This window comes from Myxocyprinus asiaticus, chromosome 6, assembly GCF_019703515.2.
Source record: "Myxocyprinus asiaticus isolate MX2 ecotype Aquarium Trade chromosome 6, UBuf_Myxa_2, whole genome shotgun sequence".
NCBI classification, from domain to species: Eukaryota; Metazoa; Chordata; class Actinopteri; order Cypriniformes; family Catostomidae; genus Myxocyprinus; species Myxocyprinus asiaticus.
Window position 1 is genome coordinate 5,719,753 of NC_059349.1, and position 143,488 is coordinate 5,863,240.

The 143,488-nt window shown below is 38.6% G+C and overlaps 4 protein-coding genes across 9 annotated transcripts; 1 reads left to right on the forward strand and 3 right to left on the reverse strand.

Moving 5' to 3' along the window:
- Nucleotides 1–2,060: 2,060 nt before the first annotated feature.
- Nucleotides 2,061–78,846, reverse strand: LOC127442876 (phosphatase and actin regulator 1-like). Of its 3 annotated transcripts, none has more exons than XM_051701163.1 (13): nt 78,670–78,846; nt 49,961–50,125; nt 47,916–47,969; nt 38,583–38,702; nt 34,441–34,644; nt 31,211–31,451; nt 22,563–22,729; nt 20,917–21,073; nt 19,938–19,993; nt 19,168–19,229; nt 18,904–19,044; nt 8,759–8,835; nt 2,061–6,327 (listed from the first exon to the last, which is right to left on the reverse strand). In XM_051701163.1, exons 1-13 carry the CDS (start codon nt 78,755–78,757, stop codon nt 6,312–6,314), a joined length of 1,548 nt encoding a protein of 515 aa, XP_051557123.1. In that variant the 5' UTR covers nt 78,758–78,846; the 3' UTR covers nt 2,061–6,311. The 3 variants fall into 3 exon arrangements, with proteins under 3 accessions (XP_051557123.1, XP_051557122.1, XP_051557121.1); XM_051701162.1 differs by having other exon boundaries at nt 47,889–47,969; XM_051701161.1 differs by lacking the exon at nt 78,670–78,846 and adding an exon at nt 53,859–54,045 and having other exon boundaries at nt 47,889–47,969.
- Nucleotides 78,847–89,489: 10,643 nt separating this feature from the next.
- LOC127442173 (uncharacterized) lies at nt 89,490–96,189 on the reverse strand. The gene is made up of 4 exons (XM_051700015.1): nt 96,061–96,189; nt 92,879–92,974; nt 92,557–92,792; nt 89,490–92,265 (listed from the first exon to the last, which is right to left on the reverse strand). Exons 1-4 carry the CDS (start codon nt 96,187–96,189, stop codon nt 92,076–92,078), a joined length of 651 nt encoding a protein of 216 aa, XP_051555975.1. The 3' UTR covers nt 89,490–92,075.
- A 677-nt stretch (nt 96,190–96,866) lies between these two features.
- On the reverse strand, nt 96,867–107,995 carry LOC127442880 (uncharacterized). 2 transcript variants are annotated; one of them, XM_051701170.1, is made up of 14 exons: nt 107,762–107,995; nt 107,209–107,304; nt 106,235–106,375; nt 105,999–106,147; nt 105,700–105,836; nt 105,496–105,589; nt 105,256–105,355; nt 104,791–105,044; nt 104,491–104,674; nt 104,194–104,321; nt 103,989–104,118; nt 98,020–98,141; nt 97,302–97,432; nt 96,867–96,880 (listed from the first exon to the last, which is right to left on the reverse strand). In XM_051701170.1, the coding sequence occupies exons 2-13, from the start codon at nt 107,288–107,290 to the stop codon at nt 97,412–97,414; spliced, it is 1,542 nt and encodes a 513-aa protein (XP_051557130.1). In that variant the 5' UTR covers nt 107,291–107,304; nt 107,762–107,995; the 3' UTR covers nt 96,867–96,880; nt 97,302–97,411. The 2 variants fall into 2 exon arrangements, with proteins under 2 accessions (XP_051557130.1, XP_051557129.1); XM_051701169.1 differs by lacking the exons at nt 96,867–96,880; nt 97,302–97,432; nt 98,020–98,141 and having other exon boundaries at nt 101,258–104,118.
- Nucleotides 107,996–115,706: 7,711 nt separating this feature from the next.
- Nucleotides 115,707–126,724, forward strand: LOC127442966 (NAD-dependent protein deacylase sirtuin-5, mitochondrial-like). 3 transcript variants are annotated; one of them, XM_051701423.1, is made up of 10 exons: nt 115,712–115,834; nt 116,475–116,521; nt 116,609–116,723; nt 116,852–116,985; nt 117,429–117,654; nt 122,871–122,958; nt 123,376–123,429; nt 123,845–123,968; nt 124,818–124,933; nt 125,611–126,724. In XM_051701423.1, exons 3-10 carry the CDS (start codon nt 116,624–116,626, stop codon nt 125,681–125,683), a joined length of 915 nt encoding a protein of 304 aa, XP_051557383.1. In that variant the 5' UTR covers nt 115,712–115,834; nt 116,475–116,521; nt 116,609–116,623; the 3' UTR covers nt 125,684–126,724. The 3 variants fall into 3 exon arrangements, with proteins under 3 accessions (XP_051557384.1, XP_051557383.1, XP_051557385.1); XM_051701425.1 differs by having other exon boundaries at nt 115,729–115,834; nt 116,400–116,521; XM_051701424.1 differs by lacking the exon at nt 116,475–116,521 and having other exon boundaries at nt 115,707–115,834.
- The last annotated feature ends 16,764 nt before the right edge of the window (nt 126,725–143,488 follow it).

Sequence of the window (143,488 nt, forward strand, 5' to 3'; positions counted from 1 at the left end):
ATATATAGTTATAAATCTGAATATATAGTTATAAATCCTGAATACAGTGGTGTGAAAAAGTGTTTGCCCCCTTCCTGATTGCTTATTTTTTGCATGTTTGTCACACTTAAATGTTTCAGATCATCAAACAAGTTTAAATATTAGTCAAAGATAACACAAGTAAACACAAAATGCAGTTTTTAAATGAAGGTTGTTATTATTAAGGGAAAACAAAATCCAAACCTACATGGCCCTGTGTGAAAAAGTGTTTGCCCCACCTGTTAAAACATAATTTAACTGTGGTTTATCACACCTGAGTTCAATTTCTCTAGCCACACCCAGGCCTGATTACTGCCACACCTGTTCTCAATCAAGAAATCACTTAAATAGGACCTGCCTGACAAAGTGAAGTAGACCAAAAGATCTTCAAAAGCTAGACATCATGCCGAGATCCAAAAAAATTCAGGAACAAATGAGAAAGAAAGTAATTGAGATCTATCAGTCTGGAAAAGGTTATAAAGCCATTTCTAAAGCTTTGGGACTCCGGAGAACCACAGTGAGAGCCATTATCCACAAATGGCGAAAAACATGGAACAGTGGTGAACCTTCCCAGGAGTGGCCAGCCGACCAAAATTACCCCAAGAGCGCAGCGACGACTCATCCAACAGGTCACAAAAGACCCCACAACAACATCCAAAGAACTGCAGGCCTCACTTGCCTCAGTTAAGGTCAGTGTTCATGACTCCACCATAAGAAAGAGACAGGGCAAAAATGGCCTGCATGGCAGAGTTCCAAGACGAAAACCACTGCTGAGCAAAAAGAACATTAAGGCTCGTCTCATTTTTGCCAGAAAACATCTTGATGATCCCCAAGACTTTTGGGAAAATACTCTGTGGACTGACGAGACAAAAGTTGAACTTTTTGGAAGGTGTGTGTCCCATTACATCTGGCGTAAAAGTAACACCGCATTTCAGAAAAAGAACATCATACCAACAGTAAAATATGGTGGTGGTAGTGTGATGGTCTGGGGCTGTTTTGCTGCTTCAGGACCTGGAAGACTTGCTGTGATAAATGGAACCATGAATTCTGCTGTCTACCAAAAAATCCTGAAGGAGAATGTCCGGCCATCTGTTCGTGACCTCAAGCTGAAGCGAACTTGGGTTCTGCAGCAGGACAATGATCCAAAACACACCAGCAAGTCCACCTCTGAATGGCTGAAGAAAAACAAAATGAAGACTTTGGAGTGGCCTAGTCAAAGTCCTGACCTGAATCCTATTGAGATGCTGTGGCATGACCTTAAAAAGGCAGTTCATGCTCGAAAACCCTCCAATGTGGCTGAATTACAACAATTCTGCAAAGATGAGTGGGCCAAAATTCCTCCACAGCGCGGTAAAAGACTCATTGCAAGTTATCGCAAACGCTTGATTGCAGTTGTTGCTGCTAAGGGTGGCCCAACCAGTTATTAGGTTTAGGGGGCAATCACTTTTTCACACAGGGCCATGTAGGTTTGGATTTTGTTTTCCCTTAATAATAACAACCTTCATTTAAAAACTGCATTTTGTGTTTACTTGTGTTATCTTTGACTAATATTTAAACTTGTTTGATGATCTGAAACATTTAAGTGTGACAAACATGCAAAAAAATAAGCAATCAGGAAGGGGGCAAACACTTTTTCACACCACTGTATATAGTTGTAAATATAAATATATAGTTATAAATCCTGAATATTTAGTCATAAATCTTAAAATAGTCATAAGTCTGAATATATAAATGTATCTCTGAATAGATAAATATATCTTAATGCACTCACACACAATTTTCCATATTTTGAATGATGGTTTATAACATCGATAGGGTAATACAAGTATACTAAAAATATCTACAAAATAAAGTTTAAATTGTACAGATGGAGTTAAACTAATATATTTCTGAGTTAAACACCATAGAACAAATGTGTCTTGTAAAAAGAAAAGGCTGTCCTCTCAGCTGCCCGTGTTTCTAAACAAAAACCAAATTCATGAACAGAATCCTGTATTAAAACTCTATGAAAATAAATGACTGTTAAAGAAGTTTCCACTCACTCATGGTTTGTAAATAACTTCAGATTTATTGCTGAACTCATCACATCCCTTCAGCCCAACATATTAACAGCTGTGACACATGATGCTGTCAGTCCATGCAATTCCTACAAATGTTCAAACTCACAGGACTGTTAAAAAGATGATTTGGTTTCTTGATAAATTCAATGAGCTCTTTGCACGGGTCAGTTTTAGTTCCAACAAGACGACATTTGGTGTCATAATGCTGAATTTATGAAGCTGTCTGAAGCAATCCCTAGTCGAAACATTCTAAAGTCATGTGAAAAGTACTCGTTGTGGATTCCCAGTATCATAATTTGGAACCAATTTTGAAGCATCATGATGGGAATTCAATGGAAATCAAATGAGATTCTACTTGATAAACTGAAATTCTGACAGGATTTTGTGTACAGTAACTTATGGAATCTCGTATTGTAGTGGAATAATACAGTATCTTACTCTTGGAGCAATAAGAGTTATAAAATCCTGAAAGATATTCTTTAAATTCCCTTTGGTGTCAAAGGCAGCTGCATTTGATCTGATCTGTTACCACTCTTTAAAGATTAGTAATAATAGTCATAATGTGTTCTCAAAGATCCAATCATTTTTATTCATTCGAATACTTTAGGATTGGTGGCAAATTACGGCAAAAATCCTGAGCACATTCCTTGCACAAACTGACTTCTGTCTGACAAAGGGACAGAAAACTTTCTTGCTTCAAGAACTATAAAATCAATAATTCAATATTCATTACAAATGTACTTAAATTGTGCATATTAGGTTAAATTAAAGTGCATGCAGAATAAGTTTGTAGCTTAATTGTCTGGAGTTTTTACAAACAACAATAATAATAATAATTATAATAATAATAATTGCCCTGGCCAAACAAATATTATCATTTTATAGTCTCTTAACTCGCAATATCAAGTACTTGTAGCACATGCTGACACTTTGACCTTTCTAAAATCTGACCGTATGTCTCTAACACATTAATATGTACTTTACCCCTTGGTGACCCTAAACATGGTATAAAAGAAATTTTATTAAAAAAACATATTACCCAAATGCACAGTCTAGTTACATAACAAATGTAGCAAACTGCTTGGCATTTCATTACTTCACAGTACTCAAGAGGAGCCGTAGTATTAGTATAAAGTGGAACCAAAAAGTATTTGGACACCCGAGTCACGCTTAAAAAATATCATTAGTAATATCATAATTATTAATTCTATATTAAGTATAAAAGTATTATTATTATTTTTTTATGTGTTGTATAATGAAATTAAATGTGTGCATTTCAAAGAACGACTAAAGTGTCCAAATACTTCTGGGGTCACTGTAGGGATGGAAAAAATTAAGACGACATTTTATGAATTCATGTACATTAAAATAAAAATTCATAAAGTTCCTTACAAAGAAATGAAATAATGGACTAAGAGTTTGGAGAGGACAATAGTTAATCCGTTTATCATCTACATACATTACAGACCAACACTCCTTCATGTGTATGACGTGATTCATAAAGATAACTTCATTAAGGACCTAAAAACAACCAAGCAGAAAAGAGTGTGTGATTTAAGTTCTCAAATTTCTATATCCTACTGTACGTTTAGCAAAAAATCAAGAGTGATCAAATGAATATTTATTAACTGCATCTTAATCACTGCAATGAGTCATTAGACCTGGATAAAATCAACCAGTTTTTGGTCAGGGCAAATATTAAGACATTGCAAAAAGATCTTTGATGATTTACAAGAGTAAATCTGACATTATTTAGTCCCCACAGTAACATAATACTCACTGCAGCAATAATAAACAGTCACACTGTCAAAGCATCTCGCTTGTAATCACTTTCAAAACACGTGGTCTTAATTTGCTTGCTCATAATTAAACAGCTAATGCTGTAGTGTTTATTTAAAGACATGTCAGAAAAATTGCTACGATTTATTAATGGGTGTGTCAGTGTTTAAACCCTGCACAACCATCTGTAGTTCGTATTTCTACTTTAAATATGGTGAAAGTCTTCATTAGAATGCATTTATCAATATACCCTTAAAAATCAAAGTAAAAATAAGACACCAACCGGTGAAAGAAAAACATTAATAATATGCTTTCACATTCCACAATAACAAAATTAACTATAATTAATAACTTTCGGGACATCTGCCAACATGAATATTGCTTGGTCTGCATAACATTGGATAAACATATATATATATAAAAAAGTGAAAAAATCAAATACATAAGCGCACAAATGATGTGACACTACTCTATGAAATTATATAAATGTAAATAAAAAAAAAATCATAAAATACACACATCCAGCTCTACAACGGGTTTTTGGTTGTGCTGGATTTTAAGCGATGCTCGTCTAATATACCATTCATTAAAGATCCACTATAGACATTAAAATAAATAAATTTAAGAATAGATTAAACTGATAAATCATTCTCCTCTGTATGTTCCATGAGCTTTTCTCAAGCAAGCCCTTCAGTTTCCATTCTTTGAATACTGCACAATAAAAATATCCTATTAAATAATGTCATATAAACATTATGTACATATAAAATCAAGCACCGACAAATGACTCCAGATTCTCTAGAATGTAGTCAGAGCAATGAGGATGTAGTGATGATGAACAAAACCTTTTACTTGTAATTGTTTTAGTACATAATGGCAATGACGCATACAAACCAGCAGGGGGCTAAGAACATTAAAATCCTGGAGAAACCAACAATTTGCTTAAATTGGTTGCAAAACCATTCTTGTGTAAATCGTTGCAACAATTTATGAGTAAATCGTATGTAAAACCATTGTTTTCGTAAATTGTTGCAAAGAGTTTTGCGTAAACTGTTTGCAAAACCATTCATACATACTGTTACAACATTTTCTAAGTAAATAGTTCGTAAAACCATTCTTGCATAAATCGTTGCTACAATTTCTGCGTAAATCATTCGTAAAACCATTCTTTCAGAAATTGTTGAAAGATTTCTGCGTAAATCATTTGTAAAACCCTTTTGTAAATTTGCAACAATTTCTGCGTAAATCGTTCGCAAAATCATTCTTGTGTAAATCGTTGCAACAATTTCTGCGCAAATGGTTCGTAAAACTACTCGTGTAAATCGTTGCAACGATTTCTGCGCAACTCGTTCGTAAAACTACTCGTGTGAATTGTTGCAACGATTTCTGCGCAACTCGTTCGTAAAACTACTTGTGTGAATTGTTGCAACAATTTCTGCGCAACTCGTTCGTAAAACTACTTGTGTGAATTGTTGCAACAATTTCTGCGCAACTCGTTCGTAAAACTACTCGTGTGAATTGTTGCAACAATTTCTATATAGATCATTCATAAAACCGTTCTTACGTAAAGTTTTGCAACAATGTGTGTAAATCGTTCGCAAAACCATTCTTGTGTAAATTGTTTCAACAATTTCTATCTAGTCATTCATAAAACCGTCCTTACGTAAATTTTTGCAACAATTTCTGTGTAAATTGATCGTAAATTCCATTCTTGCATAAGCTGGAAATCCTTCAAAAAAAAAAAAAAAAAAAATATATATATATATATAATTCTTGCGCAAATTGTTGCACCAATTTCAGTGTAAGTTGTTCATAAAACCACTTAAATTGGTGCATCAATTTCTGTGTACATCCTTCATAAAACAAATAGCTACACAGAACAGATATACACAGACATTACTACAGCTTGTATTTTACGAATGAGCCGTAAAAACTTTCTTGCTTCAATTCTTGCGTAAACTTGCTGCATGAATGTCTTCAACCTTTGGTTTTACGAACCATTTATACAGAAATTAGTTCTGCTCACGTTTCACAAATGCAATCCATTGCACGCAAATGCAACCTGTGCAAAAGTGTGCCAGAAGTGCTTCAAAGTGCTAAAATTGGCGCCCGCTCACAACTTGAGAATCAGGTACAGATAAATGTATTTTTCTGATGTCGGCCAGCATCACTGTTAGGGGAAATGCCATATCCGTGCAAATGCCGTTATGGAGATTAATGTTTAAATTGTATTGTATAGATGTTAATAAAGGTGAATGGCATTGCAAATGTTCACAGGAGATTGCGCGTGACATTGCTACTTTGACAACTCGTCTGATAGAGTGATGGTGGCGTCACAAAGAGTTTTGCAGAAGGCCTTTCTGATGTCTTGTTCTTTGTGTAGTCGGGCGCCAGCACTTGTGTTTGATGTGGGAGAAATGGCCATCAGGCAGCAGTCCTCCAGACAGTGGTGGTCTATGGTCTGTGAAACCTAAAAGAGATCATAGAGACACTGCCATGAAAACACAACCTCCAAGTAACTAGCAGTGTGAGATGTTTGAAGTAGGAGCATTACGTATCAGCAATGATTTCCTGATTCCATTTGATTCTGATTCAGTCTCATTTTGATTTGACTTGACATTGATTTCTGTTACAATGTCAATTTTGTTTTGATTTGAATTGGCTGTAAACCATACAAGGAACCCTATCGCTCGGTTCAATGTTAACATTAAAGAATTAAAGTCCAAAGTTCATCCAACAATGAAAATTCTGTCATCATTTACTCGCTCACGTTATTCCAAACCTGTATGACTTTCTTTCTTCCGTGGAACGCAAAAGGAGATGTTAGGCAGAATGCTGATGCAGTGTTTTTCCGTATAATGAAAGTGAATGGGGATAAGGACTGTCAAGCTCCAAAAAAAGAAAATGCACCATAAAATCATCATTAAAAATAGTCCATTTGACTCATGATGTATTCAGAGTCTTCTGAAGTAAGAGTGAAAAACAGACCCTAAAAACAGGGCTCCAGACTGTGACTACATGGTCGCATTTTGAGAACAAAAAGCAGAACGAAACAGCGCTTCCCAGAACAATAATCATCACAGCTCAATGAACAGAGCTCTGTTACAAACTCTTATGAAATATTTGTGGTGCTTTTGAGATTCACAGCCCCATGGTCATTGAATGGTAAGGAAGTATGATTGTACATCACTGATTATGATTTCAAGAAAAGCGGTATAAAAACACAAGTACAACTGCTTATATTACAATACAATTCATTATAACTTTTGACCAATAGGTGGCGCTGTCACCAAATTTACATTGTGCAGTCAGGGTGTGGTGACAATAACTCATACAAAGTTTCATGTCAATATGCCAAAGTCAAAGTTGTTCAGATCCTTACGCTTTTCCATATTTCCTGCTTCCAACACATGAACTGTTCACTGTTCACTTTCTGCCTAATATATCCCACCCCTTGTCAGGTGCCACTGTAACGAGATAATTGATGTTATTCACTTCACCTGTCAGTGGTTTTAATGTTGTGGCTGATCAGTGTATATGTTTCGTGTCAATATGCTTAAGCGTTGCAAAGATACAGCCTTATGTCCATTTTAGCATGCTCACTGTCAAATTCATTGATGTGGTACGTCATCATAAATTCCATAACTTTTTGTCATGACTGTCTCTAGATGATACGTGCAAAATTTGGAGCGAATCGGTTAGAAAAAGTTGTTTTTCTGAAAATTAAAAATGGCAGAAAATATAGTGGAGGTTTGAAACGATGTGACTAAGCAAATTTAGTTTTTAGGCCTTAGGGTTCAAAAGTTATTGGTCAAAACGTGTGTGCAGCTTTGAACAGTTGCTATCGCTAGTGTGTTTGGGTTAGGGACCCCAGATTTGGGTCAGTTACATTTGAGAATCTCCTCTATCAGTATACCAAATGTAATAATTTTTCTAGGAATAATAATAAAAACACTTACGGATACAATAGATGCCTACGCACCTTCGGTGCTTGGCCCTTCATTAAAACAAAACAATTCTAAAGCAAAACCTATTAGAAATTTTCTAAATTATTATACAATTTTAGCCTTGTTGGCATTCACTATGCACAATGCAAAGAGCTCCAGTACAACCGAGGCAAAACGTTAAGACTAGCCGAGGGAGGGTTCGAACATCCAACTTTTGGTGTCATCCGACTCCTCGTGACTCAGGGAATCCCAAGAGACTTCCATCATGATTTTATGTCAATGAATTAAAAAGTAACAAGCAAAACAAAAATGTGGCGCTGTCACCAAACTTGCCGTGTATGCTCAGATCATGGTAGCAATCGTGCATCCCAAATTTCAATTTGATAGGACAAAGCATTGCTGATATATGGCCAGACATACTGTTTTTTGTCGACTTTGACATTTTTCAGTAACGGTTGCAAAACATCCAAAATCCATTGATAACTTTTGTGTGACTTGGACTGAAGATCATGAGACAAATGATCTGAGAAAAATGTTTTAATCATATATTTTACGAAACCAGAAGAAAAAAGTATTCTTTTTTTTAGTCCAAAGCGTTCAAAAGTTAAAAGCAAAGGAGAAGCTTTGAGCTGTTGGAGGCACTATAGAGTTTGACTGGGAGACTTCAAAATTGGCAATATGACTTCTGAGACCACCCCCCAATCTGTGTGCCAAATTCCAAAATTTTCCGTTTCTATAGGCTGTCATTGACTCCCATCCAGAAGAAGAAGAATAGGAATAATAATAGGCTTGGCCCCTAATAATAATAATAATAATAATAATAATAAATAAAGAGCTCTAACGGATACAGTTCCCCTTAATGTTGGATTTAATGTTTATAATCATACAAAACTTGTGTACATTTCATGATGTTATTCAGATTGTTCTCCGTAATGTTTGTGTGATGTTGTTCACCTGGTCAGATGTCTGCTGGACTCATGCACTTCCATCTCATGGCTCTTAAAATCATTCAGCTCTTTCCTGATAGCAGCCTGCAATGTAAAAAAAGAACAGAGTAAAACACAGTAAAGCTTTCAACACAGTTCATGTGTCACTGCACCTGCCTGAAACCTCTTAAATCATTCATACACACAAAACATACAGTATGGCCTCAGTGTTTTCTCTCTTTCTACCAATAAGATGCATTTTTTTTTTTAACCAAGGTTAAGGGAGTTTAAGGCATCTTGTGAAATCCCAGCAGTGCTGAGCCTCTCGTGGTATCTCTGTTATCCCTTCATTTATATAACAGTGTCATCATTACATAATAAAAGCTCAGAGTCGCCATCATCAGTACAGCTTTACGTGTCTCTAAACACACTGCTGTCACTCGCTGCACGTGTCAACCATGATGTCTGCAGGATTTCTATTCAATTCTGTTATGTCCTGACCCTCAGTCAGCTCAAACCGTCATGAGTGAATGATTGTCTGTTTGTGAATGCTATGCATACCTTAGTCATTGTTGTGTTTGCATGTGTAATTAGTTCTTATTTACAATTATTATGTTTTATTTGTTTGGAGTGGCTTTTAGACACATGGAGACATTTTTTCCAATTAACATTTTTATTGATTAAAAAAAATACACAAAAGAGAAAAACACAACACATACACATCAAATCATTTTTGCATTTAACTTTTAACCCCCACTAATATCCCTTCTCAATTACCAACCCCACCCTGACCCCCAACGAACACCCCTGTGGTCACATACACACACAAAAAAATAAATAAATAAATAAATAAATAAATAAATAAATATATATACAGTATATAATATATATATATATATATATATATATATATATATATATATATATATATATATATATATATATAAACATACATAATTAAACTAAACTTCTCTCTCCCCATGAGTCCCCCAAAAATGCAAAATAATTGCCCCATTTCTTAACAAGTCCCAAAACCCGCTACTTGCTACCTCCTCGAAAGGTGCCATGCTCCCCATCTCCGCACACCGCTCCGGAAATGATGGTGCTCTGTCCGACATCCATCCCCTTAAAACAATTTGTCTGCCAATCATGATACTGGTCAGAACCCAAATTTTTATGTTTATCCCTCAAATTTATGACGGCCCCATCACCCAAAATACAGAGTCTGGGGCAAAGTAAAATCTGAGTGCCCAAAACATCACACATAACAACTCTGAACCTTCAACCAAAGATCTTGAGTCTTAACACACCCCAAAAAACATGGGTTGTGTCTCCATCTTCTGATTGGCATCGCCAGCAGGTGGGTGTCTTTAAGACCAAGCCTATACAATCTAGAGGGGGTCCAACAGAATCTATGTAAAATCTTAAATTGCATAAGGCGAACCCTTGTATTTCTAGATGACTAGACTTGACATTTTTTAGAATCCTAGCCCACACTCCCTTCTCCAATACCAAATTTAAATCTTTCTCCCATAATCTCTTGAGAGAAGCTAAAGCTCCATCCCCCAGGCTCTGAATTAGCAGGGAGTAATACACTGATGCCTCATGACCTTTTCCAAAAGCAGTAATCACCACTCTCACAGTATCTACCGCTTTAGGGGGGTGTGTTCTACTCCCAAAAACAACACAGAACAGGTGGCACAGCTGTAAATACCTACAGAAATGAGATCTGGGAAACCCAGAATGTTGAACCAAATTTTCAAAAGGTCTCAACACTCAACTCTCATACAGGTCACCGAGTGCAGTATCCCCCCTCACAATCCACTCTGACCAGCAGAAAGGGGACCTTTCAATACATAATTTAGGGTTCAGCCATATGCTTGAGGCAACATTTAAATAAATATCCGAATTAAACACTCTGGACACTTTTGTCCATACTGAGTGCAAATGCGATATAACGGGGTGTAACTTAACTTCTCCGATAAATTTGATAGAAAGGCTTTGCAATGGCAAAATATGGGCAAGAACTTCCTGTTCAATACAAAACCAGGGAGGGGCTCTCAAATATCCAATGAGCCAAATATCTGAGACCAAATGCATAACAATAAAATAAAATCTTGGGTAGGCCTAGCTCACCTTTGTCAATTGGCCTATGTAACTTATTAAAATGTAATCTAGGGTGCTTACCATTCCAAATGAAGGACTTTGCTATGCTATCAAATTGCTTGAAATAAGAGAGGGGGACATCAAACTGGGAGAGATTGTAACAGGTAGTTAAATTTTGGAATACGATTCATTTTAATAACATTAACCTTCCCAATCATAGATAAATGTAATGAAGCCCACCTGCCCACATCGCTCGAAAACCTTTTTATTAAGAGATCAAAATTAACTAACTAAATCAGACAAATTTGCTGGGAATAAAATGCCCAAATACTTAATGCCCTGTTTGGGCCACTGGAAGGCACCCGGCTGGAAAGTCGTTACTGGACAGTACGCTGTCAGAGCCAAAGCTTCGGATTTAGACCAATTAACTCTGTATCCCGAGAATTTAGAAAAGGAATGAATAATTCTGTGGAGGCAAGGCATAGATCTAATGGGGTCAGAGACGAATAATAAAATATCATCTGCGTAAAGCAAAAGCTTATGCACCACGCCTCCCGCCACCACCCCTGGAAAATTGTCTACCGATCTTATCGCAGCTGCTAATGGTTCCAGGGCCGGGTGCCCCTATCCAGAATACAATAATCTGAAATTAATCCCCTTGTTTGTACTGCTGCTACCGGGTGCCTATAAAGTAACTTAATCCATCCAATACAAGTATTCCCGAATCCGTATATTTCCAAAATCTTAAAACGATAATCCCATTCTACCATATCAAACGCCTTTTCAAGTGAGATGGCAGCGACTGGAATCTGATCATTCGCCACTGACCACATAATATTTATGAAATGCCTAATGATATCAGAAGAGCTCTGGCCCTGAATAAACCCCACCTGATCTATATGTATAAGAGATGTCATAACTTAATCGGTTAGCCAGAATTTCTGACAATATTTTTATGTCTAGCTGGATCAGGGAAATTGGACTGTAACTCTTACACTCACTTGTATCTTTGTCCTTTTTAAGAATCAGACTGGTCCGGGCTTGTGTCGTGGTTTGCAGAAGCTTTCCATTCTTTAATGATTCCGTATAAACTTCTAACAAAAGTGAAGCCAGTTCTGTAGCATAAGATCTAAAACTCAGTGGCAAAACAATCTGGCCCAGGAGCCTTGCCTGCAGGCAAGACCTTAATTACCTTGCCAAGCTCCTCCAAGGTTATCTCAGAATCAAGAGAATTTCTTTTCTCATTCGTCAATTTACGGCATTTTAATGGTTCCACAATGTACCAATGTCATCAGTAGACAAAGACGTGGAACTATAGAGATCAAGATAGAATTCTTTAAAAGCATTATTAATATCATTGGCTGAGGTAAATATTTCACCACCAGCAGATTTCACTGAGGGACTGGCAGAAAAATACACTCTCTGTTTTATATATCTAGCCAAAAGCTTCCCTGCTTTGTCTCCTAACTCTTGCCCTGAATAGCCAAAACTCCACCTTCCGTGACAAAATAGTATTATATCTGTATTTCAATCGGGTCAATTCTCTAAGGCCATCAGACAACATTCTGCATTTCAGCTCTGCCTCTGCACTTTTAATATTCCCTTCCACCTCCACGAGTTCTCGTAATTTGGATTTTTTGGTGAATGAGGCATACTGTATGATCCGACCCCAAAGAACCACCTTAAGTGCCTTCCACGCCAAGCCCACAGAGGATAGTGAGGTCCAGTTGGTCTCCATATAGACATTGATTTCAGCCTTTAGCATTTGTTGGAATTCAGGATTTTGCAAAAGGGATACATTAAAGCGCCAAATATATGATTTCCTTTTCTCCATATGTGGCAACACCTCTAAACTCACCAGGGTGTGATCTGAGACTAAAATGTTTCCAAATGAGCAATCATCAACAGATGAAATGAGGGACTTATATATATATATATATAAAATAAAACAAATCTATTCTAGAATAAATCTTATGGACTGATGAAAAAAATTTATAGTCCCTACCAGATGGGTTCAAATCTCTCCAAATATCTGTAAGACCAAGATTTTTTACATATCCTGTGAAGTGTCAATGTTGGTCTAGGGGGCTTACACACTTTTGCTTCACTATGATCAAGGACTGAGTCCATCAACAGATTAAAGTCTCCTCCCAACATTATGTCATGAGGGGTGCCAGCGGCTTGCAACATCCCTTCAGGATCTATAAAAAAGCCCTGATCATCAGCGTTAGGTGCGTAAATATTAGCCAAAATCAACCTTTGCCTCTGGATTTCTGCTAAAAAAAAAAATGACTCTTCTTATTTGATCTTTAATCTGTTTGAGACATTTGAATTGTAGATGTTTACTTATCAATGTAATGACTTGAGCCAGCACTAAAGAAAACATGTCCACCCCATATCTTCACAAATTTTTCCGCTTCCTGCAGGGAAAGATGTGCTTCTTGAAGAAACACTATACCATATTTCTTATGTTTAAGAAATAAATAACCTTCCTTCTTTTTATGGGGTGCCCCAACCCATTCACATTCCATGTGGAGAGAGACAATCCACTCATATTAACTTTTAACATTTTGACATGTAAGAAAAAATAGATTGTCAAAATCAAAATGATAAAGATCACATTCCAACATCAGAGCAACAAACAAACCCTGAACTTCTCCCAGAAAAAAAAAAAAAAGATAAGAAAAACATGCGCATTAACCCCGCGCACGACAGCGCCAACCGGCGTCCGTCCCTCTAAACTCAAACAGTCCATGTACGCCTACGAGACAGAATTACACAACAGAAAATAATCTGTAGAACAAACTCCAGCCAATAAGAAGCACAAAGAACATGTAGATTCATCCACATAACCGTCCCGAAGTTGTGTTCCTCCACAAAACAAACTCCAGCCGCTAGCGGAACCAGCACAAAAAAAGCCCTTCAGTTTCTTCGGACAGTCAAACGAATGTTCAGTGAGCTGGCTGTTACATGAGTGTAACACATGCCCTAATCATTCTAATGATTTGCAAGAAATATTCCACAAAACAAACTCCATCCAATAGGAGGCATAAGCACAAAGAACGTGCAGATTTATCCACATACTGTCCCGAACGAGTGTTATTCCACAAAACAAACTCCAGCCACTAGGCAGAACCAACACAAAAAGAAACAAAGGCAGCGCTCAGTTTCCTCGGATGGTCAAGTGAATATTCAGTGAGCCAGATCCACTCAGCTGCATCACACAATGACTTACTCAGTCCATTGACTTATGAAGGACAATGCTTGCTGCGGGCATGTAAATGTTTTACGGCCATCCTTAGCATCTATTCCGCTGATGTAAGAGTTTCTTGCATTCCTTCAATCGATCACGTTTCTCTCGTCAAATTCGCAATGTCTGGGAACAAGAAAATGCTGTGGTTCTTCCAAGAAAGCCTTCCTTTACACCTTGCCCCATGTAACATAAGATCTTTATTGGATGATTTCAGAAATTTGGCCAGAATTGATCGGGGCCTGTCTCCTTCCGCTGATCTCCAAGCCGGAACTCTGTGAGCTCGCTCGACTTCCAGCTTATGGCCTTGTAACACATCAATGGAAAGGAGGAGGCGAGAACCGGTTTGACAATATAAATAATAGTTTAATAATAAACTTAAACCAAAAGACACAAACACACACAGGTGTCGGACAGCTGTCCGTAACTCTCTCTGTCGCACTGCCGTCTCCGGTCAGCCTTATCCCTCTCAGGCTTAATCAGCCTAATTAGGGGCCGGGTGTGCGGAATCACGACCCAGACCAACCCTCTGCCCAGCCACAGGCCTGTTATGTTGAGCAGACTCAGGAAGAGCTCATCTAGGAATTTCACCATATCTCGGCCTTCTTCGTTCTCAGGAATTCCAACAATTTGGACGTTGTTTCGCCGGTTACGATTCTCAAGATCTTCCAACTTTTCCCAAATGCGTTCCAAGTCTATCTTGGTCTCTAGTGGATTAGCAGCTAATTCCCTCTCCGATGACTCCAGATAATCAATCCGTTTCTCGACATCCGACACTCGTTACCAACTCAGTAAATTTAGTCTCCATGGCAGTGATCGATCGACGTATTACAGCAAGATCCTCCAAGTCCGCAACGACCTTCGCCAGCATCACTGACATGCTCGACAGTTGATGCTGAATCTCTCCAGCTGCACCATCCAAACGGAGTCCCTGGTCTGTGGCCTCGTAAGGGGTATCAGCTTGAGCACATACGTGTCTTTTAAGCCTCTGGGGTCGACGGACGCACCGGCGCGTCCTGCTGGATTTTTTCTGCATAACAGCGGAAACAACTTAAAACACTCTGTCATTTTTGGGCATACAGATAAGTGTAAGACATCATTAGAAACTATAAAGGGTCTACTTTTATTTGTGTACACTCACAATAACAAACAACAAAACCTTGTGCTTTTGTAAAATAAAGAAAATAAACAGGGTGCGCTTTCAGCCGTTTCTGTCTCCGCGAGCATCTTTCTGAAACACGTCACAAAAATGAAGTGAAACTCCACGAATACTTATCACACAAACATGAAACATATGTCTAAAGAAAGCTTAAAATGTTTAAAACAAATTTATTCCTGCAATGTAATCTGTATGAAACAAAGCGATGTACAGTTTCTCCTGGCTCAGCTCATTATCCCTAATGTGATCCCACCCACCAGCAGAGGGCGCTATTCATACGGTAATGTGCTGAGGCGATCAATGCAAATGGAAACACCCCCAACAACAATGCCTTAAAAAACATCAAGTTCATCATCAAATTCATTCACTTTCCTGCGCATTTGGAAGATGGCACGCTACACAGGTGAGGAAGCTCTACAGATGGTCCTGGATAGTGACGAAGAGTTCACATTTTCCTCAGAAGAAGGGCGGGAATCCGACGAGGAACGTTTGCATTTTGAAGAGCATCTTGATCCAGCCGAGGATACAATTCCGGATGAGTAAGTCTTTACTTACATTAGTTGACATGCTATTTTATATGAACATGGACATATTTTACTAGTTGGACTATTTCCAGACTTGCCAGCAGTATTCAGAGTATTACAATTTGAAATATGTCCTAATAGGCAAGTTTTAGTTACATTTAAACATTGTTTCGGCTAAAGCAGGTATTTAAATTGTATGCTGTATGATATAAATATGATATAAAAATAATATGAATGTTTAGATTATATTTTAACTAGTGTTTATGCTGCCTCATTATCATCAACAAAGCTTGTGCTTGCAAATACGTGTTCGGGTGTAAATGTGTAAAATGTGCTGTAAATATGCCCATATTAGAAAATCAGCATATTAGAATGATTTCTGAATATCATGTGACACTGAAGACTGCAGTAATGATGCCGAAAATTCAGTTCTGATCACAGGAATAAATTGCATTTTACACTATATTCAAATAGAAAAGTTATTTTAAATTGTAAAAATATTTCACAATTTTATTGTTTTTGCTGTATTTTGGATCAAATAAATGCAGCATTGGTGAGCAGAAGAGACTTTTTAAAAACATTAAAAAAATCTTACTGATCTAAAACTTTTAAATGGTAGTGTTGGTCTAAAGTTTTTAAGTCTTTATGTAAAGAAAATGTAGTCAGATAATCCATTCAATCATTAAGTCTCCTCACATTCATTCTCTCTCAGGGGAGGGGTCTTTGTCTCCTCAGGTGTGAATGACATCAATATTCATGATCATCCACGCCTCCTCGCATATGGCCTTTCTAACACTAAAAGTGTCTTACAAAAGTTAAATGACTATATTGGTTTTGCACGAATCAGTATTATGATAGTTTCACAAAACTCTGTGGCAAAGAGGCTACAAGATCCAGTTCTCAAAAGTCTTGTGAACAAATGTTTAGTATGTGTTATATGGCCTTATTTCAGTGACTTAAAATTTTTCAAAAACCACGCATAAACTTTATTTTCTCAAAAATACAAACATGTACATACATGTTGCTCACATATTATTGTAGCCCAGTTTGTGCTGAATACAGTGTTATCAGACTTTAGACATTAATATGTTTTTAAGCAACTGAAAAAAGCACAAAATGTCAAGGTATGTCAAAACTTATCCAGGGCCCAAAACACCCTCAGACCCCAGAGGGTTAATGTCTCCAGAGCTTGAGGATTTTGAATTCTTTGACATATTGTCTTCATAGAACAGTTATGGAACAGGGTGTATCGAATTTCATCGGTTTGACACAAAATGTATTAAAAACTAGCAAAGTGCGCAGAGCTCGCCGTTCACACGTTCGGCCCTCGCATGGCGCCACGCGCACATGGAGACGTTTTTGAACACTAGGATAAACTATTTTTGTAACACTGTAACTTTTGATTGCTTTGTCATATCAACACACTTTTTCTCAGATACAGTTGACATGATTGGGAACAAAACAAAAGCAGTTTTTCAGAGCTACTTCATTTATACCCAGAGATATATAATGTCAAATCAGAAACATAAGTAATAATACTTTTTTTTTTTTTTTTTTGATTTTTCAGCAATTTCTTAGGCTGAGAGTCTCAGAATGTATCATAATCTATTATAAAATTCATTAAAAATGTAAAAAGTTTTCTTTACAATGATACCAAACACTTGATCCTCCTCGTTTTTTGTTTTTGTTTTTTGTTATAAGCCTTTAACTTAGGGTATGCCACTGAAACAGGAAATCTTTAAAAACACCTTCAGAGCTTAAAGGATTAAAAAAAAAATCTGATTCACATAAAAATAATATTTTATTGACAATTTGTGTCCTTTTATTAGATCGTAACCTTTTAATGAATCAAAAAGGCACTAGAGGCAGTGTTATACTGTGAATATAGTAATTCTGTATAAATTCATGTAGTTTATTGTTCAACCAAAATCCCAATAAAAACTAGAAAAACAAGATTTGGGTGCATAATGCAGGACTTTTAATTATAAACAAGCCCGAAATACATTGGGGACTCTTATTTTGAAATTACATACATAGCTCTGTCACAATGCTCTATATGTACTTTAAGTATTTACCAAATTATGTTTTTTTTATAGTCTATATATTCACCAGATGAAAGGTTTTATTATTTTATAAATGTATTTCATTATTATTTTTATTATTATTCAAAAGATATGATGTTGAAAACAAGATGAATGTGCTGACGGGGCACATTTTCATATGGTAATTTTTTTCTTTTTATGCCCCTAGATTTAGTTGCAGCAAATCCCCAGGAGGTTTCAGTGATCGTTTTAATTTCACCTCTTGAGGCCGCTGTTACTGATACTGTAGAACTAAGCCATTCTAACTGTAGACTCCTCCAGCGCCGGCCACAGAGGAATAAATACAAAAAAACTATCAGCAACAATCGCCATAGATTTTTGCAGATAACCAATAGTTCCAAAAAGCAACTATTGGCACCGACATGTCGGTCTACCTCTAGTGTATAATAAGTTAACATATAAATGTAAAGTCTGTGTACCACCCCTAGAGCCACAAGCTCGAATCCAGGGTGTGCTGAGTGACTCCATCTGGGCTTCCTAAGCAACCAATTGGCCCGGTTGCTAGGGTGGGTAGAGTCACGTGGGTTAGCTTCCTCATGGTCTCTATATGGTGGTTCACACTCTCGGTGGGGCGCATGGTGTTTTGTGCGAGGATACCGCAGTGAAAAGCGTGAGCCTCCACACGCGCTAAGTCTCTGCTTATAATCCACTCAGAGGCCAAGAAATTCGAATAAACAGTAGAAGAGGTGCTTGGGATCACAAAATAGACCGAATATCTATGGACGAGCACATGGCGAGTGCTCTGCTGCGTTAGAATGAACTTACACTTTTTTTTGCAGAGACAGAGAGCAAAAAGAGCCTGAATCACAGGCTTTCAAAGACAGGATAAAAAACTAATTCATGTTCATCATAAGTTTGTAATCATATACAATATTATTTATGAATTACTGTTTATTGATTTTTGTGTATGTTGCAACTAGTCCACTGTATGTGTGCAAGGTGAGCTTTTAAATTTGGGTGTAAAAAATTGCAGGCAGTAGCCAAAATAATCTTGATGACCAAATTTATTGAAGTGACATCAATCACACTTGCCTTGTCAGCTGCAGTGAGTCGTGTCCAGGGTTTGTCTGTGCGTCTGTCGTAATCCTGAGCGTCTGCCACCTCCACGTAATCACAGAACTGAATCAGGATCTTGGCTTGTCGTAACTCCTCCACTGTGGGTCTTTGACTCAACTGAAACACAACATCTATGTGAGGTCACCACAAATCAAAGATTTCCTTCACATACATCACAGTTATAAGTGAAATCACACTGACACTAGACACTGAAATGATCAAGTCATCTGTTCATCATACCTTGCGTGAGAGTCTGCGTCTGATCTCTCTCTTTTCCTCCAACTCCTCCTGCTCATTACTAGCTGTAGGACAGAAACAGGTCAGCGGTCAGACAGGGTCACATGATGATGGGAAGACCAGCACTAATAAACTTAAAATGGAACAACCTTTTTCAATTACAAACTTCATTTATACACACTTTATTTTATTCTATGACACAGCAGGGTCAGAATTGACCCAAGGCATGGGGCACAAAATGTGTTGAAGTTACACTTTTCAAATGCCTTTTATGTATAGATTTTACTGATTAAGCCTTGTCTCAGTCCCAGACTTTCAGTATTAAACTATGAAAATCCATAATAAAAAGCAAATTGCTACATGTCTAAAACTATGATTAATAAACAATAATAAACAAACCATTTCAATATTTATTGTGTGAAAATTATCTAAATAATGTTTTCCAAAATTACAGCTTCCCAAGTTAAGGTGTTATTTTCACAACACTGAACAATTTTGCCCCTAATAAAGTTGGTTAAAAAGTTAGTGTGCATGTAACCTAAGAGGACAAAAGTGTCAGTGAAGAGCATGTCTGACAACCCCTCCCCCCTCCCAAACCCCACAATAATTTTCATTAATTTACATTAACAATTGTGGATCAAGGATATTTCTGAAAATTCGCAACCCTTGATCACAGTCATACTCGTTATTACTGTATACACTGCAATATTGTTGTATATATGTATACTACATGAGAATGGTTGTGTAGGATCAGTGTGAGTCGTGTTACTCACGTTTGAGGATGTTTCTCTGCTCCAGTTCCTCTGCTGTGGGTCTCTGACTTAATCTCCTGATAAACACACACAAACACAAGTTAAACACACAGAGAAAGTTACACAAACACATCATGAAATCTGACTGAATCCATACGATTAAGCAGTTTAAGAGTTTATTCTTCTTTTTTAAGGTTTGGGTTCCATTCCATGGAAATTAATTACCATGAATAAGACTTAATGACAATCAAGTTCGTGATAGTTCTCAATGACCCACACCCGATAACCATTTTATAGTTTATGGTTATTAAGAACTACTTTATGTGGATACCTAGAAATCACTTTTTTAGTGAAGAGCTGCAGCTCTGTTACGCAGCAAAAATGCTGTCAGTGTAAAACGCGTTACCAGCATGCGAGTAATTTTAAATGTTTAACGCTTTAATTTGTCTTTGACACGTTTAAGGCATTTACCAGAAACGTTCTCTGCAAGTGTTTTTCGTGTGGAGTTCAAAGAGGCGTGAATCATGTAAATGCAGCTTCACAATTGCTGTAGCAAAGTGGAAAGCCACGATTACTATTGTGGAGGATGAGAGTTTAAGAGATTTAATGTGCACTGCAATGAATACGCAACCAATGGGGACTAGTTCTTTAAGTTAGCTAACCTACCACTTAGACTTTGGGAAAAGTTTAATGTCACTTGCTATGGTATAATTTGTTTGGAAAATGTTAATAAAACATTGTTACAAATAGTTTCGTTTTCTTTTCTAAGAGGGAAATAATGCATTTTGACAGGGAACGAAAAGAGTCAAATTTAAGCACTTTCAAAATCTGCAATTAATCGCGATTAACTATGAAATATCTTGCTATTAATCGCATTTAAACATTTTGCTCGACTGACAGCACTATTTGCAACACATGCAATATGTGGAATAATGTCTGCATAAGCCACCAACAATGAATAAAATCTCAAAATACAATTTCATGGCCAGTGTGTGTTTACCGTGTGAGTTTGGTTCCTATCTGTTGTCTGGACTGCAGTCTCTCCTCATCCGTCTGCACTGGTAAGATGTTCTTTTCCTGAAGCTCTCGCTCAGACGGTCTGTTACTCAGCTTTACCGCAAGAGAGTCTTTCCTCAAGATCTTCAATGCCAGTGTGCCTACACACACACACACACACACACACACACACACACACACACACACACACACACACACACACACACACACACACACACAGAGAAACAGATTTGTCAAAATGGGCGGAAAAGAGTGGTGCACTTCAAATTAACTTCTCAAACCCTAACAAAACTTTCCTCTGATTCCTTGGGTCATGCCGAGTCCCAATAGGTCGCATCGTTTCGAAGCTCTGCCCAAAAGTTTTCCGCCATTTTGAATTTTCTGAAAAAATGACTTTCCAATTTTTGCACGAATCATCTAGAGACACTCCTGACAAAAAGTTATACAATTCACGATGACAGACCAAACCACTATTTGTATACCCAATCAATGAATTTGATGGTGAGCACGCCAAGATGGAAGTGAGGTTGTATCTTCGCAACACTTTAGAAGATTGGCACGAATCTTAATATATATATCATCACAAGCATGACTGGAGGCTACTTGCACAGTTTTGGCACAGTGCCAGAGATATGTTTTTTTTTTGTTTTGTTTTTTTGCTTGTAACTGAATAGTTTGGCCTAAAATCACGAGACTGGTCTCTTTAGATTCTTAGGGCACAATGAGTCGAATGATACCCGCTTTTCCAATGTTAGCCATACTGGGCCATAGCCATTTTGAATTTTGCTTAAATTGCTTTATTTTAGAAACCCATTGGGCCATGTCCTAAGGGTACTCAAAGTTTGGGGACAGCGCCACCTAGTGGTCAAATGATCTAATTAAATGCTTACAACTTTTGAAAAATGTGGCCTGTGTCATGAGATTTGTGTCCTTAGCTTATTTGGGTAATGCCGAGTACGATGATACCAAATTTGCCATGGTCACCCATATTTCCTGTCTCCGCCATTTTTAATTTAATTGAAATCCTACTTTTTCTAACCCCTTTTAGGCTGATTCCCATTAAATGTGTCATATATCATCTAAAGACACTCACAACAAAAAAATCATCAAAAGCTTTTCAATAGACCACACGGTTCTTGAATAACCCATCAATGAAATAGATGGCAAGACTCATAAAAGGATCTGAAGCTGTATCTTGGCAACGCTTTGACGTATTGACATTAAAACTTTGTACGAGTCATTATCACCACACCCTGACCGTACCATATAAACTTGGTGAAAGTGCCACCTATTGGTCAAAAGTTATAATTAATTGTATTGTAATATAAGCCATTGTACTTAGATTTTTATACCGCTTTTCATTATCAGTGATGTACAATCATACTTCTTTACATGGCGTAGGTGTGCTTGGCCCAGTAATTGCTGTTTGCAGATATTATAATTCTATTTTTGCATATCTTGTCTGTATTTTTTTTGTAAGATTTTACTGCTGATTTGAACTATGTTATTTGAAGACAATCTTGGTCTTTTCCCATTCAAGTAGATAGGAGCTGTACTGCCCGGTGACCTGATATTCCTCTCCTCAGCTCTACTGTACAGTGACACTGCTGTTGCAATATGAGGACTCACTCGTGAAGAGAGAATCATCCTCATCCTCATCTTCATCTTCCTCCTCGTCTTCCTCTTTATACATGCTGGGCAGATCCTCATAGTCGGACTCATTGGGAATGTTTTCTTTATCATCATCACAGTCGATCACCACCGAAGGCAGAGGAACACTGTACTGACCCACAGAGCTGAAAAACATTCACATAAACATCAGGTTTACAATCTCTCCTGTTCCAGTTTATAATCTTAGAAAAAAATCACTTCAAAAAGAGTATAAATACTTCATTTGACTTAAACTTCACCACATTTTAAAGAGAAAATGTTTACTTTTGCAAAAAATAACTTGGATGCAAATGTAAACTGCATGTGGCTGGGTCCAGTCATTTTTTTTTTTTTTGTGTGTGTGGATTTTCTCCCCTTTTATCCCCAATATGGGATGCCCAATTCCCAATGTGCTCTAAGTCCTCGTGGTGGCGTAGTGACTCGCCTCAATCCGAGTGGCAGAGGATGAATCTCAGCTGCTTCCGCGTCTGAGACAGTCAATCCGTGCATCTTATCACGTGGCTTGTTGCGCGTTACCGCGCAACTCACCACGTGCCCCACCGAGAGCGAGAACCACATTATAGTGACCACGAGGAGGTTAACCCAACGTGACTCTACCCACCCTAGTAACTGGGCCAATTGGTTGCTTGTGAAACCTGACTGGAGTCACTCAGCACGACCCTGGATTCGAACTTGCGACTCCAGGTGTGGTAGTCAGCGTCTTTACTTGCTGAGCTACGCAGGCCCCAATTCAATTCTCTTGAATTGGTCAAAAAGCAGTCTAAACAATTTGTTTCATGAACCTGAATCAAAGTCAGATGCACTGGACAACCATAAAAGTAGTCATGAAGATATACTAAACATACACTAATTATTACCTTTTATTAAGTTGGCCAGCTACTTAGATACAACTAGGAGTTACCTTAGCATTGGCAAATGGACAATCGTGAGTCGCCACTTAAACAATGCCACCATCATGGATGTTCAAGGTTAGCTAACCGTGGATTAATGACTTAAATTTGGGTATGATCTTAACACAATGCTATCGTATGACTTCAGAAGACTTGAAATGTAACGCACAACCTGCATGAACCACTTTTATGGTGCTTTTATTGTTATATAAAGCCAGTCCTCATTCATTTTCATTATATGGTGAGAGTAAGCAGTGGGTCAAACATTATCTAACACAACATCTTCTGGCAGGATTTAACTTGAACAGAAGTTGGCACTGCTGGTTGTATGTTACAGTGCCAGTCTGATACCCATCGGGTACAAACACTCACACATATATACACACAGAGAGTGAAACAGTGCTGTTTAACTGGGTTATAAAGTGTGTGTTGGTGTGTAAGCTGGGTCAGTGACTGCAGTGGTGTAACCTCATTCACACAAAACATCATGGACTCTGTAGGAGCTCTACGAAGATATTTAAGGAACATTACAGATTATTTGAATTCGTTATTTAGTATTTTATTTTAAATCTGTGTTATTTGAACTGTAAAGTCATCCATTTTGAGGTGGGACCACCTTCTAGCTGGTTGTGCAGAACAAACATGAGTCCTGTGGGTGGAGTTTGCTCCTTGTAAACAGTGCTTTACAGATAGTTATGTCTAGGGAATCATAAAGAATTGAACAATTCTGGTTCCTACAACTCTTAACGATTCCATTGACAATGTTTCCTCCCCACATCAGAAAACTGATCCTGTTGCTGCTGGCGCCTAGCTCGAGTCTGTGTTTGTAGTCTCCTAGCTTTTTAGCATCGCTTATCTATTTGTTTTCAGCTTTTAATCTTTAATATCTGCCATTTTCCAGCGCGCAACAGATTTCCCCCTGCATTATTCTCTTATCGCGATTCAACTGCATGCATCCGCTTTCTATTTTTAGCGCGATTAAACTGCATGCATTTTACACCGTGCACCTGTTTTCTCCTCTGTGTTACATGGATTATTGCATCGATCTCACTGCACCGCTTATCAAGAACAACCATTATGTGGCATGGGGGGGGCGTGGTCATGTGTCTGTCTGCGGGAGAGGGACAGCGTTAAGGCTCGTCACCTGGGTTGTGATTACTCTTAACACCTGTCTCTCATTATAGTGATGGTGGAGGGAGACCTGATAAGTCACACCAGAGCGTAAGTGTGGGAGAGCGACACAAGAGTGTGGCATAACGTGTTCTAAGAGAGTTTGAAGAGTCTATGTTATTAAGAGCCTGTTTGAGAATTTGTGTTCAGAGAGAGTGTTTTTCGTTTGAGTGAAGAGTCCAACAGACCAAGAGTGTGCAGTGTGAAAAAGAGATGGAAAATAAAGTCTTACTTGAACTGCTTCATTGTTTCCTGACTCCTCCATTGCCCACAAACTCAGTCTTATCACACATAACAAACAATTGAATGAGGGATTCACATCTATCTCAAACCCTCACCACTCAGAAACAACAAACAACAACAAACAATTGCGGTAAGTCATGTCATCCACTCATATTATTGCTTCCTGCATTACATGCCACATGTTTACTATTGCTTCTTCCATCAGCAGTGAGGGATTCACATGTGATAAATGTAAGGAATTAGTTAGGCTGACAGAGAAGGTTAATGAGTTAGAGACCCGCATCTGAACGCTAGTGGAGGTCAGTGAGAAAAATGAGCCGGTAGATACGGTTTTGGATGCAGGTAGTACAGCGAGCAACACACACACTTTGGTTCCGGCTCTAGAGCCCCCACAGCAGGGCGTTTGGGTGACGTCTCGGCGGCATACTCGCTCAGCAAAGCGACAACACTCTCCCTTTCCTGTTAGGGTTTACAATTGATTCTCCTCACTCAGTGATGCACCCACTGAGAATCATGTTGAAAGAGCCCTAATAATTGGTTATTTTATTGTGAGGAACATGGAAATAGAGACTCAAGCCACTATTGTTAAATGCATTTCGGGTACCAGAGCATCTGACATCAGATCAAATTTACAAGTGCTGGCTAATGCTAAACATAGATTTTCTAAAACTGTTATTCATGTCGGCACTAACGATGTCCGGCTTTGCCAGTCGGAGATCACTAGAGATAATGTTAAAGAGGTGTGTGAAGAAGCAGACAAACTGGCTAATCCGAACGTCTGCTAGCTGCCTTGAGACATCACACAGGTCACATAAACTACAACACATAGAGACTGTATCACCTAGATTTCATATAAATACTGTGTCTGTTCCCCAAACAACCAAACACAAACCACTCACTAAATCATTTAGAAAAAATGTGATTGATATCAAACTTGAAAATAACAAAAAATGTAAGATAAACATCATACAAATATAGGGATACCAAACATTAGATCGCTTTCATCCAAAGCACTTATTGTAAAAGAAATGATTACAGATCATAGTTTAGATTAGCTCTGTTTGACTGAAACATGGCTTAAACAGGATGAATATATTAGTTTAAATGAGTCTACTCCCCAAGGTTATTGTTATAAACATGAGCCACACCTGAAAGGTCGAGGAGGAGGTGTTGCTACAATTTACAGTGATGTTTTTGGTGTTACTCAGAGGTCTGGATATAAGTTCAATTCTTTTGAATTGATAATGCTTAATGTAACATCATCAGATATAAATAAAAAAAGTCATCTTTAGTTCCTACTACCGTATATATACCACCAGGGCCATATTCTGATTTCCTTAGAGAATTTGCTCATTTTCTGTCAGATCTAGTTACTGTGGATAAAGCTTTAATCATTGGTGACTTCAACATTCACATAGATAAAGAAAATGATACACTGGGATTAGCATTTATCAATATTCTCAACTCTGTTGGGGTCAGACAAAATGTGACAGGATCAATTCATCGCCATAATCATACGCTAGATTTAATTCTGTCATGTGAAATTGATGTTGATAATATAGCATCTCTTCCGCAGTGCGATGACATCTCAGATCATTACCTCGTCTCTTGCATGCCACGCTTAGCAAAGGTCACTCAATCTGTGCCACGTTATCGATCGCGTACAACTTTTCTTTCGACCACTAAAGATAGCTTCACTAATTATCTTCCAGATTTGTCTCAAATACTCAGTAAACCTAAATTGTTTGAAGAACTTGATGTAATCACAGAAAATATAGATACAGTCTTCTCTAACACTCTTGATAGTGTCACCCCCCTTCGATTAAAGAAAATTAAAGAGAAAAGCCCCACACCTTTGTAGGGCTTTACTGGTCGTTTAGATCAGTGTTACTATCAGAAATAATTAATAATTATTTCTTTAGTTATTAATTAATATTTAAATTAATTAATTGAATCTAACTCATTAAAACCTCATATGGGGCTCCAGTAAATGTAGTGCGCTACGTTTAGGAGCGGGTTTGGTTATTAGCAGTAATTAATAATTATCAAAGATAATTATTAATTATTAAAATCAACAGAACATTGATGAGAATCAATGTTAGCTTTTTTATTCCTTTAAATCAACAATTATCAAAGATAATCATTAATTGTTAACATCGATGAAACATTAATTAAAATTAACACGAGCTTGTTGATCATTCAAATTCAACAATCATCAAAGATAATTATCAATTATCAAAAATCAATAGAATATTAATAAGGATTAACATTGACGGGGCACCACCCTGGAATCAGGGACTAATAACCAGATAGTATAACAGTCTCAATATTAGATTGTTTTCTTAGAAAAATCGACATACGAAGAATATCGATTTTCGGGAAAAAAAAAACAATGAATGTAGGCTTGAATCCGAGCACTGACATCCCATCAGCATGACACAGGCGTATGCAAAACAAACCAAAACACTTCTCTTTGTAATATAAACAAAGTTTATTTATGCAGTAATATCAATTAATAATTAATACAATGCAGTCAATAAACTTCCGACTTACAACTACAAACTAACAGTGATATGATTAGATATGGAAATCAAAATAATCCTATAACACATGAGGGTGTGTGTGTGTGTGTGTGTGTGTGTGTGTGTGTGTGTGTGTGTGGTTAGTACGAGAGAGAGAGAGAGAGAGAGAAAGAGAATAAAGTGACGGCCCTAAAGCCGATTTTGCGATCGTGGGAGAGAAAGCAGCTGTTAGTTTATCGCTCAGAGACACGGTGGACGGCTCGTACAAGTCCCGCGTTCTTTCACTCTTTAGTGGATAACTCAGTTTGCCGGTCTCACCCGCGATGGCGAAAATGCACAACAGTCCAATTTGGTTGGACCACACAGCAAAACAGATTTGTGATAATTAATACCCTGAGTATTAATAATGAGCGGACATGACGGTCCGTAAACTGTACAAGCAAAAACCTTGAAACACAAGAATAACACACTATAATATTCTATCTCTGCCCAGACGTAAACCTCTTACTTGAATCGCATGAGGATGCAGAATGTGTTCATCCGTCCTTTAATTCCGACCCGGTTCCTTGAAGCTCGGGTGATGACGGGAGGCCGTTTCCTCACTCTGTCAGCGGGCGTACGGCTGACTGTTTCTCGGCGGGCTGGCGGAGAAATCAGAAATGTCGACTTGATTGAAGATGGAAGAGAAATCTTTAATCTCTTCACTTCTGCAGGCAAACGGATGAAGATGCAGACTGCTCGGCGGTCTCCTTCGGATCCGTTAGAGTGTTCGGTTGAACACAGAGTAATCTCAACTCGTCCAGCGAGATGGAGATTGTATGGCCACAGTTTCAAGTCGGACGTTACTTCCTTGTGCCACAAGGTTGCACCTGAGAGCAGTGATGAGCTACGTCTATACTCGGCGAACAAAGTTGCTGGAAGCAAATCCCAGAAGCATTTCAGAGGTATTGCTACTCCTGATGATGTCATGGTTTGAGGGACGTTCTGTTGTGTGCCTCATCCAATAGGAGTTGAGAGTTCGAGCCTTTAGTGAGCAAGGCTTCATGGGATTTGTAGTCTGTTTTGGACTCCCTTTGTTTGATTTTGGCATGATTTTTATCAGTAAGATTTACGACTTGGTGTGTGGGGGCTGAGTTAGGTTTTATGACTGTGTAAGGCCTGCCTTTGTCTTCTATCTGAATACATGAGGCCCAACACCTTGGTAAAATGATCACACTCATGTTCTCAAGAGAGCAGCTCAAAAAATGGAGTGCAAGTGGAAGAGTACAAAATTAGAGATCTTTCGTGGTGCATGGAATGATAGTGTCTCTAGCTACAGGAAGGCTCAAAAGCTGCCAGGTCTGCATATTTGAGCAAACTCACAGAAAATAACCACAATAATCCTAGGTGTTTATTCAGTACTGTGGATAAATTAGTAAGGAATAAAGCTTTGAATGAACCAGATATTCCATAGCAGCACAGTAGTAATGACTTTATAAATTTATTTACTGATAAAATTTAAATAATCAGAAACAAAATTGGAATTATGCAACCATCTGCAATAGCACCTGTAAAGACAGTGTCACATATTATTCCCCAAGAGCAACTTCAATCCTTTGCTCTCAAAGGACAGAAAGCGCTAAACTTATCAAAACATCAAAATCAACAACATGTATGTTAGATTTAATACCGACCAAGCTATTAAAAAAAGTGTTTCCTGTAATCTCAAAACCTCTTCTTAATATTATTAACTCCTCATTATCCTTAGGGCATGTCCCAAGAAAATGTAAGATAGCAGTTTTTAAACCACTTATCAAGAAACCACAGCTTGATCCTGGAGAGTTGGCTAATTTTCAACTGACCTCAAATCTCCCAATTATGTTGAAAATACTAGAAAAGTTAGTGTCCTCCCAACTATGTTCATTTTTACCAAACAATGGTATATGTGAAGAATTAGTCAGGATTTAGGCACCAGCATAGTACAGAGACTGCACTTATCAGAGTTACAAATGACTTGCTCTTAAAGTCTTAAAGGGTGTGTGCTGTAAATGACTGCTCGCGGCAGCATTTCTCTTCTAGTGCTTTTAGATCTTAGTGCTGCCTTCGATACCATAGATCACAAAAATCTCTTGGATAGGCTTGAGAATTATGTTGAATTTGTGGACAGGCATTAGCTTGGTTTAGGTTCTATTTATCCGACCGCTAAAACTTTGTCTGTGTAAACGAGGAATTGTCAGATCAAACTAAATTTAAGCATGGAGTGCCACAGAGATCAGATTTAGGGCCTCTCCTGTTCTCCTTATATATGCTTCCCCTGGGAGACACTATCAGGAACCGTGGAATTAGTTTTCACTGTTAAGCCGACGATACCTAACTTTATATTTCCTCAAAACCCGACAAAATTTCACAATTCTCCAAGTTAGCAGAGTGTATCAACGATATCAAAGATTGGATGGCTATAAATTTCCTTCTACTCAATTCTGACAAAACAGAGGTATTATTATTCTATTTGTTTCCCTGTCTTAACTTCGGGATACATATCCTGAGGTTATATGAGCCTGCCAGATCCAGCTCTGATCCTGCCTGATGTCCGACTCCCACTACTACGTGTTGCTGAGTGATGACGACTAACTGCATGAACTGATACCAGCACCAACTGTCAGACAGGGGATACTTCACTGGACACTGCCAAAAGCTTACAGTTGTACTGCAGTGCCCCTTACTAACCTCTGCCTACATCAGCTTGGTCAAAGGATGGACTACATTCTTAAAATGGAATACGTATATAATAAATTGCAGCCTTCAGTCAAATAACAATAGATAATGCCTCTGTTTGCACTTCCACATTTAATTAAGAATGCGCGACTTTAGTCATTAATCTTACAGTTAATACAAATTCTTTTTGTTTAAACAATGGTGCCTCACATTTACTAAGACTACAAGTTTTAAATCTTGACTTGTACTACACATAAATAACTAATATTGGCATTATATTCATGCTGCTTAGCCAGGGGGAAACAGGCCCCCACAGTGAGCCTGGTTTCCCCCAAAGTTATTTTTCTCCTTTAACCAACATCTTAAGGTGTTTTGTGTCTCTTGCCACAGTCGCCATAAACTTGCTCACTGGGGGTCTAAATATAAATATAATTATTTATTTTAAGGCACAGTTTACAATCATGTCTTTTTTTTTAAACCGCACTTTTATGACTCGAAGACATTACTATATTACAGGTTTTTCTGTTAAAGCATAATATTCTGTAAAGCTACTTTGTAATTATGTGTGTTGTGAAAAGCGCTATACAAATAAAAATGACTTTGTCTGCAACACACCTTCTCAACTGTACTAAATGTATTTCTGATTTGTCATATCTGCTCTGTAGCAGAGGGTAGTAAATACAATTAAAATTGCATTTCCAAATAATTCTTGGAGGAACTGGATCCAGAATCGATAAATTCTTTACGATTCCCATCCCTAGCCACGGGGAAACTACTGGTATGCTGTATGTAGACAGAGGGTAACAAGTACGCCACTTACACAGTGCTTTTGTGTCTTAAGCTGCTCTCCTCGCAAAAAAACGCTTTCTAGTGTCAATGTAAACATGCTCAATGTGGACGGTCATGTGTTAAAAAGGATTTAAGAACAAATAATTTTTCTAGGTTAGCTTCAATAAATGCTCTTTTGGGACTAGGGATGAAGTTTTGAAAGCTACACTATATTTTCATATTACAATGAAAATTTGATTCCTCATGATATAGTGTAACAATAAATTAGCAAAAAAAAACATGTTCTTTGAGGACATACCTCTCCAGTCTGTGCATGGTGAGCGCTAGTGCCTTCTGGAGCTCCTCGATTATGCGGCTAGATGTGTGAACGCCACCGTACTGCAGCTGCAGTGGGTGACCATACTGCAGGAGGGGTGGGGCTTTCTGCGTGAATGACACCGGGGACGAAGAGGAGGGCGGCACATAGATCATTACTTTTTTTGGAGGTAGAGGAGGAGATAGCTTTCCCTGTGCACACGACAACTTTAACTGACAAGAGTCTGAGGACACAAAAGAGAAAACATATACACATAAACAAATCTATAGTAGTATTCCCAAAATATCCATGTTGATCTAATAAAAATAGAAAGGTTCTTGATTTATTTTGTATATTTCTGTGCAAATTTGATATGAACAAAACATTTCATAAATGCATCCTTTGCAAATACTATTTCAGTACACGTCATCATGATAATTACACTTAATATTGGAGCTGTGCAATACAGCAAACACTATTATATTGTGATATATTTTAGTGTTTTGAAAAGATTTAATATATACACAGTGTTGTTTAGATTTCATCTGAAATGTAAAGTAATCCCGTACTTATTACAAATTATATAGCCAAATTTGTGATCAGTCACACAATCTATTAGATTACATGTTTTAGGTAATCTAATCAGATTACATTTGATTACTTGGATTGCACGTTTTGATTATTTAAAAATGAATTTAACTGTATGAGTAAATATTAGTAAACATGCAATCAAACAGCGCCTCGCTATTTTAACATTTTTAAATGTAACCTAATTACAAGTACCGGTAATTCATTTTTGAAATATAATTACGTAATCCATTTCTACCTAACACTGTGTATACATATCAATATTTAAATATTTTCTCTGAAATGGTTTAAAATGTAAAATAGAACCATCATTTTAACCAAACAGCAAAGATTTTAAATGCAAGTAGTAAAATACAGTACAAATTTAAAGAAAAATCAATAACAGGCAATAATAGTAAAAGTGTTCCCACACTGTTTTTCATTAAATGAACACAGGGAAAAACGATATTAAAAAAATTCCATTTAAATGCACCAATATTAAAGAACATAGTAATCAATCGAAATATACATGTATTTTACTAAAACATTTTAAAGCACGTACAGTGCTATGCAGGAACCAATGTGATCATTTTTGACTGAAAGGATTCAGTCAAAACACAGTTTGAAAGAATTGATTCACAGAATTAATTTGAAGTTTCCAACTCTGTCAGCATTTTTGCTGTGGAAATTTATTAATTGAGTGCTTGTTCAGATTTAAATATTCAACTAGTAAAAATTTGAATACTGCAATTTGATTTTCCTTTGTGCTTTTGCCATAACTTTATAGTTTGTAATTGCACACATGCTTGAACCTGCAGTACTTCACAATGCAGGTGAACTGCGCTACAAACATGAGCCCCCGGGCGTGCACACAGATATTTGTGCTTTCCTTAAATTAATTTAAATCAACAGAAACAAAATTGGAATTATGCAACCATCTGCAATAGCACCGCTAAAGACAGTGTCTCATATTATTCCCCAAGAGCAACTTCAATCCTTTGCTGTCATAGGACAGGAAGAGCTAAACAAACTTATCAATACCAACCAAACTATTAAAAGAGGTGTTTCCTGTAATCTCAGAACCTCTACTTAATATTATCTCCTCATTATCCTTAGGACATGTCCCAAGAAAATTTAAGATAGCACTTATCAAGAAACCACAGCTTGATCCTGGAGAGTTGGCTAATTATCGACCGATCGTGTCGAAAATACTACAAAAAGTAGTGTCCTCCCAACTATGTTCACCAAAAAAATAGTATATATGAAGAATTTTTGTCAGGATTTAGGCACCATTATAGTACAGAGACTGCACTTATCAGAGTTACAAATGACTTGCTCTTCTGATCATCTGATCGCGGCTGCATTTCTCTTCTAGTGCTTTTAGATCTTAGTGCTGCCTTCGATACCATAGATCACAAAAATCCCTTGGATAGGCTTGAGAATTATGTTGAATTTGTGGACAGGCATTAGCTTGGTTTAGGTTCTATTTATCCTACCGCTAAAACTTTGTCTGTGTAAACGAGGAATTGTCAGATCAAACTAAATTTAAGCATGGAGTGCCACAGGGATCAGATTTAGGGCCTCTACTGTTCTCCTTATATATGCTTCCCCTGGGAGACATTATCAGGAACCGTGGAATTAGTTTTCACTGTTAAGCCGACGATACCTAACTTTATATTTCCTCAAAACCCGACAAAATTTCACAATTCTCCAAGTTAGCAGAGTGTATCAATGATATCAAAGACTGGATGGCTATAAATTTCCTTCTACTCAATTCTGACAAAACAGAGGTACTAAGTATTGGACCAAAAACCTCTCAAAATAAGATGCTAAAATATAATTTGACTCTCGATAGATGTAGTCACGTCGTCTTCAACAGCAAAGAACTTAGGTGTTATATTTGATAGCAATCTGTCCTTTGAAAACCACATTTCCAATGTTTGTAGGCCAGCATTCTTCCATCTCAGAAATCTTGCTAAGATACGACACATGCTCTCTTTTTCTAATGCTGAAAAAATAATTAATGCGTTCATGACCTCAAGACTAGATTATTGTAATGCATTACTGGGAGGATGTTTAGTTATTAATTTAGTTATACTTAAATATATAGCACTGAAACGGAGCCAAGTCTCTGTTATTTCAAAATAAGAGTCCTCTGTTTGTTTCGGGCTTGTTTATAGTTAAAAGTCCCACATTATGAACCAAATCTTAATTTTTTCTTCTTATTATTGGAATTTTGGTTGAACAATAAACTACATTTAGGAATATTGTAAAATATTGTTTCTATACTTAAAATAAACAACTTTAAATCAATAGTTTTTTTTTCAGGTCCTGTGCAATACTTGGGATTGTAGAACATTCTCTAATTAAAAAGGTTAAGTACGCAATCTTGAACCATTGTTTTTTTGTCTGATTTTCAAATACTTTTTGCTTCAAATCAAAGTTTGTCGTGAGACTCACCTCGGAGCTGGTTGGTTTGGTTCATGGCTTAGAACACTTTTATGAAGGATTTTATGAAATCCCTATGGAAAAAATGAATAGGAAAACACTTCCGAAACCAAGATGGCTGAAAAAGTGAACGGGCACTGTTGTGCTCTATTTCATGGCATCAGACATCAAAGTGTGCTGTGATTGGTCAGTCAGAAAAAAACAGGTTTAGTTCTCACCTGTGCTGTGATTGGTCATTCTGGAGAAGGGTTTTGGTGGGAGAGCCGGTGGTTGTTTGTGGATGAGTTGAGGTTTGGCAGGAGTTTCCTGAAGATCAGCAGGGAAGGTGACTGATTTCTTGTGAGGAAGTGTTAGAGATGTCTTCAGTGTGTTGTCCTGAGTGCACACTCCTCGATCCAGAGATGCCCGGAAGTCAACGGTGGCTAAAACATTTTTTTTAAGTAATATTAATTACATCTTTAGACAGCATTTCAGAGATCTGGGAAATAATGCTACTTATGAGATTAAATTGTTAAAAAGATGTAAAAAAGACAGCAACACGGCCCACAAAGCTCACAGAATTCATTGTGAAGAACAAGAATGCATTAGAAGAGTAGAATTCTCTCATCATTTACTCACCCTCATGCCATCCCACATGTGTGACTTACTTCTGCTAAACACAAACGAAGATGTTTAGAAGAATATCTCTCCATATCTTCCTTATTTTCAGAAGTAAAACGAGAGGTGTGGGTGAGAAACATATCAATATTTAGTCCTTTTCTATAAATCTCCACTTTCACATTCTTCTTTTGTTTTTGGCGATTTGCATTTCGCCACCTACTGGGCGAGGAGAATTCATAGTAAAAAAGGACTTAAATACTGATCTGTTTCATACCCACACCTATCATATTACTTCTGAAAATATGGATTTAACCATTGGAGTCATATTGATTACTTTTATGCTGCCTTTATGTGCTATTTGGACCTTCAAAGGTCTGGTCACCATTCACTTGCATTCTAAGAACCAACAGACTGGAAATATTCTCCTAAAAATCTATGTTTGTTTTCAGCAGAAGAAAGAAAGTCATACACATCTGAATTATCATTCCTTTGAAGGAATGTTCCGGGTGCAATACAAGTTAAGCTCAATCAATTTCGACTCGTTCCACCTTTTCTTTAAAAGAAAGCAAAAATCGATGTTACAGTGAGACACTTATAATGAAAGTGAATGTGGCCAATTTCTCCCGGGTTTAAACACAGAAATATGAAGCTTCTAATTTTATAAAAGCACTTGCATTAATTCTTCTGTTAAAACTCGTGTATTATTTGAGCTGTTAAGATGTTTAAATCATCAATGGAAGTGAATGGGTGCCAATTTATTAAAGGTAAAATACTCACTTTTTCAAAAGTATAGACACAAGACATAAAGGATATGTTTTTTAACATGATTTTAGTGTGATAAAATCACTTATAAACCATTTCTGTGTAAAGTTATAGACAATTTTACAACTTTGTTACCATGACGATGTCAACAAACTTCTAATTTAAAGAACTTTATAGCTCAAATAATACATGAGTTTTAACAGAAGAATTAATGCAAGTGCTTTTATAAAATTAGAAGCTTCATATTTCTGTGTTTAAACCTGCCAAAAAATTGGCCACATTCACTTTCATTGTTAGTCTCACTGTAACCTCGATTTTTGCTTTTTTAAAGAAAAGAAGGAATGAGTCGAAATTTATTTTTGTGGTAATCAACATAATGCCACAAATGCTGTCGATTGAGCTTAACTTGTATTGAACCCGGAACATTCCTTTAAGTGGACACAGCAGAAGAAAGTGCATTTTTCACTTCATTATCTGAGCCGAGTTAATTAAAGAGAGAGGCTGCAACAGAAGAATCCCTTTGATGTCATATGAGCTTTTTATGCTTCTTAATTATCAGGACGTGCTGGCTGAGGTAAAGACAGATAACATCCAGATAACAAAACGGTTGAGCATTTAGTTTTATTATTGATGTCGAGTTTCTCCTTGTACCATGTAGTGCTCTAGTCATTTCTAGGCCATGTCCACACTAATCCGTCAGAAACCTCCATTTACAGTTTCCTAATGTCATTGTTTTTAAAAGTATGCAGCTATAGGAGAGCGTTTTCGAAAGTCTCGGTGGAGGAAAACAACAAACCAGTGTGGACGAGAATCGTAAACGTAGCAAAATGATTGCGTTTTCAAATGAAAACCCATTTGTCTGCACCTAGGGCTGGGCGATACATCGAATACTCACGACATAATCGCAATGATTTTAATGACGATGTAAAATTCAACAATACCGTGAATATCGTGATGATTTGAATGAGCTTTTTATTTGGTCATTAAGTTTCATAGAGTGCATCAGTAGACTAATTTCATGATCCTTCAAGGCTGAAAAATTAATCAAAATAACATCAAAATGGAGATATGATCATATTATTTTAATGCTAAAGGCTGCGATTAAAGAGAGATAAACATGGTCTGTGTGCGCTTCAGGATGAACCGGTGATGCACTGATCTGTGTGCACGCCCGGGTGCTCATGTTTGTAGCGCAGTTCACCTGCATTGTGAAGTACTGCAGGTTCAAGCATGTGTGCAATTACAAACTATAAAGTTATTACACACATCTACAAACGCGGCACAGTAAAGGAAAGTTTGACAGCGGTTCACAAGATGCGACACTCAGAACTGTCAAACAAACGTTGTATTTTCTGTTTCATGATAATAGCTCCTGGTGAAGGTGAAATAAGCATGAACTGCAGTGTCAAAATAAAAACCCCAGTTTAAGGTGAAGTAAATAGGACAGAAATGCATTAATTTATCTTTAACAAATCTTATCCTTTTAGTACAAATATATGAAAGTAAATAAGATTTTTATTAAGCTTATATAAGTATAAACATGCAAATCAATGAAAATGATTATATTTTACTCTCCCTTGTGTTAATTTAAAGAAAAACTGTAGGAAACATGCCTTCATCTTTTTTAAATTGATTTGTATTTATTGCCTTTGAAATATTAATTCTACATGGCTAAAATGGCTGTTTAGATGAAATGATGGTTCCTCTGATAAAAAAAAAAAAACAACACTTTTATGCTATTTCAGAGCAAAAACATAATAACTAAAACATATCGAGATATAAATTCTGAAGCCATATCGCACAGCCCTATCTGCACCTCTGCATTTCTTCAATGTTTCATGAATTGTAAAGGGCTCATGTAGTCTCACGAATCCAAACTTTTAACCAATAGCATAAAGTGATTCATATTGCAACATATTTTGGCCAAGAACCACTCACTTAGACAGGAAGAGCCTGTCTGACCAACAACCAGCCATAGTTACTTTGTTTTTACATGCGGTTTAGAGTAGAGGTAGACCGATATATCGGTTTTACCCTCTGTGCCAATAGTTTTTTCATCATTTCGTCATTTCAAAATAAGAGTCATTTTCGGGCTTGTTTATACTTAAAAGTCCCGTGTTATGCACCAAATCTTCATTTTATCTGGTTATTCTTGGGATTTTGTTATAACAAAAAAACTGCATCTGGGATTTTATTCATTTTGGACTCTGTCTTTGCCCGCCAAAGTAAAGAAAGATTTTTCTTGACATTCTATATATAGATTTTAAAAACTATCGGCCGATTAACTGGTTATTGGCCTTTCCCAACACCTTAGTTATCGGTATCAGCAAAATCCACTATCGGTCGACCTCTAGTTTAAAGGCGAGTATATCTGAAATACATAAACTCACAATAGAAAAAGAAAACACGAAAGAAATAAGTCAAAAAAGTAACAAGTACACATTTCGGGGACATAACTCACAGTATAAAATACATAATGCAGTATAAAATATACAGTATTAACACCAGAGTTAAAATACTTTTTCCTATCCTATCATAACATGCAGACACAACTATAAGTAATAGTTCATAGGCTAATTTCTCGAAAATTGTAAACACTGTCTCACTTCTGCGCTATGAAAATACTTTATTGTTTTGAACGACCCATCTCGAGAGAGACAATAACACTGACCCGACCAATGGCATGAGTTGGGGGCGGGACGTTCTGTTTGCTCGATCAATGGCAGAAGGGGGGCGTATTCAGAAAGCTGTTTTGAAAACAATGTTTAATTTCGCAATTCCGTTTGGTGGCGCTAGTGGGGCAGAAATTTGTTTGCAGATGACACTTGCTCTGATATTTTCTATCTAATGCAAAATATGAAGTATGCCTTCAGTGTCCAAATACTTTTGTGAGCCACTATATGCAATGGACACATATTACAGGGTGCTATGACACAATTATCATCAATTAGATTCATTACATTAGCACCTCGTGAGACATCACTGAGGACACACTCACCCGTCCTCTGTGCGTCTGTGATCTCTGCTGTCCTGTCACAGTCTAGAGCACTGGGTAGAGACCCTGACGTCAGCCCCGTATCCAAACGCCCGTCCTGATTAACAACAGGAACCCTGCAGTCTAACAGCACAAAAAAACAGTCACACGATTGTTGACCTGTGCCCTCTTTTCTTTACTGCACTTATTCTGAAAAATGGGTCAACACTCAACAGCAAAAAAAAAATCCACTGAAAGCTCTGAAAACATGTCCTAGTGTCCTATGAGTTTGGAAATTGAGTCAACACTTTTTCTAATGATACAGGCTACTCAAATTCTTGTTTAATTAATTAAACATGCATTCCTTCAGCACAAAAACCTAAAACTAAATGCTTGCCTCATTTAAGATCTCGTTAAAATGTCATATCATTTTCATGGTTTTATTCAACAATATTATATTCATGTCATTCATTTCATATTCACTTGCACAGTCACAGAACCTTTCATGCGCTGTGTTAATTTCAGCGTCTGAGGGAGATAAGCCTTTCAAATTTAAATATTTGTCAAATTTAAGATCAAAATGCACAATCAAATTAAGCATAAGTTTTAAAATGCAAATTTCGAAAAGCACGTCTGGAGCACGTATATCATTTGTTAAAAGTCAGATATGTTCTTTACAATACATTTTTTTACACAGTGCTTTATGGAAGTATTTTCCGGGACATTTTCAAAACAAATTGCAAATTGTATTGCAATTGCGTTTTTTTATTTGTGGACGCATAAATTGTAACATTACCCAAATGCAATTGCAAATCATGTATTACCGTTTGCATTTTCATTTACAGGAATGTACAATGTCTGCAGTAGCAAAAGCAATTTATCCCTTTGATATTTCACTTCCTCTGCATCCTGTAAAGAGCCTGCCAAAATTCAAATGGAAATTCCCTTTGCACTTGCATTTCCGATGCCTTACACAGACACCTGTCAATCAGTGTTGGGGGTGGGAGTTTATACTGTGGGGCGTGCTTTTAATTTGAAGTGATGACAGTCACAATCTAATGCATATAGAGCACCATTGTACAAAGGGGCTTCAGTTTGTTCCTGGGAGGCAGCAGTGTGCACAATTATTAGGCAACTAAATTACAAAAATAATTTCTCCCAATTGAATTGTTTATTCTCAATTTTTAGAGTAAGCGCAACAAATAAGTAACACAAATGACAATTAAATAACATTTTTGGCCTTTCAAAAATATTCAGTGACCAATACAGCCACCCTTCTTTTCAATAACTGCCATGAGCCTTCCATCCATGGAGTCTGTCAGTTTCTTGATCTGTTCACGATCAACTTTCGCTGAAGCAGCAACCATAGCCTCCCAAATGCTGTTCAGGAGTAACTGTAAATCTCACGTTTGAAAAGGGCCCACAAGTTCTCAATAGGATTTAAGTCAGGTGAGGAAGGGGACCATGTCAATATTTGGGCATCTTTGAGGCCCTTACTGGCTAGCCAAGCAGTGGAGAACTTGGATGCATGTGATGGAGCATTGTCCTGCATAAAGATCATGGCCTTCTTGAATGCTGAGGACTTCTTTCTGTACCACTGCTTGAAGAAAGTACTTTCCAGAAACTGGCTGTAGGTTTGAGAGTTGAGTTTCAGTCCATCTTCAACTTGAAAAGGTCCAACTACCTCATCCTTAATGATAGCAGCCCATACCAGTACCCCTCCTCCACATTGCTGGCGCCTGACTCGAAGTGGTGCCCTGTGTCCATTAGTGATCCAGCCACGGGCCCATCCATCTGGTCCATCAAGAGTCACTCTCACTTCATCTGTCCATAAAACCTTTGAAAAATCTGTCTTCAGGTATTTCTTTGCCCAATCTTGACGGTTCAACTAGTGAATCTTATTCAGTGGTGGTCGTTTTTCAGCCTTCTTGACCTTGGCCATGTCTCTGAGCACTTGACACCTTGTACTTCTGGACACTCCAGGTAGGTTTCAGTTCTTTAATATGGTGGCACTAGAGGATAATGGGTTCCTGGTAGCTTCACGTTTAATTTTTCTCAAGTCTTTTTGTAGTTAACTGGCGCATTTTCTTCTCCATGCGTTTTTTGAGCCCCAGTTGACTATTCACAACAAAACGTTTGATAATACTCACTTGCCTAATAATTGGGCATGCAGTGTATATATGCATGAACATATATTGTGCTGGGCAAGAAGATGTTCATGACCTCTCAGTGGCCATTCAGTGGTTGTGTTTACTAATGTACTCATTTTCTGATACTTGTGTGTTGATTGGTTTTATTCTGTACTGTGTGTGTGAAAAGTTAATTATTGTTTTGTTTTGTAGTATGTTAGGACCCCCTTGAAAACGAGATGGTTCATCTCAAGGGGTTTAACCTAATAAATAAAATTGTCTCTCTAATGCCAAGAACATCCTACACAGTGTATTAAACAAAAAGAAAAAGTTAGAAACAATTATAAGAGCTTGTACATCAAGAATAATTGAACCATCCAAAGGAGGGCACTATATCGCGAAAAAGGTTTACGCTTAAAACATTAAAGTCTCCTTATACGAAAGTCAGGCATATGAGGTATCATTTGAAAAGCTTAGAATCTGAACTTTTCAGAGATAACCAGCACTTCTGCATTTATGTTACTTAAAATAACAAAATAAGGCCTGAAAACATTCGCGCTGAAAATTAACACCCCCCAGATGTAATGGGGTAGAAAAATTTATATAAAAATAAAAGTCCTTCACATAGCACATAAATGGACAAGTCATATTTCAAATGAAAGCTCTCATTCTCAGGAATGTGACTGTATAGTTAATTTTGTTGCCCTTATACCACAGTTCGAAAGATTTTCAAAAGAATCACAAAGTGTTATATGATTTCTGTAAGTCATCAAATTGAAACGTCTCTTTTATGCTCCAATTACTGCTGCTGTGAGCCCCTAATAGCAAAAAACATATATCTGCTTTTACCTTAGAAAGTTATCTAAAGAATTAGCCATTTTTTACTTGTCTGTGAGCTTGCTTGGCTGAATAATCCAATGTTATATCTTAGATGTCCAGAACAAAATATGCCATCCAGAAGGAAAAGCATGCAAAACAGATCATCAGAAAATATGTTTTCGACTACTGATGATAAAAATGTTTTATATCATCACAAAGGGGAGGATTTCTTCTAATGACACCTAGCTTAAGCTTCTAGTCCACTCAGAAGCTAAGATATTCAATGAAACAACAAGGGTGGCGCTTGAACTGAACATTAGACTGAATGTCTAAGGGCGAACACAACTTTGTGGGCTAAAATGCGTTAGAGTGCCACCTAAATTTCTGTTTATCATAAGATTATAAACACATACAATATTATATATGAATAATTGGAGTCTTTTTATTTGGGCGGTTCTCTGAAAAACGAAACCAATTTTTTGCAGTTAGTACACAGTATGTGTGAATGGTGAGCTTTTAAATTTGAGTGTGAAAAACTGCAGGCGGCAGCCCAAAAATCCACCAGAGTTTAAGGGGTTAAACTGCAGCAGGACACCGTGTACGCATATTCATAATGTTGGATAATGTTTTGCCAATGTAAACGTATGTTTATCATGCAAATAAAGTTTCTTCAATCTGATTTGGATCTGCAATTATCAAATCGTGCTTAATTATAGTAAAAAATGAATTACTATGTGGAAAATAAATGGTGAACTATCTAGGGTAACTATTTTGATAATCAATGATCTGTAGATTTTTTCTTAGTCAACTATTGATCAATGATTAATCAACTTATCAGATGTTTCACACCTTGCCATTTGTTCTACTATATCATGCAATGTAACAAATTTCATAACATTGTGACTCTTGTCACTTCCGACTAAAAACACATCCCACAGTATAAACTCCCACCCCCAATACTGATTGACAGGTGTCTGTCTAAGGCATTGGAAATGCAAGTGCAAAGGGAATTGTGATTCCATTTGAATTTTGGCAGGCTCCTTACAGGACGCAGAGGAAGTGAAATAGCATACGGGGTAATTGCTTTTGCTATTTCGACATGACAGGGTCATAACTCGTAAGACATGGGAAATGCAATGGCAAATGGACTTTGCTTTTCCATTTTAAATTTGGCAGACATTCATGTAAACTAAAATGCAAACGTAATATGTGATTTGCAATTGCATTTGGATTATGTCACAATTTATGCAAAACACAATTGCAAATACAACTTGCAATTTGTTTTGAAAATTGCCCGGAAAATACTTCCATAGCGCTGTTTGGTTTACAGTTATTTGTTGCGCTTGTGGACTGAGGAGATATTATCGATTTAAAAATGTGATGATCACTGATGTATTGTATGTCTAATTAAAGCTGAAGTATGTTTATTCTGCAAAACTAGCGCCACCGAATAGAACCGCAAAAATAGACAATGTTTTGAAAATGCTTCCGACGCAAAGTCTGTTCCAAAAGGTAGGTATCTTAATTATGTTGCCTCCTAAGATATCTAGTTTTGGCCAAATTCGAAGTTATCATCGTATGTATCCTTCCCCGGGAAGGCGATCCCAGAATGCACTGTGATGTGCTCGGGGGGAAAATAAATCCAAGATGGATATGGATACTTGTCTACCTGTTTCTTCCAGCATCTTCACATGGTCCTTTGTTGTTGTTCTGGGATTGATTTGCACTTTTCGCACCAAACTACATTCATCTCTAGGAGACAGAATGCGTGTCCTTCCTGAGCAGTATGATGGCTGCGTAGTCCCATGGTGTTTACACTTGTGTACTATCATCTGTACAGATGAACATGGTACCTTCAGGCGTTTGGAAATTGCTCCCAAGGATGAACCAGACTTGTGGAGTTTGAAGGTAGGCCTTAAAAAACATCCACAGGTACACCTCCAATTGATTCCAATTAGCCTATCAGAAGCTAATTGCCTAAAAGCTTAAAGGCTTGACATCATTTCCTTGAATTTTTCAAGCTGCTTAAAGCCACAGTTAACTTAGTGCATGTAAACTTCTGACCCACTGGAATTGTGATATAGTCAATTAAAAGTGAATCTGTCTGTAAACAACTGCTGGAAAAATTACTTGTGTCATGCACAAAGTAGATGTCCTAAACGACTTGCCAAAACTATAGTTTGCTAATATGAAATCTGTGGAGTGGTTAAAAAGTGGGTTTTAATGACTTCAACCTAAGTGTATGTAAACTTATGCGTTCACCTGTATGTGGGCAGGAGACAACTCACTAAGTTTTGGAACAGACCTTTAATGTTTGATTTAATATATCATGATAGCTCACACCATCAGCACTGGGATGCTTTACTGTTTGTATCACTCCACTTGTGACTGTGGCATTCCAAACTAACGTGCAAGAGCAGAGCAGATGTGCAAATTTTCATTAATTCCTGTGACATTAAAGATATGAGCCAACAAGTGGTGACAAAAGACCATCTTGTGTGCGCTATGAGCAAGTTGAGCTGATGTTGACAAACTGTGCCAGTCAGTGTGCAAATTTCTTTGAAGTCATCCAGAATTGTTGGTCACTCCACGATCGCTTGGGTTTTAAATACACCATAGCTGAGAAATAGAGTTAAACTAACAGCTTCAGCATTACTGCCGATCACAGCTGAGAGTCGCGACAGATGGAGTAATAAAACATGATCAGGGTGCCTACCTGATACAAGTTTCTGAATTTGGAGAAGACGTAAACTTTCAACATGGTGGAGGAGAGAACACTTTCTATGTTGGTGTCAAAATAAGAGTTCACAAAGAAATATACAAGAATGAAACTGCCGTCCTCCATGTTTTCTCTCGAAACACTTAAATGCGAGTAAAATACGGGTAGGATAATTTTGATAGCACGTGTGGCAACATCACTACATGATCGGAGCGGATTACTATCACACTACAGCAATGGAATAGAGTTAAATTAACAGACTAAAGTAATCACACACAGTGACTCTCTCCCTCTCTCTCATACACATACACGTCCTTGTTCTAGAGCGTGGTTTTCGCATAAGTAAGGATGTACTCACACTAGTAATCTGTACCATGCCCGAGCACGTTTGACCCCCAAAGTCCAGTTCATTTGACTAGTGTGATCGCTTCGTATCGTGCCCAGGCCCGTTTGAAGAGGTGGGCTCTGGCACGGTTCAGTTGGAACATGACGTCAATGATGTGACTGGGCAAAGGGATCGCTTTGGTCTAAGGCAGAGGTGCAGCATTTACTGGAAATCTGTGCAGACGAGGGTATACAGGAACAACTGGATACAACACACAAGAACTGTGAGATATCTGGTAAAATTTGTGACCATCTTTGTGCTCGTGGATACCAAAGAACCATTGAGCAATGACGTGACAAGCTGAAAAAACTGCGGGTTCAGTATCTGAAGGTAAGGAATGCACTCCATAAATCTGGCAGCTCATCGGACTAAAAGGATAAATTCCAATGGTACAATGCTGTCGACAATTAGGCATGTGAGAGGGCTGTGTGTCACCGTGCCCCAAAAGACTCAAAATAAGCCACAAAGTAATGTTACAATGATGGACTCCATTGTGCTCTGTGAGAGCACTTTTCTTCCCATTTTCTTCTAAACAAAAAGACACATCATAATGACGAAAGTGTGCTCAGGCATGGAACATTAAGTGCAATGTGAGTGCAGGCCAGTGGGGGAGTGGGGAGGGGGGACAATCGTGCTTGGGCACAGTACAAGGCAACCGGGCCTAGTGCGAGTATGCCCTAACATAGGCTTGGACGCATCTGTCAAAACAGCAGCGGCAGATCCTGAATCCGTGGCGTTAAAAAGTAGTTCCACACACAAGAGCGTTTTTTGGGGGGGGGGGGGGGGAACAGTCCTTAGTTTTTCCCTATTTATTTATTTACTTGTTTGTTGAACTGTTGTATAAAAGCAATATCACACTTGTAATCGTGCTGTATTGTCCATCTATAAGCATGGCTGTGATTACCTGCGGTCTCATGCCTGCGGCCGAATCACAGTCGTGCTGACAGCTAGACATACAGCACTCTTGCTCGTGTGATATTGCTTTAATTATTTGAATAAAGTATATACATTGTAAAACATGGAATAAGATAACAGGACTTTAACCAAGCATTAAGGATTTTTAAAAACCATTGCAGAGACTGCACTCACAAAGAACAATTTCAAGCCAAAGAAATATTTGAGAGCAGAGGACAGCTAAAAACATTTATTGCCTCAATAGAAATTTCCATGACTTAAGATTTTATTCATTTCCATGACATTTTCAGGCCTGTAAATCACAATTATAAAATTTCCTGATATTTTCAGGTTTTCAATGATAAAGGATAATCACTGTTAAAGAGAGATTTGTAATGTGCTAAATTAAGTGTGTTAATCACAGACATCTCAAATCCTTATGAGTTTTAAATTCAGCTGAGTGTATTTAAATTAATATTAAAATTGAAGGATTTACTGTTTCCACAAACAGTGTGCACAAAACTTCAGGTGACTAATGACACATTATCTACCCATCAGATCCTCATTAAAGCTCATACACAGTTAAAGGCAGAAGTTAACATATACTTAGGTTGAAGTCATTAAAACTCATTTTTAATATTTAATATTTATAAAATATTTTAATATTAACAAACTATAGTTATCGTTTAGGACATCTACTCTGTGATTCTCAGACAGATTGTTTAACTTTTAATTGATTATATAACAACAGCGGTGGGTCAGAAGTTTACATACACTAAGTTAACTGTGCCTTTAAGCAGCTTGGAAAATTCCAGAAAATGATGTCAAGTCTTCAGGCATTTAGCCAATTAGCTTCTGATAGGAGGTGTACTGACGATGTATTTTAAGGCCTACCTTCAAACTTAGTGCCTCTTTGATTGACATCATGGGAAAATCAAAAGAAATCAGCCAAGACCTCAGAAAAAAAATTGTCTGGTTCATCCTTGGGAGCAATTTACAAATGCCTGAAGGTACCACGTTCATCTGTACAAACAATAGTACGCAAGTATAAACACTATGGGACCAAGCAGCCATCATACCGCTTAGGAAGGAGACGCATTCTGTCTCCTAGAGATGAACGTAGTTTGGGGCGAAAAGTGCAAATCAATCCCAGAACAACAGCAAAGGACCTTGTGAAGATGCTGGAGGAAACAGATAGACAAGTATCTATATCCACAGTAAAACGAATCCTATATCGATGTAAGGTGAAAGGCTGCTCAGCAAGGAAGAAGCCACTGCTCCAAAACCACTGCTCCAAAACCACCATATAAAAGCCAGACTACAGTTTGCAAGTGCACATGGGGACAAAGATCTTACTTTTTGGAGAAATGTCCTCTGGTCTGATGAAACAAAAATTATTGAACTGTTTGGCCATAATGACCATCGTTATGTTTGGAGGAAAAAGGGTGAGGCTTGCAAGCCGAAGAACAACATCCCAACCGTGAAGCATGGGGGTGGCAGCATCATGTTGTGGGGTGCTTTGCTACAGGAGGGACTGGCGTACTTCATAAAATAGATGGCATCATGAGGAAGGAAAATTATGTGGATGTATTGAAGCAACATCTCAAGACATCAGCCAGAAAGTTAAAGCTCAGTCACAAATGGATCTTCCAAATGGACAATGACCCCAAGCATACCTCCAAAGTTGTGGCAAAATGGCTTAAGGACAACAAAGTCAAGGTATTGGAGTGGCCATCACAAAGCCTGACCTCAATCCGATAGAAAATTTGTGGGCAGAACTGAAAAAGCGTCTACAAACCTGATTCAGTTACACCAGTTCTGTCTGGAGGAATGGGCCAAAATTCCAGCAACTTATTGTGAGAAGCTTGTGGAAGGCTAACCAAAACGTTTGACCCAAGTTAAACAATTTAAAGGCAATGCTACCAAATACTAACAAAGTGTATGTGAACTTCTTACCCACTGGAAATGTGATGAAAGAAATAAAAGCTGAAATAAATAATTCTCTCTACTATTATTCTGACATTTCACATTCTTAAAATAAAGTAGTGATCCTTACTGACCTAAGACAGGGAATGTGTTCTACGATTAAATGTCAGGAATTGTGAAAAACTGAGTTTAAATATATTTGGCTAAGTTGTTTGTAAATTTCTGACTTCAACTGTATGACTGACCAGAAAGCAGCTGGTTGTCATGACATCTTTAACTATATCAATTCAAGTCAGCAGAATGATGATGTGCTAGGTATCTTTGAGCACTGCTCACTCAAAGCAGTGAGAACATTTCATTTTTAATTAACGTCACCTTAATGAAACAAGTACAAGATAATCATACATTATCCAGCAGAAAGGTCATTATTTACGAGGTCAGAGGTCAAATGCACAAACCTCTCTGAAAGATCTCTTTGAGCACACCTCGTTTGATGAGCTCTTCTCTGCTCTGACGCATGGACATCTTCTTCTCCAGAGCTGCGGACACACAGACAAACACCTTCAGACACATTTCCATCATTTCCTTTTCAAATCATGAACAATGACTGCATAATATCTGATTCAGACATCTGAAACGTTCTCTCTGAAGCAGTGCTTCTCAACTGGTGTTTGTGTTCTGAGAGGGTTCAGCCCATGTCAGGTTAATGGTTGTACATATTGTTTGTCCTATGTAGCTCATGGTAATAATACATTTAAATTTTTGTTTACTTTAGTAGGATAAACAATTTTGAAACTGTGCTGGCTCACCACATGATGTCCAATGTAAAATCTTTGTCTTGAGGCAAAACCAGTTGAGAACCACAGCTATAAGTGAACCCTTTATTATTCACCACACGTTCTTCCATGGGATCTCACATTTTCAGAAGAAAAGAGAAGATAAAAAAGAGCAGGTGCTGCAGTGTGTAAAATCTTTCAATAAATCTCAACAGTGGCTCCAACCTAGTTTCACATGACAGCAGACTCTCTCTGACTCAACCATCAGTCGGTTGTCACACAAATTATTGTCTATTCAAAATGTTGTTTTGTAATGTACATAGCATAGTTTTGAGAAATTTAAAATGTGCAGCTTTGCAGTTTTAAACGACCCTTTATAATGAGTAATGTTATTTGATGTAAGTACAGTATATTAGTCTTAGTGTTAGGCCACGTCCACACTAATACGTTTTCGTTTGAAAACACATTTACTGCGCTAAGTTTTGGCCTTCCGTCCACACTAAGTCTGCATTTTTGACCAGTGAAAACTGAGCTTTCTGAAAACAGTCTCCCAAGTGGATAAATTTTAAAATGCCGTCTTCGCGTTGTAGTGTGGACACTGAAAACAATGACGTATTTGTTGTTATGTGACACAGTCATGTGATCCATTCAAACCAAAGCAATCAACATGGCGACCCATGTTGTAGCGGCGTTGTTGTGCCTGCCATCCACTTTGATAGCATTGTTAAAGATAAATGTTACTTTGTTTGCACAATTTTTGTTGTACTTCTACGACTTTTTGTAAACAACAAAATGACGTCACTGTGACATCATCGTGAGCAAAAACTTGCTATAATTTATAAGTAAATCATTAAGCTAAGTTTTCAATGGCAGCAAACTTAGGTGCTTCTCTTTCACAATGTGGCCCCAATTTTTTGGGGCCGTTTATTTATTTATTTGTTTCTCACGATGACATCACAGTGACACCATTTTGTTGTTCACAAAAAGTCATAGAAGTACACCAAAAATCCTTCAAATGACTTTATGCCTTTTTAAAATATGAGAAATCAAACATATTGGCCCCATTTTTTCTGGGCCACCCTGTAGATCAGTGGTTCTCAACCTTTTTTAGATGAACGACCCCCTATTTCATTCCCTTGCCCCAGACGTGACAAAATTGAAAGAGGAGACTTTGTGTTGCCACTATTGCACTTGTGTATAAGGTTGTGTGACAATAAAAGTGATTTGATTTGATTTGAAATGTTCATTTTACTCAAACACTTACCTAAAAATAGTAAATCCAGAGAAACTGATAATTTTGCAGTGGTCTCAATTTTTTCCAGAGCTGTATGTGACAAAAGACCCCCACTGCATGACATATTTGGATGTTTTGACAATCTTTCAATTTACTGAAATGAAGGTTTTTATTGAAGTGAAGATAACTTAAAATGTGCTTATTTTATATGAACATGAATGCGTATTTGAGCAGTAAATAAGGTCAAAAATACCATAAAATCCCAAAACAAACACATAACTGTAGTGTTTTTACTTTAGTAATGATAGTTTTATTACATTTCTTTAAAACGAAAAAATTGGGGGTTCCACAGTTGGGGTTCTGTATTAATAAGTGTACAAGGGTTAACAGCTCTGTTGCAATACTCTTTCCTTAAAATGTACCTGAACAGGTTAATGTAATGCATTAACTCCAAAATAATCGGGAGATTTATCGCAATTGAATATTTTGTTTGATTGACAGCCCTACTTACTCATTTTACCTGTGGATGTTTGTTTGAACTTCTCACTCCTCTTCTTCCTCCACTTCCAGGGTTTGAAGAGGCGTTCCAGCGTGCTGAGCTTGCTCCTGCAGTGAATGGGTGGTGTGTGTGTGCCAGACACCAGGGATTCTGAGCGAATGGAGGCCAATTTCTCCACCTCCTCTGCTGTAGGAGAACAAAGAGGCTGAGGGTGTTGAACAGGTAGGAAAACAGACAATCTGTGTGGTCACAAGAGATTCAGCTCACTTTCACCTTGATTACTGGAAGAAAATGTCGCCCAGCACACTGTACCTCTATGGACAGCACATTCTGTGCCATTTCTAAGCCAACCTGATGTTTAAATCACACAGCTTCTAATGCATTCACAAAAGTAGGTCAAATACAGAGGCAATGCTCAGACCCTATTGACGTTCAACACATGCACCTCTACGACTGTAGAAGATTAAAGCATATCGAAGCAGAAACATTATATAGCTAGATATTCTTAAGCAGTTTTCCAACCCATAGCTTTTCCATAATATAGGAAAGGACACAATTTAGGAATCTCTGAAATATTGTGTGCCACTAGGCATGTGATGTTCACACAGCTCTAAAGCCAGCAGGGTATTTATAGTTACGGCCTAATCATATTAAAATTCTTGTGAAGCAGATTAATCAAAGGGGAATTTAATGGAGAGGATTCAATAATCGGATTTAATATTATGACACGTTTCCTCGTGCTCCAACTGTATGATCTACACCGCAAGCACACGTGAAAAAAATAATGCTCCGGTTATAATCAGCAAAGTTGCGTACACAACTTTGATTAGCATTTAGTTGATTATAGAGGGAGTGTTTAGTTTTGTTGTGTTGCATTATTAGTAGTGTAGATGGGGTGCAAACTTGGGAGCGCAGTACAGGGAATAGCAGCATAGGAAGTACCAATGTGCAGAAATGTTCATGATGCAACAATCTACAATGCTCCCATTATAATGAAACAAAGCTATACAACAAGCATACAACTTCGATTAGTTGATTTTAAAGGGAGCGTTTGGTTGCATGCGGTCATTGCACGATAAGAGAATGCTACCTTCGCATGGCGAAATTCTGTGAGCGAAATTTAGTCATCTCAATGGGAATCCACGCAATCGGTAATTTCGCGCATTGGACTTACAGTGGTGAAGAATTTTTGTGTAACATATTTTCTTTACCTTGAAAAACATGATTGAACTCTGGTTTCTTTACACTTATAACACATATCTATTCCCACTACAAGTGTCAACCACACAAATGGAAGAACCCATTAATTATTTGTATTATAATTTGTCCTCAAATTGTACCTGAAGACGTTAATGCAAATGCGTTAAAATGCGTTAACTCCAAAATAATCAGAAGAAGAATTCCCCCTCGGAATCACGGATTTCGCATGGAGTTCAAATTTGGTCAACTTTGGAAGGCAAATTCGCCACGTTGACCAGTAGGAAGTTGCTCGGTTTGGCAGTGACCAATTTGTGTGCTTCGTATACAGCTACACTGAATATTCACAGTGGACAAGGATTTCATTTTAGTGGCGACTTTCTTTTAACTTAACTCTCCCAGAGTATAAAGTGCAGCATTAAAAAAAAAGGCTGCTAAGCAATTCGTTTTTTGCTGGTTTCACATGCTTAATGTCTGCCCCTGCATTCTTCGCCCAAGGAATTTCGCCATGCAAAGGTAAATGTGACCACACCTGTCACACAAGACAAATTCTTTGTCCTGTAAAAGAACTAAACGCAGTTAAAAATCAATCAAAAAGAATGCATAGATCAAGATGCAGATTTACAGTTGAACCGTTTTTAAATGAAAACCCAAAGTTCATGATGCGAGATGCAAAAACATAGTGAAAACCCAGCACAATAAAGGGTTCAGTCTGTGTGACGCCCCCTAACACATCCATCAAGTTCATAGAAATGTAAGCTAATTTGTGTCCATGTTGGTTTCATACATTTTCAAAAACAGTCTACCACATTTTCGACAAAATTTGACTTAATGACTTCATAAATGTGAAGTGGTGTAACCATCAAGTAAAAGGTATAAAATTTTTCCTTGCACCTTGAATACACATGAATGTATGAAACTTAATTTCAAAAAATGTTTTCAAACATGTTTATCAAGGTAAAAAAAAGAAAAAATTTATAAAAATATCTTGAATACAATACTATATACAGTACTGTGCAAAAGTCTTAGGCACATAAGATGTTTCACAAAAGTATTTGTCTTAAGATGGTTATTTATATCTTCAACTTTAGTGAGTCAATAGGAAATATAAATGTTAGACTCCCAAACATTACTTTTGCAAATAGAAAAGATTAGAATAGAAGAACAGGGAGCCCTGCAACAGATGTCATAAAGCCCCCCACTGAACATCATGTCAGTCTGAGATTACATAAAGAGACAGAAGCAATTGAGACAGCTTAAAAAGATAGAAGAACTGTGGCGAATTCTCCAAGAAGCTTGGATCATCCTATCTGCCAACATCCAAGAAAAACTGTCCAGTTGTACCTAGGAGAATTGGTGCTGTTTTGAAGGCAAAGGTGGTCACACTGAATATTGATTTAGCTTTTTTATGTTTACTGGACTTTGTATGACATTAAGTGATAAATGAAAACTATTTGTGTCATTATTTTTGAAGACATTTTCACAAGTGCCTAAAATATTTGCACAGTACTGTATAATATCAAAACTTTTTCTTAAGGTTATGCCATGCATTTGACCTGAACAAAATGTCACATATGTTACAATATCTGATATTTTTGACATGTAATGAGGGTCTACAGGGGTCCTATAGTTAGTTATTCTGTCTGAATGTTGGTTACACCACCTGACTTAGATTTGGTTGACAAAACTAACACTTTTTAAAGAAATATTACAAGATTTTTTTCAAGACTACTTATTCCAACATTTATTTTTTCATTAATGTCAGCTTTTAATAATGCTTTTATATATTTTTACAGTATCTGGATGGTTACATTTTTGTGGGAATTGCATTTTTAATCTTTTTAATTAACGTATTAAATCCACGGAGAAAAAAATAAGCGTCACGGCATTGACCCGTACATAGATAAACACTAGTCACATTCACACGTGCCTTTTCCAGAAAATTACCTACAATTTCCAGTTGGGAGGTGGGGGAGGGTGATGGTTGTTAGTGTAGAAAGGGGAGGCGCGTGGATACAAAAACGGAGGGGAGTGTATACATTGACACCTGGGAAGGAGAGGTGCGGCGACCTTGGTGTGCACACATGTTAAGTCTCCTGTGCGTTGCGGTTGTACAGAGATGGTTCCACCTCTAAAAAACTAAATTGTACCCAAGACAAAAAAATGACCTAAACGGCAATTGCGAGTGTTGCCACCAATGGGGTGGTCAGGTTTCGGTACAGGGTGGCCATGGCCACCCCTGCCCACCACCTAGCTCCGCCCCTGGTTATAGGTCAAATTTTGCTCTGACAATTTTCCTTAATGCGAAGTTACATCATTACCTATACATTTATTGATGGTATGTGTGAACAGCACCTTTTGTACATTTACCAGTAAGGCAACCCAACAATTTTCCTGTAATCTAACTGGTTGCATGTGCGAACGGGGCTAATAAAAAGCGAAAACGCGTCCTGTCTGAACGTCCTCTGCACGCCTTCTTAAAAACGCGACTATCATGACACTCGAGGCGACGGCCAAATTCCATCTAGAGCATGTTTTTAGAACATCAATTTAAAACGAACGAAAACTCAACGCAAGAACGCGTACTGGAACACAGCAGGTTGTATCGCGCTTTTGCCGTTCACAACGCGTGCGTACAGTTTGGTCACGTCGACCGCTATGTATATGTGTTTTAAGTGCTGATTATATAAATGCGCGCGGACATTGTTTAATCTTTACTTACCGTCCTGTGCATGGCTGACGCGGCTGCAGTTGCTGCATATGTGTTTGATCTCTTTGCCAATGTGACAGTGAATCATGAAGGGCATGTTGTTGTGATGCTGCTGCTGTGGATTCTTATTATTCCGCTTTCTGTAATTCTGAGACACGATCCTGACCAGACTGAAGCCTGTCTTCTGCTGCTTCTCCATCCCCTTCCCCTCGGCTGTTTTACTGCCCCATATGCCGTGCATGGCTGTATGATCCGCCATAGAGAGATGAGAGTGATGATGGAGAATGTGAGCAGGTTGGAACACACTCTGAACGCCAGCTGAGATGCGCAGTACACGTACACACACACATACACACCAGTCCTCTTGACGCCCTCTACTGACTACACACTAGAACTGCAGGTAGAGGCATCAGAGCGCAGTCAGTGGCTGACTACAAACCCATTGAGCTGCCTGCCTAGACAGCATTTTTGGTAGTGGTTATTACAAGTATGTCAAGTGCTTTGTTGTCAGAAAGAACAGGAAAAATGGAGGACACCATGTTCATTCCTGCGTATTTCACCGGGAATTTATTTTGACACCGTGATATGTATTACTCTGATAACTGTAGATTACTGTATTTTGGGCAAATACATGCTATTTTACCTGTGTAAAAATGTATAATGTACAATATGCATCAAATGGTTGCTGATATAATTAAATGTAAATGACCGAAATGGTAAGCACCAACAATTAGCTGTATTTAGAAAAATGAATAAAACCTATCATTCACAATGGAAACCGCCCTCTCCTCCGCCATGTTGAAAGTTTACATCTCCTCCCAACTCCCAAACTCGTGTATCAAAATTATCTCAGAGTTTCCCAGTCGTAATTACAACTTGAGGGGTCGTTCATGTGCAACTTTTGAGTAGGAAACTCTTATTTAAGATAATTCCGATAGCATGTGAAGCAGGGGCATAGATTCCAGACCCCCCTTCCCCAAAATCAATGGAAACATGTAAATTATTCACACTGTAACTCTCCCAATGTTCAAGCCAAATCTATGCCCTTGATGTGAAGGCATCATTAACTGCATAACTGATATCATGTTTTTATGTGTATAATGTATGTGTGAATATTCCCAACACTCTGATAGTGTGATCCCTGTATGGGATGTGATTGTTATTGTTATTTCAAAAACATCTAAAATACATGTATTTATTAAACTAAAAATGGATGAAAAACACAGCTTTTATGGGGAATTAAATAACAGGTATATTGGGTGACTTGTTCATCATATTCATTTTAATTTAAAAGCAACAGAATTGGAAGTCACGTGACGCCATGCGAGGATCGGACGTGTGAACGGTGATCTCTGCACACTTTGCTAGTTTTAACACTTTTAATGATATAAACTGGTGAGATTTGATACACTCTGTTCCATAACTGTTCTAGGAGGACAATATGTCAAAGAATTCAAAATCCTCAGGCTCTGGAGATATTAAAAGACACTTACGTGCTCAAGCTGACACCCCTGGGCAGTCCGCGAGCCTGGTAGTCGATTTGGTCGGAGAGATTCGGGAAATGTGGCAAGAGATGCTGAACATGTCGGCAAAGTTGACAAAGGTCATTGCCGACTTGGAGGATCTTGCTGTGATACGTCGAACAATCACTGCCATGGAAGCGGAGTTCACTGAGGTGGACAACAGTGGGGGATGTCGAGAAACGGATTGATTATCTGGTGTCATCGGAGAGGGAATTATCTGCTAATCCGCTAGGGTTCCCGTCCGGCGATTCGCGGAGGGAGGCAGGCCCTGATCAATTCTGGCCAAATTTCTGAGAACATCTGATAAAGATCTTGTGTTATGAAAGGAAGGCTTTCTTGGAAAAACCACAAAATTTACTTGCTCCCAGACTTTGCGAATTCGACAGGAGAGAAACGCGATCGATTCAAGGAATGCAAGAAACTTTTACATCAACGAAAGGTCGCTTTTGCACTGATATTCCCGGCCAAATTGAGAATAAATGCTAACATAAAACATTCACATGCCCACAGCAAGTGATGTCCTTCATAAAGTCAGTGGAGTGAGTAAGTCATCTTGTGGTACACACATTGCAGCCGAGTGGACCGGCTCACTGAACATTCGCTTGAATGTTTGAGGAAACAGCACTTTTTTTGTGCTGGTTCCGCCTAGCAGCTGGAGTTTATTTTGCAGAGTAACACACCTTCAGGACAGTTCTATGGATGATTCTACACACTCTTTGTACTTATAAGTCCTTTTGGCAGGAGTTTGTTTTGTGAAGTATTTCTTGCAAAGTCATTGGGGTGATTAAGTAATTTGTTTGCACTCATGTTGCAGCCGAGTGGACCAGCTCACTGAACATTCGTTTGACTGTTTGACAAAACACACCTACAGGACAGTTCTATGGATGAATCTACACGCTCTCTGTGTTTATTCTGCCAAGTGGCTGGAGTTTGTTTTATAGATTATCTTTTGCCGTGTAATTCTGTCTCACAAAATTTGTATAGAAACAACGGACTTGAGTAATCCAACAACAAAGTTGTCACAGGGGTTCTCGTAGGCGTGTATGGACTGTTTGAGTTTGGAGGGATGGACGCCAGTTGGTGCTGTTGTGCACGGGGTTAATGCGCACTTTTTCTTTTATCTGTTTGTTTGGTTCTGGGGGATGTGCTAATGGTCACACTAATGTTGGAATGTGGTCTTTATAATCTTGTTTTTGACACACAATCTATTTTTTCTTATATGTAAAAATGTCAAATGTTAATATGAGTGGATTGTCTCTCTCCACGTTGAATGTGAACGGGTTGGGGCACCCCATAAAAAGAAGGAAGGTTATTTCTCTTCTTAAGGGTAAGAAATATGATATAGTGTTTCTTCATGAAACATGAAAAATTTGGAAAGTTATGGGGTGGGCATTTTTTTTTTTATAGTGCTGGCTCGAGTAAGAGCAGGGGAGTCATTACATTGATAAGTAAACATCTACAATTCAAATGTCTCAAACAGAGTAAAGATAAATTAGGAAGAGTCATTATTGTTTTAGCTGAAATTCAGGGACAAAGTCTTATTTCTGCTAATATTTCTGCACCTAACGTTGATGATCATGGCTTTTTTATAGATCTTGAAGAAATGTTGCAAGCCGCTGGTACCCCTCATAATATAATATTGGGAGGAGACTTTAATCTGTTGATGGACCCAGTCCTTGATCATAGTGAAGCAAAAGTGTGCAAGCCCCCTAGAGCAACATTGACGCTTCATAGGATGTGTAAAAAATCTTGGTCTTACAGATATTATGAGACTTTTTAACCCATCTGGTAGGGACTATACATTTTTTCATCATTCTATAAGATATACTCTAGAATTGATTTTTTAAAATATATTTAAGTCCCTCATTTAATCTGTTGTTGATTGCTCAATTGGAAACATTTTAGTCTCAGATCACACCCTGGTGTGTTTAGAGGTGTTGCCACATAGGGAGATAAAGAAATCATATAGTTGGCGCTTTAATGTATCCTTTTTGCAAAATCCTGAATTCCAACAAATGCTAAAGGCTGAAATCAATGTCTATATGGTGACCAACTGGTCCTCAGTATCCTCTGTGGGCGTGGCTTAGAGGCAATTAAGGCGGTTCTTAGGGGCCGGATCATACAGTATGCCGCATTCACCAAAAACTCCAAAGCACAAGAACTTGTGGAGTTGGAAGGGAATATTAAAAGTGCCGAGGCAGAGCTGAAGCGCCAAATGTCGTCTGATGGCCTCAGAGAATTGACCCGATTTAAATACAGATATAATACTATTTTGTCACGGAAGGTGGGGTTTTGGCTATTCAGGGCAAGACAGTCATACTTTGAGTTGGGGGAAAAGGCAGGAAAAATTCTGGATAGATATGTAAAACAGAGAGAGTCTTTTTCTACCATTCCCTCAGTGAAATCTGCTGGTGGTGAAATATTTACCTCAGCCATTGATATTAATAATGCTTTTAAAGAATTCTATTTTGATCTCTATAGTTCCACGTCTTCGTCTACTGATGAGGATATTAGAAACTTTGTGGAACCATTAGAACTTCCTAAACTGATGGCTGAGCAAAAAAATTTTCTTGATTCTGAGATAACTTTGGAGGAGCTTGGCGAGGTAGTTAAGGCCTTGCTTCAGGCAAGGCTCCTGGGCCAGATGGCCTTGCTGCTGAGTTTTTTAGATCTTATGCTACAGAATTGGCTCAACTTTTGCTAGAAGTTTATATGGAATCATTAAAGAATGGAAAGCTTCCGCCATCCATGACACAAGCCCGGATCAGTCTGATTCTTAAAAAGGACAAAGATCCAAGCGAGTGTAAGAGTTACAGTCCAATTTCCTTGATCCAGCTAGACGTTAAAATATTGTCAAAAATGTTGTCTAACCGATTAAGTAAAGTTATGAAATCTCTTATACATATAGATCAGATGGGGTTTATTCAGGGCCGTAGCTCTTCTGATAACATTAGGTGTTTCATCAATATCATGTGGTCAGTGGCGAATGGTCAGACTCTGGTCGCTGCTATCTCACTTGACGCCGAAAAGGCATTTGATATGGTAGAATTGGAATATCTTTTTAATATTTTGGAAATTTATGTCTATTTTGAAATAGACACCTTGCAGCGGCGGTACAAACGAATGGATTAATTAAAGATTAATTTACTCTGGATAGGGGCACCCGGCAGGATTGCCCTCTTTCCCCATTATTGTTCTTGTTCTGGAACCATTAGCAGCCGTGATAAGAAAGAAGGAGGATTTTCCTGGGGTGGTGGTGGGAGGTGTAGTGTGATATTTTATTATTCGTCTCCGACCCTACTAGATCTACGCCTTGCCTCCACAGAATTATTAATTCCTTTTCTAAGTTTTCGGGATACAGAGTTAATTGGTCTAAATCTGAAGCTTTGGCTCTGACAGCGTACTGCCCGGTAATGACTTTTCAGCCGGGTGCCTTCCAGTGGCCCAAACAGGGCATTAAGTATTTGGGTATTTTATTCCCAGCGAATTTGTGTGATTTAGTTACAGTTAATTTTGACCCTTTAATAAAAAGGTTTTCAAGTGATGTGGGCAGGTGGGCTTCATTACAATTCTCTATGATTGGGAAGGTTAATGTTATTAAAATGAATTGTATTCCAAAATTCAACTACCTGCTACAGTCTCTCCCTGTAGATGTCCCCTTTTCTTATTTCAAGCAATTTGATGGCATAGTGAAGTCCTTCATTTGGAATGGTAAACATCCCAGATTCCATTTCAGTAAGTTTCATAGGCCGATTGACAAAGGTGGGCTAGGCCTACCCAAGATTTTGTTTTATTATTATGCATTCGGTCTCAGATATTTGGCTCATCGGTCGCTTCCACCTGAGAGAGCCCCTCCCTGGTTTTGTATTGAACTGGAAGTTCTTGCCCCTATTTTGCCATTGCAAAGCCTTTCTATCAAACTAATCGGAGAAGTTAAATTACACCCCGTTATCTCACATTTGCACTCGGTATGGACAAAAGTGTCCAGAGTGTTTAATTTGGACATTTATTTAAATGTTGCCTTGAGCATATGGCTGAACCCAAAATTATGTATTAATAAATCCCCTTTCTGCTAGACAGAGTGGATTGTGAGGGAGGTTAATACACTATTGATACAATATTGAGATCCTTTGAAAATTTGGTTCATTTTGGGATTCCCAGATTTCAGTTCTTTAGGTATTTACAGCTGTGCCACCTGCTCTGTACTATTTTTGGGAGTAGCATACAACCCTCTAAAGTGGCAGATACTCTGGGAGTGGTGATGACTGCTTTTGGAAAAGGTCATGAGGCATCAGTGTATTACTCCCTGCTAATTCAGAGTCTGGGGGACTGAGCTTCAACTTCTCTCAAGAGATTTTAACTTGGTATTGGAGGAGGGAGTGTGGGCTAGGATTCTAAAAAACATCAAGTCTACATCTAGAGATGCAAGGGTGCGCCTTATGCAATTTAAGAATTTACATAGATTCTATTGGACCCCCTCTAGACTGTATAGGCTTGGTCTTAAAGACACACCCACCTGCTGGTGATGCCAATCAGAAGATGGGGACACAACCCATGTTTTTTGGTGGTGTGTTAAGATCCAAGAATTTTGGTTGAGGGTTCAGAGTTTTATGTGTGATGTATTGGGCACTCATATTTCATTTTGCCCCAGACTCTGTATTTTAGGTGACGGGGCGGTCATTAATATAGGGGATAATTGCATAAAATATTGGGTCCTAGCCAGTGTTATGATCGCCAGACAGATCATTTTTAGGGGATGGAAGTCTGCTGGAGCGCCCTCACTTCAAGAGTGGTGCACAAAGATGGGCAGAGTAGCGGCATTCAAGGAATTGTCATATAGAAGGCTAGGCAACTTAGATTAGTTCATTTTGGAGGACTCTCGGGGAGGGGCATTGGAGAGAGAAGTTCAAATTTAAATGTGTGTGATTATTATTCTTTTTATATATATATATATATATATATATATATATATATATATATATATATATATTTTTTTTTTTTTTCTTCTTTTCTTTTTGTCTGTAACTTAAGTTGTAACCACAGGGATATTTGTTGAGGGTCAGGGTGGGATTGGGAGGGGGGAAAGGAAATAATGGGGGATATAGTTGATTCTATGTATGTTTTGCTTTTCTGTTTCAAATGTATGAATCAATAAAAAGTGTTAATCGAAAAAAAGCATCAGAATTGAATCACATCAATCACAAGTGCATGAACGCGAATCCCGCAATATCAGCCTTTGATCTCATCTGTGGCTGATCCGCTACGAGAACTAAGAACTGTCCAGCTTTACAACATGTATTTCACTCATCCCATGGCTGCAACCGCCAACTCTTGTCTACTTTCAAGGCTAGGCATTTGGCATCTCAAAAGAGCTTTTTGGCTATTTTGAATAGCAAACTACCAAGCTGCTCTGTACACTGCCATCATGCAGGACCATAACCCCAATAAATTAAGGCTGAAACAATTAGTCAACATTATCGACAATGTCAACAATAAAAAAGTCAGTTGTCGAATAGTCGTTTGATCTCATTTAACATAACATAAGTTCACATTAAACTCTAATGATGATGCTGACTGAGGAGGAGAGAAAACACATCTCACAGTCCAGATGCAACTTTCCAAACAGCTTCAGGTGATGTAGATCGCAAAGTATGAGGGAATTATACAAAAATACAAAATAAGTAAATACAGAAGCACTCTCGTTGTGGAAAAAGTGGAGCCGGAGCAAAACTTGCATGTCGAGCATCTTTAAAGGAAACACCCCGGCGTTACATCTATAATGCAGTTATATTTAATGTGCTATAACTTTATTAAAGTTCAAATAATACGGAAGCAGGTCATGTAAATAACTACAAACTCTGAAACTGGTATTTCTCTGTGCGGTCAGCACCTCTTCTATGAGTTGTGCGAATGTCCCGATCTAAGGGGACAGATTGAAACTGCACCCGGCTGATACACACTCTGGCACGGGGATGCTCGTCCCTGGAGCGCGCGCACTTGCTGCAGCTAGATTATAACGTGATGGCTCGCGACTTATTGAATCATAACATATGTGTCACTGTACATTTCTTATTGTGAAGAAAATTGGCAAAACGCAGCTTTATTAATAAGAGAGAGGTTTTTTTTTTTTTTGTGAGTTAAAGATGGATCGAAGTGAACAAAAAGGTAAGAGAGAGTAGTCTTCGCCCCATTATACACTGCAACAAAATACGTTTTTGATTTGTTTTTGTTTTGGCTTATTTTCAAATATAAATATCTAAAACTCCTTTAAAACAACATACATTTACTTTAGGAACTATAATATTTGTTATCTATAATATAAAAAATACAAATATTTGGGGGGCCCGGGTAGCTCAGTGAGTATTGACGCTGACTACCTCCCCCGGAGTCGCGAGTTTGAATCCAGGGCGTGCTGAGTGACTCCAGCCAGGTCTCCTAAGCAACCAAATTGGCCCGGTTGCTAAGGAGGGTAGAGTCGCATGGGGTAACCTCGTCGTGGTCGCGATTAGTGGTTCTCGCTCTCAATTTGGCGCATGGTAATTTGTGCGTGGATCGCAGAGAGTTGCATGAGCCTCCACATGCTGTGAGTCTCCGCAGTGTCATGCACAGCGAGCCACGTGATAAGATGCGCAGATTGACGGTCTCAGAAGTGGAGGCAACTGAGACTTTTCCTCTGCCACCTGGACTGAGGTGAGTAACCGCGCCACCACGAGGACCTACAAAGTAGTGGGAATTGGGCATTCCAAATTGGGGAGAAAAGGGGGATTAAACAAAAAATACAAATATTTTAAAATATCTAAACATCCTTTAAAAAAAGATGCATTCACCTGAGAAGCAGCATATAAGATATTTAGACTTGCTTTTAGAGAACAGATCTTGAATATAAGTGTATTTTGTCTTTAATGCACTCGCAGAAGTATGAAAAAATACACTTCTGTACAACATACTTATATTTAAGATATATTCTCTTAAAGCAAGTCTAAATATCTTATATGTTGCTTCTCAAGTAAATGTATCTTATTTTAAGGATTTTTAGACAATTTTTAACTGAAAAGAAGACAAAAACACTTGATAACAATAGCAGGGCTCCAGATGGAAGAAAAAAAAAGGCTTAGGAGCCATTGGCTCCTAAACTGAAACATTAAGGAGCCAAATGGCTGTTTTTAGTCACCAAATCACAGAATTGCTCGATTAGATTGCTGTTCAGAAACAAGATAGAAAGCTGAAGAAAAGGAAGACAGCTGATAATCCATTAATCAGAGGTTTAATAAACAGTATATATACAGTTGAAGTCAGAAGTTTACATATACCATAGCCAAATACATTTAAACTCATTTTGCATTGTTGCATTTGCAAACATTTTAGTCGCAGTCTGGAGCCCTGAATAAGAGTTTTTGCAGTGAATTTCTTTACTGAATTAAACTTAATAAAAAAAATAATAATTTCCCCTTTAATTCAGTGAATGTCATTTAGACGTATTTTTAAAAGATGATTTTGTCCTCTTTATTGTTAGTAAGCATGTTAAATACAACCTTTTAGGTCGAGGCACAAGCTGAATAATTGGCTAAGAGCTAATGATTAATCGTTGCAATAATCGCTGAATAGTCAAATAATCGTTCTAATAACCATTAGATTAATCGATTATCAAAATAATCATTGGTTGCAGCCATACAGTTATCAGATATTGAATCAGATATTGTAATGAAGCACAAAATTTGGTGCATCATTACATGTTTCGCTGTAGTTTCCCAGTGAAATGTCCAGTGAGGGGTGCCAATAGCGAGTGAAATGGTGTCGTAATCAGACCAGGTTTTTAAGGTGAATATTAAATGGTTTTAATCAGTAAAACGTACCTCCCTGACCCAAAATTTTAACCTAAAACTAACCAATAGTGTCCTAAGTGCAACTGCGACATGAAATGCACATTTTCTGAAGCACCCACATCATTTCATGCCTTTTTTTATGACACAGCTCAGGTGTCAACTTACGTACTTGGTTGGGCTCTGTCTTCCGAGTCCAAGCTAATCAGGTTAGCTAATGTGCAAGCTAATCATATTGGAATAAGTGTGTAAATGTAGGTGGGTTGGTAGTATAAGCATTAAATAAATAAAACTTAGCTGTTGTAGTAGCGCCTCTAGAGTTAATTTCACCAGGAATCTGTGGCAAAACTCGTAAAAACTCAGTTTGCAAAAATGTAGTTATTGTAACGTTAATTCTAGGAGACTAGTTTGGCAGAAATAGTAAGAGTAGTATAGCACTTCCAAAACTTGTGAGCTGCCTATCTAGACAATATTTTTAGGAATCATTTTGGCCCATAATTGATGTCTATGTAGGCGGCTCACTAGGTTTTGAGACTTAGCTTATTAGACGTTGCAATGATGTGGCGTTCCCTGTTTCACATCTGAACACGTGCTGTCTGTGCACTTTTAAAAGTAAGATTTCAGTTGGACTGAATAAAACAGTTATGTGTCTTTTTAAAATATCATGCAAATGCTTTAGTCCGACCGAAATCGAACCAACAGAACTAGATACTCTTACAAAAATCATGGGTTCTGGCAAACTTGCCACAAATTCAGCACTCATTATTTTCACATGCAAATTAACTTTGTGGCAAACTCTTCATTGTCGCCAAAGGTTTTGCCGCAGGTTCACCACTACCGGCAAAGAGCTGCAAACTTCTGGCAAACATTTGTGGTGAATCTCAAGCTCTTTTGCATGTGAAAATAATGAATGGTAAATTTGCTGCAAGTTTGCGGCAAGTTTGTCAGAACTCTAGATTAAATGCGACTGTAGCTCAGCTTCATCCAGTATGTATACACATTAATCAGACCACAGCAAAGAAGATGAATGGAAGGAGTGGCAACAATCCAGTGAAGAATTGATTTACGTTTACCACCATAGAAAAATAAACCGTAACCGTGGCAATGAGCCCAGATCGATATGGAATGGCATAGTTCCGCAATCAGAACCATTCGGTCCCATAGTGCAAAAATGCTTATTGGTTCAAATACTTTTTAAAAAGTAATATTTGACTACTGTTTAGTAATATTTCAATCAGAAGTATACATTGTTATCACATGACCTAATTACGTCCATGTTTAATTCCTTGAGTGGCAACCTGTTATCATCTGAAAAAATTTTTTTTGCACTTTGCATTCATTGTGTAAACACTTCTTAGCAGGTCAATCAAAGCCTAAACTAATTGATGTCTGAAGTACAAAGTTGTTGACCTTGGGGGGTCTGTGTTGGTGCCTCCCTGCCACCCTGTGCACGTCACCCATGTCTAAATCCGCTACTCAAAAATCCGAAAAGTCTCAAAATAAGGACCACTTACGCCAAACATGAACAAACTGCATGAGCAATGTGGGACAGACTGACACTTAAAAGAATACATCTAAAATGCCACAAAACTACATCCTCAACAAATGCCACAAAATTAAATCAGTACCTCAGTGACTCAACAAAAACTGTAGAGCAATGCCATTAAGAAATGATTCACCATGAGTCACCAGTCTCTTACATCTACATGAATTTATGTTTGGAGAATTCACGCTTTCAACTCTGGGGACGTCAAGTGCGTATAGCAGTGTTGGAACTACCAAACCTTGGCTTTCCGGTCAATGCAAAACAATAGATTTTAATAACACGATTTGTTGAGTTTTATATTACACTATTGTTGCAACACAAAAAGAAAAGTAAATCGATCAAGTTAAGTATGATTTCACCACATATTCAAGCATTGTTAAAGGTTCAAAAACCTGTTGTAAGCTGTCTATGTAGGCAGCATTTTAAGGCATCATACTGTAGGCGCTCTCCCGATGTGAAGTCTTCCCCAAAAGGTAGTACTTCATTTTGGCCAAATTCTAAGGCAACATCAAATGTATCCTTCACAGAGAAGACAATTCCAGAAAAAAAATTCAAGATGGTGGATGAAGTGAGAGAAATAAAATATGTTTCATTAAATGCTGAAAACTGTGAAAAAAGTATTGATAAAACAGTTCAATCTAACAGACTTTGTGTGTGCTACGTATTTTATTAGAGCATACTTTTATTATCAGTACCATGTCATTAGCTTAGCGTTATGCTAACATGAAACGTTTAGAATCAATCGTGGATATTAAAAATGACTGAAAGCAGTCATTTCTTGATGTTGATTTTCTCCAGCTGACTAAAATTTGCCTTAAAATATGTGCAATGTTAATATTTTCATCAAAGTTTTTATTTTTATTTTGTCAATGACAATGAAGACAAGACAAAAAATGACAATAATTAATGCTATTTCAAACATCTTGTGGACAAAAATATGACAAGAAATTTTTTTGTTTAAGAATTTATTCAAATAATCCAGTCATAGTATGAGTTGCATGAGTTGGAAGAGCGGAGCACCAATAAAACAAACCGTTTTACTGGGTAAATGACCTCAAATGCATATACAGTATACAGTATATAAATACATAATCATATATCTATCTATCTATCTATCTATCTATATATATATATATATATATATATATATATATATATATACTATTATTTAGCTATCCACAATATAACTATAATATTATAACTTAGATTTGCACAGACTGTGAAGCCAAGGAACAGGAGAACTCACGCTAGTCAGAATCCGTAACTTGTGTTGTGAATAAGCTATTTTCTTAAAAACGCACTTCACATAACGCAATATCTTAAACTGTCTAAACGTAAGGAATTCACATCAGAGTAACTTCTAATATTAGCTAATACTCCAATATATACAGTTGTGCTCAAAAGTTTGCATACCCTGGCAGAAATTGTGAAATTTTGGCATTGATTTTGAAAATATGACTGATCATGCAAAAAAACTGTCTTTTATTTAAGGATAGTGATCAAATGAAGCCATTTATCATCACATAGTTGTTTGGCTCCTTTTTAAATCATAATGATAATAGAAATCACCCAAATGGCCCTGATCAAAAGTTTACATACCCTTGAATGTTTGGCCTTGTTACAGACACACAAGGTGACACACACAGGTTTAAATGGCAATTAAAGGTTAATTTCCCACACCTGTGGCTTTTTAAATTGCAATTAGTGTCTGTGTATAAATAGTCAATGAGTTTGTTAGCTCTCACGTGGATGCACTGAGCAGGCTAGATACTGAGCCATGGGGAGCAGAAAAGAACTGTCAAAAAACCTGTGTAACAAGGTAATGGAACTTTATAAAGATGGAAAAGGATATAAAAAGATATCCAAAGCCTTGAAAATGCCAGTCAGTACTGTTCAATCACTTATTAAAAAGTGGAAAATTCAGGGATCTCTTGATACCAAGCCAAGGTCAGGTAGACCAAGAAAGATTTCAGCCACAACTGCCAGAAGAATTGTTCGGGATACAAAGAAAAACCCACAGGTAACCTCAGGAGAAATACAGGCTGCTCTGGAAAAAGACGGTGTGGTTGTTTCAAGGAGCACAATACGATGATACTTGAACAAAAATGAGCTGCATGGTTGAGTTGCCTGAAAGAAGCCTTTATTGTGCCAGTGCCACAAAAAAGCCCGGTTACAATATGCCCGACAACACCTTGACACGCCTCACAGCTTCTGGCACACTGTAATTTGGAGTGACGAGACCAAAATAGAGCTTTATGGTCACAACCATAAGCGCTATGTTTGGAGAGGGCCTCAAGGCCTATTGTGGAAAGAATACCATCCCCACTGTGAAGCATGGTGGTGGCTCACTGATGTTTTGGGGGTGTGTGAGCTCTAATGACACGGGGAATCTTGTGAAAATTGATGGCAAGATGTATGCAGCGTCTTATCATGCTTATAACGCTCTTGGACTTTCCAGCACAACAATGATCCTAAGCACAAGGCCAAGTTGACCCTCCAGTGGTTACAGCAGAAAAAGGTGAAGGTTCTGGAGTGGCCATCACAGTCTCCTGACCATAATGTCATCGAGCCACTCAAGGGAGATCTCAAATGTGCGGTTCATGCAAGACGACCAAAGACTTTGCATGACCTGGAGGCATTTTGCCAAGACGAATGGACAGCTATACCACCTGCAAGAATTTGGGGCATCATAGACACCTATTACAAAAGACTGTACACTGTCATTGATGATAAAGGGGGCAATACACAGTATTAAGAACTAAGGGTATGCAGACTTTTGAACAGGGGTCGTTTCATTTTATTCTTTGTTGCCATGTTTTGTTTTATGATTGTGCCATTCTGTTATAACCTACAGTTGAATATGAATCCAATAAGAAATAAAAGAAATGTGTTTTGCCTTCTCACTCATGTTTTCTTTAAAAATGGTACATATATTACCAATTCTCCAAGGGTATGCAAACTTTTGAGCACAACTGTACATTACATGCATTTATTTCAGAAGCTTTCACATTCTTCTTTTTTTTTTGGCAGTCCACATTATTTGTGCATATCGCCATCTACTGGGCAGGGAGGAGCATTTATAGTAAAAAAAGGACTTAAATATGAATCTGTTTCTCACCCACACCTATCATTTCGCTTCTGAAGATTTAACAACTGAAGTCGTATGGGTTACTTTTATGTGCTTTTTGGACCTTCAAAGTTCTGGACACCATTCACTTGCTTTGCATTGAACTACAGAGCTGAGAAATTCTTCTAAAAATCTGTTTGTGTTCAGCAGAAGAAAGAAAGTCACACATCTGGGATAGCATGAGGGCGAGTACATTTTTGGGTGAACTACCCCTTTAAGGTTCCACTTTTGCAGACAACTCCAGAGAAAAAGCCAACCCATGTAGTATCTTCAATAAAAAGTAACAATGTAGCTTAAAAAGCTACTTTTATAAGAGTATGTTTCAAGTCCTCCTGGGAATTTTGTACCTCCAAGGTCGGAGATCTTAAAAGTAATTTTGTCCTCGTTAAAAAAGTTTAACTCCTAAAGAGATGAATTGTAATTTTCCAATATATGTAGGAAATCATGAGCACTCACATTAAAATGAAGACTCCAGTCATATCAGTAACCTTATAAAAGCTGTTTTATTCTACATGGAGAGGGTCCGCTCATGGGGGCTGCCATGTTAGAATCACATGACCAGCCGAATACTACTCGCTTAATCTCAGTAACTGTCCAGTTATTTGACACTTTCACTCATTGATTAAAGTTATCATGGCTGACTGTGAATACTACATTTCTACAATGGCATCTGAAACTGAAAACTATTGATTTTAAATGATGCTGCATCCAAGCCGCTAGGTGTCAGTGTAAGTCCAAAATGACACAAACAGGAAGAGTTACGTGACACCATGCGAGGAGTAGACGTGTGAACGGCGAGCTCTGCGCACTTTGCTAGTTTTAATACTATTTGTGTCATAAACCGGTGAGATTCGATACACCCTGATTCTTGACTGTTCTAGGAAGACAATATGTCCAAAAATTCTAAATCCTCAGGCTCTGGAGATATTAAAAGACACTTACATGCTCGGGCTGACTCCCCGGAACAACAAACCGGAAGTCCCGGACTCAATTCGGAAGGTGAACTGAAATAAATCCGGCATGAATTGATGAATGTGTCGGCAATGCTAACGAAAGTCATTAATGATTTGGAGGATCTTGCTGTAATACGTCGATTGAGTACTTCCATGGAGATGAAATTCTCTGAGTTGGTTACAAGATTGTCGGATGTCGAGAGATGGATCAATTATCTGGAGTCATCGGAGAGGGAATTAGCTGCTAATCCGCTAGCAACCAAGGTGGATTTGGAACGTGTTTGGGAAAAACTGGAGGATTTGGAGAATCGTAATCGATGAAACAACATCCGAATTGTTGGAATTCCTGAGCATGAGGAAGGCAGAGATATGGTGAAATTCCTAGATGGGCTCTTTCCGAGTCTGCTCGACATAACAGGCCATAAGATGGAAATCGAGCAAGCTCACAGGGTTCCGGCTCGCAGATACACTGAGGGAGACAGGCCCTGATCAATTCTAGCCATATTTCTGAGATCATCCGATAAAGATTTTGTGTTACATGAGGCGAGGAGTAAAGGAAAGCTCTCTTGGAAGAACCACAGCATTTTCTTGTTCCCAGACTTTGCAAATTCGACGAGAGAAACGTGATCGATTCAAGGAATGCAAGAAACTCTTACATCAACAGAAGATCGCTTTTGCACTGATGTTTCAGTTACCTGCTGGTGATATCAATCAGAAGATGTCTTTTAGGGATGTGTTAAGATCCAAGAATTTTGGTTGAAGATTCAGAGTTTTACGTGTGATGAATTGGGCTCTCAAATTTTATTTTGCCCCAGACTCTGTATTTTAGGAGATGGGGTGGTCATTAATATGGAGAATAAAGCACATAAAACACTGGATCCTAACTAGTATTATGATTGCCAGATAGATAATTTATGGGGTTGGAAGTTGGCTGGAGTGCACCCATTTCAGGAGTGGTGTTCGGAGATGGCCAGGGTGGCAGCTTTTGAGGAGGGGGCATCCAGAAGACTGGGGAGTTTAGACCTGTTTGTGGAGAAATGGGGCAAGTATCTGTCTTTTTTGGAGGGCTCTCGGGGAGGGACAGTGGAGAGAGAGGTTTAGTGGATGTGTGTGTTTATTATATATACATTTTTGTTTTGTTTTGTTTTTTGTTTTTGTGTCTATGGTTGTATGACCACTGGGGTGTTGTTGGGTGTCGGGCTGGGGTTGGGGTTGGGGCTATTTTTTCATAGAAAGGTATGCAAAAAATGTTCATTCTCCCTGAAAGATTAATGAAATCAGAGTCCTGAGATATCTCACCGGTCTCTGTGACAGCTGTAGACTTCGTAAACAGCAAACAAACATGCTACTGTGTTTTTTTTTAACACCGTTTCTGCTCTCAATAAAGCTCATTTTGGTATCTTTGGAGTTCTGGGTTTTGGAAAGAGGGGCGTGGCTAATCCAACGGCTCAGTCTCGTGAAAGTAGAACAGCTGAAATCGCTCACAGCACCTTTAATGTACGCTCTTGCGTTACTGTGGCGGGAACAAATGTCAGTATTCAAGGGGGCGATAGAGTTATCTTCAAAAGTCTTTACAATTAAACTGGTAAAAATCATCACCGTCAAATCATTTTGAGGTGTTGCTTGCAACACCAATCCGGGTCGTGCATTTTACATTTTTACAGATGATGTTTGTTTGACGTAGGTCCATGAACATACAAGTCTAAGACAAGACCAACATGGCAAATGCAGCATGTTTGCAAATGTATTGATAAGTATAAAATTAATAAAACAGAGTTGAATATGTGAAAAAATTTTGAGTTTGGCTAAATATTAAACATTTTGTAAATATTAAAAACCATCCAGTTTTCTTGCCAGTCCAAAATAAATTGGTGGTATTTGCGTAAAATATGCGTAATATACAAAAATGGCCTACATTTATGGCCTTTTTTGAAAGTCTGCTTTGAAGATTTAGCCCATGAGCCTTTCCATTCCTTATTTTAATAGTATGTATTTGTAATTATTACTTTAATTTTCCCTCTGCTGCTCATCTTCTCTCTTCTGTCTTGTTTCTAGCCGCATATACAGTATACAGTATTTATAAATCTTCTGCCATCTACTGGCCGTTATGTATATTTATGAATACAACAGACCCAAATAATTTTTCTCTGTCTCAGTCAAATCAATCAATCAATCAATCAATATATCTATCTATTGAGAAAGAGAGAGAGTGAGGGAAATATATATATATATATAGAGAGAGAGAGAGAGAGAGAGAGAGAGAGAGAGAGAGAGAGAGAGAGAGAGAGAAAGAGAGAGAGAAAGAGGTCCAAAAGTCTAAACCATGAGTGAAATTGCTTCTTTTTTGCATTCTCATTTCATTTTATTCCAAATTTTATTATCACATTCAAGTTTCTGAGTGAAAAGTTGCATTTAATTTTTTGGAATGAATGAATCTGAGAATGTCTTAGTATTTGGTATGTCACCATTTTGCTTTAACGACAGCATGTAATCAAATTCTGATGATCATGTTATCCAGCAAGATTTGAGAATGTTCAAAAGAGCATCTTGAGTGCTTCAATAAATCTGACTGTCTACACAATGTCTAGTGCAGAATGTTAATTATTCAGTTAATTCTCAACTGTTCATTTTCTGGCTGAATGATTGTGACAAAAATAATAATTGTTGATTAATTCATTTAGATCAAATTAATTTAATTAAATACTTTTTTTTTTTTTCTTTTCTGGGGCATCTGCATGCCATTCTTTATGTGGGCTGTCAGAACTGTGTTCCTGAATTAATTTATTGCTGTATTATACATCAGTAATAAAGACAACTTCAACTTCACGGCTGCAAAAAACATATTTTATTTATTTGTATTTATTTTATTTTTCTTGCATTACAGAACCTCAGTGGAATGCTGTAATTGACACTTTTCACGATTAGTTAATTGTGGTAGCTGTAATTGTAATCTTGATAATTTATTTGGAATGCACAATTTGATTAATTGTGCAGTCCTGCAGAAACTTTTCTTTATATTCAACTATTCTTTGTTTGTTTCTTTCAAAATCCTAACATTTTCTGTTTATTTCCAGGATAAAATAAATAAATAATAATTTTTAAAAAATCCATTTGCACTTGAAAAAATATTACTAATTAAATGTACTTAATTTTTATTTCAAACGTTTTGCACACAAATTTTCTAAGTAAAATGTAATGGTATAAAATTAGGTCAAATCTACTTAATATTGATTAAAGTTATAAATTGAACTTACAAATCTTATGTATATGGTACTTAAACTTGTGAACCTGATAAATGCACTCAAATTAGCGAATAAACATGACAAGGATTTCAACTTTAGGATTGATACTGTACATGATAACGCATTGTAAAGATAACAAGCAATCATACATAATATTTACTTATAGGCTAGAGCATTCATTATTACATGTTTGAATTGAGTAAAAATGTAGAATTTACTTAATATGTTCAAGTTCATATTTAAACTAACTTATTCAATATAGAAATAATCTTTTCTGCTATATTTACTTCACCACAAAAAAAAAAAAAAAAAAAAATGTGTTCAGTGTGATCTCAGATTTCAATTTGTATAGGGTGTACTCTCTTATTCAGGCTTGCAAATTTAAGATTTTTAACTCTCATGCACTGTTCCATCATTTTTGACAGAAATCAATTTGTTTCTTCAGTAAAACTGGTGTCCTTTATCTGACGGGTACAAGACTTGGTGACTTTTCGTCCATTTGATATCTGAACACACACAAAGAAGAGTTGATTCGATCAGTCTAAGTGGTAGAAAAAAAGTCACACTTCTACTGTTCCTGGTCAAAAGTGACCACCATAGGAAATGAATGGGAAAGATTTATTATATAAAATCTAAAAAAACAGCCACTATGCACAAACATACACACAAAACTGAACTGGTCAGACAATAAAACAGATTTTTATTTATTTATTTATTTATTTTTTTTTTTGACACAAAAAAAAAAAAAAAAAAAAGAAAAGAAAAATCTGCTACAATGCTGAACACACACACACCAAAATGAATTGGTGAGACCATAACACATCAACAATGCTGAACACACACACACACATTCATCTTATTCTACTCATTTCAGGTATCCATAAACTGACAAAAATAACCTCAAACAAATCAAAAAAATGCTAAACTTTGACAAAAGTAGTCTTTGATCATGTTTAAATATATATCTAAATACAGAACTCATGACAAAATCTAGAAATCATCTTCTCTTCAACCAGGGATAAATAAGTAGCTCTCTGCTGCCATCTAGTGTTTATACTTGTAATTTCATCTGGTTTTTTCTTTTTTTTTTTAAATGGACAGCACAGGTTGATTCTTGAGACTTTAAGCTTTTGAATGGTATATAATGATTATGAGGACTGGTTCAGTATTTGAGAAAATATTCATAAGAAATGTCAATTTTCATATAGGTAAATAAATTAGTAAATAAAATAAAAAGGCCTAAATAAAAAAATAAAAAACACCCAAAATGCACAACTTTTGTGCTTTTACATTATTTAATTTAGAGTTGTTACATTACTTTCATAATTAAAAGAATTACCCTTTTATTGTTTCTGGTCACTTTTGACCGGGAACAGCTGGAACGTGATTTAATGAAGAACAGTGCATAAGGGTTAATACATACATTATATTGCCAAAAGTATTCGCTCACCCATCCAAATAATTGAATTCAGGTGTTCCCATCACTTCCATGGCCACAGGTGTATAAAATGAAGCACCTAGGCATGCAGACTGCTTCTACAAACATTTGTGAAAGAATGGGCCGCTCTCAGGAGCTCAGTGAATTCCAGCGTGGTACTGTGATAGGATGCCACCTGTGCAACAAGTCCAGTCGTGAAATTTCCTCGCTACTAAATATTCCACAGTCAACTGTCGGTGGTATTATAACAAAGTGGAAGCGATTGGGAATGACAGAAACTCAGCCACGATGTGGTAGGCCACGTAAAATGACAGAGCAGGGTCAGCGGATGCTGGGGCGCATAGTGCGCAGAGGTCGCCAACTTTCTGCAGAGTCAATCGCTACAGACCTCCAAAGTTCATGTGGCCTTCAGATTAGCTCAAGAACAGTGCGTAGAGAGCTTCATGGAATGGGTTTCCATGGCCGAGCAGCTGCATCCAAGCCATACATCACCAAGTGCAATCCAAAGTGTCGGATGCAGTGGTGTAAAGCACGCCACCACTGGACTCTAGAGCAGTGGAGACGCGTTCTCTGGAGTGACGACTCACGCTTCTCCATCTGGCAATCTGATGGATGAGTCTGGGTTTGGCGGTTGCCAGGAGAACGGTACTTGTCTGACTGCATTGTGCCAACTGTGAAGTTTGGTGGAGGGGGGATTATGGTGTGGGGTTGTTTTTCAGGAGCTGGGCTTGGCCCCTTAGTTCCAGTGAAAGGAACTCTGAATGCTTCAGCATACCAAGAGATTTTGGACAATTCCATGCTCCCAACTTTGTGGGAACAGTTTGGGGATGGCCCCTTCCTGTTCCAACATGACTGCGCACCAGTGCACAAAGCAAGGTCCATAAAGACATGGATGAGCGAGTTTGGTGTGGAAGAACTTGACTGGCCTGCACAGAGTCCTGACCTCAACCCGATAGAGCACCTTTGGGATGAATTAGAGTGAAGACTGCGAGCCAGGCCTTCTCGTCCAACATCAGTGTTTGACCACACAAATGCGCTTCTGGAAGAATGGTCAAAAATTCCCATAAACACACTCCTAAACCTTGTGGAAAGCCTTCCCAGAAGAGCTGAAGCTGTTATAGCTGCAAAGGGTGGGCCGACGTCATATTAAACCCTATGGATTAAGAATGGGATGTCACTTAAGTTCATATGCGTCTAAAGGCAGGTGAGTGAATACTTTTGGCAATATAGTGTATTTAAGACCCCCCCAAAAAATAAAATGAATACCGTTTGTCCATACCAGATATATAGACTGTATGTGAAACCTTTGGAATTAGCTGGTAATAAAATGTGATCTCATCTTCATCAAAGTCACAAGTATAGACAAACACAATATGCTTAAGATAACAACACACAAGCAATTATAATCGTCCATGTCTTTATTGAAAATATTGTACATTAAACATTCACAGTGCTGTGGAAAAAGTAAGTGAACCCCTAGACTAATGAGGTTAACAAAAACTAATTAGAGTCAGGAGTTGGCAAACCTGGCGTCCAATTAATGAAACACAATTGTAGGTCTGGGTTACAGCTACTTTGACTTATAAAAAGCAGTCAAACATTTTGAGTTTGCTATTCACAAGAAGCATCTGCTGACATGGACCATACCTCATAAAAAAGAGATTTCAGAGGACCTACGATCAAGAATGTTTGCTTCCATAAAGCTATAAAGGGTTACAAAGTTATCTCAAAGAGTTTAGATATATCTGTCCACAGTTAGACAAACTGTCTATAAATGGAGACAATTTAGTACTGTGGCTACTCTCCCTAGAAGTGGCCATCCAGCCAAAATGAAGAATGCTCAATGAGGTAAAAAAAAGAACCCTAGAGCTAAAGACTTGAAGGAATCATTGGAACTGGTTATCATCTCTTTTCATGAGTCTACTATATGTAAAACATTAAACAGTCATGGTGTCCATGGCAGGACACAACAAAGGAAGCCGCTGCTTTACAACAAAAACATTGCTGCACCCCTGAAGTTTGCCAAAGACCACCTCGACACTCCACAACACTACTGGGAAAATGTTTTGTGGACTGATGAAACTAAAGCCCTGTTCACACCGCCAGTGACTTCGTGCAAGACAGCGACATGATCCCATTTATTTTCAATGAGAGCACAGCGACTTCCGGCTACATGAGCTGCCGCAGCCGTTAGCGACAGAGATTGCCATGGAGAGCGACAAGACATGTTGAGAAAATTTCAATTGTATGCAAATGACAAGCAACAATCGCGAGCGACTACCAATGAGAGTGAAGACAGCAGAGCTCATGTCATCCATCTCCTGGCAGACTGGAGATGAGTGCAGGCAAGATGGAGAAGTTTCAGCATTGTGAGGGATTTTCTGTAACCACATGCGTGGATATAATAAAACAATGTGTGGAAAAGCATGTCAGAAACGGTGTGCATTCCGAGCGAGTTTGATTCATTAATTTATGATAGATTGATCATCTTATTATTGATTTATATTGATAGATTGATTGTCCTGTTAATGATTTAATGCACTGACTGAACACTGCTGAACATTTTATAAACACTCTACACTGCAGAATGTACAATTTTAGTAATGATATCTTAATTTTACCAGTATAGGTCTCATTTGTGATCAAATTTTCAAAAGCTATGGCCAGACGTACAGTCCTCCAATAACGTTACAGTGACAAACAATAGGAACAGCCACTAGCGACATATCTCAGAGTCTAGTGACACCAAGCTACAAAGTCACTGGCGCTGTGAACAGTGCACAGATACACGCAGCACTACAAATGCCGTAAAAAGGGCACTGCATACCAACATGAACACATCATCCCAACGGTGAAGTACAGTGAGGGAGCATCATGATTTAGGGCTGCTTTGCTTCTTCAGGGTCTGGACCGCTTGCCATCATCGAGGGAAAAATGAATTCCTAAGTTTATTAGATATCCTACAGGATAATGTCAGGATTGCTGTGTGCCAGCTGAAGCTCAGTAGATGTTGGGTGATGCAGCAGGACAATGACCCTAAACATCAAAGTAAATCAACTACAGAATGGCTTCAAAAAAAGAAAATCCACCTTTTGGAGTGGCCATTCAGAGCCTAGACCTTAACCCAGTAGAGATGCTGTGGAATGACCACAAGAGAGCTGTTCACACCAGACATCCTAAGAATATGGCTGAGCTGAAGCAGTTCTGTAAGGAAGAATGGTCCAAAATTCCTTCTGAATGTTGTGCAGGTCTAATCCACATCTACTGGAAACGCTTGGTTGAGTTTATTGCTGCCAAAGGAGGATCGACCAGTTATTAAATCCAAGGGTTCACTTACTTTTTCCACAGCACTGTGAATGTTTAATGGGATGTGTTCAATAAAGACATGGGCGATTATAATTGTTTGTGTGTTGTTAGCTTAAGCACATTGTGTTTGTCTATAATTGTGACTTTGATGAAGATGAGATCACATTTTATGAGCATTTAATGCAGAAAACCTTGTTTTGGGTTTATATGGGTAAAAACAGCATATTTCTCCTTGAATTACTATGTTGTTGTATTTGTACATAATACATGTGGTTGTCACTCCTGAAACTTTCCAGTGTGTACAGGATTATAGTTCTGCAGCTACAGCAAGTCCCTGTGTAAGTCCCATATTCATATTAGGATTTAATAGTTTGTATTGGGTTTCTTTACAGATATACATTAGTCCTTAAAGGTATCCACTAGACATAACATGCCAACAACAGAAGCCAACACATTACACATTATAGTTTCCATTCAAACCAACACAATTACCATTAAAACCATTAGAATTTCTGTGAGGTTCATCCTGTTTTGTTTTGTTTAGTTTTTTAGCAGAGGTGTGTGTTCTGTATTCCTGTCTAAACACACCGTATATTCACACACATCAGGACGTTTGACAGTAAGTGGCTGTAAGACAGTGAGAGTATTGCTGAGTCAGTTATATGGGGGAAATCCTGACAGATTGTACTGCACCACTGTCACAGCAATCCAATTGTGTCAATAACAAGATTCCTGTCGAAACTTACACAACACACACCACTGAATGAATGACACACAATCGCCACAGTGGACTGAAGTAATGTGAAAGATCTGAAGTCTATAAGCATATACTGTAAGTGGTTGGATTGTTCGATGTTGCATTCATCATCAGCCTACTGTGAAATTATCGAATTCATATTTCGCTCAGTCCTGTAACGCATGGTGACAAGATTTTGTATCTTTTATGGCATAATGCTGATTACCAAAAAAAAAATAATAATTTTGACTTGTCCCTCCTTTTCTTAATAAAAGCAACAATGAGGCACTTACAATGGAAGTGAATGGGGGACAGTCGGTAAATATGAAAAAAACTCAAAAGTATCACCACACGACATCAACAATATGCTTGTTAGCATGATTTTAATATAACATGGCTTACTAACATTTTCACGAGTCGAAATGATTTCTTGTGGTAATCATCATCATGCCACAAATGCTGTAGATTGAGCTCAACTTTCCACCAATGCAGCTTCATTCAGACTGTAGGATTGTGTAAGACTGCAGGGTGTAACATTACATTATGGCAGTACATCAGCAGACACATGACATCCGAGCAACAAAGCAGCAGTTTTTACATGCAGATGGACCAATGTTTGAATCTCGGCCACTGGATCAGTGATAATAAACCGATCAGTAGTGTTGAACTGCAGCCACTGGACACCTACACTACTTCACAAGCGCTTCACGTCCGCATTTCATCCAGCAGAACCACAGTGATGTACACAGTATTCTTAACGTATTTCTTTCCTCTTCAAGCAAAACAGACACATTTAAACTCGTATACAATTCATAAAATGCCGACTTCCTTTGTGTTTATGTAATCACTCCCATACTAGTAACCTACAGTTGCAGTATTTGCCTCGTGCTCTCATTAGTACTGACTCAGCACGAAAATGACGGCAGGTCACCATGGCAACAAGGGATGCTGCTTCGCACAGCATCATTTTTACACATCTGCAGAGAAGATCCCAATCACAATATCTATATCACCTTAGATTTCCTATATTATCACCTTGCTGTGTTACGCAACAGATTAAGCTCCATGGTCATTCAACACTGACTGTCTGTATATAATAGTCAGAAATGTTGTTCTTTTACATTCGCGTTACCTGTTTTGAGGCTGACGGATCTCCTGGCGAGGTACGGCACCCTCCGGATGGGCATGAAGTCCGCATCATCCTCCAGAGAGGCCGCCATCAACCTCCATGAGCGGCCGCGGCTGCCTGATTCACTGGGACGGACACAGTGTCGCTGACGACAGAGTGCTGGTGTCGGTGAAACGGGGACCGTTGGGCGGCAAATGTTGCTTGTAACCGTTCACAAACTGTCTCGTCCTCCAGGGGGCGCATGACGCCTCAGAAAGACAAATTCTCCTTTGAGCCGCATTAAAATCTCACAATGTGTTCTGTGCTAATGAAGACATTTATTTGCTAGAAAGTATCATATAAAATGATTTTTGAAAATCGTCATAAAGTAACCACTTGACCAACACTAGTCCTACTACGTAAAATGTGCCAAATGGGGTAGAAAATCCTACATTTATTGTAGTTTATATAATTTGTGCAGTAGGCTAGGTATGGGATGAATATAGTATCAACATTTTCACAAATGCGTAAACACATCCATCGGTTCGATAAATGTCATACATGCACCTTACTATCCACATACAAATGCCTTTCAAATTGTGAAATTCAGAATTAAATGAATGTGCAGCGATTTGTACAAATAGAGAAATATTTGTGAATACAAATGTTCCCTTTTGTATAAATGTAACACAATTTGCATGTCTAACCAAAGGAAGATGTTCCAAATTAAACACAAAATGGCCTTGTGAAGCATTGAACGTGCATTTGTGGATCAAGTGACATGCATGCATTCATTGACATGTTTTTGTGGCTATCCTGTTTGAATTCTGAGACTTTTGTTTAGCTGTTTTTACCATGACCGACCCACACACAAACAACTACCATGAATAAATCCTAAATTCATTCATAAATGTGGGCACATCTACCCATCAATGTGGGAAAACTTCATAAATGTGTGTTATTAGCCTTAAACAAATGTCTTTTTACTTGTGTCTGTGTAATTGATTATTAAATGAATGTGCACCTATTTCTACAAATAGAGCTATATTTGTGAATATAAATGTTCCCTTTTGTACAAATAAATCACAGTTTGTGGATGCAATCAAATGAAGATGTTCCAAATTAAACACAAAATGGTCTTGTGAAGTACCGAATGTGCATTTGTGGATCAAGTGATGTGTGCATTCATTGATGTCTTTTTGTGTGTTTTCTGTTTCATTCATTTGAATTTTGAGACTTCCTTTTCGCTGGCTTTGCCTTGAACGATCCATGCGTAACTTTGTAATAAAAGCAGCTACCACTTGATGACGGTCTCATTTTACAGATGAACCATCAGGCGGGGTGTAGTTTATTCACATGGTCACTTGGCATGTGCAGTTTACAAGTGCCACTTCAAACAAACAGCATCTGAGATCAGCAAAAAGAATCAAAGGTTTGTCTACATTTTTCTTATATATAACCAAGGATAATGTCCTGTCACATTGTAAAAGGCAAAAAAAGCCAATTTTAGAGTGTAAGTCCTGGTGACAATATGTTTGTGTTACATGTCAGAAGCTTTCTAGCTAATGGGATTCCAACACCTAGCTCACTGGGTCTTCATTCCAGGTCAGCGTTAGAGTCTGCTACTTCAATCTTCACTATGTTTCTAGAATGAAATTACTGTCTACACAATGGGAAATTTATGTTGGTGTAGTCAAAGCATGAGTACAATTCTTAATGTTGTAGCATCCAATAGGGCTGTGCGGAATGGCGATATACATTGTGGTGATGGAATAAAGTGTCAATCGGTAGAAATGTTTCTATATTGTGGTATGCAAATATCTGTGCATGAAATGCTCCACTTGGCTGAAGGTAAGACTGATAGTGAGAGAGACGAACAAACAAACACGGACTCCGAAACAAGTCAAATGCAGGAGGAGGAATATATTTTTGCATTAAAAGGTGCATCTCACATCATTGGAGCCCTGTTTATGTCCCATGTGTACACAGCGTGTGCCTCAGCAGCTGTTAATTAATTACCATTGACACCTTCAAGCTTTCCTCCCGACTGTTCTCCCACAAGCACAGAGAGAGAAGTGATCGCAATTACATCAGGAATTAATAAATAACACCTTTGTCAACAGTGCGTTTATACCAAGTAGACTATATAGTTACCAAAACGGTTTCCAGTATCTATGGAAGACAAAATCCAAAACAATTCCATGATTAAGGGTTTTGCTTCAGAATAAAAGCAAATGCTTAAATTCAAATAGAAAATCCTATTTGTGCTTGTATTGAAAAGCGATGCAGACTAGATAAAACAGATCAAATATTATTTTGAATATTTATTTATTGATAAAGTTTTTCATTGTAATGGACATCACAGGTCTTCCATTAGGCTACACTGGGCATCATTTTAAATAAAAAGTAACTTATTTAAGTTTTTGAATCACTTCCATCAAAATGTGTAGGCTATATTCCATACCATACATATAATTACTGACCAAACATTTAAATAATATTTCCATATACTTTGTTGCTTATATCACCCACCCCTATCACATTGTTATTTAATTTTTATATATATATATATATATATATATTTTTTTTTTTCAGGAAAAAATATTATATTGTGGTATATACCGTTACTGTGATTTTGGTCATATCGCCCACCTCTACCCAAACACCTGGCACAGTTGCATCCTGTCTCACAGTCAGAAGCTGTTACTTTTTGGGCTCATATAACACAATAAGATTATGCAAATATTACTATATTGTTTTGAATTTTTTATTGAGAGAAATAAAAAGCATTAATGCAAAGGAACAGCAGCACAGCTAGAAATGCCTTTACAAAACATGAATCATGACAACAGACATACCATATATACCTTTATATGAAGGTTTGTACAAGATCTACTGTTGTAAGAATTGGTTTCCACGATATGTAAATGTTTACAAAAAAATCTTCCTCCAATAAGACAATAAATATGAATTCTATTAAATACTTTTTCAGATTCAGACAATGATCATTTTTCAGATTTTTCCCTGTGCTTTGCCTGTCAACTTCAAGCACTGACTCACCAGCTCCCAAACTCAGTGGTTCCAGCTCCAATACAGGATACATTTTAAAATGTATAATCCTCCTTTGTTGTTCTCTGAAGTAATATTTCCATGCATTCAAATGAAAGTGCAATAAACATTTACCTAAATAATTAACACTGTCTTCTTTTGGCTGAACTTATAATTGTTCACCCCAAAATGTAATGAAAGTGAATGGGGACTGAGGCTGTCAGTCTCTATACATACTGCCTAACACTTGGGATGTGAGTAAATGATAATAGTTTTCATATTTGGGTGAACTATCCCTTTAAATTCATAAATTTTTAATTCAGCATTTTACCAAGACATTTGAATTTAATAAGGTTTTAAGAAAGCATGTAAATATAAAAATGACTCAAATGCAAGTCTAGTGGCTGAAGAGATATTGAATTTATATACACATATACAACATGTATATTTGACCATGAATTAGTCTTTGTCAGGTCAAACAAAATAAAATGTTTCATTTGTTTCTGTTTGGGTTGAAACAATGTCCTTAAACTACACATTTTATGTACACACACAAACAATGGAACAGAACATCACACTTGGCACTTTACTTGAGGTTACCCTTCCTCATTGCTACTGTATGGTGTAGTGTCAGTTGTCTGGGACTGGTACCTATAATCAGGGCAAGAGCAGTCTGGACAGATTAAAATAATTAAGTACATAAGTACATAAAAATCGAGATAATTCAAGTCAACCTTTATTTATATAGCACATTTAAAAACATTTGAGACCGTCAACAGAAGTTGACCCAAAGTGCTTTACAAATCAATCAAAAATATACAATGACAGAATTATATACATGCAAATCTTTGTTAGTCCAAAAAAAGGCTTTATTGAAACCAAGGTGCCAAAATGGCTTGTTCTCTACTTCCTCCTCACTAATACGTCATAGTGAGGTATTACATCAGCACAGGCCATCCTCTGCATAAACAGATCAACGCCTACTTTATCGTTGAGACTGCTAGGCCCGCCCACCGGTCTTGCGCTTAGAATAGAGCGGTGAGATTATTTTTGGAGCAACAGGAGGTGTCACGATGGCCATGAAGATGTCAAGACGTTGTGCAGTGCCAGGTTGTGGGAAACTAGATTTCTTGCATTTGCTTTCCAAGGATCCTAACATTAAGAAAGAGTGGCTGACGTGACACCATGTGAGAAGCAGACGTGTGAGCGACTAGCTCTGCACACTTTGCTAGTTTTTAATTATTTTCATGATTAATCCGGTGAGATTCAATACACCCAGTTACATATTTGCTCTTTGAGGTAAACATGGCAAAGAAGTCAAAATCCTCAGACTCTGGAGACATTAAAAGACACTTACGTGCTCTAGCTGAAACCTCTGACGGGCCTGCGAGCCGGGGACTCGATTTGGACAGCATGTTGGGAGAAGAAATTCAGCGTCAACTGTCCAACATCTCGGTGATGCTGACGAGGTTGTTGCTGACTTAGAGGATCTCGCTGTAATATGTCGATCGATTACGGTGATGGAAACTAAATTCTCTGAGCTGGTCATAAGAGTAGCAGATGTTGAGAAACGAATTGATTATCTGGAGTCATCGGAAAAGGAATTATCCACTAATCCGCCCGCATCCAAAACAGACTTGGAAAACATTTTGGAAAAATTTGAAGATCTCGAAAATAGGAATCGAAGGAACAATATACGAACTGTTGGAATTCCTGAGCATGAAGAGTGCAGAGATATGGTGAAATTCCTGGACGAGCTCGTCCCGAGTCTGCTCGACATAACAGGCCATAAAATGGAAATCGAGAGAGCTCACAGAGTCCCGGCTCGCAGATCGGCTGAGGGAGACAGGCCCCGATCAATTCTGGCCAAATTTCTGAGATCATCTGATAAAGATCTCGTGTTGCGCCAGGCGAGGAGCAAATGAAAGCTTTCTTGGAAGAATCACAATATTTTCTTATTCCCGGACTTTGCGAGTTCTACAAGAGAGAAACACGATCGGTTCAAGGAATGTAAGAAACTCTTACATCAACGGAAGATCGCTTTTGCACTGATGTTTCGGGCCAAACTGAGGATAGACCCCAAAGACAGCCGCAAAGTATTTTTATGCCCCAAAAAAGCACTGTCCTTTATAGAAACTCTGGGTGGGTAAACCATTGCATGTTACTTATGTGAGTGGACTGACTCGCTGTACATAACTCGACTGTCTAAAGAAGCTGGGTGCCATTTTTGTTTCTTTCTGCGTTGGCTCCGCCTAGTGGCTGGAGTTTGTTTTTTGGAATGACATTTTTGGATCCTTCAAGAAACTTTTGCATTGACGGAAGATCACTTTTACACTGAAGTTCCCGCCCAGACTGAGAATGGACACTATAGATGACCGCAAAATATCCACATGCCCACACAAAGGATATCTTTTATAAAGCTGACGGACTGAGTAAGTCATGATGTATTTTTTTTTATGCGGCCTCTGAGAGAATTTGACTCTTGATCATCTGAGGAACCGGGATGTCTATTTTGTTTCTTTTTGAGCTAGTTCCGCCTAGCAGCTGGAGTTTGTTTTGTGGAATAACACTGCTTCGGGACATTATGGATGAATCTGTTGTTTGGAGTTTGTTTTTGTGGAGTATTTTCGTGGGACATTGGAATGATTACGTCATCTGCTGCACTCATAACAGCTGGTTCACTGTACACTTGAATCACTTGTTTGTCTGTCCGAGGAAACTGAACGGCTTTATATCAGCTGGAATTTGTTTTGTGGCTGAACACACCTTCAAGACAGTTCTGTGAATGAATCTACACGTTCTTTCTGTTTATTCTGCCTGTTGGCTGGGGTCTGTTTTACAAAGAATTTTCTGTTATGTACTTTTGCCTCGCAAAATCTGTACAGAAGCACTGGAATTGAGCAATCCGATGGCAAAGTTGTTGCAGGGACTCTCGTATGCATACATGGACCTTTTGAGTTTAGAGGGATTGACGCCAGTTGGCGCATCGTGCGTGGGGTTAATGCGCATGTTTTTCTTTTTTCTGTTTGTTTTGTTCTAGGGAAAGTTCTTTTGACTTTTGAACCCATCTGGTAGAGACTATACATTTGTTTCATCAGTTTATAAGATTTATTCTAGAATAGATTATTTTTATATATCTAAGTCCCTCATTTCATCTGTTGTCGATTGCTCAATTGGAAACATCTTAGCCTCATATCACGCCCTGGTGAGCTTGGTGGTGTTGCCACATACGGAGAAAAAGAAATCATACAGCTGGTGCTTTAATGTATCCCTTTTGCAAAATCCTGATTTCCAACTAATGCTAAAGACTGAAATCAGTGTCAATATGGAGACAAACTGGTCCTCACTATCCTCTGTGGGCGTGGCTTGGGAGGCACTTTAGGCGGTTCTTAGGGGCAGGATCATACAGTATGCCTCATTCACCAAAAAATCCAAAGCACAAGAACTAGTGGAGTTGGAAAGGAATATTAAAAGTGCCGAGGCAGAGCTGAAATGCAGAATGTCATCTAATGGCCTCAGAGAATTGACCCGTTTGAAATACAGATATAATACTATTTTGTCGCGGAATGTGGAGTTTTGGTTATTCAGGGCAAGACAGTCATATTTTGAGTCAGGGGACAAAGCAGGGAAGCTTTTGGCTAAATATATAAAGCAGAGAGAGTCTTTTTCTACCATTCCTTCAGTGAAATCTGCTGGTGGTGACATTTTTACCTCGGCCATTGTTATTAATAATGCCTTTAAAGAATTCTATCTTGATCTTTATAGTTCCACATCTTCGTCTACTGATGATGATATTGGAAATTTTGTGGAACCATTAGAACTCCCTAAATTGACGACTGAGCAAAAACATTCTCTTGATTCTGAGATAACCTTGGAGGAACTTGACGAGGTAATTAAGGCCTTACCTACAGGCAAGGCTCCGGGGCCAGATGGCTTTGCTGCTGAATATTTTAGGTCTTATGCTACAGAACTGGCTCCACTTTTGTTAGAAGTTTATTCGGAATCATTAAAGAATGGAAAGCTTTCACCAACCATGATGCAAGCCCGGATCTTCTGATTCTTAAAAAAAGACAAAGATTCAAGTGAGTGTAAGAGTTACAGTCCAATTTCCCTAATCCAGCTAGAGGTAAAATTTTTGGCTAACCGATTGTGTAAAGTTATGACACCTCTTACACATATAGATCAGGTGGGGTTTATTCGGGGTCGTAGCTCTTCTGATAACATTAGACGTTTCGTCCATATCATGTGGTCAGTGGCGAATGATCAGACTCCGGTTGCTGCCATCTCACTTGACGCAGAAAAGGCATTTGATTTGGTAGAATGGGATTATCTTTTTAAGATTTTGGAAATATATGGGTTCGGGAGTACGTTTATTGGTTGGATCGACACCCTGTAGCAGTGGTACAAACAAATGGATTAATTTGGCTCATTGGTCGCTTCCACCTGAAAGAGCCCCTCCCTGGTTCTGCATTGAACAAGAAGTTCTTGCCCCTATTTTGCCATTGCAAAGACTTTCTGTCAAGCTAACCAGAGAAGTTAAATCACACCCTGTTATTTCACATTTGCACTCAGTATGGATAAAAGTGTCCAGAGTGTTTAATTCAGATATTTATTTAAATGTTGTCTCAAGCCTATGGCTAAACCCCAAACTATGCATTAATAAGTCCCCTTTTTGTTGGTCAGAGTGGATTGCGAGGGGGGTTAATACACTCGGTGATCTTTATGAGAGTGGTGTGATGAGATCCTTTGAAAATTTGGTTCAATATTTTGGGATCCCCAGATCTCAGTTTTTTAGGTATCTTCAGCTATGCCACTTTATCTGTACTATTTTTGGGAATAGCATACACCCCCCTAAAGCAGCAGATACTCTAGGAGAGGTGATTTCTGCTTTTGGAAAAGGTCATGAGGCATCAGTGTATTACTCCCTGCTAATTCAGAGTCTGGGGGACGGAGTCTCAACCACTCTCAAGAGATTATGGGAGAAAGATTTAAACATGGAATTGGAGGAGGGAGAATGGGTTAGGATTTTAAAAAACATAAAAACTGCATCTAGAGATGCAAGGGTGCGCCTTATACAATTCAAGATTTTACATAGGTTCTATTGGACCCCCTCTAAATTGTATAGACTTGGTCTTAAAGACACACCCACCTGCTGGCAATGCCAATCAGAGGAGATATAACCCATGTCTTTTGGGAGTGTGTTGAAATACAAAAGTTTTGGTTAAATGTGCAGAGTCTGGTGTGCAATGGGCATTCAGGTATCATCCTGCCCCAGACTCTGTATCTTGGGTGATGAGGCGGTCATTGACATTGAAAGTAGACACATAAAGAGTTGGGTCTTAACCAGTGTCATGATCACCAGGCAGATCATTTTGAGGGGTTGGAGGTTGGCTGGAGCGCCCTCTTTTCAGGAGCGATGCTCGGAGATGGGAAGGGTGGTGGCCTTTGAGGAAGTTACATTCAGAGGAAAGGGGAGGTATAAAGTGTTCGTGGAGAAATGAGGTGGGTATTTGTCATTTGTGGATGTGTGATTATTGTTGTTGTGTATATCTGTTTATTTATATATTTTTATTGTGCATGTGTGTGTCTATGTCATTTGGGACCACTGTTATGTTGTTGGGGTTAGGGTGGGATTGGGAGGGGTAATAGTTGGGGTTAAGTTTGATTCTATGTATATATGTTTTGTCTTATGAGTTACATATATGTGAATCAATAAAAATTGTTAATCGAAAAAAGAAAAAAAAAGAAAGAGTGGCTGACGTTTATTTTTAATGAAGTCCCGGATCATGTCGGTAAGAACGTGTTTGTTTGCTCGCTTCATTTTACTGTGGATTCTTTCACAAACAAGACACAGTTTGAAGCAGGCTTTGCAGAGAGACTTAAATTAAAAGTTGATGCAGTGCCAACTATATTGGACCGACAGGGATGTCACAACAAACAAGTGTGAGTATCCATGTTAATTGTTTTGCTTCGTATGTTACAGACTGTTAGATGTGTACTGAGTATTTGATTTGATCCTAGTGAATTTAGATGCTCGTGTATTAGTTTTAACGCACATGGATCTCTAAGCAGCATATATTTTCTTGTTCTGTTGGCATAATGGCACAATTGCCACAGATGCACCTAAAGAGTATTGATATCAATATATTTAGACAATCAAAAATTCCTTTTTAATGAAAACATGACATGTGTTTGTCACTACACTGAATATATGATGAAAGATGATTATATGGCGAACGACAGTGCGACAAACACTGGTGAATGTATACTGTATACGTTTACATGTTGCACATTAAGTGTATCCTTTCACAGTTATAAATGTGATAGCACCATGTATTTACACTTTATTTGGTACTGTCTTGCGTTACTCAGCATTTGTAAAACACGGAAATGTTTCACCGTTGGAAAATGCGGCAACTATATACACAAGATACACATCGTTGTGTCGCGTCTTGGTTTAAACAACAAAAGTAATGCCTATTACACAAATAGACAAGGAATATACATAAATTACAGTGATTACTTACCACGCTGTCACAGACTGCAGTATCCATTTTTGGAGGGGGTTAATTCAGGATCAGACTCTGGCTCAAACATGTATGGATGAATTCCTTCGGTTGTCATATTTTAACCATCCGAAGTTTTCAAAACAACCCCACGCATGTAATGGCAGGGACGTTTACACTTATCCACATACAAAGATGTTACCCAATCACAACAGTAGGCGTTTACACTTAAGTCTTTAAGAACACATGCCCCAAAAAACAGAGCATTTGAATCAGAGGCACAAAAACTGGATAGAAAATGACAAATTATTCCTAAATTATGACTACTTTTAATGAAAAAAATCACATTAACATTATAAGAGGACCTCAAGGAACATTATAAAATAAAATAAAAATCCAATTCATGACACCTTTAATTTAACATATTAAAATATAATAGAAAGAAGCAAGATTGTTGCCATCAAGCACTGTTATGTCTTACCAGTTGCACAAAAGCCCTGCAGCTGTGTCCATCTTTATGTCCATCTATTTTCTTAAAGCCACTTCCCATTTTGTGAAGATCAACAACATTTTGCCGCACATCATAACTTTATTCTTTGGTCTTACCCATTGTGCAAAATAGCAAAATAGCACCCTCAGCTGACAACTGTTATGAGCAACATGGCATAAAAATGGCATTAAGCCTCAATAATTTGCAACTACAATACTATGAGAATGTGCAAAATGATTGACAGGCAGAAAGCATCATTGTCCGCTGACAACAGACACTTGTTTGCTGTTTAAAGAGTCTACAGCTGTCACAGAGACACTTAATTCATCAATGTCTTTCAGGGAGTAGTAAAATATTTTGCATACCTTTCCATGAAAAAAAAAAAGGTTACAGCACCTTTAAATGCACAATTAATCAATTAAATAATGCAATTAAATAATCTGCAGGTGCTGCATGCTTCAAAATGAGTGTGTGAATCTGTCCGCTTGTAAGCTGAAAACATTGCATCATGATCATCATGCCCTCTGTGTTTTGTAGATGAAAGAGAGCAGAGTGCTCTAAAGTGTACAGACTATATATGTATTTAATTAAATCACAGCTTTTGCCATTTTAATAATCACACTGGTCCATGTAGCAAACTGCTTATCCGGAGGTGAGAAACTAACATCAAAAAGTTAACACACAGAAATGCCAAAATAAAAGCTTGATTTGGATGGATGTGTGAAATAGGACAAAAGGCAAAAAACATATATAATACTACTGTTTATATGTACTACTATAAAAAAGTATCCAATGTGATGTTAACATTTTTTAATTAATTCTATTTTCATTTGATTTACATTTATGCATTTGGCAGATGCTTTTATCCAAAATGACTTACAGTGCAATTATTACAGGGACAATACCCCCAGAGCAACCTGGAGTTAAGTGCCTTCCTCAAGGACACAATGGTGGTGGCTGTGGGGGTTGAACCGGCTGCTGACCAGTTCTGCGCTTTAGCCCCCTACGAAACCACAATCCAGTTTCAATTAATTAATTTGAACAGACATTTGAAAAGACACCATTTTGACAATAAAATGTAATTAAACTGTTGAAAACTGTTGATAAATCATGTGTTTTGGCTTAAATATTACAGAGGTTGGGCTCATAAAATGTCCTGAAAATTGTGCCTTAAAAAGAGTGGGAACCCTGTTCACAAAACTGCTGAGCAAGTAACATTAAGAAAATCTTAAGATAAGAGTAAAGGCGGAGTTGACCTGACTGCCATGGATAACATAGTTTAACCAAAAATTAAAATCCTCTCATGATTTACTTACATTTAAGCCATCCCAGATGTGTATGTCTTTCCTTCTTCCTTATTGATTTGTTTCTTACACCAACCTATTGGTTTGCTTCAGAAGACATTAATTGATCGACTGAAGTCGTGTGGATTACTCTTATGCTGCCTAAATATGTCATTTGGACCATCAAACAGCCAGCAGGCTGATGGCACCCATTTACATGCATTGTATGGACAAACTGAAAATCTGCCTATAAAAATCTTCACTTCAGTTCTGCTGAAGAAGGAAAGTCATAAAGTCTGGGATGCCATAAAGGTAAGTAAATCATGAGAGGATTTTCATTTTTGGGTGAACAAACCCTTTAAATCACCCAAAGTGATTGGTAGACAGGGAACTGCTATTTGGAGGCAAATTTATTATAGACAGACAGCGGGAAGTGTATATTATTATATTTATTTATTTATAAATCGGCTTTTAAAAGAGTACAAGCATAAAATAGCTTTGGATAATACAGAACCCACACCAAAGAAAAGACAAAGGGAGATTGTTGCTTCTTACGCAACTTATACGAAAACACATTATTAAAAGGGAAATTTGGAGGTGGCATCACCGTTAAAGTGAAAAAGGAAGCATGGGAACAAATACGTCTCCACATCAATGCAGCATTTCCTTTGATCTCGTGAAATTTAAAGGTGTGTGAACCGGTAGTACTCTCTTCAGTCTCAGTCAAGAGCGGAGATCGCAGACTTTAAGCAACAAACATCTACAACAAGAAATTGATTAATTTTGTCACTGTCCGATGAAAAACACTTATCTCCACTTTTGGCAATTTTGAGTTTTTGCCATAATTACCATGCGCAGAATGACCTCTTTCTACTTTTTGAACTGTGCATTGAAATGACCAATGAAAAGATGTTTAATCAGGCTATCTGTTTAACAAGTATCTCCATTGGCCTTGAGAAGTGTCCATCAAAGCCGTGTATATCCCGCCATTATGTTTTGAAGAGTGTCAACTAATTTACCTCAGCTGTCCGTCTGCTCATCTGTAACACCACCACTCAGGAATTGTGTGAAGCATATGCTGCCAAAGATATTCTGGAAAGACCAATAAACTATGAAAGTAGTCCAAAAGCATAGATTTGTGTAAATAACACTATTGTTTTTTAGTTTGAAGTGTAGTGAATACTATGCCTTCTTCGCACTGACTCTGTGATTACCCTATTAAACAAAGCCATTCATACACACACACAATGTCATGTGGCTTTAAAAAGTAGACTTCACCAGCCATATACGGTTGTAAGATTTCCATATACATGAAAGCGCGAGTAAAAGCTGATTCTGACTAATTCTGAATTTATGTGTTGGACCCGGAAAATGCGTCTCAAAACCGAACTGTCCACTCAACAACAGGACCCTAGTCATGAAACTAATTTTTATCTAAAATAGTAAGTGAAAGCTCAGATTATATCCAAAAATAAATTTTCTAGCAATCGATAACCTACCAACTGAGTTCTGGGAACATGAATATTTAGACTTGAGTCTGTAACTGAACATGCACCATTGGAACCAATAATAAGAAAACAGTGTATTTCCACGTTCGCTAACAAAAATGAATGTCCAGTTAAAATATCTAACAGTTCACTAACAGATGTGTAATGATAGAACTATTCATGGTGCTTAAGGTGATGATGAGGAGGAGGGAGTGGCCGGGCCTTGATGATGCACGCCTGGCGCTGAGTTGACTAATCAGCGGGAGAGAGATAAGGAGCGGCTGGGACACCAGTTCGAGAGAGATGCACGTGTTGTGTGTGTGCATCTTTGTTTTGTTTATGTTGGAAAGCAGTTTATGTTATGTTCAAGTTCCTTTGTGTCTTTGTGAGCCGAGGAGGGCGGGGCCGGGCTGGAATGACGCATGCCTGGTCCCCAATCAGCCTGATGCGGCCGGGGACGACAGTTCGAGAGAGAGAGAGAATTACAGGCAGCTGCCCTGCATGTGTTTATGTTTGTGTGTTTTTGGTTAAGCTGTTCATTAAACTATTATTAAAGTTGTCAAGCCGGTTCTCGCCTACTCCTTTCCCTGTAACCCCCTTACAGTGTCATTAAAGTTTATGTTGATTGTTCAGCTGGTTCCCACCTCCTCCTTGCCCATCCTGTGAATATGTTACTTTGGTGCCAAAACCCGGGAAGGAGGAGGGATGCGCTGTCGGAGAGCCCTCGCCGCTGTTGGAGGGTCGCGACGCCGAGGGGGTATGGTACGGTGGTACTGAAGCGGTTTGCCAGGAGGTGGAGGAGCCCGCTGCCGTTCGCCAGGAGATGGAGAATTGTGACAAACAACACAATCATCAAATAAAGACTCAAACACATACAAACTAAAAGCAGAAGATCTTTGTCTACTTAGTGACATCATAATGAGAACACAAACACTCAACATTCACTGACATAATTCAGTTATCATTTCCACTGATTAATCTTCTATTATCCAATTTGTCACACATTATAATGTTTATAATACTGGTAGATCAAGTGCACAGATCAAAGAGTCTGGTGCACTATGAGGATCTGTGGTCTTTTTCTGGAGCTCTGTTACCTGGAGGAAATGGATGTGATCATCTGTGTGTGTGACAGCTGCTCTAGCTCAGTGTCTCTCCTCCTCAGATCAGAAATCTCCTGCTCCAGTTGCTCCAAGAGTCCTTCAGTTTGACAAACTGCAGCCTTTTCCTGATCTCTGATCAGCTGTGTCACCTCAGATCGGCTTCTCTCAATGGAGCGTATCAGCTCAGTAAAGATCCTCTCACTGTCCTCCACTGCTTTCTGTGCCGAGCGCTGTTGCACACACATTATAATCAGCTCTTAGTGCTAGTGTGAGCTTCAGTGGGACTGAAAGTTGCCCAGTTCTTCTCAAAACTCACCTTATATGACTTCACAGCCTCTTTCAGCTCCTGAACTTCTTTATCTCTATTCTGGATTCTCTGCTTGAATTTTCTCTGTGTTTCCTTCAACTGTTTCTGTAGGACAACAAACAAAAAACATTAACTCTCAGAAATTTTCTTCAATGATTCAACTATTTGTCAGTGGGTCTGTACATTGTGAATATTCAGTGAAGCTGTGTACGAAGCACCGCTGACAAAGTAACTGCCAAACCAAGCAACTTCAAATTGGTTAACATGGCGAATTTGCCTATCAAAGTTCAGCAAACTTGAACTCAACGTGAAATCCGCGAGGGGAAATTCCTCCTCACCTGAAAGCCATGGGGTAAAATTCACAATTGCACTGATTCCCATTGAGATGACTGTATTTCGCCTGTGGAATTTCGCCTTCCGAAGGTAAATGTAACTATGCCTTTAGTCCAAAAGTGTGCACATTTGGTAAAATGTACGTATTCTCATAAGTTAACTTTATGTTTCTTAGATAGAAATGTAATTCATGTTAATTTTCCACCAAATTATTCAATCTGAAGTGCTGGTATGTGTTCCATTCACCCAGCTCAAACCATTCTCCTTTGACCTCTCTCATCAATAAGACGTTTCTGTCTGCAGAACTGCTGCTCACTGGATGTTTGTTGTTTTTGGCACCATTCCAAGTAAACTCCAGGGACTGATTTGCGTGAAAATCCCAGGAGATCAGCAGTTACAGAAATACTCAAACCAGCCCATCTGGCACCAACAATCATGCCATGCTCCAAATCACTGAGATCAAATTTTCCCCCCATTCTGATGGTTGATGTGAACATTAGCTGAAGCTCCTGACCCGTATCTGCATGATTTTATGCACTGCAGTGCTTCCACACGATTGGCTGATTAGATAATCGCATGAATAAGTGTACAGGTGTACCTAATAAAGTGCTCAGTGAGGTCTTCAACAATGTTTAGGTAGGTTTAGGCAGGCGGTATCGCAGCATCAGGACCCGCACCAGCCGACTCCATGATAGCTTCTTCCCCCAAGCAATCAGACTTTTGAACTCTTGATCTCCCACGATCAAAATACATCAGCACTGCACTTTATTACTCTTATATCTCACACCGGACTGTCATAAATTATATTATTATTATATTATATTCTCTCTTAACAACTTACTATCAACCGTCAGCCTGAATGTCAATACAGATCAATACAACCTACTGTACATTCTATATATATATATATATATATACATATTTTTTATTTTTATTGAATAATGTGTATCTATATTGTGTGTATTGTATACTGAACAGTGTATGTTATTATTTGTATATTGTTGTGTGTAATTATGTGTATATTAGATTTTAAATTGTGTTGTGTTAATCTGATGTTTATTGTAAATTGGTATATGTCTCATCACTGTCACGACTGCTATATTGATCGGAACTGCACCCAAGAATTTCACACACTATTGCACTTGTGTATATGGCTGTGTGACAGTAAATGTGATTTGATTTGATGTGTCAAATTGATGTCCATATGAATGGCTGGACCCAGGGTTTCCCAGCAGAACATTGTCCAGAGCATCACATTCCCTCCACCGGTTTGCCGTCTTCCCACAGTGCATCCTGGTGCCATCACTTCCCCAGGTAAACGGCGCACACGTACACGGCTGTCCACGTGATGTAAAAGAAAATGGGACTCATCGGACCAGATGACCTTCTTCCACTGCTCCAAGGTCCAGTTCCGACACTCGAGTGCCCATTGTAGTTGCATTCAATGGTGAACAGGGGTCTGGCCAGTCTGCGGCTACGCAGCCCCATATGCAGCAGGGTGTGATGCACTGTGTGTTGTGATACATTCCTCCTGTAACAATCATTAAACTTTTCTGTGGCTTGTGCTACAGTAGACCTTCTGTCGGTTCAGACCAGACAGGATAGCCTTCGTTGCCCTTGCACATCGATGAGCCTTGGGTGCCCAACACTCTGTCGTCGGTTTGTGGTTTGTCCCTCCTCAGACCACCGTCGGTATTTACCACTGCTGACCGGGAGCACCTGTTTCAGAGATGCTCTGACCCAGTCGTTTGACCATAACAATTTGACCCTTGTCAAAGTCGCTTAGGTCTTTACTCCTGCCCATTTCTCCTGCATTCAACAAGTTGACTATGAGAACTGATGTTCGCTTACCATCTAATCTACCCAGACCTTGACATTTGACCTTGTTAGGAGATGATCTATGTTATTCACTTCGTGGTCGACCGATATGGGTTTTTTAATACCCGATGCCGATATCCAGAGAGCATGGTGGCCGATATACCACACAATTTAATATAGTAAATAACAAACATAAAATTGCTAAAAAAATAATTATTATTTATTTATTATTTAGCACTATATTTACTAAATTTCACACAAAACTAAAAAATAATATTGTATTTTAAATGGTAGATAGCAGTCTCTTCAGATTTCTGTTTAGTCATCACATTTCTGTAATTTATTTTCATAAACACCTCCCCAAAGCCACGCCCTCAGACCGCTTCCTTCCTGCTGCTGCAGCTGCCATTATGATTGCATGAGAGATGAAAGGAAAATTCTTGGTAAAGCAGAGAGAATGGAAGCACCAGATGAGCAAATGAAGATTCAAAAAACTTGAGAAAGTAAATAAGCAAGTGTCAAAGCTATAAGCACTTTTCTAATGGCTTGTTCTAAATCTGGATGTGTCCTGAAGAATGTAAAGACCCATACTTCAGATAAATGCACTAAACACTTACTTAAATGTGGAAGGACTCGGAGGACACATCTTGTTTTTATTCATCTGTTTTATAACTAGAACCTACAAGGAGAAAAAAGCAAATCAAGTAAAACAGTTTCAATGGACAGTCAAATTATTAACTGATTCAGAAATTCCTTTAAAGCATTTTATTAAATAATCAGGATGTTTGATGTATCATTATAGAGATCCTCATTACCAGTGCCAAATGTTAAAAATATGCTGAATGCCAAAAATAAAAAATAAAAAAATAACGTTATTTTACCGTTATCAGTATCAAGCACTCCTACTAACATAAGTATATTTAAAAAACTACCTCTTTAGCCTGATTTTACACTGTGCAGCAATGATACCAGCATTCTGTAAAACAACACATCTTGTGTTCGGATCATTTCCTGATTTAAATAAACACAACATTTCTCACCTGTCCCTGAAAGAGTCCAGCATCCTGAACAGTGCAATCCGGTTTGTTCAAAGGCTCAAACCTGTTGCTTATATATTGGCAACACAACTTGGTTTCTCTGTCGTCTGGAATACTGAATAATTGACGCATCTCCCGTTCAATGGTGTCTGTCAGCACAAAGGTGATTTAGATTATTTTCCTTTTTTTTTCTTTACATTCTTCAGAAACGTGAGGATAAACCTTAAAGGAGCCCTAAAACATTATCTTTCAAAATTCACATAAATATATTCAAGTTTTTATTTCTTTTTTTAATAACAATTTAAAAAAAAAAAAAAACAGAATCAGTTGAATCAAAGATAAAGCAATAAATTCACTAGCAGAAGGGAGCATTATTTCAAATGTGTCTTTCACATTCTATTGTATAAAATATAATAATAACCTGTATAGAAAAGACTACTAGAAAGGTACTATCTGATTCTGATGTAATAAAAAAAACAGCAAAAGATTGATAAAGTAAAAAAAATGTATATGCAAAAAACTTAACAAATATAGAGTATACTAACAATTCGAAAAGATTTGCTTTCCATGTTCTAAACTCTAACTATATAGTTAACTAGAAGTGTCAATCAGCCTGAGCATAAAATAACCCACATACAATAGAAGAAACCATAAAATTAACTCTTATTTTCTGCTAAATCTGAAAGATGAACACACCTATTGTGTCTTGTTTGCTGAACCTTCTGGTAACAATATTGTCCATATTGCTGTCTTCACATAGATTTAGTTTGGTGAGATAGACTTCCACCTTACAGTGTTTCACAAACATACCCTGTTCCACCACCTGAAGGAGGAAATGCAACAATTACTATCAATCAGTACAGAAACAGGGAAATCTAGAGTTACAATTTATGAGTTGTGTTGCAGAAAATATATTACACACCTGCACATACAGGTTACTTACAACATTTAACATTTTGCAGCAAATGACAATTTAACTATAAAACTAAATAACAATTTGTGTCAAAGCCAAACAAAACATCTCAGGTGTCACCACATTTTATCATTTTTGACATACGTCTTCTCAGAGAAAAACACTTCTAAAGAAATGGCACTTATCCACTAAGAGTAATAACAATAATACATATTTTTCAAGATAATCCTACCCACCACTTATCCTACTGCCTATATTTTGCATTATATTTTATTTCAATGCATTGGTCATCATCAATATGTAATGACTTTCTCTTCCACAACAGATTTACCTTTTGAGCAATTGGCTCCTGTCCCTCTGTCAAGCCATACCAGCTAACTAACTTACTCCAGCCATCTGTGGGCATCAGAATATAGTCCAGCTCATCTATAAGGTGCTCCTTTATGTCGAAAGCATCTCCATCTAAAACCAGGAAAACAAAGATATCACTGATGTATTGTGGAACAAACTATTCAAATCACTCAAAAGAGAAGCATTTGCTGAACAAACTAGATAGACAGACCGCTCTTAAACTTTGCCTCGGTGTCTGGGTAGAGTTAAACTTAAAATTTCAGTCACTTATTTTGTTGATACACTACAGAGTGAATCATTGATGCTATTAGGCTACATGAATGCATTGTGGAATTCATCTAGACAATGCATGAATCCCAATTTGCATACCTCTACTAAGTACGAGAAGTGCTGGAAATGGTGAAACTACACACATTTTATGTATGAAGTATAAAAGTGCTCAAGTATTGCATCTTGATAGCACATCTGAGAATCATAAACCAATCCTTTTCCTTAGTACAAGTGTTTAAGGGCAACATTCGCATATAAAATATGCATTGGAAACACGTTGGAAATAGTACACCTAAGCACCATTGACTTACTATTTTCAACACATTATGAAGGGGGCACAGTAAGCATATTCTTGCATATTGCATGGACAGAAAGTATGCAAACTGGGATTCAGCCCATTTTCCGTTCAGTTAAAGTGTAAGATGAACCTTGCAGAATGCCGGAGTTATCCACCAGTCCAGGGTAGACCTCACTGATAGTATATGCGTGCCAGCTGTCAAAACCAACATATTTCTTCCACTGCTTGAACCAACGACTGTCCACCAAGTACCTGTGGGAAAGATTAAATAACTCTCAGACATGCCAAACGTGGACAAAAAAACTACTAGACTTCATTGATGGTGATATATATATATATATATATATATATATATATTTCACATTGTCCGGAATAATCTACCGATTTAAACTAATCACCAAGGTAATGATATCTAGCTGGTTGACATAGATAAGGTTTTGTTGAAATTGTGAGAATGATTTGTCATGGAAGCATCAGATAGAATGGGTAAAAAAAATAAAAATAAAAAAAATAATGTTTTGCATCATATTTCCTGAAACTGCTTTAGTAGCTTTAGGGTTCCTCACAATGGCACAAACTCAGTTTTGTTTAATACAACAAAACTTTGGTAAAATACAGCATGTTATGATGAAATAACTCCTGACCAGAATCGCCTCAAGATTATCTGGACACAAATTTGGAAACGTTTTTCATAAAACGGTAGAAAAACTAGTCGGGCAGAATTCCATGTTTTTAGACCACAAAGACTCATTCCAATGAACTTTAGTCAGACACCACAATTAATTTTACATGAATGAAAATGAGGCTGTGAGTGATAGAAGCAAATCTGTTCAATGGGTTGTAATGTTGTGTACCTTGGTGTAGAAGTATATAAAACACAGAAAATGCATCTATCAGAACAAAAACAAGAAAACAAAGTGTTGGATTTGACCTTGCCGCAAATTCGCCACCGATTATTTTTACATTCAAATGAGCAATTCTAGATTTATTGGACTTAATGAATTGACCGCCTGTCCGCTACAACATGTTTTACACTAAACAATCCTTTTGGAATAAACTGTTTGTTGAGCTTACTAAGATAATCGCTGTTTTTTTAAGAGAAGACACGGACAATTTTGCGACAGGTCTGTTTCAGTTTACAGGTCTCCCCATTCATTTGTATAGTATCCACAAACGGTGACACTGTCGTAACACACTTGTTGACTGTTACACTCTACAGTGAAAACGCAGAGGCTTTTATCTCGGTATAGAAGATCTCTGCATATCTGATTTTGCAATTAACATAAAATATATATATATATATATACTTATAATCACCAACCTAAATTCAATAGTTTTATGTATTTCCATAGTTTTTAATTCGACTACGTTATTCGCGGTGCTTCATGGGATTGTAGTTTGTACCCTAGTGAAAGACGGTAAGTACACAGAAAAGATGGTCTTTTACCTTTGTCTTTTGTTCAATTTTCAAATAAATGTTTTGCTTCAAATCAAAGTTTGTATTGTTGTGATTCATCTCGGAGCTGGTTGGCATGGTTCATAGCTTACAATTTTTTTTATGAAGGATTCAGTTAAAATCCGATGGGAAATATAAATGGAAAACATACTTCCGGAACCCAGATGGCTGATAAGGAGGGTGGGCACAGTTGTGCTATAATGCCAAGACAGAAGCCTTCTACATAGGGGAGCCTAAACGCTTAACATAAAATAGCATAACGCAGCGGTCCCATAGACATCCTATGGGCGGTACACTGGCGAGGAGACAAGAGACTGTTTTTTTGAAAGGATGTCTATTGAGGAGATGCTTCAGTATGCTGAATGAACAGCTTTTGTGAGGAAACAGCTTATCGCTTAATGAATTGACCACATGTCTGCTAATCTTCAACATGTTTTACACTAAACAATCCTTTTGGAACGAACTATGTGTGGAGTTTACTACGATAAAATTACACTGACAATTTTGCAACACGTGTCAGATTATGGCTCTCCCCTATTCATTTGTATGGTATCCACAAACTGTGACTTACCATCGTAACACACTAGTTGACCGTTTCCCCAGAGCTCTTATATACAGAGATCACAACCTTCACGTTTTTAATATTGGGAGAGAGCGTAACAGTCAACTAGCATGTTACGACAGTATTTCACATGCAAGTTCATGACATTAAAGGAAATTACACTTGTAATTTTTACAAATTATTTGTCACCTCACATTTTTAAAAGGCTTAAATGTGATTAAAATGGTTGGAAATGGAATATAAAACATATATTTTCATATGTAGGTGTGTGTGTATGAATTTAGTGACTGTATGTGTATGCATGTTTGTAAACAAGATGCAGTCCCAGTGACAGACAAAAAAGTGTGTGAGTATGAGAAAAAGGCTAAATGTAAGTGGTGTTTACAAGTAGATGTACCAAAAATCTATTCATAATATCATGTGTAAAGCCATAACTGATGCCCGGGTCAAAATTGACCTGCAGACGCAAAAGATTTAACAATTTTTTTAAATTGGTTATATCTCTTAACCCTTGTGCGTCAATAAAAAAAAAGTTACTCAGAGGTCCTTAGAGGACAAAAATGTCTGCATCAAAAAGCTACCATAATAATATATTAATATTATTTTCCACTTTCAGTGAGTTAATTTTTTTAACCAACATCAGTCCTGATCATAACTACCAAATATTAATTTTTACTAAAAAAATCTGAAAGAAATATTATGCATATTTTGTCGTGACAAAGTCCCAAAGTTTGGTTCCCGTTCTAAAAACTGTGGAATTTAAAAATTAGATAGGAGGGTTAAAACACTTATAATAATTTTTGGTGACTCCATAACCTGTAAATCCACTTTTAATTTAGTTAATTACACTTTGACATCAACACCATACACAGTAAATTTTGCAGTGTTAAATTAACTCTTTAAGAGTTAAATTTAACACTGGGTCCGAGTGTATTTGGTCCCACTCAGAATTGGTGATCAATTTACTCTTGTCATAGTGTTAAATTTTCAGAGTAAAATTAACTCTATTTTGAGTAAAAGATTAACACTGCTCAACACTGAACAGTGTTAGCACAGTTTAACACTAAGGTGAAATTAACTCTGTTTGGTGTTACCACAGTTTAACACTAAGGGTAAATGAACTCTTATTAGTGTTAACATTTCACTAATGTAGAGTTTATTTACAACTTTAATATTGAAAAACTCTCTCACTCAGAATAAAATTCTTAAAACCCATTTGGTGTTGCAACAGGTTAATAAGTGTCAGTATTTCTCTTTGTGGTCTAAGTACAATAAAACAATTACTCTTCTACACTGTCAAATGAACTCTTGAAACACGTTTTCAAAACAAAGAAAACAACTTCAACAATGTCACATATAAAACATTTATTAAAACAAGAGTCAGGCTCAGGAAACACTCAAATACACAAAAATACATCACGTCTGCATTAAATGGCAATATGGCACTACATGCAGTGCAGAATCTGTTGTACCATATTTCATCTGAAGATCAAATGGTTTGAAATAACACAGCTCATTAACATTCACTACCTTAAAAACTCTGTCTGGATGCAGTTTGACTGTAAAAGCATAGTAATGGTCATCAAAACATACAGTTTCCATCAGTGATCCACACAACAGCACATTTTCATCTTTCACAGCAATAGTCTGGATCTTACAAAACACTGGCATGTCACATGCTACTTCTGTACAGATAATAAATTCAGGGCGATACTCTGTGCCATGGTGTTTGATCCACTTAACAGAATAGACAACGTCTGACATTACCACTCCTAGTTTGGCAGCAATTTCTTGGCCACCTTTAAGTTCACTGAGTTCTATCATCTTCCCTGGGCCAAGAGACGATCTGTACTGGCTAAAAGACTCCCAGTGCATTGCAGTACAAAATTGGTGCTTTCTGGCTAGTGTTTTGGTGATGTTTTTGAAACTTTTTAACTGCGTTTTAAAGAATTTGTGTTTAGCTTCATAACGCATACACCACATGTGCAGAATTGGTCCAATTTTTCTAATACACTGTGGGTAATGAATCATTATGTGATGCTTTGGCAAAAGACTTCTTTCAGGAAATAATTTTTTGAATAGCTGGTGATGTTCAATTATTATATGTTTAAGATAAATGGTCATGCCTTCTGTTAAGACTGGTGAAAATACGATGTTGACAATCTGCAAAAGTAAAATCAAAAGATGCCACTGTTTATCATCTCTTTGCACTAAATCACCAAATAATAGGGGCATGTTGCGCAACAAGCACCAAGATTGGATGGCATTTAAACCCAAATCATTGCTTCCATCAAACAATTTGACCCTTGGAGGACGGTTCCTCTGCTGATTATAACCATAGTCAAAAGCATGTACCCTACCAGCAAGATCATCAGTGCTCAGAAAATTATTTTGAATGTACTGCAGAACAAGTTTTACCTCTAGCTGAGCAACTCCTTCTAGAATGTCGTGCATTATATCCACAGCGAAATTGTTGGCTGTGTTGAAATACTTGAGTGAATTTAACAAACACGTCCGTTTGACACCATAAACATGTGGTAGTGTAGAATCAGCTTGTAAAGTTTCACAGTGCAGAGCATGCATCTCAGTTGTTCTTAGCACAACCTCAGGGTTATCTTCACAGAACACAGACTGAAAGTGATGTTTCTCAAGAAGGCAGAAACGACAGCAATATCGAGCCCCAAATGACTCAAGAAACCCAAACAAGCTGTGCAAGCCAAGATTATCCCCAGTGACTTGAATAACTGTACCCCTAATACAACTTCCAGACACTGGATTCTTAACCCCTTCAATCTCAAGCACTTTCAAATCATTTACTAGAGGCTCAAGTATAGAATTAAAACCATAGCTCCTAATATCCTGTGCATGAAAGAGGGCACATAAATGAATATTCACCAATGAGGAGTTGAAAACTGGGGGGAAATTCCTTAATGTAAAATAGATTGCACCTAATTTGTGTATACCTTTTTTGGAACCCAAAGGATTAGCGGTCTCAAAATCATCATAAAATAACTGAATTTGTAAGGCATCATTTTCTGTATAAAATAAGGGATTACTTTTAAAATATGCTGCATCACTTAGATCAACATAAATGCCTTCCTTTGGAACATGCCGGGGTTTAAACAAATCAATAAGTAGCGGATTTTGTAAAATTGCCTTTAGTGTTTCTAAAATGGGAATATAAGCAAATTTATCAGTTACAACAACTTGATCAAACGAACCTGTGGTTTTATTTCTCCTGCTGTCAAATCTGGTGCCAAGCACTATTTCGGTTGGTTCAACAATTCCCCATTTTTCCGTAAATAGTCTCTTTCGTTTGGCTTCAGAATTTAACATAGTAAATGGATTTTCCAAGTTTTGAAATGAATTTTCTATCTTTCTTTTAGTAGTTGTGTCCTGTGGAGACAGACAGAGCAAAGCTGCATCCTGGGCCTGACTATGAATCTCAAAAACCATTTCTTCCATAGATGAAACAAAACCATTTATAGCAGACTGACTTAAACCAGCAACTTTAAGTTGTGCAACAGCAGATGCACACATATCGAAAGTGCTCTTATTTGACTTTAACAATTCAGATATTGTGGCCATCTCTCCGGCACTTCCCATCTGATCAAGTATTTCAGCATTATTTTGTCCATCTGCCTTGGCGGTCTCATGGCCATCAATGGTGTCAAAATTCTGCTCACTCTCAGCATGTTTTGTGTGCAGATGTTTCCGAAAACCTGAAAAAGTACCAAACACAGAACCACAACCAGCCTCTATGCACTTAAGGTGAAGATTCTTTCCAGGAACAAAACCATGAACTAATCTGAAGTGCCTAAGAAGCATTTTTGAACCATTTAACTCTGCCTGACAAACAAAACACTTCATGAGGACAGAAAATCTTAAGGGACCTAGCAAAGCAACCTTGCTCTGACCTCAGCAACACGAGGGCTCTCTTTCACTTTGCCAACATCTATGTTGTATACAGTAGTCTGAATGAAAGTGTACATGTTGTGTAGCATAGTATTGTAAGATGTGCCAAAAACAAAGTGTGCCTTAAACAGTTCGTCAAAGGCACCAAGAGAAGAGGTTGACTTGCATGGAATGGCATGCTGATCAAGAACGATGAAGTACTGGTGAACTGAATTCTTCTGAGGTCCCACTGCCAGGAGATAGGGCTGAGCACTAGCAGTGATGTCTCGAAGATGCTCCTCAATGTTTGTTCCACTCTGAGAAGACAAAGCAAAGACCATCACTGATATGTTAAACAACAGAAAACTACAACGAAAAAAACAAAAACAAACCTTCTTAAAGACAACAAGATGTTTCTCTGCTTGAGACGCAGACACCTTTCCTGGTCTCTTTCGGCCTTGGGCAGAAGGTGGGATCAGATGCAACAGCAGTAGTATAGAAGAGAGGTCAGAGTCCCAAGCTGTTTAGACAGTATGTGTTAGGAAATCTTCAATAATGAAAACTGAAACTAAAGAATAAATAATACGAAAAAAATGATTGGGAACTAAATATTTAAACCTTATGCACCTTAAAATATTACACAAACATTACTAAAAATAGTAATATAAAATTAATCTGAAACATCTTACCAAAATTAACACCTTCTTCTGGGTGATCAGGAAATTGAGCTGCTAGCAGGAGTTCTTCTAAATCACTGGTGGTTGGAAGCTTTTTGGACTGCTCAATCACTTTTTTCTTGAATGCAGTCGTCCATTTCTCCAGTAGCTTGCCTGACACTCCTTCTCCAAACATCAGAACAAAGTCTTGCTCAATCTAAGAAGAGGAATCATTATTAAATATAAACCCCTGCAAGCATTGAACAAACTTATTTTTAGACAACAGCAATGCATTTTTTTACATCCTTAAGAATATGATCATAAACACTTTACCAAGCCTTTAACGTCTTTGAAACGTGGAAAGACTGTCAATATATCGCTTGACTGCATAGGGTCAAGAACCATGTTGTGGCGATAGTCAAATGTCAATTTCATCTTCTTCTTGACTGTGTCCTCATCAGCAGAATGTTTCATGAATGCAATTGATTCCTTGCATTCATCCTCACTCAAGACAATCTCTGGAGTAAACTCTGACTCCCGTCTTACAGTTGGTCCACCAGACATCCCCTCTGAAGATGCTCCTTGTCCTGATGAATAAAGCATCATATGAGCTTAAAATCTGCTTAGAGAATGCCATGCAGTTAATACTGAAAAAAAAGGAGGCTCATCTTTTTACAAATAAAAATGCCACATTTAAGGCAACTCTGTAGCAACAAAACTGCTCTGAAATAAGGCACAATGAGCTATGAAAAAAAAAATTCAACAAATGAGAGGCAATTTCTGAATTTCATTCTGTACCTTCAAATGATGCTCGTCGTTCTTTAGCCAAGCCTCTCTGTATAGTTTTGATTCTCCATGCCAAGTACCCAGTGCCACTCTCACAATCATAGTAATGCTCCTTAGAAAGATAAAAATCCACAAAGAGTAAAAAAGTCTTACAATTCAAGAGCAAAATCCACCACCTATATTATGGGTGTGTGATCAGAATTTAAGACAGGTCAACAGAGAAATAATATTCAAAAACAGTGTGATACTTACATAGCCATTTTTGGAGAAGGGGTCACTGAGGTAAGGGAACAAAGCCACAATTCCTCTGGCGTATTTTTCTTTAACCTGCCGTGGTGGTGATGTACTGTATAATAAAAAATAAAAAACACATATCTTTAGTCCCGGTTCAAAAAAACAAAAGATGCTAGAACTACAGTGAGAGATCATATATACACCAGTTGATATGCAGATTACCCGTTCTTTTCTGTCATGTCAGCTGCCAGGATGTTCACCATTTTCCTTCTCGTTTCATCCCCCAAAGTCTTAGTTCGGTTGTATTCATTTATTACACGCTCCCCACCAGGTTTCTGGACAAGAATGGATTCCACCAACTTCATAAAAATTAAAAAAAAAATTAAAAAATAATAACATAAAAACAAAACAAAGCATAAATATGGCATTTTAAGAACAAAGTATTACCTTAATTTAAAAAAATTTTTTTTAAGATGGATGAATTTAAAGTCTTTCCCCCAAAAAAAATATTTGATGCTCACCTTTTTAGCTTCATAATCTAGCCTCATTCTTTTACTTGAAGAGCTTTCTTCAATAATCACTGTGTCCTGTGAGTCAGTGGAGTCAATAGATGAAGACAGGGACTGATTTAACTGCACAGGAGAGGCTTGTGGAGAGGCAGATTCCAAGTCTAATTCCATAAAGGGAAAAAATCTTCACAATCCTAAAAAATTAAGCACTAAGAAAATTTCTAGCAAGTAATGTAATAAATACAAACCTGCACCATGTTTTATGGTTAGAACTCCAACTGAGGGATCTTTAACTACATCCTCAAAAACATCATCATCCACCTCCGTCCCTGATTCATCAACAACCATCACATTCTCGGGTACAGTTAGGACACCAAACTTTAAAAAAGCTGGAAAAAGGTATGCAAATTAATGAGAAAAGGCATTACATATTAAAATGTTGATCAGTAACTTACTGCATTTGCTCTGATGTTCAGAGTTACCAGCATGTGATGGGGAATTTAGAAACATTTAGAAACTTTAGGGGCAAAACTAACTATTAATTTTAGGTAAAAGTTTTAGTAATTAGTCTTTCCTTGCTGTGATGGGGCATCCAAGACAGAGACAAGCACGACTCTTATTTTGAAATGTCTATGCTTTATTACTGCAGGCTGCTAAATCAAATGTAGAGGGAGATAAAATATGCATTCTTACAACACTGTGACGTAAACATTGTCATAACTGATCAGCATTAGTTCATAAGCAATCGATTTATTGATTGAGAACTAATTCAGAGCATGCTGCGGCAGCATGTCGAACGCACAACAGCGCCGCGTTCAGGCTTTTAAACGTTAAGCGCTCACATATAAGTAATGATATCAAATAGCCTTTAGTTTATTAATCACATTAGGCAGTATCGCGATTTATGGTTTATCTTTCCATTCCCAAAATATAAGACGCCTTAAAATCACTATTAAGACGCGTGTTATGCCATTTAATGATCTTACATTTAAGAAAATTGATCGCAGGGATTTTTTATTCATACCGATGCTCCAAAATAAATTTTACAGTTCCAACACATCTATTTTCTGTCACAAATGCAAGTGAAACGCTCACACTGTCGAGCCCTGAATATATATTATTCTCAAATAAAATGACCAAACAACAAACAAGTAATGGAAATATGATTTTTAAACCCAAAATAATATAATAAAAGTTAAAAAGTATAGTATGTTTTTCTTACCAGCAGACAAAAACTCCTTCAGGCTCAGCTCCGTTATTTTAACAAATTTTTGAGCATCCCCAAGTTTCACCTTAACCAGCATGTCCTGTAATAGGCCTAGGTGACGGAGTTTTACACACATGACAGTAGAAACAGGTTAGGTACCGAAATTGTTGAAACAGTTTGCATAGTCATCACTTTTAACTAAGACTTTGAACATTGCCATTTCTACTGTTTAATGCAAAAACTTAGCCGCTATAACTGTTAATGCTCCATTGTGACGTTGGATTATTCGACGTTTATAAATAAAAATATACAAATTAACAGGATATAACAAAGCTAACTACAACAGAAATACAAATTAAACACAATCATTGACATCATTTAAGATTTATTACCACACTGTGAAGAAAAAAATTCTCCACCATACTGAGAAGTTGCCAATTCTATTCGGAGTTTGACCCCACCAAATTACACAAAGTTCATCAAACTACACCCTATGCCGTAATATTAGCACATTTATTCACATAAAATTGAAAAATGATGTTTTAATACGTTATTTAAAAGAGCTTACCTTTTGGTGCGCGGAGAAAGAAAATGGCGGTGGAAACGACGATGAGAAACGTCTGTTCAGATCCTTGACGTTAGCGTGAGGGGCGGAGCTTAACAGAGTAAAGTTAACGAGGCAGAATTTAACTCTGATAATTTTCACCAACACTAGAGGGGATCTTTCACTATTTGTTGTTAAGTTAACTCCTTAAGAGTAAATGTAGAATAACACTGCTTATTTAACACTGCCAATTTTACTGTGTAGATATAGAAAACGCTACTGTATAGCTTACATGGGAGATGCATCTGTATTTATATATATATATATATATATATATATATATATGAGAGAGAGAGAGAGAGAGAGAGAGAGAGAGAGAGAGAGAGAGAGAGAGAGAGAGAGAGAGAGGATGTAATGCCCCATCCACCCCAGAGGATCAGAGCCCACACTTCAGCTGGCGCTGCGTGTTCAGCTCCTCCAGCTTCCATGGGCTCCTCAACTTCCAGGATGGGCAGAAGCACCACAATCCCCATGCATTATATCCTATGCTCTAGTCCTGTATACTTTAAAAAGGTTGAAACAGCCCTATATGTCTGAGAATCTCTCAAACCCTTTCCCAAGAGGTCCGTGACATTTACTGGTCTATCCTTTATATTATTAAAAAGACTACTACGTTGATCATTATATTTGTTACATTTAAAAAATACATGCTCTACTGTTTCTAAAACATCACATTCATCACACATACCATTTCCATGCTTCCCCATTATTGCAAGTGTTGAATTTAATCCTGTGTGTCCCAATCTTTATCTTCCTTTCTATACCTTCCATAAAATTGTTCTTATCCTACTAATTTTGCAATATTATAATACCATCTCCCTGTGCTGCTATTTTCCCACTTTTGTTGCCATAAATGTACTAGTTTCTTTTGAATCACTGATTTTACCTCACTTCCCCAGGGGTACTTTAATATCCACCAAGTTTTTCTTTAATGCTTTTTTTGCTAACTCATCAGCCGTTTCATTCCCTGCTATCCCAATGTGTGCCGGTATCCAACAAAAGTACACTGTTATATCTGCTTTCAATCTGTACAGTAATGTATAGATTTCCATCAGTAGATCTTCTCTGTCAGTTCTTGTAGACATTATACTTTTAAGAGCTGACGACGAATCCGAACAAATTGCAGTCCTAATTGGCTTAGTCTGTTCAATCCATTGTAGCCCTACTATTACAGCAATTAAATCTGTGGAATATACAGACAATTTATCAGTTATTCTTAGACTTATTTGTGTCTTAAATCTCGGAATATATACTCCTATACCAACTTTTTGATTAAATGGATCTTTTGATCCATCTGTAAACATCTGCATAAAAGAGTCAAATTTTTCTCTCATAAAAACATTGATTTCATTACTACTACTATACCCTTCTTCTGCTTTTTCCCAGACCTCTAATAATCTCATTTCAACAATAGGTTCAGGAAAGTTCCATACTGGCACACCATGTAATGGCATATTAGGGCAGATGACTTCTTTCTCCAGACCACAATCCTTGACCCACTGTTCATACTTCCATCCAAAGATATTTCCGCCATTATTTTTGTATTCCCAGCAATCTTTTAAAACTGTGCGATGATTGTTGTCACTTCCTTTCAAGTTAACCCAATACATCATAGCTAGTTTTCCCCTTTTTAAGTCTAATGGCATCTCCCCCATTTCAACCCTGATGGCATCTAAAAGGGTTGATCTTATTGCTCCACAACAGATTCTAAGTGCTCTAGACTGTTGTAGAGCCGAGGAGGGCGGGGCCGGGTTGGAATGAGACATACCCGGTCCCCAATCAGCCTGATGGGGCGCGCGAGGGATAAAGGCGGCCGGGGACGACAGTTCGAGAGAGAGAGAGAATTACAGACAGCTGTGTTTTTGGTTGTGTGTTTTTGGTTGGGTTTTTGTTTAATAAATTGTTATTTAAGTTGTCAAGCCGGTTCTCGCCTCCTCCTTTCCTCTAAACCCCCTTACACTGGTGCCGAAACCCGGGAAGGAGGAGGGATTCCCGTCGCAGAGTCCTCGACACTGCCGTCCACCCAGGGGAGCGCCGCTGCCGTCCGACGGGGGACGGAGTAGCCCGACTACCCGCCTGGAGCGAGGGAGCCGCTGCCGGGGGCGGAGGAGTGCCCTGCCGTCCCCAGGGAACGCGGAGGGGTCGAGAGAAGACCGCCGTCCGCGGGGGGAGGAGGGAAGTGACTCCCCGACCGCCTGGAGTGGTAGGGCCGCTGCCAGGGGCGGAGGAGAGTCCCCACGGGACGCCGGGAACGCGGAGGGGCGTTCTGTCCGCTGGGGGTCGGAGGTCTGACTCCGGTCCGCCCGGGGAGGAGCGGCTGCAGTCTGCCTGAGAGGGTGGAGTAGTGATCGAGGACCACGCGACGGCGCATCAGAGAACCGTTGAGGTTTTTTTTCTCTCTCTCCTCTCTCTCTCTCTGCCGCTCCGTGTTGGCCTTTCCCTCGCCATTTTGTGTTGTTTTTTCTCCTCCCAGGTCGAGGAAGGCGGGGAGGACCCGCCGGCAGTCGGGGCATAAGGCACGCCCCCCCACCCGGAGAGGAAGGGTGGGGGGGATGTACGTCATGCCGGGGGCTCCCCGGCCTGAGGCAACGCCGGGAGGAGTGTAGAGCCGAGGAGGGCGGGGCCGGGTTGGAATGAGACACACCCGGTCCCCAATCAGCCTGATGGGGCGCGCGAGGGATAAAGGCGGCCGGGGACGACAGTTCGAGAGAGAGAGAGAATTACAGACAGCTGTGCTGTGTTTTTGGTTGTGTGTTTTTGGTTGGGTTTTTGTTTAATAAATTGTTATTTAAGTTGTCAAGCCGGTTCTCGCCTCCTCCTTTCCTCTAAACCCCCTTACAACTGTAAATTATCCAATTTCTTCAATTCTGATTTAGATCCAGCCCCATACACTGCACACCCATAGTCTATACTAGAACGTATTAAGGCTTGATAAACATGTAACAGTGAACTCTTGCTGGCTCCCCATTCATACTTGGCTATTGAATTTATTATCTTTATCTTGAGTTATTAATCTTTTTAAAATTCGAAATGCCACTGTGCATTCTTCTGACCACCATGGCACGCTTTTCTTTTTCTTTCCATTATCTTTTATTAAAGGAATAGACTGTTTTGCTGCAAAGATAATTCCTTCTACTCTTTTATTATATTTTTCCTCAACACTTCTTTCCAATTTCATATTATTGAATTTTTCTTCACACAACATATACAATTCCTTCCATTTTGCCTATTTAAATCCCCATCTTACACATTGATTAATAATTTGTTTTTGTGCTTTATTTTGAATTTCACATATTACTGGCCAATGATCACTGCCCATATTATCTTCATGCACTGTCCAAGTACATTTACCAGCTAATGCTGCTGACATTATTGTGAGATCTAAACATGATGTGCTACCTCTTGTTATATCCATTCTTGTTGGCTTCCCATCATTCAAACAAACCAGTGAATGTTCTTCTATAAATTCTTCTATTATTTCCCTGTTATTATCAGTGTTTTTACTACCCCATAAACCATTATGTGCATTAAAATCCCCACACATAATCATTTTGCCCCTGTGTCACCCATCACTTCTTTTAAAATAGTAATACTTATTTCTTTACATGGATTATAAAAATACTTCATTTATTCCCATTATTTCTATATGTATGTATTCTGTGTTACTATTTTTATATATTCTTTTATATGCTATGCTTTTTTAATAAATATTGCACACCCTCCACCTCTGTCATTTTCTCTGTGTTTCCTCTCTACTACATATCCATTGATCTTAAATGATCTCAAGGAGCTATTTAACCATGTCTCTTGGATACAAATAATGTCTGGTGCTTTCCCATTTCTGTGATATGTTTTTTAAATTCTTGCCCATTTGCTATTAAGCTCCTGGCATTCCAGTGTAATAGTAGGAAAGACATTATAGGATTATGTATTGTTACTCTGAGTCATGTCCAACGCAACAGTTCCTTCTTTCGCTTTTAAAATCTCATGAACTTCTTCAGCAGAAATTCCTGTTAACTTTAGGAAATTATTAGCACATCCTACAATTATCTTTAACTTGTCCGACTTCCTTTCTACTTTGGCTTTACCATTTATCACTGCACAAATACATGCCACAAAATAAATTTTGTTCATCACAAACAGAACATCTGATTCATTTCTTGCAGGATTTACATTATTCTGGATGGAAGATTCCACATTGATTTCTTGCACATTTATTCTCTTTGTTTCTGCTATGCCTTTTATCTTACGGGTAGCTTCTGCATATGTTATATTTTGCACTGTCTTTATTTTTTGTATTTCCCGAGCTTCTTGTTGTATGGGGCATCCTGCATCAGCAGCACTATGGCCTCTCCCACAAAATTTGATCTCTGTTCCTTCCTCACACTTGCCATACTCATGTTCTCCTCCGCATTTTGCACAGCGCATTTTCCTTTTACAGGTATTTGCAGTGTGTAAAACATCTCAAAGGAGGAGGTATAAACTCTCGTACCGAAAAGCTTATAAATCCTAGCTTCACTTTTGTCGGTAGGGTATTTCCTTCAAACTGAATCAACACGCTCATGCTGTCACACCTTTTATTGTCTTTCCACATCTGCAATCTTCTTGCAGAAATGACTGCACCACCATCCAAACTTCCTTTGATGTCATCCATACTTACGTTAAGAGGTACTCCTGAAATGACCCCTCTAGTTTTATCGCCTATTTCTGTGCACACTACCTTTCCTCCTGCTAGTGTTTTAATTTTAAGAATCTTCTGTTTCTGCTTCTCGTCCCTGCATTTGATCATTATTCTTCCGTTACTGAGACAGGATACAGCTTTCACTATTCCTATCTCTTTCTCAATTGCTTTTGATAGTTTAACAGGATGATTTATTGTTCTGATTGTTTAGCAAAAGTAACAATCACTTTGATTTCTCACCTCTTTACCGGCTTCATTTCTTATATTTCTCAATTTATTAATTGTTTGCTCACAATCAGATCCATCACCCATGCTTCTTTCCTTTTTCCTTTTAGTATATCTTACTTCCTGATAATCCATGTCTTGATTATTGTCGTCTTCCGAAATGTCTCCCTTCCGCCAACCTGCATCTCAACTCTGGCCATTATCCAGCTTACTCACCGTACCTTCGGTACATGCTGTCGAGTTTGAACCTTTTTGATGCCAGGGAGCCCCAAATATGAAGGTCCCTTGAGAGCTTTCTAAATTAAAAAGGCAAGACAGCTATTAATTCAGATAATGAGAGAAAAATAGTGCGATATTAAAAACCAAAATATGATGTTTGCAAAATTAAACAATTGGGTTTAATATTGTCATTGTAATAAAGCCAAAAGAAATTAGTAGTGTATTATAGGAAACTGTTTACTGTATTTACAGGACTATATTTGCAAACGACCCTGAAGGGAAAAATTTGTTTGTATTGCACATTTTTTTTTTACAATATTTATTGTTCCAACTCTATTTTAGAATGACATAAACAATTTCATGAAGAGAAACCTTTTTACAAGGCGTATGTGATGATATGAAAAAGAAAAAAATCTTTTTAATTTTTTTTTATCAACAACTCTGCTGTAGTTTAGGTATAAATTGCTGGGTTTCCACCTGTAAGGCCGATGCCAAGATGTCTGATAGCCCAACACACATCAATTCATGGAATAACAAAGAACTTTTGACTTCAGACAACATCTGAACTCTCTCACAAAAGCTGAAATCTACACCTGAATATCATCACGTGTGATAAATTGCAAATCACCTTTGCATTGTTTTACAAAGCTGAAATCTTCACCTGAATATCACCACAGTGTGATAAATTCATTTGGTACACAATGTTTTCTGTCTGGATATTTAAGGAAGGTTGGCAAGGAACTTGGGGAGTCTGTAGTCAGATATCCCATGCTTATCGCTGCGTGTCATTTTCTATTGACAGGTATGTTTCTTTGACTTGTCTTTTATTTTTAGGAATGTTTGTTTATTCTAATCATGTGTGAAATTGGCTTTGATTGATTTTGTAACTCACAAATTTAATTCCTACCTGGCAAACAAATTGTTACTTGGTCTAAATTCGTGTAAAAGTTTATGTGCTAAACAGAGGTGGATTTTCTAGAGTTTTGCAAAAGTCATAATGCACATTAAGTTAATGAAAACAGTTTATTCGCGTGACGATGACGTGTTTTGACTATTTTTGCACATAAAGCGAGAGCCAAATGAAAGCTCTGACATCGGCACACAAGTCTTTGAACACAGCCCGTGATATTCAGAAGTGTTTAACCCACAACTGGTCCTCACAATCAGCCAAAACAGTTTTGTGCACGGGCGCTACCAGGTATACGGAGGCTGGCGGCGTAACAGCCATTTCAGCCCTCATTATATGAGATATTACACTCATTCCGCGGCGCCTCCCGGCAAAATTTAATAAAACTATTTATGGGGGCCTGGGTAGCTCAGCGAGTAAAGACACTGACTACCACCCCTGGAGTTTTTGAGTTAGAATTCCAGGGTGTGCTGAATGACTCCAGCCTGAAGCAACCAAATTGGCCCGGTTGCTAGAGAGGGTAGAGTCACATGGGGTAACCTCCTCATGGTCGCTATAATGTGGTTTGCTCTCGGTGGGGGGCATGGATGCAGTGGTGGATGGCGTGAAGCCTCCACACGCATTTTGTCTCCACGGTAACGCGCTCAACAAGCCACGTGATAAGATGCGTGGATTGATGGTCTCAGACGTGGAGGCAACTGAGATTCGTCCTCCGCCACCGGATTGAGGCGAGTCACTACGCCACCACAAAGACATAGAGTGCATTGGGAATTGGGCATTCCAACTTGGGGGGAAATAAAAAAAAAAAAATACAATGATTTATACTTGCTCCTATTCCGAATATAACTCTCCCCTCATGACAAGGCGGGCTCCTTTAAAATAATGCACATGACTCAGTAAATGCAAACGTGCAACGACTCGATTTTTCTTAAGTCCATTTTTTTTAAATGCACTTAAAAAATGCTATCATACCACTCAGGAAAGAGATGCATTCTGTCTCCTAGAGATGAAAGTAGTTTGGTGCGAAAAGTGAAAATCAATCCCAGAACAACAGCAAAGGACCTTGTGAAGATGCTGGAGGAAACAGGTAGACAAGTATCTATATCCACAGTAAAACAAGTCCTATATCGACATAACCTGAAAGGCTGCTCAGCAAGGAAGAAGCCACTGCTCCAAAACCACCACAAAAACACTACAGTTTGCAAGTCTGTGGTAAACATTGCTTGAGGAAACGTGGACATTTTGTTCTACAACATAAATTACATACACTCATTCCTCAAACTTGAATTTTGAAGCCGCCGTGTGTTTAAAAAAAATAAACAAAAAAATATGTAATTCAATACAGCTTCAAAATTCACGTTTGAGGAATGACTGTGTGTAATTTATGTTGTAGAACAAAACGTCAGTGTATTGTTAAGTAATGTTTACCACAGACCTTATTTTTCTCATAAATTAAAAAACCCCATTGGAAAATCCAGAGGGAACCCATGGCGGATTCCGGGTTTTTGGACCACAAGCTAAACAGCTTTATTAGAGCAAAATTGTAGCTATACAAGAAAACTGTAACATTGTTAGTAAAAATTATGTTGATGGGTAAGTGAAGAGGCAATTATTTTCCTGTTATTTATTTATTTTACTGTTTGTGTAATTTAACCAGTTAAAAATTGTAACATGTTGTTCATGGTATATTACAAATGAGCATTTTTTGCGTTTTCTATGTAAATATGCATATTTTAAAAAAGTCCTAACACAAACGAAACCCAGTTTGCACAAACAGAATAAATGTACTGCGCTCTTTTGAGGTTGAATCAATAGGAAGCGGAAATGGCTGCAGTCTCATGATCCGAAACTAGAGGGCGCAGTCCAGCACCAGCACACTTCACGCGTCACAACATCACCGTAGAAACAGACGTGCTTTGCGACATGTTTACATACTTGACGGCAGTGAGACGCCTAAAAAGTATATTTGTACAATAACTTTCCTTCCTCTGTAACATTTATCAAGGTGAGATTATTTATTTATAAATACTTTAGTGTCAAACCTGTAGTTGTCTCATTAATAACTACAATAGCTAGTGAGCTAAATCCAGCTTGCTGTCACACGAGCATTTCAAATTTGATAAATTATGTATGGACCTAAATGCTGTGTTTGATCATAATGTCTTGTTAATTGATCATGCATGCACATGGTCTGATGTGATCATTTTAGTGCATATAGTTTAACTTTATCTAATGATGGAGACATTTACAGGTGGTTTTGGCTAGATCTTAGCAAGTCTGTAGATGAACATTATAGTGCTCTAGAGTACTTTTGCATTACTGCACTAAGCAGTATTATATAAGCAACTAGACAACATCCCTAGTTTCACCCCCACCTTCACTATAGTCCTGTTTTTGTTTACAATGTTTAAACCGATGAGCATCTGTGTATATTGTATTGTATTGTATTGTGTGTTTAATGTTGGGAGCAATTACAATACAAGTTCCCAGAACTTAAAGGAATAGTTCACCCCAAAATGAAAATTCTATCATCATTTACTCATCCTCATGTCTTTCCATACCTATATGAGAAATGAAGAATGTTGATGCTGCTCTTTTCCATATGATTAAAATGGATGGTGCCTGAAACAAAACTCTCCTTTTAGTGATCCACAGAAGAAATAAAGTCACACAGGTTTGGAACAACACAAGGGTGAGTTAATGACGACAGAATGTTCAATTATGACTTAGCCTACATTTAAAAAGAATAACATTTTTAAACCTTTTTCGTCTTTAACAGGGTAACGATCGATAAATGTTGATTTCCCAGTTCATCTTGAGGACGGCAGCACCACACTTTCGATGTGGAAGATGGACACGTGTACACACACCTGTCACCTGTCGTACAAACTCAGGTGTGTGACTGACCAAACCTCAAGACTTTATTGTACATGGACAAACAACCACTGACCCGTCAGATTATGATTACGACTGACTTGAACAGGATGTTTCTGAACAGATCAGTGTGTTTTTATGTTTGTAGATATGGCAAAATTTCGTGAGATCTTCTCAAAGGCCAAACACATTGCCATCATCACAGGAGCTGGAGTGAGTGCAGAGAGTGGCATCCCGACCTTCAGAGGAGCTGGAGGACACTGGAGAGCATGGAAGACACAGGTTACACACACATACACTTTTATTTGTTTATTTATAATGGACAACACAGGTTGCAATACACACACACACACACACACACACACACTAGGATTGTCATATTACCAAAATTTCTGTAGCGGATACCAATACCAGTTTCAAAACAACAGCAAAAACTAATATGCTATTGAGCACATTTCTTTATTTAAAAAGTAAAAAAAAAAAAAAAAAAAAAAAAAAAAAAAATATATATATATATATATATATATATATATATATATATATATATATATATTTTTATTTATATATATATATAAATATTGGTTTGTTCAAGTTTTTAAAGTAATTATTTAGGTAATCAAATAAAGAGCAAAGAAACAAATTACAGGCAAAAAAAGAAAAAAAATATCAGAAACTTCCATTGTTTATTTCATTTTTCTTGCTCTGATCTGTCTGTCTGTCTTCAGGACTTGGCGACGCCTGAATCTTTTTCTCGTAACCCGAGCAGAGTGTGGGAGTTCTTCCACTACCGCAGAGAGCTGGCTCTGAACGCACAGCCCAGTGCTGCCCACCACGCCATTGCTGAGTGTGAGGCTCGTCTCAGCAAACAGGGCCGATCCGTGGTGGTGATCACACAGAACATCGATGAGCTGCACCACCGGGCCGGATCCAAACATGTGCTGGAGCTCCACGGTCAGAGCACAATTACCTTACTAAAGCATGTCTTAATATAATGTGTGGAAGAGCAGTGTTCTGCTTGATTCTCATGCTCAGATCAGCTGTTGTTCATTACGCCATATGACACTTCTTGAAATTAAAAAATATGGAATTAATATATTTTGCATAAAGAAAAAAATGGAGCCCATTTTGAAGGCAGAGAAGATTTGTTGCATTGTGGCATAATTTTCATGACAAAATATTATATTATTGTATATTAAATTGAATTATATTATTGTTAATTACGCCAAATGACAGTTATTTAAAAGGAAAACTATACAATAACAATATTTTGCATAATGAGAATGAAGCCTGTTTTGACAATGAAGTAGATTTGCTGCATTGTGGCATTATTTTCATTATAATATATATTATTATGTAAGGGATAGTCTACGGCTAGGTGTGGGTTAAACGTTTTTAAATGCACAATGTGGAGATAAAGAACCACCTGATGCGAAGCATTCAACAGACCCATGGTATAAATTATATTATATTATATTATTACATTACAATATTGTTAAATATGCCATATCACAGTGCTTGAAGAAAAAATAGAATAATAATATTTTGAAGGCCGAGAAGACTTGCCGCATTTGTGGCATAATTTTCATGACAATATTATATTTAGTGCTGTAAGTAAATTCAAATATTTATTCGCAATTAATCTCTTGATTTTTCATAGATAATCACGATTAATCACAGATTTTGAAAGTGCTATAAATACTTAATTTCCTGTCAAAATTCATTTAGTTCTGTCTTGGAAAAGAAAAGAAAACAATTTGTAACAATAGTGTTTTATTAACATTTTCCAAACAAAGTCTTCCACAGTATAAAGATAGAAATGTACTAAAATAGCACCAATTCAAGTAACTTTAAACATTTCCCAAAGTCTAATGAGAGGTTGACTAATATATATTCCCATAGTTTGTGTTTTCATTGCAATGGGCATTAAATCTCTTAAGCTCTCATCCTCCACAATGTAATATATATTTGCTAAAGCAGTCCTTAAGCCGCATTTACATGATTTGCCCCTTTTTACTCCACATGAACGTGTAATGTTGCTTTATCCGAATTGTCTGGAACTGTGTCAGTTCTAGGGAAACGCTTTTGCTTCACACCAGCGAGTCGTGTGAATGCAGCTTTTCACAGGTCCAATCAGAGTTTGTTTCGTACAAAAAATTATGGTTAAAAGGTCCTTTCTCCATCACTTGATCATGGACACGGATTCGCTGTTGTGTGTGTGTTTGAGGTGTGTGCGTCAGTGTAATGTTCCCTCCGGACACATTGCAAAGGTGCTGACACAGAGCTGAATAAAGTGGCAGAATCAAATGTGAAAATTGGTAAATGCATTAATAGCGTGAACTGAAATGGATTGCGGCACTTCTTACCGAGTCGCTCATTTTCTCTGCACTGCGCAGCTCTCGCGGAACACGCGCATATGGCGAGTTCTTATTATTTCTTCCCTGTTCATAATCTGGGAACAATTTGCAGGAATAGTGTCGTCTATTAGAACGCTGAATATGATCTCAGACCATCTCAGGATGCAAGGACATTGGGACGACAGGTGAATTGTCATGTGTGTCATAATTCAGTAGCTACAACCTCAGAAACGGTTCTTGAACAAGAAGTTTCTCTTCTGTGCTTGTCTGCTCTTTAGCCTCCATTTGAATGTAACATTCCCCAACTCTATAGGACAGCTGTTAAATAGAACATCTGATTCACTCGTGTTTTTCACCAGACCTCTTATTTTACATAGACTATTATACGCACCGTAGAGATTAAGAATTACTTAAGTGCTACTAATGTTCTTCTTAGTGCTTCAGGAAACCCAGCCAACACCTGTGAAAAGCAGGAGGACTGAAAAGTGTCTAATAATAATGTTTATTGCAATATCTCTTATTTTAATTTATTGTGTTTATTTCTGTGGCCATTTCATTTTTCATTGTGTAACAGGGTCAGAAAGGTGCTTCCACTTGCTTCATTTTGTGTATGACCCTTTAATTATATTTAAGCTGCACTCTTCACCCATTGGCTGGTGCTGTGTAGCGAACTGGTTCCAGCTGGGTCATTAAGATTCGCGCCAGCCGAGAGAGTGGTTGTGGTGGGTGAGTGCTCCCCAGAAAAATATTTGAATAAATTTGATCTTATTTTTTTGGGGATTAGCATCAGCATGTATTTTGTCATGTATGAAGGTGTATTATATGCTCTCTTCTCAAGCTACCATGTTTTATGTTTAGTAATGTTTGATTTAATGTTCATCCTCATTATACAACATGTGTGAGCATTATAATTGGGACTGACCACCGCTTTTCAATATGTTTAAACAGGTACAGACTTTATATTTTAAATGATATGTGTCATTATTGTATACCTGTCTGTGGGAATGGGGGCGTGGTCGTGTGTCTGTTTGCGGGAGAGAGGGAGTGGTGTGGCTCGTCAAGCTGGTTGGCATCGTTTCTAAACGCTGTGTCACATTACAGTGATGGCGGAGAGAAAGAACGACACGAATGTGCAGCGACTGGCGTGTCTTATTGAGTGTTCTATTTTTTAAGTGTTGTGAAGCTGAAGATTTCAAGAAGTTATGTTGATTGTTCTGCCAGTTCCCGCCTCCTCCTTGCCCATCCTTACCCGTTACACTTTCCTATATTGTTCATACACTATATTGCCAAAAGTATTCGCTCATCTACCTTTAGACGCATATGAACTTAATTGACATCCCATTCTTAATCCATAGGGTTTAATATGACGTCGGCCCACCCTTTGCAGCTATAACAGCTTCAACTCTTCTGGGAAGGCTTTCCACAAGGTTTAGGAGTATGTTTATGGGAATTTTTGACCATTCTTCCAGAAGCGCATTTGTGAGGTCAGACACTGATTTTGGACGAGAAGGCCTGGCTCACAGTCTTCGCTCTAATTCATCCCAAAGGTGCTCTGTCGGGTTGAGGTCAGGACTCTGTGCAGGCCAGTCAAGTTCTTCCACACCAAACTCGCTCATCCATGTCTTTATGGACCTTGCTTTGTGCACTGGTGTGCAGTCATGTTGAAACAGGAAGGGGCCATCCCCAAACTGTTCCCACATAGTTGGGAGCGTGGAATTGTCCAAAATCTCTTGGTATGCTGAAGCATTCAGAGTTCCTTTCACTGGAACTAAGGGGCCAAGCCCAGCTCCTGAAAAACAACCCCACACCATAATCCCCCCTCCACCAAACTTCACAGTTGGCACAATGCAGTCAGACAAGTACCGTTCTCCTGGCAACCGCCAAACCCAGACTCGTCCATCAGATTGCCAGATGGAGAAGCGTGATTCGTCACTCCATAGAACGCGTCTCCACTGCTCTAGAGTCCAGTGGCGGCGTGCTTTACACCACTGCATCCAACGCTTTGCATTGCACTTGGTGATGTATGGCTTGGATGCAGCTGCTTGGCCATGGAAACCCATTCCATGAAGCTCTCTACGCACTGTTCTTGAGCTAATCTGAAGGCCACATGAACTTTGGAGGTCTGTAGCGATTGACTCTGCAGAAAGTTGGCGACCTCTGCGCACTATGCGCCTCAGCATCCGCTGACCCCGCTCTGTCATTTTACGTGGCCTACCACTTCGTGGCTGAGTTGCTGTCATTCCTAATTGCTTCCAGTTTGTTATAATACCACTGACAGTTGACTGTGGAATATTTAGTAGCGAGGAAATTTCACGACTGGACTTGTTGCACAGGTGGCATCCTATCACAGTACCATGCTGGAATTCACTGAGCTCCTGAGAGCGGCCCATTCTTTCACAAATGTTTGTAGAAGCAGTCTGCATGCCTAGGTGCTTCATTTTATACACCTGTGGCCATGGAAGTGATTGGAATGCCTGAATTCAATGATTTGGATGGGTGAGCGAATACTTTTGACAATATAGTGTATATAAAGATTAAGATTTGCGCCAGCCGAGAGAGTGGTTGTGGTGGAACATGCGTGAGCATTATTATTGGGACTGACCACCGCTTTTCAATGTGTTTAAACAGAATAAAATCCACCAAAGGTGTGAGATGTTGTCAGTCGAGTGCTTTATTCGTTACAACGCAGAGACAACCCCATTACAATTGCACCAATATGACCCATTAAGGTACATTTTTAATAATAAACGTAATAATTGTTAAAAAAAAAAAGAACAAATAATTATTGTTATTGTACATGTAATTATGCAACTCTAAGTATTGGGTAAATGAGCAAATATTGACACATAAAGTCTGAGGAAAGGGGCGCGCTTCATTATATTCACAATGAAATTAGGCACAGAATAGAGGTCCACCCTGTTTCACCATGGTCCACTCATTTGGAGATTTCTGGCCTCGCCCCTGGTTTGTACGCAAGAACGTATTCTCATCTTGTGTTGTCTGCTCTTGGTAAGTGTGGTTTGTTCGCTGTATAAGCTGCACGTTGTCTGTACAGCGAGTTTCGCTTACTGCCCCCTGGAGAAAACAGGTGGTACTCCAAGCTTGAATAGCTCAGATTGAAGGAATATTCCTTATTAGGTCCTGGGACATTATTAATTGCTTTAATGTTTTTAACACATTATTTGTTATATAATTAATCGCCTAAATATAATTTAATATAATAAATAATGTAATTCATTTTCCTTTGCATTGTGATAATGAAAAATATATATTTTTTGCATTATAGTAATAATGAGAGAGATGGGGGGCTTAGTTGTCGTGAAAATAATGTCACAATGCAACAAATCTTAATGATTCTAAAAATAAGCTTCTTTTTGTTCATGAAAAATATTATTATCATTTTTAAGTTAAGATTCACCCTCAGAAATTTTTTTGTATTACTTGCAATTACATTATCCTTTATTTAAACAATAAAAAAATATATATATTAAGAAAAAAATAAGATTCACCCTCATAGAGATGTCATTATGGTTACACATGATTTGATTTGCCATGTGATGAACTGGCCACCTGCCCAGGGTGTTTCCCTGCCTTCAGCCCGAGACAGCCGGGATAGGCTCCAGGACTACCCTACATAGGACAAGCGGCTATAGAAGATGGATGGATGATTTGAATTGGCATACATAGTTTGTTGGTTGCATTTGTAGTTACTTGATAACTTTTTTGTATTATTTTGATGTCACTTTTGATAGATGCATTATATGGCATTATATGGTTTTTTGGTCTCATGCTGAAATCTTTTGCTGTCTGTAGGAAATCTCTTTAAAACCAGATGTGTGAGTTGTGGAGATGTGGAGAATAATCACAAGAGCCCCATCTGTCCAGCACTGGAGGGCAAAGGGTACGTCACCCTCACTTTAATTGGAGTAGTTCACCTGAAAATGAAAATTCTGTCCTCCTTTACTCACCGTCATGTTGTTGCAAACCTGACTTTCTTTATTCCATGAAACACACGGTGAGAGTTAGGCAGAACGTCTTGAGAATGTCCACCATAAAAAGCTACTAAAAAAAGAAAATAAATGTGTGCTATATTCTTCTTAAGTCATAAGACCCAAATGTAATTTATTCACTAGTAATCTTCCCCACTGATGTAGCTCTCAAATCTCCCAATCTTTACATTGCTTATGAAAGAAGTCTGTAAATAAACTTGGTCGGTCTGTTAATAAAATCCATGCTCTCAATTATAGTCAGTTGTCAGTATTTTCTGTATGTTTCATGTATATAAAGTGAATGATGATCAGTCTTCAATCTCTCACAGATCACCTGATCCTGCTGTCAGTGATGCTCCTATATCAGTCACAGACCTGCCCAGGTACTGAGCACTAGTACTATAGAAATACAGCTAACAGTATGTACTAACATGATGTTGGAGTAATCTGATCTACTCCATGATATCATTTGTACAGGGACTGATTAACTTGATGATGAATAAATAAAAGAAACTACAAACATCTTTTTATACTGCCTAAAACCCATAGACATTAACAAGTATACCACATGTTATGACATATTGTTTTAGAAACAAATATATTATCAATGTTTTTGGATCTCTAGATTAATTTATTCATTTATGGTTTATGACCTTGATGGGTTTCACCAGTACTCTGATTAATGTAGAATTGTATATAATCTGCAATATGTCAAATGGAATGACGTTTATGACAAACCAGATTTTGTGAGAATGTAGCTGTTGATATCTGAGCTATACCTGGCTGTTTTTCCTGCAGGTGTGATGAGAAGGGCTGTGACGGTCTGCTCAGACCACATGTCATCTGGTTTGGAGAGACTCTAGACTGTCACATCCTCACTAAAGTGGAAAAAGAGCTGGACACATGTGATCTCTGTCTGGTGGTCAGTTTCACACACTACTCAGTGAAGACAAATAATGCTTTCTCAGCAAGCGTTTGCTTCAAATCTACTAGTAGATTAAATAAATCAGTCACTGGGTATAGTTTTACTTCTAAACGACTGCTAAACAAACTAAACATGTTGACAGAGTGATATAGGACGCTTTTTCTGTTTTTTTGTTTTGTTTTGTTTGAATACAACTTGAATGATTTACTCTCAGCTAAAATAGATTTTTTTTAAAGTAGTCACTTAATATAGTTTTACTTCTGTTAGCTTCACTTACTGCTTTGTTAAACAAACTACACATGTTGACAGAGAGATATAGGATGCTGCAACCTTTTTTGTTTCGTTTTCGTTTTTTGTTTTGTTTTTAGTTTAGTTTTGTCTTGTTTTTGTTTTGTTTTGTTTGAATTCAACATGAATGATTTACTCTCAGCTAAAATAGATTTTTTTAAAAGTAGTCACTTAATATAGTTTTACTTCTGTTAGCTTCACTTACTGCTTTGTTAAACAAACTAAACATGTTGACAGAGAGATATAGGATGCTGCAACTTTTTTTTGTTTCGTTTTCGTTTTTCGTTTTGTTTTTTTGTTTTTAGTTTAGTTTTGTCCTGTTTTTGTTTTGTTTTGTTTGAACTCAACATGAATGATTTACTCTCAGCTAAAATAGATAAAAAAATAGTCACTTAATGTAGTTTTACTTCTGTTAACTTTGCTGCTTTAACCAAACGAAACATGCTGACAAAGTGATAAAGGTCACAACAATCTTTTTGGTTTTGTTTTGTTCTGAATTCCATACAGATTATTTACTATTTTCATTTCATTCATGTTTGGTCTGATGTCCAACTGCAGGTTGGCACTTCCTCTGTTGTGTACCCTGCAGCCATGTTTGGCCCACAGGTGGCATCCCGTGGCATTCCAGTGGCTGAATTCAACACTCAGACAACACCTAATACAACACGCTTCATGTGAGCACAACCACAACATTTACATTCTACAGAACATGACAAAAATACCAGGATTTAATAAAAGATAATTAGGTAAAGGATGATCCAAGGATGATGTGTAAATACGAAACGAGATAAGCTCTGATGTTATGGGAGCATTTTTTCAGTCTAAGTGCTTGATAACATATGATCGATTGAGTGTTTGATATCTTGTGTAGTAAAACAATACAGCATTCCAAATTACACATAAAACCACATTCTGTCATCTATGTATGATGTGTGTGTTCATGTTGTTTTATAGCAAATATAATGATGTCATTACAGCAGAATAAACCCAAACACAAAGCAGACTATTCATTATCCCACTTATTACTTTGTTACCTAACAAATAAATAAATAAATGGATATTAAACTTCAATTTATAGCCAATCTGGACAGTTAGTTTGTTTATTTTTGCTCCACTAACAAAAATAGAAGCCAATGGATCAAGTGTTGCATGTTGCCGACACAAACAAATGGAGTGAGACAAACAGGAAAGTTCCAGTGCTGTGACACTGACTGACAGTTGTATAATCAGATTTAATCAGCGAATCAAAATAATTCACTCTGTTCGTACATACAGTAATAGTATAATATGATGTTGTTCCTCATTTATGGATGTGATGTTCATGATCTTTGGTTGATCTTGTGTGTTAAAGGTTTCACTTCCAGGGCCCGTGTGTGAAGACCCTCCCCATCGCTCTGGCACGTCACGAGTCTGAGATCATCTAATGCTCACGACTGAGGTCATCCATCAATATCTGAGAAAAACTCACTGGATCATTATTAGCAATAACATTCAGTCAACTGGAACTCAAAATATTGTTGAGTTTTAAAGGAATTTAGGATATGCGTTAAAGGGTTAATTTACCCCAAAATGACAATTCTGTCATCATTTACTCACCCTCATGTTGTTGACTTTTCTCTGTTAATCTCAAAAGGAGATGTTTGGCGGAAGGTTAGGGACTGATAGCCTCAGTGACCATTCACTTTCATTGGATGGAAAAATGATGCAACGAAAGTGAATGGTGAGACTTCTGCCAAAGCATCTGCTTTTGTGTTCCACAGAAGAAAGAATCTAAATGTTGACAGTTGGCAGGGAAATATTATAAACGTTTTTTACATGAACTTGAAATGATGATTTGAACAGTGGACCAAAGTAACAGGATAAAGCAGAATGTTTTCCTCAATTTTTGTCACTCAAGGATATATGTTTGATATTTTGAGCAGTTTTCCATTAACCATATTGTGCCTTATTTTTCAATGAGTTAATGGGACAGAAATAATACACTGCCAAAAGTCATTATCTTGAGTCAAAGTATTTACACAGGATGTAGCTCAAAATAGAATGTTCCAGATGAGACGAAACGAGATAAGCTCTGATGTTATGGGAGCATTTATTCAGTCTAAGTGCTTGATAACATTATGATCGATTGAGTGTTTGATATCTTGTGTGGTAAAACAATACAGCATTCCAAATTACACATAAAACCACATTCTGTCATCTATGTATGATGTGTGTGTTCATGTTGTTTTATAGCATATATAATGAACTTTCTGGATACATTTTAATAATACACTGCAAAGATTAAAAACGGAAAATGCACAAAAATATGCAGTGTGTTAAAGAATCATCCACTAGAGGGAAACCACACACTTTTCACATTTTTCAGTATGTACTTTCATATAATTCCATTACTTGCATTCTTTTTTTTTTTATCATTAAAACACTCATGAAAAGCTTTACGATCCTAATTAAAGGCATTTTCTGCATGTAGTCTCTGGATTTGTCATTGCCTTTGACATGAAAGGTTCATTAACTTCAGTCTGTTGAATCTGTCTTTCTTAAAAAAACACTCTGATGTAACATTCATTAACATAGGTGAAAATGCTTTTCCAGATGAATTGTTTGCCATCAGGATACATTTTTTAGCTATTATGGTTTCATAGTTTCCATAATTTCATTATTCAGATTACTCAGTGGCATTGCGGCGTATTTACTGTGATTAAAGTATCTTTGAATAGAAAATGGATAGGAACATAACTCACTGTCTTTATCTTGCACTATATACCATACTGAAAACATGAAAATGAGCCCTTATTGGTGTATTGTTTCTATGTACTTAGGGCTGTCTACTCTCTCTCTCTATATATTGTCCAATATTTTTCACACATATTAATGGTCATAGCTTTCCTTGCATTTTAGCTGCATTCTAAATCTTGAACTGTCCCAGTACTGCATTTGATGAAGTCGGTAAAACAGTACGTTCTTTATGTATGCAGGTGAGTAGTATGAATAGACCATTTCGAGACAGTTTAAGGAAGTAACGTCTTTTTGTTCCTTGAACATTTCCTGCTTGACGCAAACTCGGAATTCGTTCCAAATTAGATAAATCACCCTCCGAAGGGTACTTTGAAAGGAGAACCGTGATAGTCATGCTGTAAGATCGCTTCAAACTGAATTTCCACTAAAAATTACTTAAAAAGTGAGTTTGAGCCTAACCTTTTAGCCTTTCAAAGCTCTCACAGTGGATGGTGAAGTTTTTGAAGGGAATAGGGCATTGGGATGATTATTTCTTTATGGAACACAGCCTCATTCAAAACAACAGCGGGAGGCACTTCATTCATTGTGATTTTAACATGATTAACTTTACTAACATTAACATGATTCCACAACTGTAACTCAAGATGGTGCCGAGTATGGCTGCTGCGTTGCGAGCTCCGACACAACATTGTAGTGTTTTGTTTGTTTTGTTTACAATTCTTATGTTTTTTGTCTTGGATGTTGTCTGCCTTATTGTCTATGACAGACAAACACTTTTGGACATTGGTTCTGCAATTACACACCGTAAACCGGACTTCAAATTCCTCAATGCCGATCCGCTGTTTACAAACACACCAGCGGAGCCCTTTGTCTGGGCTGCCCGGCCGCGGAAACGCAAAAGGAAAAGGGGAAACTGAGCCGCCGTTCTCATCAGAGTAAGGCGTCGTGCAAATCGGTCCACACTACCCAGTATTCTACTGGCAAATGTTCAGTCTCTGGACAACAAGCTCTGCGAGCTGAGAGCGCAGATCTCTTTCCAACGAGAGATGAGGGACTGCTGCATTATCTGCCTAACAGAAACTTGGATGTCTGCGGAGATTCCAGACTCAGCCATTGAACCCGCGGGGTTCTCTGTGCACTGAGCGGACAGAGCGAAAGACCTCTCAGGTAAAAGCAGAGGTGGTGGTGTATGTTTTATGGTTAACAAATCCTGGTGTGATCAGAGGAACGTACATTCTATCAAATATTTCTGCTCTCCTGATCTGAAATTTCTCATGCTTCTGTGTCGACCATTCTGGCTACCGAGGGAATTCACAGCGGTCATTATCACTGCTGTGTACATCCCGCCACAAGCTGACACAGGCCGGGCACTCAAGGAACTGTACGGGATTATAAGCAAGCAGGAAACCGTGCACCCTGAGGCTGCGTTCATTGTGACCGGGGACTTTAATAAAGCCAGTTTCAAATCAGTTGCTCCAAAATACCACCAACACATTAGTTTTAACACACGAGGGGACCGGGTTTAGGACTATTGTTACTCTCCCTTCCGGGACGGCTACAAATCCCTCCCCCACCCACCATTTGGCAAATCGGACCACTCTTCCATTCTGCTTCTGCCCGCTTACAGGCAGAAACTGAAACAGGAAGCACCCACTCTCAGAATGATCCAGTGCTGGTCGGACCAATCAGACTCTACGCTACAAGACTGTTTTGATCACGCTGACTGGGAGATGTTCCGGTCCACCTCTGATGACGACATCGAGCTTTACGCTGATAGCGTAACGTGTTTCATCAGAAAGTACGTAGAGGACGTTGTCCCGAGCAGAACAATACGGATCTACCCGAACTGGAAACCTTGGATTAATAGCGATGTTCGCACGGCACTTGATGCGCGGACCTCCGCTTTTAATTCCAGGAATGCAGAGGAGCATAAACAAGCCAGTTATGCCCTCCGAAAAACGATCAGAACAGCAAAACGTCAGTACAGGAACAAGATTGAAGGACCACCAACTCTAGAAGCATGTGGCAGGGAATTAATATCATCACGGACTTTAAAGGGAATAAAAACTTCGCCGTGAACACCGCTGCCTCTCTCCCGGATGAGCTAAATACTTTTTATGCTTGTTTCAAGGGAAATAACACCGCCCTCGCGGAGAGAGCTCTCGTGGCCGAAGCTACAGAGGTTAGTTCACTCTCCGTCTCTGTAGTGGATGTAACCCGATCCTTCCGACGGGTGAATATCCGCAAAGCCGCGGGTCCAGACGGCATTCCGGGCCGCGTCATCAGAGCGTGCGCAAACGAACTGGCTGGTGTTTTTACGGACATTTTCAACCTTTCCCTCTCTTTGTCTGTTGTCCCCACATGCTTTAAAACGTCCACCATTGTGCCTGTTCCAAAGCAATCCAAAATCACTTGCTTAAATGACTGGAGTCCTGTTGCTCTGACCCCCATCATCAGCAAATGCTTTGAGAGACTAATCAGAGATTACATCTGCTCTGTGCTGCCTCCATCACTGGACCCATTGCAGTCTGCTTACCGCAACAACCGCTCCACTGATGATGCCATTGCATCTACAATACACACTGCTCTCTCCCACCTGGAAAAAAAGAACACTTATGTGAGAATGTTGTTTGTAGACTATAGCTCAGCATTCAACACCATAGTGCCCTCCAAGCTTGATGAGAAACTCCGGGCTCTGGGCTTAAACAGCTCGCTGTGCAGCTGGATCCTGGACTTCCTGTCAAGCAGATGCCAGGTGGTTAGACAAAACAATTGTAATTAATGGAGAATGTGGCAACAAGTGAAACTTCAATTGATACAGCACCTTACAAATGTGAGTTGAATGATTTACATTCACCCCATGCTGTGTGATTGTGTACATTATTTGCTATATACAGGTGCATCTCAATAAATTAGAATGTCGTGGAAAAGTTCATTTATTTCAGTAATTCAACTCAAATTGTGAAACTCGTGTATTAAATAAATTCAATGCACACAGACTGAAGTAGTTCAAGTCTTTGGTTCTTTTAATTGTGATGATTTTGGCTCACATTTAACAAAAACCCACCAATTCACTATCTCAAAAAATTAGAATACGTCATAAGACCAATAAAAAAAACATTTTTAGTGAATTGTTGGCCTTCTGGAAAGTATGTTCATTTACTGTATATGTACTCAATACTTGGTAGGGGCTCCTTTTTGCTTTAATTACTGCCTCAATTTGGCGTGGCATGGAGGTGATCAATTTGTGGCACTGCTGAGGTGCTATGGAAGCCCAGGTTTCTTTGACAGTGGCCTTCAGCTCATCTGCATTTTTTGGTCTCTTGTTTCTCATTTTCCTCTTGACAATACCCCATAGATTCTCTATGGGGTTCAGGTCTGGTGAGTTTGCTGGCCAGTCAAGCACACCAACACCATGGTCATTTAACCAACTTTTGTTGCTTTTGGCAGTGTGGGCAGGTGCCAAATCCTGCTGGAAAATGAAATCAGCATCTTTAAAAAGCTGGTCAGCAGAAGGAAGCATGAAGTGCTCCAAATTTTCTTGGTAAACGGGTGCAGTGACTTTGGTTTTCAAAAAACACAATGGACCAACACCAGCAGATGACATTGCACCCCAAATCATCACAGACTGTGGAAACTTAACACTGGACTTCAAGCAACTTGGGCTATGAGCTTCTCCACCCTTCCTCCAGACTCTAGGACCTTGGTTTCCAAATGAAATACAAAACTTGCTCTCATCTGAAAAGAGGACTTTGGACCACTGGGCAACAGTCCAGTTCTTCTTCTCCTTAGCCTAGGTAAGATGCCTCTGACGTTGTCTGTGGTTCAGGAGTGGCTTAATAAGAGGAATACGACAACTGTAGCCAAATTCCTTGACACGTCTGTGTGTGGTGGCTCTTGATGCCTTGACCCCAGCCTCAGTCCATTCCTTGTGAAGTTCACCCAAATTCTTGAATCGATTTTGCTTGACAATCCTCATAAAGCTGCGGTTCTCTCGGTTGGTTGTGCATCTTTTTCTTCCACACTTTTTCCTTCCACTCAACTTTCTGTTAACATGCTTGGATACAGCACTCTGTGAACAGCCAGCTTCTTTGGCAATGAATGTTTGAGGCTTACCCTCCTTGTGAAGGGTGTCAATGATTGTCTTCTGGACAACTGTCAGATCAGCAGTCTTCCCCATGATTGTGTAGCCTAGTGAACCAAACTGAGAGACCATTTTGAAGGCTCAGGAAATCTTTGCAGGTGTTTTGAGTTGATTAGCTGATTGGCATGTCACCATATTCTAATTTTTTGAGATAGTGAATTGGTGGGTTTTTGTTAAATGTGAGCCAAAATCATCACAATTAAAAGAACCAAAGACTTAAACTACTTCAGTCTGTGTGCATTGAATTTATTTAATACACGAGTTTCACAATTTAAGTTGAATTACTGAAATAAATTAACTTTTCCACGACATTCTAATTTATTGAGATGCACCTGTATGTGTTGGACTGAGTTTGGCTAACGTGCTAAAGCTAGTGGCAACACATCACATGCATTGAAACGTCATTTTCATCAGCTGTTAAATGGTGAATGTTTCCGTGTAGTAAAAAACTTTAGTGTTTCATTTGGGACAATACTACACTCCAAACTTGATGTGAAACTCCGGGCTCTGGGCTTAAACAGCTTGCTGTGCAGCTGGATCCTGGACTTCTTGTCAAGCAGATGCCAGGTGGTTAGAATGGGCAGCAACATCTCCTCATCACTGACCCTCAACACTGGAGCCCTGCAGGGCTGTGTTCTCAGCCCACTCCTGTATTCCCTGTACACACATGACTATGTGACAACACACAGCTCCAATGCCATCATTAAGTTTGCTGATGATACGACGGTGGTAGGTCTGATCACTGACAATGATGAAACAGCCTACAGAGAGGAGGTGCACACTCTGACACACTGGTGTCAGGAGCACAACCTCTCCCTCAACGTCAGTAAGACAAAGGAGCTTGTGGTGGACTTCAGGAGAAAAGATAGAGAACACAGTCCCATCACCATCAATGGAGCACCAGTGGAGAGAGTCAGCAGCTTCAAGTTCCTGGGTGTCCACATCACTGAGGAACTCACATGGTCCATCCACACTGAAGCCGTTGTGAAGAAGGCTCATCAGCTCCTCTTCTTCCTGAGATGGCTGAGGAAGTTTGGAATGAACCACCACATCCTCACATGGTTCTACGCCAGCACTGTACAGAGCATCCTGACTGGCTGCATCTCCGCCTGGTACGGCAATAGCACCGCCCTCAACCGCAAAGCCCTGCAAAAGGTGGTGCGAACTGCCAGACACATCATCAGAGGTGAGCTTCCCTCCCTCCAGGACATATATACCAGGCGGTGTGTGAAAAAAGCTTGGAGGATCATCAGAGACTCCAGCCACCCGAGGCATGAGCTGTTCTCACTGCTACCATCAGGCAGGCGGTATCGCAGCATCAGGACCCGCACCAGCCGACTTCATGACAGCTTCTTCCCCCAAGCAATCAGACTTTTGAACTCTTGATCTCCCACGATCAAAATACATCAGCACTGCACTTTATTACTCTTATATCTCACACCGGACCGTAATAAATTATATTATTATTATATTATATTCTCTCTTAACAACACACTGGCAACTTACTATCAACCGACAGTCTGAATGTCAATACAGTACAATACAACCTACTGTACATTTTATATATACTATATATACTTTTTTATTGTATAATGTGTATTCTATATTGTGTGTATTGTATACTGTACAGTGTATGTTATTATTTGTATATTGTGTTATGTGTAATTATGTGTATATTAGATTTTAAATTGTGTTGTGTTAATCTGATGTTTATTGTAAATTGGTATATGTCTCATCACTGTCACGACTACTATGTTGCTCGGAACTGCACCCAAGAATTTCACACACTATTGCACTTGTGTATATGGTTGTGTGACAATAAAAGTGATTTGATTTTTTGATTTGATGATTGTCATAAAATGGCATTATAAAAATGTGGACCATGTTGTTCGGTGGCTGGATTTTCCCTGGATGCTTGGAACTAACGGAAATTAAAGTGTTTAGATCTCCAAAAAAAGTAAAGACAAACGGACGAATGAACCGCTTCAGTGAAGCAAGATGGCTGGATGGATACGTGCAGTACTAACAACTGTAGCACACGTCCCAGATATCACACGTACATCTCTGAGAAGTGTGTTTTAGATCTTTTCATCTGGGAAGCATCATAATCTAATTAACATCTGCTAAACATCTTTAAAAGGTCAGATTTACAAACATTCTAAATCATAAATGTCTCAAAGATATCTGCTGAATGTATTGCAGGTGAGCAAACAACCTAAAAAATACGTCTTCCAGATGTAAACACACACATCAACTAGACATTTGGGTGATGTTTGTGTGCTATCGGGGATATTATCTCTGTAGGTGAACGAAATTTATGCCAAATAATTGTATGTTTGAGAGGTAGAGCTCTAAAAGTGATTATCAATTTCATCGCCTCTCGTGCTAGACATGCTCAGTATCAACAACACGTCTGGATAAGTCACTTCAGGTTTGATGTTCTTTGAGAAAATGTATTGACTCAGAGTCTTATTTAAAGGATCCAGTAATCACACCTCATTTGTTCTGTTTTAGCTAGACTCTAAAAGTACGTTGTGGTGGTGGGGGCGTGGTCGAGCGCTGGCTTGTGAATGGAGAGCGAGATTGGGAGATGAGAACGGTAAGGATCATCACCTGTCAATGATTGTCTCTGACAGCTGTTTGTCATTGCAGTGAGAGTTGGAGAAGGATTTAAGGGTGAGCCAGATGCCACCCATGAGGAAGAAAGAGCTACCCACACACACGCAGAGACTGCGTTGAATTGTTGCCACTGAAAAGCGTGGTTTTAAGTTATAAAATTAAAATACCTTTTGAGTTGGATTTGCAATCTCCCGCTTCCTCCTTTCACCTTTTTGAATACTTGTCACACTGGTGCTGAAACCCGGGATTAGGAGGAAGAACGCCACCATGGATGCCTCACCTCTGGAGGATGTATTCAAGACTCTCACTAGCATCCAACAGTCACAGCATCAGGCCCTCCTCGAGCTATGCACAGAACAGGAGCAGCGGTTCATCGTGCTCCTCCAGGCCCAAGTGGAGGATCGGCAGGTGTTCCGGAGCTTGCTGTCCCAGGAGGGGGCTGCCACTGCAACCCTGGACCCCGCAACCATGCTGCCCCATGTTCCGCTCGTCAAGATGGGCCCCCAAGATGATCTGGAGGCCTTCTTGGAGCTTTTTGAGCGGACGGTTGGGGCCTGTGGATGGCTGAGCACCCAGTGGGCACTCCGTTTAATACCACTGTTGTCTGGGGAAGCCCAATTTGTGGCGCAGTAGTTACCAACCAAGAACCTCCTTGTATAAGCCATCCTGCAATGGGTTGGCCGGACACCCGAGCAACAGCGCCAACGCTTCCACTTGCTGACCATTGGTGAGCACTGCCACCCATCTGCCTTCGCCCAGCAGCTCCAGGACACCTGCTGGAGGTGGTTGCTGGCTAAGCAATGTGACGTCGGGGCTGTGATCGACCTGGTGGTACTGGAGCAGTTTATTGCTCGTCTTCCAAGAGGGAAGGTGGAGTGGGTCCAGTGCCATCGCCTGGCGTCGCTCCAAATGGCCATCAAGTTGGCAGAGGACCACATGGCGGCATATTCGGGAGCCGGTGAGCCCCGAGACCCTTCTCTCTCTCTTACTTCTGTCTACCCTCCTTCTCTTACCTCCCCTTCCTCCCGTCCTGTTCCTCCTTCCCGGAAACGGGGGTTTCCCCTCCCAAATCAGCTCCCTGGCTTCAGGGGCTGCACCACCCGCTTGTTTCCCCTGTCCCTCTCCACTCTCACTCCCAGGTTAGTGAATCCGCTGCTGTGGGCATGGGCATGAAGACTGGGCTGGTTTGCTGGAGCTGTGGGGAGCCCGGGCATTTCCAGGACCAATGCCTGGTAATGGGGGTAAGGACATTGGTTCGGGTCCCTGACACTCCACAGTCAGCCCCCAATCAAGCAGGGACATACCGCATACCTATGAGTAATAAGGGGGTACACACCAGGCCTTGGTGGATTCGGGTTGCAACCAAACCTCCATCCATCAGTGCCTGGTTTAAGACGAGGCTTTGGGTGCTAGTCACAGAGTGAAGAGGTGTGCACATGGTAATATCCACGGTTATCCGGTAGTGATGCTGACTATTCAGTTCCGGGGACAAAATCATAGTGTTGAGGCGGCAGTTAGTCCCCGCCTCACCCATCCACTAATCTTGGGTATGAATTGGCCGGCATTTACCACTTTATTGAAGGACATTTGCGTGGATGGATCCTGTAACAAAGTGTTTCGGTGTGTGGTTTGTGATGCGCTGGCTGGGGAGGCGCAGCCAGGGCCGTCTACATCAGCTCCACAGCAGGATGACGTAAGGTAGGGGGAAGTCTCAGCTTTCCCTCTGGAGCAGATGTGAGATGAAACCCTTAGGCATGCTTTCGACCAACCCTTAGGCACGCTTTCGACGCAGGATGCTCAGACAAAAGAAGATGCAACACAGCTGTTGATACCAAAGAGCCGTTGGGAAATGCTATTTCAGATGGCTCATCATAATCCAATGGCGGGTCACTTAGGGCGAGAAAAAACACTAAACCGTCTAATGGCCCGTTTCTATTGGCCGGGCATTCACGGAGATGCTCGCAGGTGGTGTGCGAGATGCCGTGAATGTCAGCTGTTGAATCCACCGGCCACCCCAAGAGCGCCTTTGCATCCACTTACTTTGATTGAGGTCCCCTTATAAAGAATTGGTATGGACCTCGTCAGACCACTAGAGTGGACGACATGTGGACATCGCTTTGTGTTGGTTCTGGTGGACTACGCAACGCGATATCCAGAAGCAGTCCCTCTATGCAACATTTCAACACATAGTGTTGTGGAGGCACTCTTCAGAATCATCTCCCAAGTGGGGATTTCAAAAGAATTCCAAAAGACAATATTTTCATGTCACGTACACCACGCGAGCTGTAGGATTATTGGGTATTAAATCGATTCGGACAAGTGTGTACCACCTGCAAATGGACGGCTTGGTCGAACGGTTTAATCAAACCCTGATTCGTAAGTTTGTGTACAAAGATGCTCAGATTTGGGATAAGTGGCTTGAACCCCTGTTATTTGCAGTTCGAGAGGTCCCGCAAGCCTCCACGGTGTTCCTTCCATTTGAAGTGTTGTATGGGTGTAAGCCTCGCGGGTTCTTAGACGTTGTGATGGAAAATTGGGAGGAGGGGCCTTCAAACAGCAAAAATGAAATTCAGTATGTTCTTGACCTGAGAGCACACATTGGGGCAGCTATCACAGGAGAATTTGCTACAGGCTCAAGAACATCAATCCTGGTTGTATAACAGGGGAGCTCGGCTACGGAAATGTACACAGTGAGATAAAGTCCTTGTATTACTACCTACATCAAGCTCTAAATTACTTGCAAAGTGGCAAGGACCCTTTGAGGTCACAGGGTGAGTCGGGGAAGTCGATTATGAGGTTAAACAGATAGGTGCAGAGCACAACAAAGTTACCACCTCAACCTCTTAACCCTCTATGGCATGGTGTTGCCCTCAGGCAACAAACTACCTTTTTGGACCTCACACCGCCCCTTTAATTTTTTTTATAAAAATAAAATATATAATATCACCTGACATGTCTGTGTTCAATGAAATGAGGGGCTGAAGTGGGGCTGGCCTTTTGTCTGTGGGTGGAGCAGTCCTTTCAGGAAGAAAAGCCGCATGGGACACAGGGCCTCCAATTGGTAAGATAAATATCACTTTTTAACATGTTTAAATTGAAATAACTTTATATAAAAAAATATATGCATGTGCATGAGCATGTAAAGAAGTATGTTTGATTGTTTAAAGATTTATTTTGTTTTTATTTATATACTAAAACTGTGTTTTTTGGTTTGTTGCCTCAGGGCAACATTGTGCAGTTAGACCACTTTTGTTCGGGCAATATCATGCTAAAGTATGGAGATGTGCTCGGATGCATAATTAGGACCATATCACCTGGCTGCTCTACCGAAGAGATTGTGAAGGCACTGGCATGAGAAAGAAGGAACATATGAAGCTGTATACCATCAAGTCATTCATCGCTGAAGGCCTATGCAACACACAAACACAGAGTCATTTGGATGTTGGTTTATATGTTTATATGAAATGTGAGAAACATTTATACATGAGGTGTTAGCTGTAATTAGTAGAGGTTTGTTTATTTGATTGTTTGATGTTTGTGATTGGTTGGAACCATTTGTGGTTGATGTTTGTCAAAATAAAAGTTTTTCTAATGCATATATTGCTTGTTTTCCTTATTCCACTTATCATATGTACTATAGAAATCCTTGGTGTTTCAGTACCCTCGTAGCACATTGTTGCCCTGAGGCAACAAACCAATATCTGGTTGGGGGGGATCGGACGGACACATTTTATGATGGATATATTATCAGGGTCCCCCAAGCTCCCAAAAAATGGGGTGAAATATTTTTTTCCCCCCCAAAATAAACATTCATGCCATAGAGGGTTAAAACCATGGAAGGAGGCGGTCCCCGTGTCTTTGGCATTGGTGGTTCTAGAGAGGGAGGAGCTCGGGCCGGAGATGAACTTAAAAGCCAATTGAGGAACCCCGGTCACTTGCAGAGACCACCTCTCACCGTTGCAAGTCACGGACATGGCCCGGTTGCAAAGACAATTCTCTGACATGTTCTCGCCCCTTCCCGATGGTACGAACCTCATAGAACACCATATTGAAACAACCCCAGGGGTAGTGGTACGCAGTCATCTCTACCGATTACCTGAGCACAAATAAAATGGTTTGGGAAGAATTAAAGGCCATGCTCGATATGGGAGTAATAGAAGAATCCCACATTGACTGGGCCTGCCCGGTGATGCTGGTTCCAAAGAGCGACGGCTCGGTCCAGTTCTGTGTGGATTACAGAAAGGTCAACACGGTGTCTAAATCTGACACGTATCCAGTGCCTCGTATTGACGAAATGCTCGATTGGTTGGGAGTGGCTCGCTTTTATTCGACACATTTGACAAAGTAATATTGGCAGATTCCCTTAACACCAATGTCCCATGAGAAAACAGCCTTCTCCACACCATGTGGCTTACCCCAATTCATGACCCTTCCATTTGATTTTGTTTGGAGCCCCGGCTACGTTTCTGTGCCTTATGGACTGAGTCCTCAGACCGCACTCTGCGTATGCCGCTGCCTATCTGGATGACATCATTATATACAGTAATGATTGGCAGCAGCATATGCAGCATTTGAGGGCAGTTCTGAGGTTGCTGCGATGGGCTGGACTCATGGCAAACCCCAAGAAGTGTGTAATTGGATGGGTGGAGGTACGGTATCTGGGGTTCCACTTGGGTCACGGGTAGGTGCTTCCGCAAATTGATAAGACCACAGCGATTGCGGCCTGCCTGAGACCCAAGACCAAAAAGGAGATGAGACAGTTTCTGGGGCTGGCTATTATAGAAGGTTTATGCCTAATTATTCGGACGTCACCAGCCCGCTGACTGATCTCACTAAAAAGGGAGCCCCAGACCCGGTCCAGTGGTTGGAGCTGTGCCAACAGGCTTTTATGCAGGTGAAAGCTGTGCTTTGTGGTGGGCCATTGTTAAATGCTCTGGATTTTGCTCTCCCTTTTGTTTTACAGACCAACGTGTCAGACAGGTTGGAAGCTGTGTTGCCCCAGGTGGTCGAGGGAGATGAGCGCCTGGTGCTGTACATCAGCCAGAAGCTTTTGGCAAGAGAGGCGAGGTACAGCACCATTGAAAAGGAGTGTCTGGCCATCAAGTGGGCGGTCCTCACCTTTCGGTACTACCTCCTGGGATGGGCTTTTACCCTCTGTTCGGACCATGCCCTGCTATAGTGGCTACATCGCATGAAGGATACCAACGCGCGAATCACCCGTTGGTGTCTGGCTCTTCAGCCATTTAAGTTCCATAAGTGTGAATGGAGAGCAAGATCGGGAAATGAGAACAGTAAGGATCATCACCTGTCAATGATTGTCTCTAACAGCTGTTTTGTCATTGCAGTGAGAGTTGGGGGTGAGGTCAAAGGTGAGCCAGACACCAGTGAGGGAGAGAGAGCTACCCACACACACCCAGAGACTGTGTTGAATTGTTGCTGCTGAAAAGCGTGATTTTGAGTTATAAAATAAAAATGCCTTTTGAGATGGATTCGCCATCTCCCGCTTCCTCCTTTCCCCTCTTTGTGAACTTATCACATACATGCTAGTCATTTTATTTTGACAGTTCTAGGTTGCTGCTACCGGAAATGCTTCTGGGCCAGATATGCGCAGTAGGTTAACCAGATCAAGAAAATGACATGGTTGGCCAGGCAAAGCATACCACTGAAATTATGAGTCAAAATTGGGGAATTGTCAACTGTTACCATCTATGGCCAACTCTTGGGTAACATAGTTGATTTGATCCTACTGTGTCCACTGATGTCCACTGATTGTAATTAAAGATTTTCCACAGATCAGATTTTTTTGTCATAATTTAAGCCTGTATGTGTCAGAGGACTTTGAGGGTGTGTGTGCCCTCATGCATGTGTGTGCGTGCATGTGTGTGAATCATGATGATTAGGGATTAAGGGACATTTAATTGATTTTACAAAATTAACTAAATATTGTTCCTTTGCAAGTTAAAACAGAGATCTTCTTTTGGAAGTGTTGTCATTGAATTTTGTGAGAAAAAAACCTAAAAAAAACAGGATATTGCTTATTCAACTATGTTACTTTCACTGTCAACTATGTTACAGCTGATTTTTTTTTTTTTTTCATTCCAAATAACAAGAATGCCCCTTCTGATAACCTTCAAGGTATGTTTTATATAGTTGACAAACTCACTAGGGAAAACATCCTTTCCCTTATAAGATCAAAAAGGTGTTTAATGCTTAAGCTTTGCAAATAGAAGATTTGTTACATTGAAGAAATATATAACTTAAACCAATAGTTGTTTTATTGAGAAAGCACTTTGTTTTTGTAATTTTTTGTTGACATGAAATGTACCCCAATTATAGAAAGAGCCATTTAAAGTTGAGAAGAGCCTCCCGACTCGCTGTTCTCCTTTTTTAATATTCAGAGTTTTGAACCTGATGTCTCACCAGCTTCCAAGGCATTTTGGGATAGTACAGTAGATGTGTCCCAAATCGCACACTTCTGCAATTTTCTACACCATTATGTAGTGTAAGTACTTCTTCAACCATCAAAACTGAGTGTGGAATGTTGGATACTTCATGCACTCAACCATGGGCATCACTTTGTTTTAAAAAGTGTGGGGGGGGGGGGAGATTTGGGGGAGGGGGGTGATTTCACGAAGTGGCGAAACTCATGAATATTATGTAGGTTATGCGCAGATAGAGTCAAATAATCTTTTATTGTTTTGAGAGTCATTCTTGATGACCAATTCAAGCGTTCCAATAAATATTTTGCATAGTTAATTTGATAACTTGATCCGTACTTAAGACTGCCAGTACTGGGATTTTGTTAGTCAGTGGAAAAATACATGGATCAGTAAGCTTAAACCAGAATGACTGATTGTTCTCATGCTAACGTTATCGCTTCTATAGAGCGCAACAATGCCTGCCCAACTTTTCTGCCGTCTGGGTTCCAGAATTATATTCCCCATTCAAATGTAGTTTAAGGGTGAAGGGAGACCAACTCAATCATATCATTCATTGTGTCATGGGAGCACGTGGTCGCTCCGTGGCACGTTTTGCGGGTTTCGTTGGCCACGGTTCTCTGATTGGTGGATCTTTCTAATGTAGTTGTTTACCATGAATTCTGCATTCAAAACACGATTTTTAAACAATGAAGTTGAAATAACACAGATGGATGGCTTCAACGGAAATATATACCATCCATGAACAACCTCGTAGCTCACGGTAGGTCTGTCTTTAAAGGTATATAAGTTATCATTGAAAATTAAATTCATCTATGGGATAAATTAATGGGATTTTTACTTCTGGAACTCCTTGCTCTATTACAAGGAGTTCTAGGTTCTAATCCACCCTAAAATAGATTGCATGTCTGTATGCACAAGAGAACCTTGCCACCCACTGTCCCTCAACACCACTGAAAACAGCTGCGAAAAGCACTTATCAAAACATTAAAAATAACAAACTCCAGTGCTGGATTGCCACTTATTCTAATGCTCACTAATTAATTGGAAACTCTTGCTCAGGAACTGGGGATGTTTCTTCAGCATAAGACACTTACCTGACAAAAGCTGTTTCAAAAAGTGGTGGGGACCAAACTGGCAAAGGAAATAGTGGTAGAGACATATCCCACCCGTAAATGATGCCTGTGCACTGTATTCTGCACTACTTGGGTTACAAATATTCCTAAAATTTTATTTATGTAGAATACATCTGTGGCTTGCCCTACATAGCAGAAGGGGTGGGGTTACCTAGCTGCAATCCCGGCCTGACAAAACAATTGTAATTAATGGCGAATGTGGCAACAAGTGAAACTTCAGTTGATACAGCACCTTACAAATGTGTGTTGAATGATTTACATTCACCCCATGCTGTGTGATTGTGTACATTATTTGCTATATATGTGTTGGACTGAGTTTGGCTAACGTGCTAAAGCTAGTGGCAACACATCACATGCATTGAAACGTCATTTTCATCAGCTGTTAAATGGTGAATGTTTCCGTGTGGTAAAAAACTTTAGTGTTTCATTTGGGACAATACTACACTCCAAGCTTGATGTGAAACTCCGGGCTCTGGGCTTAAACCGCTCGCTGTGCAGCTGGATCCTGGACTTCCTGTCAAGCAGACGCCAGGTGGTTAGAATGGGCAGTAACATCTCCTCATCTCTGACCCTTAACACTGGAGCCCCACAGGGCTGTGTTCTCATCCCACTCCTGTATTCCGTGTACACAGATGACTGTGTGGCAACACACAGCTACAATGCCATCATTAAGTTTGCTGATGATACGACGGTGGTAGGTCTGATCACTGACAATGATGAAACAGCCTACAGAGAGTAGAAGCACACTCTGACACACTGGTGTCAGGAGCACAACCTCTCCCTCAACATCAGCAAGACAAAGGTGCTTGTGGTGGACTTCAGGAGAAGAGAAAGAGAACACAGTCCCATCACCATCAATGGAGCACCAGTGGAGAGAGTCAGCAGCTTCAAGTTCCTCGGTGTCCACATCACTGAGTGTCATCACATGGTCTGTCCACATTGAGGCCATTGTGAAGAAGGCTCATCAGCGCCTTTTCTTCCCGAAATGGCTGAGGAAGTTTGGAATGAACCACCACATCCTCACACAGTTCTACACCAGCACTGTAGAGAGCATCCTGACTGGCTGCATCACCGCCTGGTACGGCAATAGCACCGCCCTCAACCGCAAAGCCCTGCAAAAGGTGGTGCGAACTGCCAGACACATCATCGGAGGTGAGCTTCCCTCCCTCCAGGAAATATATACCAGGCAGTGTGTGAAAAAAGCTCGGAGGATCATCAGAGACTCCAGCCACCCGAGGCATGAGCTGTTCTCACTGGTACCATCAGGCAGGTGGTATCGCAGCAACAGGACCCGCACCAGCCGACTTCGTGATAGCTTCATCCCCTAAGCAATCAGACTTTTGAACTCTTGATCTCTCATGATCAAAATACATCAGCACTGCACTTTATTACTCTTATATCTCACACTGGACTGTCGTAAATTATATTATCTCTTAACAACACACTGGCAACTGACTATCAACCGACAGCCTGAATGTCAATACAGTACAATACAACCTACTGTACATTCTATATATACTATATATACTATTTTTTATTGAATAATGTGTATCTATATTGTGTGTATTGTATACTGTACATTGTATATTATTATTTGTATATTGTGTTGTGTGTAATTATGTGTATATTAGATTTTAAATTGTGTTGTGTAAGTTTATTGTAGATTGGTAAATGTCTCATTACTGTCATGACTGCTATATTGCTTGGAACTGCATCCAAGAATTGCACACACTGTTGCAATTGTGTATATGTTTGTGTGACAATAAAAGTGATTTGATTTGAAATGTAATGCACTACGTGACTGTGTGCACAGTGTTTTGGCAATAACTTAATACAACCTTAGAACATATATTTAAAAACAAAATAATAATTGAAATATTTGCAATGCCATTTGTTCGTGAGATTACCTCTTGAGATTGTTTTAGTATAATTCATGATTTTGCTGTTTCTCTGTGTGTGTGTGATGCATAAATGCATAACAAATAATTATTCATCAAGCTAAAATATGCTGATGTTGTTGCTTCTGCTGCCACACGTCAGTCAAACTGGCTTTGCCGCAGGAAGAGGCTTATGTAGGTGGTACTATTTATAGCAGCCATCAATCCGTCTGTCTGTCAATGATTTGGTGCAGCCGGTTGGTGTTTTCACACACGCACA

Excerpts from the sequence above, each read along its gene's own strand:
- LOC127442876 (XM_051701161.1), bottom strand. The coding sequence starts at position 54,045 with ATGGAGAAGCAGCAGAAGACAGGCTTCAGTCTGGTCAGGATCGTGTCT. Across the intron at positions 47,970-49,960 it reads GTTCAAACAAACATCCACAG|CTCTGGAGAAGAAGATGTCC; the intron begins GTAAAATGAGTA and ends GTGTGTCCGCAG. Across the intron at positions 34,645-38,582 it reads CACAGACGCACAGAGGACGG|CCACCGTTGACTTCCGGGCA; the intron begins GTGAGTGTGTCC and ends AAAATGTTTTAG.
- LOC127442173 (XM_051700015.1), bottom strand. The coding sequence starts at position 96,189 with ATGCGTCAATTATTCAGTATTCCAGACGACAGAGAAACCAAGTTGTGT. Across the intron at positions 92,975-96,060 it reads CTGGACTCTTTCAGGGACAG|AAACAGTTGAAGGAAACACA; the intron begins GTGAGAAATGTT and ends GTTGTCCTACAG. Across the intron at positions 92,793-92,878 it reads AGGCTGTGAAGTCATATAAG|CGCTCGGCACAGAAAGCAGT; the intron begins GTGAGTTTTGAG and ends TGTGTGCAACAG.
- LOC127442880 (XM_051701169.1), bottom strand. The coding sequence starts at position 107,290 with ATGCTGGTTAAGGTGAAACTTGGGGATGCTCAAAAATTTGTTAAAATA. Across the intron at positions 105,356-105,495 it reads CCTTCTCCAAAAATGGCTAT|GAGCATTACTATGATTGTGA; the intron begins GTAAGTATCACA and ends TATCTTTCTAAG. Across the intron at positions 105,045-105,255 it reads ACGACGAGCATCATTTGAAG|GACAAGGAGCATCTTCAGAG; the intron begins GTACAGAATGAA and ends TTTATTCATCAG.
- LOC127442966 (XM_051701424.1), top strand. The coding sequence starts at position 116,624 with ATGTTGATTTCCCAGTTCATCTTGAGGACGGCAGCACCACACTTTCGA. Across the intron at positions 116,724-116,851 it reads CACCTGTCGTACAAACTCAG|ATATGGCAAAATTTCGTGAG; the intron begins GTGTGTGACTGA and ends TTATGTTTGTAG. Across the intron at positions 122,959-123,375 it reads CCAGCACTGGAGGGCAAAGG|ATCACCTGATCCTGCTGTCA; the intron begins GTACGTCACCCT and ends AATCTCTCACAG.